The sequence below is a fragment of the Leptosomus discolor genome, chromosome 13, assembly GCF_034619465.1.
Source record: "Leptosomus discolor isolate bLepDis1 chromosome 13, bLepDis1.hap2, whole genome shotgun sequence".
NCBI classification, from domain to species: domain Eukaryota; kingdom Metazoa; phylum Chordata; class Aves; order Leptosomiformes; family Leptosomidae; genus Leptosomus; species Leptosomus discolor.
Window position 1 is genome coordinate 6,892,925 of NC_141403.1, and position 121,896 is coordinate 7,014,820.

The 121,896-nt window shown below is 42.1% G+C and overlaps 1 protein-coding gene across 1 annotated transcript; it reads right to left on the bottom strand.

The window, feature by feature from the left end:
• Positions 1-78,494: 78,494 nt before the first annotated feature.
• ATP6V1H (ATPase H+ transporting V1 subunit H) lies at positions 78,495-121,463 on the bottom strand. Its single transcript, XM_086472758.1, has 14 exons — positions 121,427-121,463; positions 119,851-119,977; positions 112,829-112,931; positions 111,273-111,362; positions 107,199-107,312; positions 105,741-105,845; positions 104,539-104,592; positions 101,707-101,804; positions 99,926-100,118; positions 96,548-96,726; positions 95,621-95,746; positions 92,801-92,902; positions 88,170-88,283; positions 78,495-78,906 (listed from the first exon to the last, which is right to left on the bottom strand). The coding sequence occupies exons 2-14, from the start codon at positions 119,952-119,954 to the stop codon at positions 78,846-78,848; spliced, it is 1,443 nt and encodes a 480-aa protein (XP_086328884.1). The 5' UTR covers positions 119,955-119,977; positions 121,427-121,463; the 3' UTR covers positions 78,495-78,845.
• Between the last annotated feature and the right edge of the window lie 433 nt (positions 121,464-121,896).

Consider the following 121,896-nt stretch of genomic DNA (forward strand, 5'->3'; position numbering starts at 1 on the left):
TTTGTTTTTTACTTGTAGATGACAGCAGCTCACGTTACATTTTAAAATAAATTGCTAGTACAATTCTCCACTGTCACCTTCAGAAACCAACCCAATGAGACCCTAAACACCAGGGTAGCCGCTGTGGCCTGTCCCAAAACATGTCCACCTTCCAAGGGAAAGTCCTTGGGTGGGTAGGGAGAGACCAGCCCCTCTCACACTGCCAGCTACAGGGAGGCACTGGGCAGATGTTGAGACATTTCTGACCCCAGGACTTTAAAAAGGAGGAGTGCTGAACAGACAGGAGCTAACTGGCAGCAAGGAGGTGGGTGGCTGGGATTAAAGAGTTGAGCAGGTCATGACAGGAGGCCATCTGCTCTGCTCTGCTGTCGCCCTGCCGCTCCCCAGCCAGCTGTGGCACACAGACCAGCGCCTTGGGGCAGGGGCAGAGCTATGGTAACAGGTCACCGCTTTGCTGCCTTCCCTGCATTTCATTTCATTTCATTTCATGGAAGTCCTCAGCTGGAAGTTTTATAACTTCCCTCTTTTCTGTAGCAGGCTGCAATTATGACTTCCAGAGGAGACACAAGGATGCTGGGAGCAGCTGAACCTGAGTTAAAGAACAACTTTTAGCACTTCTCTTTAAAAGAAAAAATTGCAGTATTCTTCAGGTATTGGTAGAATAGATACAGATATCTGGTCTACATACCAGCTCATCTGATAAAGATTTTGCTTTTAACTAAAAAAAAAAAAACAAACAAAAAAAACCAATCCAAAACATTTAAGTACCTCTAATTATTATTTACAATTACTTCTCCTGTGGGGCACTCTCAGTTGATCATTTTTCACAGCAAGGTCGCTTCCCAGCATGTGGAAGCACATTTCTGCTGGTAGCTGGTACGCTGGACTGGGGATCAGCTAACACAACCCAAACTTCCACCTAGTTTCCATTCTGAGACATGAAATGATGTTGATGCCATTGATAAGTTTTATGGGAATAAATAAAAGCCCTTTTAATATTAGCCTGGTTGTTTCTTTTTAGGATGATCCCAGTGGGTTGTGTGGGATAAGTACTGACTTCTCCCCAAAGAGCTCAAGGTCCTGCAGAGCCATCTCTTTATCTTTTTGACAAGAAAAGAAAGATGATTCATTTTCAGGAGGTAAGAACCATGCTGAGTATATGCCAATGATACCTAAATCTTCATCTTCTTTGCTTCAGATTTAGAATTGCTTGTTGTTTTTTTTCTCGTGCCTGGCAGAAGTAAGAATCAGACTGAAAAATGATGTAGCTGAAGCGAGAGAAAACTAAATTTTACATACACACCCCTAAACCTTGCCCCTCCCACTGCCTCCTCTCTTTGGCACCTTCATTCATACATAATTAACGGCTTAAACACAGCAGTGCTGTGATAAGAGAGGGGTGAATTTAGCTCTCTGAATCAGAGGTTGTACCTGCACCAGCTGACTAAGCCAGTCTCTGCCGACTCCAGGATAGAGTGGGAAAGGCTAAAGCACCCTTAGCCATTCCCCCTTCCCTTTTCCCCACTAATCGAGTCCTGTTAGTCACTCAGTCAATGCCACAGAGAACCTACTTGAGCTTCAGGAGTGAACAGTATGTTAATAGTGATGCTGGGAGTGAAGAGTATCAAGAAAAACCAGAGGTGGAGGACAAAGCTTCCCTCAGCGCAGGAGCAGGAGTGAAGTGGAAAAGGGATGACTTAAATACACGTGTGCCGGTGATGCTCACAAACCAAACCCTGAGTTACCTGAGGTTATCTGGGCTTATCTGAGCACCACCGAACAAGGGGTTAAGAACTGGCGAGCAATTACTCAGACACAAGGGTCAGGGGGAAGTCCAAAATCTGTCAAACTGCACAGAGAGCCCATTTGGCCAGAATACACTCAGAGAAAAACCCACGTGTGCTGGTTGAGATGGGGATTCAGCACCCGTGGGAGGAGGCAGCCAGGACCCTCCCTCAGCGCTGTTTTCAGAAGAAACTTTTCAATTTTCCCCCTGCTTATATTTATAATTACTCAGTGGCATAAAGCAACAGAAAGGCACATATTTTAAGCCTTTTGCAGCCGTTTGCTTCAGCGTATGAAATAGCAACATCTGCTAGAAGATGGAAAGACATTTCAGCTCATGTATAAAATGTCACAAAGAGGACAAACAGGCATTTTACACTGTATTGTTTGATGCTATTACTAAATTGTAGATTACTAAGTGTGAAAATTAATCTGAAAACCCATGCCAATGTTTTGCAGCACATGGAAGTGCGCCTTTTGAGACATTTGTTTAAATGAGCGATGCAAGAAGAAAATGAGTCTGCGATCAATTTGTCAATTGCTTACAGCCAAGTTGAGTATCCAACTGGAAAACTCATGCTTCACTTACAAGGGCTCTAAGTCGGGCACATAAAATACCAAAGTCCAATTATATTGCCATTACTTGCTGTGTGTAGTGCCACTAAACTCAGTAATACTGCTCATGGAGTAAAAATATCAGACTAAAAATTTCATTTCTAAAAGACAAGGAGGAGGGGAAGGAAAAGAAAATCGCTAGAAGTATAACACAGAAAATTGCAAGAACAACCCAAGCTGAACAAAACCTACAGAAGAAGAAAATGTTGAGTAGGTATCATTAGTGTGAGCAAGTGGTACCAAAAAGAAATACCGAGTGTAAATTAAGACTTTGGCAGGGGAACAAAGAAAATCATCAAAGGCTTAGACATCACACTGAAGTATACCCCGTGACTAGGTTGTCTTCGCCTTTTTTCTCATTTCACCTCTTTTACTGTTAGTATAACTGCCTATTATTACAAATTATCAGCATATTCATAAAGTAAATGGCACCAAGGCAGTTCCTTTTTATTTTAATAAATTAGAATCCCATACCAGCTAATTTTCCAAAGTGCTTTTCAATTGTGGTAAAAGAAGATTACTAATTGCTTTAGGTTGTTAATTGCTCTATGTACTGAAGGATTCTTTTAGTAAATGCAAAGATCCTTTGAAACCTCAGGAACAGATCGCATTTTAGTGCCCAATGGTTTTATTTTCATTGTTTCAAAGGCATGCTTTAAGCAAAGACACCAGTGCCTGTGACTTCTCACTTGCTCTGTCATGCAAAGTGGCAGAAACTGCTGCTTTCAGTCAGGCACTTTACATAACTGGCTGTTAAAGACGGAACAAACTGGATTTTATCCACACAGGCTATTAAAGGACAAAGCATTAAACTTGCATAGAAGTGCTTATTTCATATGACACAAACAAATCACGGATTAGCTTTAGAAAACATGAGACGTGCATACAGCCGGTAACATTCCTGTAAACCTTCGGCTCATTTGTGCCCTACAGATGGAAACTCTGCTAAAAAGTATTCACCTTAGAGGGACTGGGCCCAGCAACAGATAAGCAATTTCTAAGAAAATCTGCGTCATAACTAAACCCAATGTTACTCCTAAAATTTACTTACAGATAAGCAGAATGTAAACGCTTCTTATAGGTGTGCCATCCAACGGCTCTGTGTAATCCTGCACAACAAGCAGGCAAACTCCCCGAGACTGTCCTGTGATCGGCTGGCAAAGACACTGTTTTGTATAGCAGGTTTTCCTCAATCCAGAAAAGCTCAAGATCTGCAAATAACCCATTCTTAAACACATTTTTTGTAGAAAACATCTGTTTTGATGGCACTTTATTACTGTCAAAGGCAGAAGTTGGATGCATATGTGTGCCTACAGGGAGAGTGAGAGGGAGCAAGTTCCAGCAGCTGAGGCTGGCAAAGTGGTTGGTGGTTGGGGTTACCGAAACAACCCATCTTTAGGTTTTAGCCTCTGCTTTTGAAGCTAGTCCATTGTAAATAAACAAATGTTCAGAGAAAGACAGATTTCTCTCTAGTCTAATAGCCAAAATTCTTGCTAGACATGTAGAAAGCCAAGGCTCACCTCCTTGCTGCAAACCAGATATAACTCTCTTGATATCCTGCGTGCTGGTCAAGTGAGCCTGTCCTTACTGGATTCCACCAGTAATGTGTTTGGTTTCATCCAGAACATTCACATTTAAATTTCCAACAGCAATTTAACCTGTAAATTCTGGTAATAAAACTTAAACATATCAACATAAATTATAAAATCATCTCACTCTGTCTTCAGGTGTGAATCTGAGTCTTACTTCAGTCGTTCAAATCTGAAGGTTTGATTGTAGGTTTTGAATTATATTTACCTGGAGTTTTACCAAGTGTTTATGGGATGATGTATATTTTAAAGCCACATGATGCTTGTAGAATTCTTAATCACTTCTTAAATTGATGAAGAGTTAGGAAGATCTCAAAAACTATTCAGATTAAAGTTATTGTGTTAATAGCCAGCAATAAATTCAGACACAATTATGGATCCTCTAGCAAGATGGGTTTATTATTTATGATGTAAAAATTTATATGGAAGAGGCTAAAAGTTACAAAGAAATACTTCTTCAAGATAAATTATTTTCTACTGTTCTGGAACCGCCAGGCAAGCGTAACAAGATTAAAATATTTACTGCAGCCTTGCAAAAGCTGTATCCTTCTCATGCTGCATGGCAGTGACCCACACAGTATTGTTTCAGAAATCACAACGTACACATGTCATCTCAGAAGACAGTTTCAGAGATCATCTTAGATGATCACAGGGATGAGTCCTGGTTCCAACGAAATGAAGGTCTGTGTTTTGCAGACATGTCTACTGAGTGCAAAGGATCAAGGTGAAATATTCGTCTTTACGCTTTGCAGAACAATGCAGGATACCTCATGTCATTAACTTTCCCTCCATTATCAGAAATACTGAAAATACATGACCAGCTTCTAGGAACCGAACAGTATGAAAGAGAGAAGACCTATTCTTCTACAGGAGAGGTGGCACTCTAAATTTTGTATACAGTCTGGACAGTACAAGAACGAACCATTTGAAATTAGACTGAATCAAACAGAGGCCTCTACTTTTATTCCCTCTGAAAAAAAAAATGAAACGAGCCCAAGGCTGCCATGAAGAGTTACATTGCTCGGTTTCTGTAAGTGTTTCGGGGGGAAAAAAGCAGATAAGCTGTTCTTATAATTAGATTTTCCCTTCTTTTGTGTGTCTATGGCAACAAAATAACGAAGATCTTCAGAGTTCATGGTCATCCCTGCTGTTCAGCCCATCCCCATAGGAAAGATCAGTCCCACCACCCCTGGAAGTGCTTCATGCAGGCTTTTAGGTGAAGGTCCACTTTCGTGGATGTTGCCATGGAAGCTTCTTAGTAACTCAGCTCTGATAAGCCCTTACTGTGCCATTACCAGCTGGTGGTTTGGCTCAAAAAGCCTACAGTCCCTCGGCACTGTGATTGATGTGAAGACCCATGGCGTGTTTCAGCTGACGCTAGTATTACACAGCCACGGTTTGCCTTGACTTGTTAGCCCTCCATTCCAGCTGCTGGTTTGCCTGGTGACCCATTCTCCCCGTAATTCCTACTCTGTACATGCTAGTTTACCCCTATGTGTTAGTATGTTGTACCAAACTACTGTATATTAAGGAAAATAAAACATAAAGAAATATAATAAACCTTTAATGGTAAACTGTTAACCATTTCTGCACACCAAGGCAATAACATAGTGACAATCAGGTGAAATAGAAATCTTGGCTATATACTGTGACCTTTCTATGTGACCATTTCTGCAGCAGCTTATTTCAACAAATTGAAGGTCAGTTTTATTTAGTATTTTGCAGACTATCTTCACAAATACTGTTCTTTTGCAGATTTTGTCACCTGAAAGGATAAGTAAGACTTTGCCATTTGCAGATTAATAATTCCTCCTGGAGAGAAGGTGTTTCTGGTAAATGAACCAGGTTCAACATTTCTGTACCTATGATGTACCATATATGCACACAGCTACAGCTTTCCCTCTGTGGTTGCCCCACATTGCCTTATAGCAATGCACTAAATGGATTTTAGGGGTACACTCCACTAGAACAATTTTCATCATAATTATGCGTCCAGGTAGGCAGAGGATTTTTAAACCCCCCAACTCTTCTTATTTCGGTCGGGGCCTTGTTTTTTGCACAACTGGACATGATTAAATAAATTCTGTCAGCAAAATTGTCCAAACCAGCTCTGCGTGGAGGAAGAAGGGAAATGCCATCATTGATTGGAACTTTCTGCCTTTTGTGCGTTCTGATTAATTCTAACACAGTGTTTTACAAACTGCTTAAGCACTGCAATACTGCTGTGAGGCAAATGCAGTAAAAAGGGTCACTTTGCAAGACGGAGAAAACACATAAAGGTTGTACTGTGCTTCCAGGCATACAGACAGAAACAATAAGAGGGCCAGAAGTAGACTCAGAAGTCCTTTCTTTTTAGCTCTACATATTCTCTCCTTTACCAGATCATGTGTCTGGCCTTTCTGCAAGCTTTCCTGTCAGTCCTCTTCCTAAAGCTTTTTCCCTGTGTTAATATCACTGGTTAATTATGCTTCAGACCTGTGAACCCTCTGGGAGTCAAACAGTCCATCTGCATCAAAAGTTATCCACTAAAAGCTGACAGGAGTTGGTCTGCTTTTTAAATAGGGCAGGTCTTATAAAATAGTGGATTATTTTTCTACGATTGCAGATCAATAAGAAGGATAGAAAATAAAAGCATGCTTAACACTATACTCTGCAGAAACATCTACCCTTAGTATTTCACATCACCTGTGTGAATGAGTCACTTTCATAGTCTGAGTACGGCTCTTTACCGTGCAGGAGAACAAAAGGGACTATGTGAGTTGTATATTCAAAAAAATCACTGATAGGCGACATCGAACATCTTCTGAGAGTTTTATACAGTTTTACCAACACTATCATTCCCCTTTTCATGTAAAAAGTCAAATTGTCAGTAGCTAAGAGTCATCAAACTCACAAAAGACAGGTAATGCCTAGCTAGCAAGGAGAACACTTCCAAAATTAATAATATTTTAAAAGCATATTTAACCTACCCTAGCCTAAATATGCTTCCACCGAAAAATATAAAAACAGAATAAATATTGAAAAAAATATGCTTGCGTTGGAATGTTCCCAATGACTTTGATGGCAACAATTAGGTGACAAGATTAAGCCACTTTGCTGAATCACCAAGTTCAGTAAAACAAGCACGTGTTTGTGGCCTCATCCACCTTGCCCCACAGCAGCCAACCAAAAGACATCAGCAGCAATCTCTGGAAAAAAAAAAGAGTGGCATGCTTCTTCAACCAGCAAAGAAAGTCTCCTTCTGCCCCTTCCCACGGCCCCCAGTGGAAGGTTATTCTCAGAGGGTTTAAAATCAACCTTTAAGAAGTTACTGCTGCAACATTTAGAGATGCTCAACCATTGCCCTCTCTGAGACCCTATTTTTCAGTTTTCAGGTAAACAATTAATACTGGCTTTTTTCTTCATGCTAACTTTTGGCCTTTAGCTTAGTGATTTTGAGATAAATTGGCAAAGAAGAAAAGCATTCAGCCACTTCGGAGAACAAAGGTTAGGCAGTTTGGTTTTACCTTGTCTTTCCGCTGAGGCTAACACATGGTAACACTGGTACTAACACATCTTAGCGGAAAGACTTCACAGTTTTCAGAACAGAATCACCTTGAACTATGAGAGCACTGCTTGTATGGAAATGTCCCCAAATGGTGCTATGCTGAAAGCTTTTGAAACATCTCGCTTGGTCAGTGCCTCGAGGAGACTTGTCAGACCATAGGAAGGTGACAGTCAGACCGTAGGAAGGTGACATCTGCATAGAGTCTGCTGCCCCGAGCAGGTTGACTCCAGCTGAACACAGCAATCCCAGCTCACCAGGTCCTGCCCTGGTGCCGAGGTAGCGCAGAGGAAAAGAAAGAGGGAGGGAAAGGAAGGAAAGGAAGATTGTAAGGCTGGGGACACTGGCCAAAGGAAAGGCAGAGGTGGACAAAAGCAGCTGCCTCTTTGCCCTCTGCCTTTACCTAGGACATAACTGTAGAAACTACATGGAAAAACTGATTTTTAATTATAATCTCTGTAGAGAGAGTGCAGGCTAGGAAAATAGCCTGTGATTGTTTTTTAGCTTGTGAGCAGAGACAATAAACATTTTAGTTTTGGTCACCTGCATACTTTTTTCCTGCCTGTTGCGCTTTATCCTTTCTCTTGTAGGATATCTTGTCAGCACACGAATAACTGGATAACATAGAATAAATCCAGCTGAAAATGCAAAGATTTGAATGATATCTCCCCAAGATTTTCCAAAATCCAGCCACAGGGCAGTAAATTTCAGAAGCTTTGGTTTGTCTGGCCTGGAGCAAACCAAAGTCTCAAGGCTCTCCGAGTCAGACTACAGGGAATTACTATAACAGGGAATTACTACTACCACCATTTTATGGTCTCTCTTACTGCTCATCATTTTCTTCTACAAGCAATGTCCAGCACGACAACTCCCAAGCAAAAACATTCAATAATTATGTTCATACTTTCCTCCATACCGCATTTTTACTTCAGGAGTCCGTAGGAAATACCATAAAATTACTTATTTTCCACCTCATTGCAAGGTGGATGAGAAAATTAACCTCTTTCACAATCGTATTTACTAAGGTTCCAAAAAAAAGATGCTTTGAAGTAAATCGCCCAAACAAATTGAAATTAGACTTGAAAAGAAGGAACCTCTGAAGTCCCGTGTTTGTCAGTGATTTCCCTGCCTTGATGTCCACAGGTACTCGGCAGTGCAACTGGCACTATCCTTGTTAGATGGTGGGGTCGTTTGGTTACCCCGTTGGTTACCTGCTTTTCTGTAGTCTCATATGGAGGGCGTTCTACAGCCATGAGAGCACATCATCTCAGGCAGGACCATCAGTTTGATAAACACTTGTTGCTCGTGAATGCCTTCAGCTCCACCAGTGTGAATTTAACTTTTTCAGCATTAGCAAAACAAAGATTTGCTCAAAACAGCAGAAAATCTGCCCTGGGTTGAAGATTTATTTCCTCTTCCTCTATCTTTCCCTTCCAGTTTTCTCCTTTCAAAACCATGTAGTCTTTGGTCGAAGAATGTATTTGGAGAAAAAAAGACATTACTTCAAAGCTGGCTAGGTACTTCTAGCAGCCAATAGGACTAATAAAACTGAGGTAATAAAAGCTAGAGTAAAAATTGAGGGAAAATCCTGACCATTTTCCAGTCCACAGAAAAACACCCACTGACTGCTTCACCATCATGACTTCACCTGCAACTTCCAGTATTTATGGGTTTTAGAAAACATAGAAAAGGAAATTTTTAGTACATGAAAGATGGAAATTTTCTACACTGAATTCTTCCTAACTCCGTATCCTACCTTTTAAAAAAATCTTTAGACAGTTTTTAACTGTCTAAATATTTAATAATATTTATTTAGTATGAAAGGGGTTTTTTTCCATTTTGATTATGAACATGATTAAATAAAGTATATAATATTTGAAAGGGGAACTAAGAATGGATATCAAGTGGTACTTTTTAATACTAGAAAAAATGTACACACAACAAACATTTATTTTCAATGAGGCTAACGTAATCTTCATGGCTAATCTAGAATCTAGTTTATATATGTAATACAGTGATGACATGCTTCCAGTCTAGAGAAAAATACAGAACGACGTGTGGTTACTGGAGTTACTCAACGTGCCATTCTCAGAGAACCACTCAATCAGAGACTTAGAGTCAGTAATGGACTGGCAAAAAAGCACTGTTCCAAGTGGGTAAACGATACTCAAACTGACATTTGGAAAACAAAAATTTGTTAAATACTTCATCATATAGTACATTCTGACAAGCTGGGTTAAAATTGTCCAATGGCTTTAAAAGCCATTTGGAGAGACAGACAGATACATGTGATACTTAGTTTTATTGTTTTTACCTAAAAACAAGTAATGCAATTTGATAACTTCTGACTTGTAGTCATTCTGTATGTAGCACAGTAAGACTATGGTACTGCCATTCATGGCACACCTTCAAAATTAACTGATTTCCTACGGTTGGAAATTAAAAGAAGGCAGCATTCTGAAAACAGGGTTATCCTACCCTCCAGTTCCAATGGAGCTGAGATTTTATAAGTAGGAACTAGCCTCAGAGAAGTTAAAGATGCACAGAAATTGCTCCCCTTTCAAGATAAATGTGATGCAGAAAAATTAGTCCCTATAGTGGAATGCACTGGAGATCTGGATGGTGGCAACAGTAGAAGGAAGGAATTATCTTCCAGCAGTGACTGTCTATAATCTGTTTTCTTGGTAGGTAGAAAGTAACGACAGGCACTGCAACATGAATTCTGATCCACTGCTTCCACCTGCCAGAAGAGGAAGATGACATTAGCTGCCACAAAAGATGAAGAATGTCTGAGCAAGGAAAATGGAAAAGGAAAGTCACTGAGGAAAAGAAACAACACAGAATGAATAAAGGCTTTGAAGATGAGCTCAGTTACAAGAAAAAAAAGGCAACAAAAAGTAACTATATGTGACAAGTCCATAACAGGAGTTTTTTACAAGACAGACATGGATCTGTCAAGAAGGGGTCCAGAGGAGAGCCACGAAAATGATTAGAGGGATGGAACATCTCTGCTATGAAGGCTGGGAGACCTGAGGTTCTTCAGCCTGGAGAAGAGAAGGCTCCAGGGGGACGGCTTAGAGCGGCTGAAAGGGGGTTACAGGAAAGGTGGGGGGGACTCTTGATCAGGGGGTGTGGTGATGGGATGAGGGGTGATGGTTTCAGGCTGAAAGAGGGAAGATTGAGATGAGATATGAGGAAGAAATTCTTCCCTGTGAGGGCGGTGAGGCCCTGGCACAGGCTGCCCAGAGCAGCTGTAGATGCTCCATCATTCGAAGAGTTCAAGGTCAGATTGGATGGCGTTTTGAGCAACCTGATCCAGTGAAAGATGTCCCTGCCACCCATGGCAGGGAGGTTGGACTAAATGATCTTTAGAGGTGCCTTCCAACCCAAACCATTCTATGATTTTATGATTCTATAATTTTTATCCCATCCAAGTCCAGCTTAATAATGAAACCTGCTTGTTTGATATAAAACAAATATATTATCAAAGATTTATAAGATTAAAACCTGTGGTTTATAAGATTAAAACATGCTACCCATAATCAATGAAGATCGATATAAACAACAACTTGCTTAGAAAAATCAGCTTCCAGAAGAAAGGAAGAAAACCACAAGCAGTGTTCATAAAAATGAAAGTATTTATCAGCAAGAAAGGAGTTTCTGCGTGCAAGCCTCATTTATGGTTAAGAAAGAGGGAGAACCTTTCCTCAGATGTTGCAGCAACACTGAAATGAGGTGAGGGCATTGAAGGACAGCCAATGACCATTTAGTGAAGGAACAGAGATGCTGGCTCATAGTGAAAAGGTCAAAATTAGGTAGAAAATAAACATTAAGCATGGAAAAGACCAGGGCTTTAGAAACAAATTCATTATTTTTTTCTGGAAGAAGATAGATTAGTAGGAGCGGGAAGTGCAATAATGAGAATAGTTTTGGTCTCTGCAGTTGGGAAATAAGCAATGGTCTACAACACATAGCTGAATGATTTGAAATAGATGAGAAAGCAGAACGAGGTGCCTTTCCTCCATTTCAAAGACAAAAGAACGAGACCCTGGTTTCCACACAGACATTTCTGAAGTCAGAATTTTCATTTATTTTAAGTAAAAGTAAGCTGCCAGCATGCATATCTCCTGAAGAATGTATTGACTCATTTCTCTGTCAGTCCCTTATTTGGATTATCATTTAAGGTAACAATGAACGAGGTGAATTTGCAAAGCTTGTCATACCTTGATAGGTGTGTTATATTGTTAGTCATCTGCTGGGTGGATCAGCACTTAGAAAGTTGATGGTTTACAACAAAGCTGTGTGTAGAAACCAAGGATTATAACTTTTTATTTTGGCTGCAGATTAAAATGAGCCACATGGACAAAGCCTGGAGAAATGAGCTGTGGGTGACCTCTGTGTCACTGGACAGACCCCAGGGTACATTCACCATTTGTGACACATAACAGCTTATGGAGAGCTCGAACGTGTGAAATGCCCACTGCTCCATTTATTGTTGGAGCAGAGAATATGATTTTCCGTTAACGAGCCCAAAAGGTCCAGTTTCAGGGCAGAGAGTCAGGAGGTATCTCCTGCTCTTCACCTGGACCTGCTGCCTTTGGGAGTGCAAATTCTCTGCAATTCTGTTACAAATGTTCTTGACCCAACAAAAAGGTCAAAAGGCTCCTGCACCTTCATTACCTTATTGCTCCCCTTCTGAATCAGCTGGTATGATACCGCCTTGGGGAAGACAAGCCATGACTGAGAGAAGTGTTGATTCATTTTTACAAAGGCTTTTCACCACCGCTTATGGAGGGCTGTGCTGCTGCACTGAAACCCCACAGAGCAGAAAGCTGCTTCATCCCAAGTAAAGGCTGACAGGAGTGCCAAAGCTGGTGGCCATTCTGCTGCCGTGGAAGCAGCCAAATGCCATAAGAAATACATGACATGTCCTTGGCACCCGTTTTGCATACAGTGACCAGTTGCATTTGCACCAATTTTATTAGTTTGTCAGTCACTAGCCATTTAAAAATTCAATTTTGACAGTGGGAAAAACTACGCTGTTATCAGACCATTTGCTTTACCTCGATTTGAAACTAAAATTGGAAAAGGGGAGCAAACAACTAGGCAGTGTTACCTGTTCTAAGGAAAGGTCACATCTTAGCCACATCTTCAGAAGACAGCATGATGTTGATTGCTTTCAGTTCAATAATTTTATACTCACCTCCTCATCTAAACTCTAAGTAATCAACATTATGTTGGGTCTTTTTTTATAATATAGGTTAACATTGATGTTCTTTTCTTTCCTCCTTAATTAGTTTTGCATCCTTTATATTTCTACAGTTGGCAGGACTGGTAGTATTTGGACTCAGCTTACAATCTACTTTTTATTTTAGTTACCTTTAGCACACATTATTTTTACTAAATCTCTGAGAGGCTTGAAAAATTTACTTCACAAAAACTAATAAATACTTACTTTGTGAATGATTTTGGCAAAAGCAGATGACTGTTTTTCCTTTGTCCAGCACTGAAAAAAGTGTAATCAGTAGCAGAATAGATCAGCTAGAGAATTTTCTAGTTACGGAAATGAATATAGAGTGAAGGTTTTTTACAAAAACACATTTCCAAAGCAGACAGAAATCTCGGGACATTCTTAAATCACAGGGGGAAGAGAGTAATCCTCAAGAATGATGGCAGATTTGCACTGAAATTTTTCTTTGTAAAGGGTAATGTATGCAAAAGAAAACAGAGAAAATATATCCTATAAAATATTCTGAAAAGTAAATTATAATGAGAGATTCTGGTCCTTAACATAAGCTGTGAAGTAAAGCAAATTCTTTCAAAAAGGAAACTGCTAAAACTAACTCGGGACAATTCCGATCCTTGAATCAGGAACATCTGACTCTGAGGCAGCTAATTTGCTTCTAGAGTAGCTGGATAGAAGAGCCTGGAAAGTTCTCACAGCTCTACTAGATGTGGTCACCTGGGGCTCCCAGAGAACCGGAGATCATGGAGACATCCCTTTGCTGTGAGCAGCACTGGTCGAAGCCCTGCCTGCTTGCCCATGCGTGGGGCAGGATCCTGTGTGTCCATCCCATGGGATGCCCATGAGCCTGGCAGGAGGAAGGTGTAACCAGGCACAACAGCCTGGAGAGAGTGCTGACGTGGGAAATAACATTGCCCTGAAGTGGGTAAAACAAACCTTGTAGTCACTTTACGTTTAGATGCCTTCATGTTTGGCATCTGCTACATCATGGCCCTAATTACTGGATCAGAAGCTAATGGCAAAATGAAGAATACCTGTCTCTACCCACAAACTACTTTTGCTGGTTTTAGTGGTAAGAGACACAGTCAAGCTAAACAGATAAATGACAGGAGCATTTCTTCTGCCTAACCCAGCTATATTGTTTCTACCTACTATGCATTTATCACACTGCGCGTTTTTGCCCCCCCTTTTTTTTTTTTAATCGTGGTCTCTCCAATATTTCAATTCTCTCCTCTGACGTTTATGTGCCAGGAACTTCCAAAGTTACTTTGTGCTGACCTGTCTTCCATATTGTAAATTTCGATTAAAAGAGAAATGCAATGAGAAGCATTTGATATCCATAACAACCCACACTGCTGCCATTATACAGACAGCAAGGAAACTCGCTATGTCCTCTTAGCATACACTACTTCTGTACAGCACAGAGCCACAAAGTCGCTGAGTCACCATCTCCCTAACACAGAGGAATTAAATAATTCCCAAATTTTAGTTCCAAATGAGATATAACTGCCAAGGCCTGTCTCCTGGAAGACACAGGAGTGCCATAGGAGACTCAGGGCAGGTAGGGACTCATGGTCGTACCTGGCTTCACTACCCACAGCCCAGACAACCACTGCACTGTCACGTGCTTGACTGGCCACGTTCACAAGAGCATTTTGAACATCGCCAGGTTCTTATTCCATATCCATCGTAGCATCGGTGCTTGATAACACCACGCTTAGTACAAACCAAATTAAGCTCTGTTATAATGAGCTTCCTACACATTGAGAGCAGCAGTCTATGTCTACTCCAAGTTGCCTAGACACCAAAAACACCAGGCAGCCCAGCTTCAGGGCTGGGTTCCCCTTCAGCACACTGAGCATTTGCCTCTGCTCAAAGTGAGTCCCCCAAGTTTCCTCTACAGTCGGTGAGAGAGACTCACAGTGCCCGGCGTGGGCACCAGTGAGGCTGGGCTGACCTCATGCTGAGGATGGTCACTGGACCAGGAAGTCACAGATTATTTCTCTTAAATCTAAACCAACAAACTCTGAGTATCTCAAAGCATGCAGTTCACTCTGAGCGTGTGCTTCAGGGGTGAGTTCAGTCCAAGCATTAAATCAGTTTGAAGAAAATCATACTCATGGCTATAAACAGAATAACTAAGTCTTCTAAAAGCAAGTATTGTGGCTAAACCCAAACGCCCAGTAAAGTGTTCTCCAAAGAATGCTTGATTTAACCACACTTCTGTAGCTGGAAGGTCAATAAAATGCTTCATAAGTTTTGAGATTGCTAATAGGTCTTGAATAAATTAGTCTATAGGCACTGTAAGCAGGCTTTATTCCTTGCTTCCTTTAAAATGTTAATAGTGTAAACAACCACACAGTTCAAATGCCATTTGATTAGACAAGGACTTCATGCCTGCAAACCCTCCTAGTGTTTTTCTCTAGCATGGTATTAAAATTATTCTTAAATATAGAAGGAAAATTCTCGAGAAGTGAAATCTTCCTCCTGAGAAATCCACATCAGTTCAGTACATGTTAGACTCCAGTGATACATACAAAAGGTTCAGAACATCTTCACTGCTCTAAGGAGATTATAGTCCTACAGGGATATGAAAAATTTATTGGAGCTTCACAGACAGTTATTTTTTGCTTTCTCTGGCTGGATGATGTTCTGTCTGGAGACAATCAAGGAAGGTCTCATGACCTTCTAAAGTTGACTGTCATCAGTATGTTAGATTCCACTCTTACTATACTTATTTAACTGCCTGGATCTTTTCTTTCTTGTTTCTGTTTATTTTCGCTGAAAATTCATCTTTAAATACAAAATTCACTTTGAAACTGCTGCAACATTTTACTTCTCTATTGTGTCAGTATATATCTACACTTGAATGTAACAGAGTTTAAAATTATTTTTGTCCCTAGGACATAAAAAATATAAAATATCTCCACAGTTACTTCCTTTCATTGCATTTGGAGTACTCCTCCAGTTCATAGAGTACTGCAAGAGTGACATCACTGACTTTCACGGTTACTGTGCCTCAATAGGGTATATGTCAATTTAGAAATAAAAGGGCAGCTTTCTAACCACCCGCGCCTCAGAGACTCAACAAAACTAGAAGACTAAGAGGATTTTATGTTCCTTTTTTTTTTTTCATTATGCTCAGAAGCAAACATTCTGTAGACCAAATCTTACCCTTGCTTATATTTCAGTAATTCCAGTGTCTGCATCCCCTGCTTTTGGAGACAGCTGTATCACTACCACACCTTGTACAGTGAGATTCATCAGCTCATCATCTCCTTCAGCAGAGGGTGCGTATCATACCAGCCAGTATGTCTTCAGCTGACACTGTGGCTTTGCTTGAATAAGAATAGTCATGCTTTCAAACCTGCTTTCAAATACGCTTTCAAACGAGTAACAAGTAATAGGACAAGAGGAAATGGCCTCAAGTTGCGCCAGGGGAAGATTAGATTGGACATTGGGAAAAATTTCTTTACTGAAAGAGTGGTCAAATATTGGAACAGGCTGCCCAGGGGAGTGATGGAGTCACCATCCCTGGAGGTGTTCAAAAAATGTGCAGACGTGGCGCTTGCAGACATGGTTTAGTGGGCACAGTGGTGTTAGGTCAACGGTTGGACTTGATGATCTCGGAGGTCTATTCCAACCTAATGGTTCTATGATTCTATGGACAAAAGGTTATTTCATCTGATCAAGGCTTACGCTAGGATCTACGTTTACCTAGGAGTCCCTGGGTTTCCTAACACAATGAATTTCTGAGGGCAATAAAACAGGCAATTTCAAACAGCTTTTTTTTTTTCCATAAAACTGCCACTATCTAGGGCAAGGGCAAGGCAGCTTTTAATGCACTTTAATAAAATGTTTTAATTAAGTAAGGAGATCTGAGGTTGAAATCCTGGCCTCACTAAATCCAGTCTGATTGTATCCAAAATTGTTGGCCTGTCACCTCTGCCACTATCTCAGCTTACTAAGAGCAAAAGGGTGTGAGGAAACCCGGCTGCAGTTTTTCAAGCAGCTACAAGAGCTTCAGGGGAATGTTCTTGGGAAAACCTGTCTGGACACTTTCCTGTGTGACTTGCTCTAGCCTAACCTGCTTTGGCGGGGCAGTTGGACCAGATGATCTCCAGAGGTCCCTTCCAACTCCTACCATTCTGTGATTCTGTGAGACTATGTAAGTGTTTTCCCTTTGATATAGCCCCGCTGTGCTTCTTAACCTTGTAAACAAGATGTCTGTAGCACCAGCAAATCTCACGCTGCTCTTTAGCATCCAGCTGGTTCTACACTAGGACTTGAAAATGTTTTGTGTCTACATTGAAAAAAAAAAAATTTTAAAAAATGGATTTATACATGCAAGGGCTGTAAAATCTTGACCACTTTACTCTCTCTGTAATACCATCAGGAGCATTCACTCCTCTGCTGTTAGTGTGCTGAAACCTTAGTGGTCTGGAGGATGTTTTCCCTCCCTTTGGTCAGCAAGGCCCCCGCCAGCACAGCCCAGGACCATGCACTCACTTAGCCCTGTGCTACTTCGGGGAACAGAAGTGTGACATTTACTTCTGTATGCCACAGAGACCAGGTTGCACAAAGCATCAATGTTGCAAATCTTGCCAGCTGTCCCCCCCAAAAGATCCAGTGAGCACAAGAATTTTAAGAGGGTTTTTTTTCAATGCTTTTAAACTTTACCACCAATAATGCCAGCTGTCATCTTCTGGTTCACGTTAAAAACCAGAATTCTTATCAACCACAACTTCTGGGCATGAAACAAGTGTCCAGTAGAACAACACATATTTATGTCAGTGCTATTGTCCTTATAAAATACTTCCAAAGCTAGCTAACCCATTTTCTGCCGTTTGGTTTATTCTTCAAACCTCACTGGGACTCAAAAATCAAGTCCAGACTGAAGACTATCTTAAAATATGGAAAAATTTCCAGTTTGTATCTTATACAAAATTTCAATTTGAACAAATGCCTGAGTAGACATTTGTCACAGAACCTTACCACGGCATTCATTCAGTCCAAAAAACAAGGTAGTAGAACATGAAGGATGCCATGTATCTTGTAATGTCCATACGTGTTTGTGATGAACACCAAAAATTATATTTCATCTCAAAGATCCTTAATTCTGATCTATGTTTTAAGAAGTTTTTTTCAATAACATTTTTATTCTTGATCCTGGTATCAAAATGTTCTTTTAAATGTTACTGGTAAACAGACACTATTTTTAAAAGATACTTATTCATGGACAAAAGTTTGATAAAGTATTTCTGATCTAAGACAGTCTCACATAACTTCTGAAAATACGTAATATTGCCTATGCATATATGTACACGTGTGTGTGTGTATATTTATATGTAAACATAGGTGTAACATAAATATGCAGATGTACAACTGTAACAGTTAATTTAAATTTTTAAAGCTAGTTTGTGCTGTGTTTATGTCCAATTGCACTTCTCAGATCACTGAGGAAATAATATCTGTCTTGAATGATCATGGCAGAAATTTACTTATTTAAGTGTAACATTTTCAGTGTGGGAAACTCCCTAGGCTGGGCATGGAAGAGGGAGAAAAGGCAGAGGGAAGGATGCTTGGTTTTGACTTGGTTTCATCTGCCCAACTCTCCCTCTCATGTATATGCATTACCATGGAGATTTTAAAGGAGAAGAACTGGTTTGTTACCTTCAGGACTTCTGTGTCATGCAGGGAACACGTTCAGCAGAGAGATGTAGTGAAAAGATCAGTACAGCTTTACTTGTTACAATTAGTGCAAGCTGGCACCAAGAGCACCTCAAGGCCACTGTTGCAGCTGTGGGTTCCTGAGGGAGCTCAGGTTCCAATTTAATCTCAGCCCCATATTTCTTTGTCATCTTGAGCAAGTCCTGTTGGGTACCACATTTGTTCAGGGGAAGGCAGCAATACTCCACAACTTCACAGTGACAAGCTAAGGTTGAATTAAATAACATCTTGCTACAAGCAAGCATTTGCTTACAACTGAAAAGCTGTACAAGAAAACAAAGTCTTAATTCAATGTGGGGTGAAAATAAGAAGTTGTATGGGCTGTGTGGCAACACCTCTCTCCACTCTGAGCTTGGGGTACATATACATATATAAAGCCTGTGCCTCTCGTTGCAGGCTCTTTAATTTACCAGCTATCACAACTATCTGTCTCCGTGGTTAGGAGGAAAGGTGAACAAATCATATACACATGCGTCATCCATTTAACGTCCACTCACTTCTGACCTTGCTCAGATCAGAAATCCCTCAGTTCAGAACCAGGCTGAAATTAGATTTATTTTCAAATTTTTCATCTGTTCTTTACCCCTACTCCCAACTGGTTCTTAGGTGGTGTCCATATGCCATGTGTCTCTGTGGTGGGCTGACTGCCGGGTACTCACCCAGCTGCTTAACCACTCCCCATCCACAGCAGCACAAGGGAAGAAAATGAGATGGAAAAGCTCGTGGGCTGAGGAAAGGACAGGGAGATCACTTACCAAGGGCTGCAGTTCCTGCCAGAAAACCCGCTCCTGTGTACACTCCTCTCCACAGGCCACAGCTCCTGGCAGGAGCCTGCTCCTGCATGGGCTCTCCATGGGCTGCACAGGGACAACATGCTTCACCATGGTCTTCACCACGAGCTGCAGGGGAATCTCTGCTTCACCAGCTGGAGCACCTCCCCCCCCCCTTCCTTCTCCTCTGGCCTTGCTGTCTGCAGTCCTGTTTCTCTCATATTTTCTCACTCCTCTCTCACAGCCCCTGCACAGCTTTTTTTTACTCTTTCTTCAATATGTTTTGCTGAGGCAGCATCAGCTGATGGGTGCAGCTTTGGGAAGCACTGGGTCCAGGTTGGAGTTGCCTGGAATTGGCTCTATCCAGCATGGGGGCAGCCCCTGAGCTCTTCTCACAGAAGCCATCCCTGCATCTTCCCCCCTACCAAAACCTTGCCACATAAATACAGTGTCATGGGCTTTCTCACATCATTTCAACTCTGATTGAATACTGGTTCACACTAGACCATTGGTATGAACACATCAAAATTTTGGGGCACCTCAGATGCCAGTGCATACTTGAGGAACCATGAGAAAAGAAACTGAGGATTCATAAAAAGACGTGGAGTCCTTGGGAAAAGGTGCTGAAGAATTCTTTTTATAGGAAAGAGAGAAATATTTCATGAATCTTCTTGCAAAGTATTTGCTCCAATATCTCAGACATTTGCTAAAGGCAATGTTTACCATTTTCCTCCATAACACTGCATCGTTCATTTTTAGTACCACTTGAATGACATGACACTTTTTAAAACCTACTGTGAAGGCGGTAAATCAGTCTAGTGCTTAGAACAGATAAAATTCATTATTCAAGCACCAGTGTTATTGACAGTATATCAAAAAGGTCAAATGAGCAGATTAAAAACTTGCGGTATGAATTAAACATATCAGTTGATCTTTATGACAGTGAATACATTTCAGAGAGGCAAAAGAGATTTGTACATTTTCTATTAACAGATTTGGGCACAGTTTTTGCACTTTCTGCTTGAGAAAGTGCAAAATATGTTTGAAGAGAGGCAGATGACAAGCAACAAGATAATAAGAATGTGAAATTTTGCACATTGCCATTTTAAAGGGAAATGTTGACTGCGAGAGTTGTAATAGAAAGAAAAGGTGCAATTTTTAATCCTCCTAAATGGACAAAACCTTTCTGACCAAAGAGATGGGTTGAAATTTTGTGTACATGATTACCGCACATAGAAATAGATAATTTTCCTTTTTTGGTCTTTAAACCATTCTATAAAGGGCTTACAGCAGTCAGATTCACTTTGTAGGCTGTATGCATTCATTGCTAATCTAGGAAGCATAATTTTAAACAGAGCACTTAAATCAGAGTCCATAAGACTAGAAAACCCAGACATAGGAAGACAAAGTCCAGACACAGAGAGTAGTGCAGATTTCTAAACATTATGTTAAGCAGTCTAGTTTGATCTGCATTAAAAAAAAAAAAAAAAAAAAAAAAAAAAAAAATCAGGGAAAAGTCAAACTGGAAAATACATATTCCACATTGGGTTTTTCTCATGGTCTCTGAAAGCTGAAAGCTCCCAAGAAAGTAGGTGTGACTCATTTTTCTCACTGACCTCTTCCAGATGGGAACTTATCCCTATACTGGAATACGTTCAAGGCACCACTGTTTATGCTCAACAGGACTGGTTTGAAGAGTTCCGTCAAGAAAAGTCCATGCACAGTCTTCATGGGTCACAATCACAGTTACCATAACTTTTGATATTTCCATAATTCACATTTAGTCTCACATTTAGACTCACTGACTGCCACAGCCCCCAGGACATCTTCAGCACAGCTGCGGCTGCACCAATCCATCCCCATCCTGCATCACTGCCAGCCATTCTTCCTTCTCAGGGGCTGGACTTTGCAGTTGTCTTTACTGAATTTCCTAATTTACTGTTGGCCTGTCCAGGTCCCTCTGGATGGCAGCCCTGCTTTTGAGTGTGTCAAAAAGCCCCCTCAGTTTGGTGTCATCTGCTCAGCTGATGAGTGTGCAATGTCACTCCCTCCAGGGTATTGATAAAGACATAAAGCAAGACAGGTCCCAGGACAGACCCCTGTGGTGCTCTGCTTCTCACCAGCCTCCAGTTAGAGTACAGCCTGGTAACCACCATCCTCTGAGCCCCACCATCCAACCAGTTTATAGGGCTTAGCTGGTGCCACGCAGACACCTCTCTGACAAACAACAAATCGGCACCCCTCTGTTGACCATGCTGGGCTCTTGGTGCTCTCAATCCAATGGAAAGATTTTTCCTAACTGAGGTTTCTTGCCTGATTAACTGCACCTTGCAGATATCACAGAAAGGGGGAAATAAAATTAAACAGATTTGTGTTTTTCACATGAGACTATTTACATTGTGCCAGGCCATTTTAGTGTCCATGGGTCTAAAATAACAAAATACACATTCAGATAAAAAAGAGAGAAGAATGAACAATAATCCATGAAAGACCAGTGTAGGGAAACAACAACTGTAAAAGACCACTGAGAAACAGAATAGAAAGAAATATTACTTTGAACCCTATGGAATAGTTGGGCTATTTCTCCTGCTGGTCTTTTAGGCTTTAAATTACCAGTTTTCCACAACAAATTAAAGGAAAAAGGAAATAGCTATGGTTGCATCTGCAGCTGTCTGTGGAAGTAGGGGAGCCAAATCAACAACAATGCTACAAGAACAGCAGTTACGCTTGGCCAAAAGGAATTCATCACAGGAAACAGCAGATCACTAGTTAAAGAGGTCAAATACTACCTCAGTCAATTACTGTTGAAACACATGGGTGCCTCCTGATTTCACAGCAGAGCAGCCGCTAGCTTTCTGCTCATAATAAGTTTTGAAAGTACTGTGTAGTGATAACATGCATGCTCCGGTGACAGTGCATACACATGTTTTTGTACATTCTGTAAATTTGTACCGACTTTATAAACATAACTTGGATAATCTAAGCTTCTGCATGTCAGTGGTTGTTAGGTATGACCAAGTATTCCAGTCCTCCAAACTAACACCTACCACAGCTAGAGAGCATGCTACTGCCAATGTTCAGGCCTTCAAAAAAACATTTAGCTCCATGATCTTACCAGTCCCCAAGCTTCAGAAGAGTGCACACACACACACACACACACACACCTCCCCGTAAGCCTTACCTGGGGAGAAGAATCCTGCCCAAATTGATATGTGGATACTGGACTAAAGCACAGGAACGAGCATCTGCACCCACACATACCTTCAGTTCCCATTGAAATAAGCTTGCCCAATTCAGGGCTTTATAAATAAGTAGCTCTAACTGTGTATGTCAAAATTTCATGTCAAATGGAGGTCTCATTCCAAATTCCCAGTCCCAAGGCTTTTCTTCTCTCAGCTGCCAGGGCGAGCTGGCATGGTGTTATAAAGTTGATGACTTCCTTGGAAGACAGTAGCATATCTCATCACTCAGCAGTACTCTTGCTATGTAACTTGTATATCTAGACCTCTCAAATGACATGCTGTGTTGCTATTATAATGACAACAAGACTCTGCAGTTCCTGATTTGTATTGATTTATTTCAGTACCACTCAAATTTTTCCTTTTTAGTGTAGAACCTGCATTTAATCTGAACTGCCCCTTTATTTGAAAAATTAATCAAGCAGTAGTCCATCCACCCAACGCAGCTCTTGATGTTGTCCTCTGGAATATTTCCCTGCTCTGATTTTAGAAGCCTGAACAATGCGATTTCCACCATATGCAGCTCTTTTGAGATCCAGCATACATTGTTTATTTTAGTGGGAAACAGCCTACTGCTCTTATTTACAGCCACATATAACAGTTAAACCAATGGGTTTGGGTCTGGGAGCTGCTCCATAGGTTTTCTTGGTGCTCAGAGATGTTTCCTCCCATAGAACCTGATCTCCAGCTCAAGACAACCCAAGGGTCAAATTAATGAGCACAGTATCTCTGGCCCCGTTCCTGTTCGCTGGAGATGTTTCTTCCCTGGAGCCACAATACCAATTAGCTGCTCTTTGCCCAGGCACCCCAGGTTGCCAAGACCCAGGAGAAAATCTCTACAAAGTTTAGAAGACAATCCCTATGAAGCAGGCATTTCATATCTCTGATTGTACATCTGTGCTGCCATCACAAGTGTACGTGACTCAATGAAAGCTAAAAACATGCTGTAGCCTGAATTAAAATAATCATCAAACTCTATTGCGGGTAATGCAGTGCATAAGCAGTCAAACCACAGATGGCATTTGTGTTTTTACCTTCAGAAAAACCCATGCAATTTTAGTTGAAATAAAGCTACCACAAAGTTTAAGAACAAGTTTAGCTGAACATGCAATAATGAAGATGGTTTGTACTTGCCAATTAGTCCTTTCTTCCTTCCTGTTTTCTAAAAATATTCTTTTGGGCAGTCAAACACACTGTGTTTCCAGATCTGTTAAGTGATGAAAACATCTATGCCCCTTGATAGTGTTTTTCTGTACCTGCAGACAAGCAGAAACCTGCCTGGTTCCCCTATGTATTTGTATGTTTTGTCACAAGCAATTGTCACAGTGTCACAAAGGGTTAGGAATATCACCATCTATAGCTGATCTGCTGCCCACTGTCACCTTGAGGTTTTCTGACATTGTATTTTTCAAGGTTTGTGTCTTGTATGGAACTTTCTAACCTCCCTTCCACCCCCGCTTTGCATTTTTTCAATTTGAATGTGATTTTAGAGAGTTTTGTCTCCAACTCTAGCCTGTCTAGGTAGCACTGAGCTATTCTTTTGAGCTGAATGGCTTTTGCATACTGTTACTCCTGCGGATGTGTTGTGAACATACTCTTTATTTTGTTAGTAGGATGTTTCCAAAAGATCTATCTGTTCCAGCTCTGAGCTAAGTTTTTTGACATATATATATACATATAAAAAAAAGAAAAAAAAAAAAAGAAGAAGAAAAAAAGGGAAGCTTGGCTTCCTTTTTCCTGCACCTTCTTTAAGTTAGTAGACTCCAAGGACTCTCGGACTATCATTCTGGCATCTTCCGTGACTCTTGAATGTAAAGTTCTCCCATAACACACTAATGCATCAGTTCAGGTGGAAAATGGATTTTAAAGCAACAAAATGTGTTTGGAGCCTATTGAACTGGCTTATAATCTAAAAGTACCACTTTAGCTGTGTCACCTTGGCTTGCAGTCACAGAAGCTGGTGCTTAGGCCTCAGGTTAGTGTGGATTTCTTTTGTATGAATTTCTGCTGCATCTTTCTGCCTTCTCCTCAGAACCTGGATAAAGTCAGTGCTGCGTTTCCCATTTTGCGACTGGATTGATACTCTAGTTGACCACAGAAAACATGTTTTCCCCATGGCCTGCCTGGGGGCTTATAGCAGGGTCCCACGTCCTGCACAGGGGCTCGTAGCAGGTCAGGCACACTGCAGGCAGACATGTTGCCAAGCCTGAACCCACAGCGAAACCATCTGCTCCAGGCCAAGCAGATCTTTGCCCAGGATCAGCCTGTAGCACCTTCAGGAGCTCCAGCTCTCAACCAACAGCCTGATCACAGGGTTTTGAGGTACCTTTTTGGGCTGTAACTGTTCCAAGAGGCTTCAAGAAGAGGAGGACGGATGAAGTTAATTCTCTTTTGGACAATTATCTCCATTGCTGTCAGTTATTAGCTGTGTCAATGTAAATTAAATGTTCTCATTCAGTTAGGCACAGTGCGTTACTTAGAATTCGTTATGAGCATTTTATAAGGTGTTGTTTATTTGTGGCGTTTGTTGGTTTTTCCTCACCGACATCTACAGCTTCAAGAGGTTTCATAACCAAGATTTACACACACATATATATGTAAAAATACATAGGGCTGTGTAGGTGTGTGTCCAGCTGTTCACTCCAGGTTTCTCAGGCCGTGGGGAGGGACAAATTTAAGAACAGTGAAGTTCTTTGAGTGATAAAGAGGTCCCATAGAAGTGTTGCCAATGAAATGTTTTGAAATCATTCATCCATATGCTGTGTAAAGCCAGCATTTCTGGGGAAGCTCAGAGGCAGGTGATGAGCCTCCCAACAACAGGTGCAGGAGAAAGGCTCAACAAAAATGGCTTTTGTTTGAAGAGCTAGAAACTATGTGATGACTTAAATGGTCCTTAAGAGGTTCTGGTATCCCAAAACTGGAATAGAGATGCAGAGATAAATCTCAAGTTTAAGTTTCCTTTACTACGTAGCAGTTTAATCTGAAGCACTTTTCTTTTTTAACCCAGCACTTTGGTGGATAAAGCAGAAATTATAATGTTAGATGAACTACCCTCCAAACATTAAATATGTTGGTCTGTAGATTCCCAAGAGGCAGACATCTTTTTTTTCTGTTTCTCAGGGTTTCCTTCTCAAGCTCCACACCCACCCACCCAGAGCAGAATTAATTCACTAGTCAACCCATTTGTTTCACCTTTGTTATTACTGAAACACAGCACTCAATTTTAGCCCTACGTCTATCACTTCTGCAGAGCCATTTCTGATTGCTTCCAGCCAGAAGAGTGCTGAAAGGGAGATAAGGTAATTAAGATCATTCTTCTCACTTAGAAGAGGATGCACAACCATCAAGTAAATTTATATTAGTATCACTGAGAATTGCTAACTTCCTAGGCCAATTCTAGAGCTGGAGTAAATTGAAGTTGCTTATTTGAAGGCAAGTGAAGGTGTAGTGTAGGTAGTTCCTTTGAAACGACGGTGATTTATTCCATCTAAGAATCTAAGCTGGAATCTGGAAAAATCAGTGTTACCGTAAAAATGTTACCTTATCTAGAACCTACTCGATAAATAAAATGTATTCGCCTTAGGACAAACACATTTCCAAGTGCTTGTTTACAGAAATATCTAGTCTGCACAGAGCAAACCGTCAGTTTCCGAATATCAGGTGATCCACAGAGCTTACTGCAGTCTTCTCCCCATGCTCAGTCTCCACTCAGCATGGGAGCAGGCGTCCTCCTGCCCTATGCCCAGCTCCAAGCCATTCTGCACCGCAAGCTGGGGCAAGACAGAAGGAACAACACTGAAGGCTCGGGGATCACACTCACCATTTACTACACTGCAGTACCCAGCTTTTAGACATGCTGAGTAGATGATCAGGAGGTCCCTTCCAACCCAAACAATCCTGCGACCTAAGGCAACGATGACACGTACAACCGTACAAATGCCAACCGCATAAACTGACCTGCCAGTTGGCACATAGTCACCACCTTTCCTGCCATCACCAGCTCCACGGGGAAGTCCTGCTCAGGCCCACCACCTTGGTGGTGGCTGCAGAAGGTACCCATGCCAGTGCTGGTGGGCAACTATGACCCAGGGCAACTTACCTGACCAGGATCTGTGCCTGCTGCTTCTGCTCCTTGGGCATGCCATCAAGGGTGTCTGAAGGAACCTTCCCAACCTTGACCCACTTGTGCTTTTCTGGGTGATTGCTGGTCTGGCAGCCAGTTGGATATTTCCTCAGTCACCTTGCCATGATTTTATCCAGTCATCACTGGTCTCCAGTAGACTTTGTGACCAGCTATAATTTGGAAAAATTGCTTTTAAGATCGAGTTTCAAGTTGTATCGATTCCTTACAGCTCACCAGTTAGTCTTGTAGCTGTCCAGCAGGCTCAGGGTTTCAAGGGAAGCACGTGTAGACTCCTCCACATAGGCCAGCTTACCAAACAGCAACCACCTTCTGGAGGAAGCTCAAGATGTGCATTTTTTTCTACATTTTAACACTCCCTTCCCGTCTTGAATAAGAGTGTACAAAGGCCACATGCAATGGGAAGTGACACTTAGAGAGAAGTTGCTAACCGCCGGTCTGGGCAGCTGTACACGCACTTCTCTGTTTTCAGGTTAATAACAAAAAGCAGTAAGACATTCCATTATTAGACAAAATGGGAAAAAAATTGTGAAAAGAGTCAGTCTCTCCACAGATCCATTATCACACCCTTCAAAAGGAAAGCGTCCAGTGTCTAGCCATCCTATTACCCTAGCTCAGTGAGAACTGGAAACTGCTGGGAAATAAATTAAAAGCAATAAAGGAAGGAATTGTGGAACAGGACTTCACGAACAGGGACAGTCATTTTCCCAAAACAGACTTTTCTTTCTCTGATGGGGATATAGTGAATCAACACTTCAGCCCAGAAGTGGTTGATGGTTTTCAGAGGAACTTTTCTGGAGGAAGGGATGCATTTCCCAGTAATAAAACTGATACTTTAGGAAACAAATATAGCTATAGCTCTATTTAATGTTATTTTAATATAGTTACTGTGTTTGGGGAGAGGAAAAAAGGAAAGGGTCAGCTTTCTGTCCTGATGCACTATAACACTGGCAGGTTTGAACTGTAAAATGCTGCTCTTTCCCTAGAAATGTTGTATCTCTGAGTGCAATAAGCCCAGGAGGTTAGTAAGCAATAAACAAAAGTATTTTTGTTATTAGCTTGTGTCCTTGCTTTTATTGAGTCTCATGTTTCTTTGCCAGAAAGAATATAACTGGTTTTTCTCCTTTACCTCCCAAATACGTTCAATCTGTACAAATTGGGGGGGGGTTATTCCTCAATTACACTTTTATGTATTTCTGCAAAAATACATATGCATACACATACATACACACAGAATGGGAGATCATTTTGATATACTACACATAATATATATATATTTACGTCATATATTAATAATTAACAATCAATGTTTATTATGTATATTAAATATTTATATATATATAAATACACAGATAGGCCTAAAAACTTTTTTTGTAGAACGATGCATGGCGTCAGCATTCAGAGTTGCTGTACATTTCAGAATTTCACTGTAACCCAGTGTCCTGTGACTGAATTCCCTGTTGTCCCAGTTCAACCCATTCACTTTCCTTCACTTCCAGTGCTATGAATAAGGAAAACTATAGCGACCTCCCATCTATAGCTTTTTCTAGAGGCCTCCAGTTCAGAAACACTGTAAAAGTGCTAAATCTTTGGTGTTATGGATGTACAAACCCCCTCCAGGTTTTGTAACCTGGAATCAGTGAAGATTCCCTGGCCAGGGAAAGACTTTCTCAAAAACACGTTCCTGAGCCTTGCATTGGGTCAGTCCTTCATAATACGTAGGGAAACCATTTGGCAATTATTTCCATCAACTTCGATGTTGGAAGAGATGCATGAAGACACATTTCTATACACAGTCCTGTAAAAAGTGAGAAAAAAAACTATTTACACCCAAATGAGTATAAATGCTGAAGGAAGGGCAACACTACTATTTTATGGACTCCTCACTGCAAACAGTTAATTCAGTGAGCTTAGTTCAGTAAGCCTTTTCTTTTAAACTCTTATTTATTATCTGTTCTTCTCCTTATCCACCTGCTTTTCTGTTGAACCTCCTCACTCATCTTTGCAAACAAGGTTTTATACACGAATTTTTAAATTTCAGCCTCCAGATAAGTATGTACTCAGAAATTCATTCTCAGCGTGTCACTCACATACAGTTCTAAATTTATAAAATACATATATTTGAAAAAAATAGCAGTGAGCCTTTTCAATTGATTGAGTTCATTTTATTAGCTGTGGGAAGCAGCAGAGTAGCCGCCTCTGGCAAAAAAAAAAAAAAAAAAAAGGAGCAGATGTTGCATGGAGGAAGGGAGATTATTTTTCTTTTTATATTCAGCATCTGCTTTAATCTCCTTTGACCTGTTGAATGATTAAGCTCCAGTGAGACTGTTTTCACTTAAGTCTTCCTGAAGCCTCCTCTCACTGGGAAGGGTTCTGCATCTATTAGGAAGGATTTGATGATCTACCTATTCAATATTAACATCCTGCAGACAATTCTGCCACTCTTTTGTTTCAAAAATAGCATGTTCCCTCTCTGTCGCCTGGTCACTGCCGTGTGTGGAACGAGCAGCCCACTGCACTGAGCATTAGGACAATTCTGTTTTGTACAACCTTTGCTTGTAAACTTAGATCAATAATAAAAGCAATCATAAATACACAACATTATAAGGACTAGAGTATGTGGCTGTTACCATTACACAGTAAAAGTTTTTCATCTTGAAAATGCCAGCATCTGAATACTAACGGCAGACAAGTGACCTTCAGTGACCCTTTATTGTTGCCTACATCAGTTTTAGCTAGATTGTGCTTCAAATGCAAATGCTGGGGATGTAATTATTGGTGGATGCAGATTTTCAGTGACTGAAATAGAGATGGACAGAAGATCTCGCTAAAGATCAGAAAGCACATTAATGACACATTAAGTCTATTTAAGCAAATCATTTCTTCAATGCATCTTATTTCTTTTTCCTGTATATGGAATATTTCTTTCCAATAAATATACATAAAACAGAACATAAAACAACTGTTCCTCACAGCTACAAACAGATGAGCTATATCCAGTCTCACTTCAACAGTTTCACAGAAGCATCCTCCATGTCACACATTCGATTGGTTAAAAAGCGTGGACTCATTGGTGTCATTTAAATGACTCTAGGTTATTGGTCTAAGAGGAAGAGCTGAAGGAAGACTGCCTCCTCTGATGTTGAGCATCTCCCATTTCCATGGAGCTGTACCACCTTTACTGTAAGGCTGCGGAGACACAGAGCTATCAGTCAGTACCTGTGTAAGCATGAATGTTCGTGGAAGACTACTACAAAATCTACATTGCAAAGGAAAGTTTACATTTTAATTTGGAGAAATTGAAAAATTGAACATCTGCTCTTCTTTCTGCCCAGTAAGAGAATTATCTACACATAATATAATGTGTAAAAACAACAAAAACAAAGAAAAGGAAATCTTAAGAAACAGACTCCATACTGAAGAACCTTGAACCGTGTTAGAAAACATTATTTCTGTCACAATGGAAGAAAAACATATTGTTGTGCTCTCACAGACCTTGTCAGTTACTTTTGCGGTGAGTAACTCCTGAACTACTAGGGGCCTCCTTGGCTGGGAGAGCCTGGGCAGGCAGCAAGGCTGAGCAAGACAGAGGGGTAAGAGGAAGAGCCAAACCTGCTGCTGCGGCCAGCCAGTCGCTCCAGCCGTCTGGCCTGGCCACATGCTCCCACTCCTGGGGACACCTGCTCCTGGGGACACATGTTCCTGAGGACACATGCTCCTGGGGACACCCATTCCTGGAGACACCCGCCTTGCTTACCTGCTGCCTGCATGTGAGGGACCAGGGGTCAACCGCATGCGGGGAAACCATCGCTCTGTGTCTGCACAACTGCCTTATTTTAGATATCTTCTGCTGATCCTCTCTAATTTAGCAATAAACATCAGAAAATGTATCTTTTAAAACACATAATATTGCACTTGCAAGGTTGACAAGACACTAGGCAGAGTAGACAATACGGCACAGTTACCGTGCTGTCGAGACACTAGCTGGCAGCTGGTCTTGGTGTTGGCTGCGATAGAGCTAATTTTTTTTCTTCTTACTAGCTAGAATAGTACTGTGCTTTGGATTCAGTATGAGATTTGGTATGAGAAGAATGCTGATAATATACTGATGTGTTTAGTCGTTGCTAGGAAATCAAGGAGTCTTCTGTCTCCCACGATCTGCCAGCGAGGAGGTGCACAAGATGGTGGAAGGGAGTTTGGCCAGGACAGCTGACTCAAACTAACCGAAGAGCTATTCCATAGGATGTCATGCCCAGTATATGGGGCGAGTTGGCCAGGAGGGGTGGATCGCTGCTCAGGAATCAGTCAGCAGGTGGTGAGCAACTGCATTGTGCATCACCTGTCTTTTCTTGGGTTTTATTTATCTCTCTTTGTTATATTCCTTTTCATTATCATTATTATTATTATCATATTTTGTTATTGTTATTATTTTAATTTAATTTAATTTAATTTAATTTAATTTTATTTTATTTTATTTTATTTTATTTATTAAACTGTTCTTGTCTTGACCCAGAAGTTTTACCTTTTTTTCCCCGATCCTCCTCCCCATCCCACTGGGAGGGGGGAGGAGTGAGCGAGCGGCTGCGTGGTGCTTCGTTGCTGGCTGGGGATAAACCATGACACAGCTCATGTCCACAGCTATTCAGCACTACCCTGAATAGATTTGTGCACCATAACAGGACTCAAAACAATCACACTTATCCAATGCAGTCATTGTTGGTATGTATCCTCATTTTAATTGCCAGCTTAGTGGCCTTGCACTATTCGCTTCCCCCACATTTTTCTTCCCAGGGTTACAGGTGGGACTGTGATACGGGCCTTTCTGTGATGTGTTCAGAAACTGAACTGATGGAAAGTGTTGGTTGAAATACAAGCCCTCACACAATTCCTGTGTGGTGGTGGTGATGATGATAATAAGAATAAGAATAAAGAAAAAGAATTAAGCTAAAGAATCTGAAGATGAAGACTTCAGCCGCTAGTCAAAATGAATTATTTCTGCTTAAACATCCACTACAGAGTTGAACCTGGAGAACAGGGACTGTTTTTACAACTGAGTTGAGCAGCTGGTGTGCCTCCTGCCAACAGAGCTGTATTCTCCTGCGAAAAATGTGGGTTTGTAAGTAGTGAAGGGAAACTGATAAATGTTGTTCTCTCCCCAGATTAATTATTTATACTGTGCTGCCTCACTTGTAAATTTAACAAACGAATTGATTACTATTAAATACTTCAGTTAATCATGGAGTTCAAACAATTTCTGAGTACTTGATATTCCTGTAGTGACACAGACTTTATGAGGACCGTCCTAGTATGTCATTCAGAAAACAGGAAAGAAAGATTACTGCTAATCTCAGCAACAAACGTCAGAACTACAATTTTAACCCCCTTGAAATACCAGTCAATAAAAATTGCCTGGAGAATTTGGGATTTTAACAGTTTCTAAAAGCAGTTTTAGAGCCTCTACCCAGTAGTTTGTTCCCACTGTCTGTGCTGAAACTCTCACAAAAAACTTGCTCGGGATTTCAGATCACACTGAGATCTCCCAACAACACGTCACTTATCTTTAGCACATACAAGAGAAAATTACTTTGAAAAGCGTCAATGACAAAATCCCCCAGGCCACAACCACTGTCCATAAAGACAACAAGCAGGGAAGCACAGCCAGCACCCGCACGACCCATGGTGGCCAGTGGGAATCACCCAACTGCGGTGCAGATCAGAAACTCGGGTGTTTGGTCATGCTCTTTAAAAGGCATGGCCATAGACAAGATATTCAACCCCTACCAATGTCTATAGGATAAAAGCATCAACCATGTTTTGGTGCTTTCCAATATTATTCTTAGGCACACTGATTGTCTTTGAAAATTTAGTAATTTCAGTATAGTTTTTGGTGAAAGTCTTTCAAGCTTGATGGTCACATTAAGCAAAGAAGAGAGATTTTACACGTATATATATACGTGTGTGTATGTATATATATGTATATGTATATCTGAGAGTCACTCAGGCAATATGGAAAATAACACCTAAATAAAAAACCACAAATCCAAGACAGGTGTCTCAGCCCTCCCTTTGCTCAAGGAGGGAGGGATTGGGAGTGGGGGGACACCTCCAGAGGAGCACCAGCAATTTGGGAGTTCAGCTCCTTATCTAGCCCCTCACCAGTGCTGTGCAGCTGCGGCGCAGGTAGCAGAGCGGCTGCTGCAGCCGGGGCAGAGCTGCAGGGTGTTTCCCTCTCTGTCAAATTCAAGCCCCATCAGCTGAAGCTGGTGTTAATAAGCCAGATATGAAATACGACAATGGTCTGACTGATACAAGACCCATCCCTCTTCCACATCTATTTGTGAATCTGGTCGGTAGAATCTCCTCCTGCCCAGCAGACAAACTGGGGCAGCTGCCTCTTTTTCAGAGTAAGAGTTTGAAACAAATATGCAAAATAGACAACAATTTTTAAAGTCTTACTTCTCTGCTTCCTTCATTTGCTTCTAGAAGGACAAGGAGGCCATTCCCCAAGGTAGAGTTTGGCTGTGGGAAGGAAGCAGAGAATCACAAGCAATTTGCTGCCATAAAGGATCGTAAACTGAAGGCAAATTGTGCCATATACCACTGGCTGGCCAAGTACTCACGGTAGCACAGAAGCCTGCAGCCTTCACGCCCTTTGCACAGAAGTACAACAGTCATCTGCCAGTTTTTCCTTTTAGCAAGCTCATAGGATAAGGCTTTATGGATTCACAAAGCGTGCAAATTCAAAGCTGAATTCAAACATCAAGAAAAATGAAGAGCTAAAGTTTCAGCTGCGTTGTCCTGTGAAGAAATTGTGTTTCCAGCGGGTTACAGCTGAGAAGAGAAAGAGCCGTGACGAAGCAAGCCTAAGGGGCTAGAGGAGAAGGAAGGCAGCAACATGTGCTTAGAGCTGTGTGAGTCGGCCATTGGCAGGTCCATCACTGGTAAAAGTTACCATTTTTAGTCAATTCAGAAGTAACATGAAGCTGGAAATCAGTGAAGTGAGGTGTAAAAGAGTCTTAGCCAATATATGCAAATGGCTCCAAGTGGATCATGGTAGAGGAAACGAGCAACACAAACATCATGTTCCTCCTGGTGAAGGACTCCAGATGCTGGTGATGTGCTGTTACAGCCCTCCACACACCAGACCCCAGAGTAAGGCCACAGACCTTCAGACCCAGAAGAGCAGGGAAAGGTGAACATAACCTCAGGAAAAGGGGTAGAAACTTGTGTTACAATTTTAAGTGCATTGCAGTTATTTCTTTGCCTGGAACAACTAGATCTGGACTAACAATTAGACTCTCAAGACTCCAGTTATAAGTAAAACAAAATCCTTGGCTTATTTTTATGTAGATGTGCTTCCTGTTAGCCCACAATCAGGATTTTGAAGATGTCAGGACCAAGATGTAAGGCATGCCACTCCTATACAGCCTTCACGGCCCTGTGCTGCAGAGCCAAGGTCCCAGTTCTTCCCAGGCGGAGCTACCCGACTTGCTCCAAGGCGAGCTAGTGAGCGCAGGCAGCGAGCTGTGGGGACAGGCTGGCAGTAACCTACCAAGCAAGCAGCGGTAACCTTCCTGCTTGGAAAAATAAGGCAGGATCTGTTCCAGGTTATGTTATAGACAGAAGCAGGGTTTGAAACATCCAGCTCTCGCTCATGTTTCTTTTTTTTGGCGGGTGGAAATGCCCCCCCTTTCTGAACACAAAATCTTATTTCCAGTTTTTGTGTCCCTGACTATCTCCTCAGTCTCCTCTTGGAGTAAATATTGTCAGAAGTCAACATTCATGTCTCAATTTACAGTCTCATTCCAAAATATCTTGTGTAGCAAGATCACTATTCAATAGCTACAGTTCCTGACCAGGCACAATTCCTTCGCACAACTGCACCCCTGTTCAGCAACACACTGTTCCAGGGATAAGATAAGAACTTCCTTTATCAATGTGGTACTACGTCATTTTCCTTCATCCACTTAACCCTCATGTAATCTTAACATTAAGGCCAGGTTATTTTTTCACCAAGCTAATGGTAAAGTAATTTCTTTATTCATATGATCATTACTAAAAGTTACAAGGGCATGATTTGCACAGGAAACAAAGGTTTCAGGATAAGGAAAACCTGTGTGTACAAAGAGAACCCAGAAACTTTGACAGAAAGATAAAAGCAAACTTGAGCAAGTCTAACTTTTTATCTAGATGCAATATTCCTACAAAGAATTATGTCCACGTCTTTCAAACAAAAAGGAAAAGTTTTAATAACATCATATTCAGAGTAAGACATTAAATTCTTGGTAAACCACATCCCTCTAGCCTGAGCCTTTAATCAGAGCCCTGCCCTGGCTACTAGCCAAAATTATTGCACATATCATATCCATCTTCTGACTGTTGCCAATCTCAGCAGTGTAAATCATCCAAAATCCCAGTAACTGATAAGCTGGTAAACTTTCCAAGACAGAAATGAAAACCAATGCAGTGCATGAAATCCCTTGCTATAAGGTTATGTGTCACAGAGGACAGATCTTACCGTAAACATCCTAAGCCATGCCTAAATTTAGCATCCAAAAAACAAGTTTAGATAAAATTCTATCAGACAACTTCAGGATTTTCAAAGGGAATTTAGTACTTAAATCTCTTTGAAACTCAGATGCCTTAAGCACAATGAAAATCTCTGTTTAATTTAATTTAGGGCTAATACTGTATATTATGTTGATGCTACAGATCTCAAGGATACTATTAACCCTTTTAATATTTAAAGACCAGTCTTTAAATTGGGACTTCGTATAGATCACTGAAAAAAAGGTATAGCTCTGCCACGTCCCTTGTCCTTGGGGCAAGTCCTTTTAGGGCATTGGCCCATAGCCACAGCAACCATCTGCACAGCATTGCCGTTGGGAATGAACCAGAAGCAGGACTGCAGCTTTCAAGGGCCAGGCAGGGCACATTTCACACGTTACAATAAACACATCAGGGGATGCGCTTGTACTTTGGAGAAGTAGTTATATCAGTGAGATGAATAAAATGAGCAACTGACTCTCATAACTTCACAGAAAATTCACAACAATATTTTTCAGAAAGCCCAGCATCAGTTTTGAAATGTTGGTGATTTGGATAAGTAAGTTTCCAGACTGGGCAGTGGAATGTGCACCTCAGAAACCTGGAGAGGACCAAAGAAATGTGGCTGATTTATCTGGAGTTCATTATAAGTAGACGTTTTTATATTTCATAATTTTCAAAGAACACAAAATGTTGTTATTCATATTAATACCTATTAAAAAATGTGTCATTCTGGTCAGGATTCAAAGTGTTTATTACATTTTCCACCCAAGCTTGCCAGTTCAAAGGGAAGCTGGGCATGGCAACCTTACCAACAGCTAACCTCTGTTTCCAGAGCGTTGAGATTTTCCAACGACAAGATTTTTATAGCAGCACCTATCTGTCTTTTCACATTCAGAATGGTCACAAGAACAGCAGTTCTGCAGCTGGAAGGACTATGGATTTTGATAAACAGCAGCTTTTTCTGCCATGTTTGTCCCATACCACTGGATATCAACTGCCATAATTCATCTAGAATCAGACATACAAGTTGGGGTAGGCAGCACGAAGAGGGGAGATGAAATTCAGAAGTGTCCTGCTGTGAGTTTTCATTGCCTGTTACCTGAAGCAGCTGTTCAAGCCAGCGTTTGTCAGATCTGACTTCATGCTACACTCATTTATGTTGGTTTCTCTCATTAAGATCATTCTGGAAGACTAAGTCCCAGGAAAATTCTGTGGACAGGGCAAAGCTAATTTTGTGCGCCACTTCTGCACCAAGCCAGCAGTTTGGGATGTAGTGAGACATTGCCAGATTTCCCTTATCCCTGTCTATTGCATAGACACTGCAATGTTATCCTGCAGCTGTAGGTACTCTGACCCAGATTAAAATCAGCCCTGGTGGAGAATTCCGTTGCATATCAGAACTAACCTGGCTGAGAAAACAACAGGGAATCAACAAGCCATCTTTAATTTCTAATTTCTTGCTCTAAAAATGAAGTTAAATTGTGCTGATAGATCAGATTCACCGAATGCAAGATGCTCTAATGCAGCCCCGATGGTTTTACGCATGTTTTGCTTGAACGGAGCCCCAGCTGCCAGGGAATAGGGCCATGCATCACATTATAGCAAGAGGGAAGGCACATGCAGGAGAGAGCAGGTAAATCCTTTGCTGTTTCTTTAAATTCAAGGCAATTTGCTTGGAATAAGCTCCGTATCACACAAAGAGCAGAGACTTCTTCCATGATAAATCCACATGCCAACAAAGTTTATCTTAGCCTTCTACCATATTGCTCTGATAGTTCGCCTGCTCGGGTCTTCCCTGGTGCAAACAGCTCAGCTCTCAAGTGAGCTTTAGCTTGGAGGCTTTACAGCTGCTCAAGTCAACAACGTCAACTCACCACAGGTATCAAGGATACAGTCTGGAGTCCCTCACAGCCTGCAGGAGCAATTTCTTTTGGACCCAAAGAGCACCCAGCTGTGGCTGGATACCTGCCTGCAGTAGCAGGCAGCTCATTTAAAGTAGCTCTTTAGGCTGAGGTAACAGAATAGATCAACATGGCAGCGCGTCACCAACAGATTTATTTTCTCCATGACTCAAAATACAGATCCCGAAACACAAAACATTATTAAATCAATTCATAAATTAATTGCCATACCGGAATACTTAGAAGTAATGAGAGTACCAGACATGCAGACTGATCTTTCACATCACTAATAATTCACACTGTGGGTATTTAGAGGAAGAGAAAAACTCTTCCTTCTTCCCTGCTTTCAATACGTTCCTGGAAGAAGGCTGAAGGTTGTTCTGACTCCCAGAATAGAGAAGTTTTGTCAAGTAAGTTACATTTGTTACACAAACAAATCAAGTCTGATGATTTCTTTCAATTTTTTTTTCAACATTTTGAATTAAAACGGCTACCCTGGAAGAACCCTAAACATTGACTTTGGCCTAGATTAACTCATCTTCCTTGCATCTTCCTAATTCAGTGCCAAAGCACAACTTAGCCACTCTGAGTTCCTCAACAGGGAAGCCTGTTCTCCGCCATCTGTAGAGAGAACACACTGAAAAATTAAACTAAGATTTGCTTTTGCTTTGGGTCGGTTTGTTTTTAATTAAAGTGCACAAGGTTTCCCAAGAATTTTGAAAGAAAGCTTTTCCCCACAAAATGAGTGCTGGAAAAAGACTGGATTTTTCTCCAAAATAACTTCCATTGTCACCTAAGGAACAGTAGGAGCCAACACACAGCTTCCTTGGGGAACCTGAAAGTCATCCATTTCAGGCAACTTGAACCACGAAGATCTTCCAGTATGCCAAGCAACAGCACAGCTACAGCTATGATATACCTAAAACATTTTCTGTGTGTATAGTGCTCATCCTGATGGAAAAGAGGGGTGGAAATCAAATCCTGCACCTGCACCCAGTGTCCTCAACTGGGGATATCACATGGGGGAGAAGCTTTGTCAGCCTACCCCTCCTAGAAAGCCCTGAAAAAGGTAAAGTACAAGTAGTCCGTTTGTCATCCCCACCACATTTTGGCACTTACCTGAGTGTCAGAGTTATTTGGTAGAACAGAGGGAGAAGCCAACCTTGGGCAGTTTTTTCCTCAATGACAAACTAAAGAAAACAAAAACAAGAACAGTAATAATAATTCCATACAAAGCAAGTCAGGCAAAATTATTTTATTTTCCAGATCCCATCATTCAACATCAAAAATGCCAAAACTGGGATGATCTATATAGTCTCCAGGGAGGCCTCCTGGGTACCATATTCATGTGTCTAAGTAATACAATTGAATTCTTCCCAGGATGCCTGCTTTATTTGGTGAACAGGATGAAGAAATTGTTTGAGGGCAGCAAGTGTGCTACAGAAGTTTGACTGGCTGGAACTGCACTGCTGATATATTTTCACATAGATGGTGTTTCTGCCATGCAAGGTCTGTGTGGGAAAGGTTTTATTTCTCTTTAAAATAAGCAAAAAGTCAGACACAAGTGCTCTGTAGACAAGTCTAATTTAACTTCCAGACAGAGGGATGAATTTCTTCTGAAACAACATATTCAAGACCAGACAAAATACACATCCAAATCCAAAATTGATTTTAAGTTCCTACAAGTGTTTTTAGGAAAAGAAATAGTAGAAAAGAACCTGGCAGACAGAGAAATGTAATTTTTGTGGCCAGACATTTAGCTCACTTGCTTTAAGCTAAAAATAAATTATTTGGTCCCGTCAATATTCCTGAATGCCTATGTACAATCATACCAATCAGAGAGCAGAACCATATCTAGGTCAGGATTGTTCTTATAAGCGACGGAAAAATTTTCACTAAAATCTGAAGGAGAATAAGACCTAATTAAAAGAGTAAAGATAAATTCAATTTAAAAAATACTTCAACAGAAATTCGTGCTTTACAATCTGTAGCATTAATATTTTCGTTTCTAAAAGCAGGATATTCAGACACTTAGCATATGGACAGCCAGTGCTTTATCTGCAGAAAACAGGAAAGCACATTAGCAAAAGCAATATTTCAACCAACTAAAAGCACTATTTGCATAAACTGTCCCTTTCACATGCTAAAGGCAATGAACAAAAATTAGACGTCATTTTATCAAGCTGCGCCCTACTGCACCGGAGCTTGAGCGGAACTTACGACTTTGGTGTGGAAGCAATTTAACCCCAGATTCTTTTGACTATGAGGACACAAGTCCTATAGTGAATGCATGAAAAGAAAAGGCAAAAGCAGGATGAGCAGGAAAAACAGACACATAAAAATTAAACCAGGGACATCCATTCATATTGTCTCCTCATATATTAATTCTTTACAGGATGCCATTGTTTTCAGTCTTTTCTATTTTTTTTAATAAAGAAATTTCCCTTGCTATTAATTCAAACTTGTGATTATGTAGGGGTTTTTTAATTTTGTATTCCCTCTAATTATAACAGCATGAAAATCAGATTTCTTTTGCATTTTTCTCTGAACATTGAGTAATGAAGAAGTACCCTCTATAATTAAAACAGAATTATCCTGTGCTCTGAGACGCACTGCAAACTCTCATTGCTGTCTGGAGCGTGTCTTTGAAAATGTGCTTATGTAAACAGCAAATTTATCCAAGGGTATAGTTTCAGTGATATTTGGTCTATGAGGCTTTGCCTGTGTGTCGTAAGAGAGGGGTAGAGAGTCAACAGTAAACCTTACACAGCTTGCAGCATTTCAGTGTTGCAATTCTGTGCATTTAAAGCTTCCAAATGTGTAATAGCATTCAATTTGGCTTTATGAAAACCTCGTTCTTTACATGGGTTTACTGTCACCATTCTTCAAAGAAAGAAAAACAATAAACCAATATGAAAAAATTGCACATGGCTGTCTTAACCAACAGATCATTACATCCATGGCATTCAAGACAAACTGAAAAGAAAAAGGAAGAACAAAAAAAAGAAAGCAGAAACAAGAGACATCCTTCGCTCCACTCCAGGAAGATGCATCAACACTTTGAGGTATACAACAACATACATTGCTGCTTTCAGCTCAGCCTAGAAAACACCACAGCACAGAAACTTCCTGCTCAGCATCAGGAGGACTTCAGCGCCTCATTTCTGAGGATGCAGCAGAAGCAGGGCTGCATTCCTGCTGCGCTCTCCTCCAGCCCCTCTTCCACGAGAATACACCTGCAGTACGTCCCCACAATCGCCCATCAGCGCGTGGCAGTAACCAGCACCATCCCAGCATCGGCCTGTTAATTTTCTATCGCTGGGCAGAAAAGAAAATATATTAGGCAGTGAAATGTCTAAGGAGACCCTTGAGTGCGAAGCTGCTGAGAGTGTGAAGGAAATGACCAGCGAGAAGTTCATCAAATTGGAGATGGTTTCGTTCACACCGAGGAGCTGCATGCTGAAAGACTTAGGGCAGCTCTGTAGACCCTGGGAGCTTCATTTGAGGGCTTGCAACCAAGCCACAAAGAGTAGGAAGGCACCTGCGGGGAGCTCTGGCCTCGGCAACGTGCACAGGCTGCTGGCACGTCTCGCTTTGCAGCTGGGGGACGGACGAGGCCGCGTGCCTGGGTGTTTGCTGCTGCTGCAGTGCCGCAGCTGTCTTCTCGGGTTGATGCATTACCCAGATCGGTTCCTCTGAGACTGTAAGTGCTTGGTGTTGTCATGGAGCCGGCATTGTCTCTCTGAATGTAATCTATCTAAAGCCTTGAGAAACCCTTGACTCTACACTGTAGGGACAGATGAAAGCTTGGTATACCTTAGGAAAATATTGATCAAAGGAGGTTTTGTTTAGAGTGTGGCTAAAGGAGCAGGTAAGCAGGGGAACCACCATGCTGCTGTAGGAGAGCAGGCCCACAGCAGACGCTCAGGTAGGAAACTAAAAGTCCCTAAGTCACTTATCTGTGTTATGAAGTGCTGAAAATATTACCCCAAATCAGTGCAGGATGGGTCCATGTTCTCCCTTCCAGACCAAACAGACGTCACCAGCCCAAAGGGACAGCCCAGTCTAAAACAGGATCTAAACAACATTGCCTCCAGCAGCACAACAAGTTGAAAACAAACCACCCACACCCAGCCCGCTCTTCTGCCCCAAAAAGCCCAAGGCGTTGGCTGCAGGTACAGCCGATGCACCAAACCACTGGACTATTTGCTATTCCGGGGTGAGTACATCTTCTTCCGAACCTGACCATGATTTTCAGGCTGAACTTGAGGGGCCTTTGGAGGCAGGTTTAATCAAAACCATTCTATTCTACAGAGACACAGACACAACCCCTTTGGGAGACATTTTCTAACCAAACTAGGGGAAAAAAAAAACCTGCTCAAAAGATTTTGACCAGTTCAACTTCCTCTAAAAATTAAAATCATAGTAATCTTTTGTTAACTTTATACAGCCAATCATGTCAGGATCAACAGTGTACTGATGAAATTTTAGGATTGAGTCCCTCAATGCGTTCGAACATGTATTTGGATGGGGGGAGGAAGGTTTTATGATTTTTTTTTTTTCAAGACTTTGATATAGGAGGCTGGAGAGCTGCATTTATGGCCTGGTAAGCCAGAGACACAACAGGGACTTCAATGCAAGCTTTCAAAGCCCCTTTGCAATTTTGAGATAAAAGATTGTTTCCATCTTTTGTTCCAGGTTCTTTTTAGAGGAAGGAGTGGGGTTTTTTGTTGGGAGGACAGATGGTCTCAGAGGGACAAACTAGAACTTTATTCATTAGTTGCCTCATTGTACTACATGTCCCAAAGAATTTAAAAACAAGCTATCTTCTGCTTTCTGACCCTTGTAAAAGGAGTTTGTGACTGTACCGAGAATATGGACTATGCTCTTCCGTTAAGATGATCACAGTGCAATTCATGGAAGCTCAATTTGCTACAAGATTGCAATGACTTTTTCTTTTTAAGTCACAAAATTGAAGACATATACTCATCAGGAGATCTGAATGCTACTGGCTTTTCAGCCACTGTCCTGCATCTTCGTTTTTCAGCAACAGTAAAATAGTTACAAAAGAAAGGGACTATAATGATGCTGATGATGACCAAGATAGAAGAGCTTCAGGCAATACACACCACATTATCCGTCAGGATAAGGTACAGCAGTCACAAGGTAAGACAGAAGTACTTCTGACAATGAACAGGCAGAATGTACAAAGTCTCACCTACTTGAAGTTGAACACAAGCGTTTTTCACCCCCCAAAAAATAAAAAAAAACAATCAGATGAAAGGACAGGAGAGCTCCCACAGCCGGCCTAGGACAGAGGGTTGGTTGGGTGGTTTCGGGATTATGCCAGAGTATTGGGGAAGTAGGGAGGGCTTAGAAGGGGTAAAGTTTCCAGGCACAGACTGAGGTACCCAGTAGAGAAAAGGCTTTTCAGAGACAGCTATTTAACACCCACACTGAAGCGTCTCATTTCTGTTTCCATTCCTAGGTCTCATCAGTGAGAGCAGACCAGACCTTCTAAAGATGCCCAGCTCAGCCATCCCTGAGGCGGTGAATGAGGGCTTGCCTACCCAAGAAAGCCATTGTTAAGGGTAAAACAAAACCCTCAGGTGTGAAACGAAAGTGCATTAAGCAATCAGTACCAAGCCCCCCTGCCCACACCACCACTCTGGTTTGACACACTAATGGCCCCTTTGTTTGGTTTCATCAAAGGAAGTCAACTTACCAAAAAGTTACTGAAGAACAACTGTTGCAGGCCATTGCCATGCGGTCACGTCCTTCCATAGCAAGCAGACAATCTCTCACAGGAGGAAATCCTGCAATGATGCACAGCATCCGGCAGTGTTTCTGCCTTCCAACCCTCGTCAAGAAGGACACGTAAAAAGAGCACCCAACAACAGTATTCCTCCACTTTCTTGAAACTAAAGAACTACCTAAAAGATAGCTCTAAAAGACAACCCAGCTGCCATCCCATGCTCTGATACCATAATGATTTTCATTTACAATAAGTAAAAACTAGGATGAATTTTAAACCTTCATTCAGATTATAGAATCACAGAATGGTAGGAGTCGGAAGGGACCTCTGGAGATCATCTGGTCCGACTTCCATGCCAAAGCATGAACTTTTTATGATTATTTTCTTCCTGTTTACCCTACTCATGCATACTTACCCGGGAATATCAGGGTATTTTGGGTTTCTTTAGGGTGGGATGCGGGTTTTTTAAACAGTTTTGTACTACTTTTGGAGGACTTCTTGAAGTCTTTTAGACCAGAAATAACCCTCAGACTATGAGAAAATCGCTGCTCTAAAATTCACTCCAGCTAAAAGGGCCTGTGCAGAAAGCCATGCTCAAGCTACCAACTCCTGATGCAATCCAGACTGAAACCGATTGCAAGTATTTGGGCAGAAGATTGAAGACCTTTGAGCTTAAGCTTGAAGAATTTACCAGAGTACATGCCACAGAAAACCACCATGAACCTCTACAGAAAGGAGGATTCTCCCAAAATGCTTTTAATGCTCAGTGGTAGGTCCATAGAGCTGGTTAAGGGTGTTTCTCAGATAAAAGAATGCTTTTAGCAACAAACAGCATGGCAGAAGTAGAAGAAAAAAGGAACTGAACAAACCAAGGATGCAGGGAATGGTTACCCACTGAAATGAAGAAATTAGATTTCTTTGCCTGTCAGAAAATCCTTAGAATTTGTTTCTCCTTTGGAAAGTTACCAGTGCTTTAGCTTTACAAAGGCTAATCTTGTCCCATGCTCATTTGTCTTCCAGTTTCAAATTTAAAGACAACTGCAATACCAATACCATAGTGCTTGCTTTAATCATGTAGTCAAATTAATGTCTGAACAACTTTCTGAAGAAAGAATAAACTGCAAAACGCAAGAGGATGCCAATTCATGCTGCTCTAAGAAAACACTTTTAGTTTCATAGTAATGAAAATTTAGAACTTTCAAGCAGCCAGTGCTAGAAGTGGGGTCAAGCCATTTTGGTACTGGTAATATGTTTATTTTTCAGAAATGAGAGTACCCTGAGAGCTTCTCAGTTAAACACTCATAGTCTGGTGTTTGGGTCCCACCACCTGGATCCTGCACACTCATGAGCTATCCTTGGCCATGACACACTTGTTAGACACAACCACTTGAGGAAAGGGGTGTAGAAAAACAGTTCAGGCACAATGTTGAATGTTTCACCAAGTTCTGGACATCCCAGAGCGTAACTGTATACTCTGAGAAAAGTATTTAGACTTTGTGGAGTGTCTGGTGGAGATTCAGTACCGCAGAAACGGACCTAAATAACCAGCAGGTAGAGCAAGGTCTGCAAAATGAAGCACTCCATATGGAGTCAAATAAAATGTGTTATTCCACCTAAAATGGAAAAATTCTGGTGAAAAGGATGAGGGAGGAACACAGAGAGAGAGCAATCAAGTTTTCCACACTGCCCTCTTCGGTACCGTCAAAGGCCACCTACTCCTCAGGCTGGAAAAGCTAGAGGAGGTTTAGAAAAACCCCTCATGGCAGCATGGTGTAGAGTGGAAACCACAAGGGGGTTGCTCTGGGGCAGCATGGGAGCTGTAAACGGGCTTGGATGTGTGAGCAAGACAAATGCCTGCCATTTGCACCATTGGGATTGCAGACTAATCTAATGCGCATGTTCATTGCGAAGAAGCCATGAAAAATGTCTCTGCAATTTCTCCCTCCTCACAGGACTAATTCACCTTGCCCCCAGCAAGCCCCTAGAAGTTGCAATAACATTAACATTGTGGCTTTGTTTTGAGCATGACATTAGAGCAGAGAGCGTTATAGTGTGTGGCTGTTAGACGATACATTAGAAGGAAGACAATAAGGCTGTGCCGCTCTTGCCCTGAGGATTTTGCAGAAGGCTCCAGGTTACTGCAAACTCAATGGAAAAATTAAGTCGCACAGGGATCTTCTGTTTGATGTGGCTGCTCAGAAGGAAGCATTGGCCATAGAAAATCACAGCCAAAAGCATTAAGCCTTTATAAAACAGCTCCATTTAAGTTAGAGATATTTATTGCATATTTCAAAGCACTATAAATTCATGAAGCATGTAGTACAGTATTTTAACGCAAATACTTTTGTATTAAATTCATCATCTTTCAGTATTCAGGTGGGACAAAAATGTCTAGTAAATAGCTAAATTTTAGGCATACCTTTCATGAAGTTTTACGAATCTATAAAATACCCAAGAAAGTTAGAATTATTTTTCTGTATAGACTTACTGCTCTGGAGCAGCAACCATTTTAAAAGCTGCAGCCTTTTGCCACATCAAACCTTGCAGTTTGCAACGGTCTTGCATTCTTCCACTGGTCCCTGCGTGATTCAGAGGCCAACCAGCTGACAGCACCTTTAGAAAACTATTTAGGACATAGAAGTCATGATCGAGAGTAAGAAAAAAGTGGGAAAAACTATTGTAAACAGCCCGTGGACTGCCGGTTATCCTCTTCTGATTTAATCTTTTCACAGAGGGAGAAAAAAGGTTCATCAGCTACAAGAGGAAATCACTGATCACAGCAAGATGCAGGTTCGCTGTGCCATTTCTCTGGAGCCTGCTAGCTTTTGCTCTCTCATGACACTGAATCCAGAAGCCATTTACTCATGGATAATAAATTAGGAGAGAAAGGTTTTTTTGTGTGCTTTCCAGCTTTTCTGAATGATTGCAGAACCTGTAAATTCAGCAGCAATATAAAACTACAAGAGCTGCAGTTTTACCAAAGTATCTTAGGGAATTTCTTCCAGGCATAAAATACAAACAACAGTTCTAGGATTTGCATGAAAAGAATTCAGCACAAGTACTCAAGAAACTGCCCACTCATTGTACAAGATAAATACAGGGTGTCTGCAATAAGGACCCTTAGTGCCTCAGCGCAACGGATGCCATGTAACAGCTTCCAATGTGATCCAGTTCATGCAAGGATATGAAGACCCCAAGGAGAAGTCTCAAATCCACTTTTCAGGAAAATTTCAAACAATATTAGTTTTTCAGGCAAAAAGGAGATTCAGTGTAGTGAAACCTTTATATGGCATCACTTTTATGGGATCTCCTGTCTGAAACAAGTACAGAAAGCTAACAAGTATTTCTCATTCTATCTCTTGCACTAAAAGTCCCGTTTTCTCTGTCCTTTTGAATGCCATAGGGTTACCCCTTTTAGACATCTAAGATGTCATTCACATTTAAACTCAGCACCTTAGCAGTCGGCGTGTGGTCAAAGGAAGAGTTCAGTTGTCTCAGGCCAGACTCTCTGATCCCAGCCCCAGTGTTTTATTTCCCTAGTTCTCAGCATTTCCTAGGGACTCGATTCTTCCCTCCAATTCTTCTGTTGCATTTTTAAAAGGGGAAGAAAATGTGGGTTTCCTCTTTTTCTCTTGTTTTTCTTTCCAGATTGTCTCCACTTGAAAAGACTATCCTTCTGCAGCTTGTAAGTACAGCCTTGTCTCGCTCAGCCTTTCCTTAGTCAGATCAAGGGGGCGGCTTGGAGATGATCTTCTCCAGCAACACTGGAGATCAAAATTAAGCAGCACAGAGAGCTATGCCAGAATATTTTTAAACAAATGCCATCATTAGTATTGCAATAAACTTACCAGAAGTTCACAACACACTTACTGGAAGCAGCAAAGATAGCGAGGCAGTGGAGCCCCTGCTTTACTGTTTCATGCACAGAAAATTTTCTCCACCTCTTATTGGTGATATAGTCAATTAGGATGATAAAGTCCAGACCTGCACCTCTCTGAATGCGTTTATGAAATTGATTCATCCTTAAAATATTCAAATCTCCTCTTCTGCCCTTGAAAGTGAAACCTTGTTCTCCAAAGAAATGCGTCTGCGGAAGGTTTTCCCTGGTGCCTGGCTGCTCTCTGCCACGTTTGAAAAATCTCATCATCTTTGATATGAAAGAATTTATTTTAAGACAAGCCACTTGGTGGGGAGGCCTGCAGGCACATTTGGTCAGGTAAGGGGAAGGTCTCATGAGCCCAAACGAGTAGTGAGAGTGATTTCAAAGTGTAAAAACGAGATGTATCCCTATGTTAACCCAGCCTCCAGCAGTGGAGCTAAAGCTCTGATGTCCAGAGTGAAATGGGTTAAGCACAGTCAGATACCAGCTCAGCTGGGAGATGGCAATTTGCAGCCGGAGGAGTGGGGTGCTGGGGGTCAGATGCCCCCTTTCCAGCCGTTAGTTACCTCAGCGGAGCCCAAAGCTCTGTGTCCAGCCACACCGCCCAGAGAAAGAGGTCAGATCCCACCCAGATGATCTGGCTTTCATATGACAACACCCAAACAAAGGGGATCCAAGAGCTCAGCAACGGGGTTTAACTGTGGCAGGGTTGGACGCATGAATTCACCCAGGAGGTGGCAGATCTGTAATTTGTTCCTGTGTCCTCTGTGGCAGAGCAACTTTAAGCTGTCAGAACGCTTCCACATCTACATTTTTTTGGACCAAAGTTTTTGCCTTTGGAGGAGCAGAAAAAAAACCAACTTTGGGAGCACTATAACTGAATAGCATCCACAATTTATAAAATGCATCTCTCCTCTGTGTAAGTTAGGCATCAAGGACACTACTGATGATAACTTAGACAAGCTATGCACTTTATTTAATTTCATTTTTATTTACCTCATAAATCACGAGATAACACCTAGTTTGTAATTGATGCTTTTACATTTGCATTTGAAAGGAAGGCTGACTGCATGGTGAGATAGAGGGGGTTTTAAAGTTTGCTTTTCTGAAGATATACCTCTGTTTCAATTTATAATTAGGATGTTTGTCACTAAAAACACACATGATGTCTTTGGTGAATAGTTTCCGAAATTATCTCAAAGGAAAAACCTTACTTGACTAAATCGAAGTACTATCTACATACAAGAATTGCATTTGATTTATGAGTTGATACAACTACTCAGTGTAACTGACAATAACTGCCAAAAATTAATTTATCAGACCTATATCCAGTCAAAAGTCAGTTAAAAAAGCATTTTGTTAAAAAGTACCCACTTTCATTACAGGGGTTAAAAAAAAAAAAAAAAAAAGAAAGAAAGAAAAAGTAGTGGTGTGGGATTTTTTTCCATTACTTCTAAATTGCCCTGGAGAGATGGCAGGTCCATTCCTCATGAAATTTTATTAAAATAAATAAATAAAGGCTCATTCCAGCTGCCTTTGAATGGGAAAGATAACACCGTTTGTGAGCAGCAGCATCCTGAAATAATTCTTTTCGTATATAATTCCCCTGACTAACACCGAGAAATATCAGAATCCAAGCAGGGATTTTTCCTGTGGCCATCCTCACCACATCCTTGTGCAGGCTATGGCCTCTGGCAGGCAACACCTGCCAGCCTCAGGACCAGGCTGTCTACCAGCCAGCTGGAGCCCACAGAGCCCTACCACGAAGAGTAAGAGCCAGGGAGAGCCACAAAGCTATGTTTCAGATCTTGACCTCCCCTAAGCCTTTCCCAGCAGTTGTTGGGCATGATGGATCCCGAGTCCTGGGGATCAGAACAAGGCACAGACCCTTTGGGTAATATGATGTGCAATTAGCCTGATATATAAGCCAAAACCCCATTAACTTCATCTTGGAGCGACCACTCACAAGCAAATTTCTGCAAGCCTTTAAGTTAAATGAATCTAATGTCTTGAACAGCAAGGGTAGAATATTGCAGGTACCACTGGCAAGAGCCCTGAGTGAGCAGAAGCCTTTGGAGCTCCTCTGATGACGTGTTAGACTTGACTCAGCCATAGGCTTTGCACATACCACCTTTTCAAAATCAGAGCGGCTGAAAAGTTAAGTGGTTGCAGACATAACTTGACAACTGCTGCTGGAAAAAACATCATCATGGTCTTCCCATAAAGGCTGAGGCTGTACCTTAGTGCGTTGACAAGGAGATAAGAACTGAGCCATCAGCTACCACCCAGACCACAGGCCAGGATGAAGAGCTGCAAAGAGCACATGGGGTTTCATTCCACAGAAGCCCAGCTGAGAAAGGACAATGTAAGGAAAAAAAACCTTCACCTTTTGCAGGTTTCTCTGGAGGACTCAGCTGCAATCCTGCAACAGTTCGACTGGAGAACTTGCTTGGATGGCTGTATTGTAGAAACCTCCGTGAAGTCAAACCAGCATGAGAACCAGAGGCATCGACCCATTGCCCTGCAGTTGTCTTTGAATGAAGGAGCAGATTTCTTAAACTGTTCGTACCCTCAAGGTTTTCTGGAGTTGAGAATAGCTTGGGGTTGGCTAAGAGCTTTCAGGCATCCCGCCCATGGACAAGTCCCCAGAGCGCTAAATGCAAGGTCAGGAGTTGCCGAGGTGTCACCTACAGCCCTTCAGCCCATCGTAAACACTGTGTCTGCAGTGGAGGGGACTCGCCGTAGTAAGTGCCAGTCAAAGCTTCTTTGCCAAGCAGCAGGTTGCAGGGTAGAGGACCTGGTAATTACACAATTCCCCTTGGAAATATGACAAAGACATTTTAAACATACATTTTGCAAATGGCATTTAATTATTTTTTTTTTTCTCTATTTTTAGGAAAGGTAATACCATTTGTGTGACGGAGGTTATAGGTGCTAATAAAAACGTCTTCTGTGAAATAACTCACGCTGTTTGTCTAACAGCCTGGAACAGAGTGAACAGAGATCAAGGAGGGAAGGAATTTATCTTGTGCTCATCAATCAGTAGAGAAAGATTATTATAATTAATTATTATAACACAGCTATTTAACATGGTTCATTGTCATGTATTCATGCCCCAGAACACAGCTGAAAATTTCCCATCAGAAATCTTTTTAACTGAAAGGCACAACAGGAACCACTTAATTTAATGTAGGAATTTACGAGGATGGGAATGTACATTTGAATGAGCCATATTTATTTTAAAAATCCACATTTGCTGCTCATTCACCTCAGGATAAACATTACCAAAGGTGATCCCACTCACGCCAGAGACTGTCCTGCTGGTAACAGCTGAAACACAGGTTTGCTCATCAACGTCAGGCTTCGTTGGGACCTTCGGCCTCTTGTAGTTGCTCCAGAGCATCGGTTCTACCACAGCACGTAGGCAAACGGGGACGACAGTGTTAGGGTGCAAGTTTGTGTTCCATACACCTTTAAAGATTGAAATTAGGTGAGACCAGGCCTGAGAAACACGCGACTTCTGTGAAGCTCCTATTATTATCAGCTACGTCAGCATCTTTCAACAATTCAATGGAGCGCAAGTCCAAGACTGATGGTAAAATTCAGTTAAGAACTGCACTTTAAAACTGAAATATGTCCTCAGAAAAAAATGTACATACCAGGGGCGGGGGGTGGGGGGGGGGGTGGGGGTGGGGGGGGAAGAACAAAAGGGAGAGGCCTGAACAGACTTACTGCTAATACGTGAAACAGTGATTTGTGGAACACACGATGCATCTGGCCACTTTCATGCCTAACAGCAGTCCAGACACAGCAGCAGCATCTTGTTATACCCTCACAGTGATCTCCCACTCTTCTTTGGGACCACAGGGAATGTGGCAGACCTCTGGAAAAATCCTCCTGATTCATCCATCATGTGGAAAATGTAAGAGTTTCAAACTACCACGGACATTCAATATGTAATTGCTTTATTCTTCAGTGTGTTCGCAATGCTTTTTTTTTTCTCCAGCAGTTGCAAATGCTCACGGGGACTTATTCTGTACGTATAGAGAAATTGTTCCTGTCTCTTGGCTTTCCAAGCCTAAAATGGATCCTGCTGATCTGCATTACCATTTAAAACACAGCTGCATATTTCTCCTTTAAAATGTGCTTGGATTAGGTTCATCACGTCACAGTCCAGCCCTTTCTTCATCTCTACTGAAAATCAGGTCTGAATAGGTGTCATCAATCCCTCTGGTAAAAAAACTGCTGTGAAGAAATCAACTCACATGCCTGGTGGCACTTACTCTGTGGTGGTACCATTTCCCAGCAGGCTTTTTGCAAGACAGGCACTACAAAATGTACATCTGGTTATTTTTGTTCATCTTTTTTTTCCCCCTTTGCTCTGCTTTTCGAATTCCAACAAGGCACTACTAACCCACCTTGATTTCAGTGGGTTGGTCTCACCGTTTTTGGCAAAATACTTGCTGAGATCACATAATCTCTTCCTACTTGAACAGCTATTTAATCATAGTTTTAAACATATTTGTTTCCCTTTCCTTTTTCCTCATTTTGTTCAGGGACTGAAGTACTGTGATACAGTAATCTCAGCTTGTATTTCCCTCAAAGGCTCTTCTCTAACAACATAGTTCAGAATCTGTATGTTTCTTTCATTGTGCTCCCTCCCATAAAGTTAAGTTTATCTGCATTTTGAAAATTACCATCTGATGTTTAGTTATGCTGGAGTTTATAATCTGCAGTAAGCGCTTCAGAAGCTTCTGTATCCATAACCAGCAGTTTCTAGTTCCTGGCTTCTGCCACAATAAAAGCACACACATGATTTATGACAAGACCCTTTCCCTTGCACTTACCTTCCTTCCTATCATAAGTAGCATAAAAATTACTTGTTAACACACAAGATAGATCTCAGCTGTTGCACAGTAAAGCAGAACTCGATCGCTCCAGCGTTCCCAGTTGCCAATCCCTGTTAAAGCCATCCCTCACCCACTCTTCCCCCACTCTTGAATGTCTACCCAGCAGTTCAAACCCATTTTAAACTCTGTGCTAGCAATTTTTTGAGAAACCTTCCTAAGACTGGCTGGCATGCTGTCAAAAGAAAATGTTTGCCAGCCACCTTTCTAGATAGGCAGCAAAAATGACAGCCAGACGTCAAGCAGAACTGTCTGTTAATAAAGTGGAGAAACAAGCCCTAACAAGAACGGCTGTCTGGCTTCAGAGCACTGGGTGCCTTTCCAATCATTTAATTCTGACTAACTAACCCTGCAGCAGAACAGCAAAATCAATTGTATTTCTAATTCCTCTCAGAATGCTAACAAAAATCACAATAAAAGCTTTCTGAAATATGAACCAATGGCAAATTTCTCACAAGGTATTCATGCATATGTAAGAGATGGTCACAGGGGTAACTCCCTGCAGCCACTGGACTCACTGAACACTGGACGTTCCATTGGTGTGAAAAAGACCTAGAAATAACTTCTGCTTGATTATAATAAATAAAGATCTGGAGAGCCGTTGAGTTTGGCTTCCTTTAACTCAGAACCCCACACTGTTGTTTAGAATTGCATTTTAAATTATATTTCTTTGTCTATAAAAATATTATCTTTGCAATATTTCATGAAAGTTGATAATAAGCCAGGACATACTAGCCAGGGCTATTGCTGGAATATTCAGATATTATATTGTTCTAATACCCATTATTCTCATTTCAATTTTAAAGTGATTAAAGGCAGATGTATTTTATATTAAATAGTGCCTTGTCTTTTCTAAGTTACAGCATTTCTTTCAATATTGCCATGAAACATTTCCAAGATGAAAATGGTCCTCTCAAATGCCTGAAGCACTCACCTTGGAAGTGGCAGATTCACGTTCACATACTTGTTGCAGCAAGTGGGACAGTTGCAGAAGAAGAGACTGAAGAGGCTCATTGCAGAGCAGTCAGGAGTTTTGTCATTGGCATGTTTCCCTAGGATGCAGATCTGAGATCGGTTCCTTGCTCAAAATCAAACAGAATGGAAGAAGTTTTCCCTCCAGCCCACGCAGCAGGTTATCCACTGCTTTGGGGGATCTGATGGACAGGTGCGCCCAGTCTTGCAGTCCCAGAAAGTATATTCTAGGACCACAGTTTTGTAAGTGGAAAAGAACGTTCACTTCTACATCAGGTTGGGCTCCACAAGCAAGGCAGACCTGGTTTAACAACCGTACTAGCTGGCACTCAGCTCTGGTCTGCTCAACAGGCATAACACAAATGCAACAGCAGTGTTTAAACGTTGGCCCCTGCTGTTATAGTCACGTCTGTAAGACCCCTCCTGGACTTTGGCAATATTCACTAATGAGGTGAAGGTATGGAGGGAACTAAAAATGTGTCAGTGCTGTAAAAGCAAGTACAAAACTTCTCAGTTCTGTGCAGAGAAGCTCCATATGGCTCCCCAAGAAATTTCTGCAGATAACAAAGTAAGAGTCCAAGCCTGGCAAACCAGCGGTCTGAGCTGGTTAGCAGGGAGCTGCCGCAGAAATGGTGCTCCTGTTGCCTTTTGACTGTTTCTGCATTCCCTGGAAAGATCCTCTGAGGAAAAGGAGTCCCGTGTGTCACTAGAAGTGACGCAGGGCTTGCAGGCAATGCTGCGGTAACAGCAACGGCTACAAACACCGGCTGGAGGCTCTCCCGTGCATTGCTTGAAAATTTCTGTTCCAAAACTTTTCCTAGAAATACGTCGAGTTAACTAACACTTATCATTGAGAAAGATTTTGCAGGAATATCCAGCTGCAGGACTGGGGCCTCCTCACCTCCTCCATACCAGAATGAACAAGATCCTGAGAAGGTCCCCACGTGTTAACCAGGCAGAAATAGTTTTACACACCTGATCTGAAAAAGGCCTTTAACAGAAATACCCGTGTCCTGAGCAACCTCTGGATTAACAGCTTCATCTTTTTCCTTGGCAGGGGAAGGGTTCACTCCTGTGAAGAGTAAGAACATAAATCACTTCTGAAAAGCAAAGAAGCTTTTCATGCAACATTAAAAGCAGTTAGCGTAGTGTAATGGTGTGTACGGGTGTGCATGCTGGGGAGCAGCTCTGACAGTACATAGTTAGGTGCTTTTTATTAAGGACACTGGAAACATAACCTAAAACGGGCATTAAATTGCATATTTATGTCAATATATTAAGATAATCATGGGTGTAATAATAAACTTAAGTATCTAGTTTATTAGATTTAGAGACACTTCAGAAAAATCCTAAAACTATCCTGAATTCATGTTTAATTCAGAATTAAGAGTTTATCTGTAAATCACTTGCCTTTCAAAGCACTAAATACAATTTTAAAAGGATATAAGTAGCTTTAGAGCCTAAGTACCACTGATTGCCAAAGCAACTCACATTTCTACTACCTAAGCTGCTACAGAAGTCAGTCTAGATCCATAAATCACTTAGGCTTTTTTGAAAACATAACCTATGTATTATAACTAACTCATACGTGATTAAATGTTTATGTTCTTTTTCTTATCCCAAAGTTGTTGCAATATGCAGGGAAAATACAGTCGCGTTTCTATACAATACACAGGCATTACTGCTTGCTCTGTTAACAAAATAATGTTTATTTTGACAGAAGCTGCTGGGAAACTTGTGAATACCCTAATCTTGCTGCCTACCCATTCCTCTGCTAAAGATTTTCCTGCATCTGACAGCACACACAGTTCCAAGAACACCTAGATGTTTTTAAAGATCAGCAAAATCCTTTCCCTCTGTTTATCCCCCTATATATCTAGTGATCCTCCTCCATGACAGGAGGCTGGAGTGCACCTCTGGGGTTTGGGTGCACGTCAGGTGAAGATTTCTCCGTGTCACACCCGTGACTACGGGGAAGGGCTGTTAAGGAGGTGGACAGAAGCTCTCCCACCAAGGGCTGACCTCTGCTTCCCTCTGCCCCGGGGTCTCTGGGCAGGAGGCAGCGACCAGGCTGAGGTCCCCAGCCCACACCGACACCTCGGCAGCCCGCCGGGGCGCAGCAACGCGTGCGTGGGCACAGCACGCCCAGACCCCGCCGCGCTGGCGGGCAGAGTGCGCGCCTCGCCCAAAGGGCAACGGGTCACAGGGGATCAGGGTACCTCCCCAGCCCCTTCCCTGTGTCTCAGCCCGCGCAGGCGAGAGCCTCCGTTCCTCTTCAAGGCATGATGCCAAGGAGGTGAAATATCAATGCGGCTAGTCAAGGTTGTGGCCTGTGCGTACATCTCTCCTGAGAAGGAGCAGGGACTGTCGCCTTCATAAAGGTCCCTAAACGACCTGCAATCGCATTATTCCCCGTTTCCCCACCAGCAGCACACCATTGTCTCCTCGCTCCTCTCCAAGCTAGCTCTTAACCATGAACAAAACCCTTCAAGAAGCCTTCAGTTTTCTGAACCATCCTGTGCTTCCCGCCTAAACGAGCTGCTTCAGCCACAGCAGCTGCTTTTTGCACGAGTCAGCCTTTCAGGACGGTTCGGCTCAGCAAAACCCACTCTGAAAAAAAAAAAAAAAAAGGCAAGAGAAGCCTTCCTCATTTGACAAAGATGTGCACATGGTAAAAGGAGAGCTGCCCCCCTGCCTGGGAGAAAAGTCGCGTGCTCCCAGCAGCTCTCTGATAACACACAGAGATCTTAATCCAGGGCTAGCTGGAATTGAAATATTTTGCCTTCTACATTACCCCTCAGCCCGCACGTTTTTTACAGCGAATGGGTTTAAAATGTCTATTCGTTACCCTGGGATTGTGCCGTGTGGCCACTGGGCACACGAAGAGTCAAGGCCCCGTGCTCCACAGCACCGGTGGTTTCCATTCCTTTATGATACCCAGCGGAAAGCTGCTAATCCGCGGTCACGCACCGCAAGGTCTGGCCTTCTGATGACCTCCCCCTTTTACTGCCAGCAGACAGAAGCAGCACAAACTGTGCAGAAGCCAGGGGAGGGGGAAAGGCATTTCACATGACTCGTTTTGCTGCCCCATCAGACACCAGAGGTGTCAGAAACAAGAGGCACTGGATCTCCACTCAGAAATGTTGGTGTAGAATTGCAGCCGTTTGGGCACTCATTTTGACTTGATGTAACTTTAAATTATTTCACAAGCACGTTTTGGGGGGTTTAAGTTACAGTAGACATTCATAGGAGCTGGAGGGTCTCATCCAGCAGGAGAAAAGAATAAAAATGCAGAGAAACAGGCAAAATACAGAGGTTCTGATGTTCCTGGGCGCTTCCACCACAGACATGCTAATTACAATAATATGATGCTGTCCAGATTGTAGCACTTCATTGAGTTACTGAATTTTAGCATGGTGACAAATGATTTTTTTCTAAGTAAGTAGGCTGTACAGTATTCTCCTTTTAGTGAAATTATTTTAAACCATTAAAATTTCAATTAAATTTCAGAAGAGAAATACGCACGTGAAGCACATGAGTGTTTTGAGAAAGCTTTCCCCATGTTTCAGCTATTTAAAAACACACGCAGTTACTTCCTGTTAACTGGCCCTGTCATTCACAATCACGCCTAAAACATGCAAATCACATCATTCTTTACGCATCTATACATCACCCATAGCACCAGATTGTGCAAAACGCTCTTTTAAGGCTCAAGGAGGTACTCAGATCTGAATACATCATCTCTGGGCTTTCAGGGAACAAAAACCTGCTGATGAGTGAACGACCTCACAGCTGCAGAAACAAGCGGTGTTTTTCCTCCTGACTGCCCCCACCAGCATCCTCACAGATGACCTACGCACCATTTTTTCCGAGTTGCTGGAACACCCTGCAGCCAGATGCCTATTGATGTTCTGCTGTCATCAGATGCTTACACTGCAGAACTTCTAATTAGAGAATTGCATGATAGTCTGTCAAATTAATAAATTGTCACTAACTCAGTTATTTATGGCACCACAAAGCCCTGTTGTGGTTTTGGGGTCGGTTAGGGTTTTCTTTTATGATTTTGTTTCAGATTTTAATAGCTTCCTCACAGACTCAAAAGGTAATATTACTTCAGAAAAAGACTTATGGACAGGTCATTATAACGCATTCAAGGGCTACTACAAAGAATGCTGCTTGTTTTAGACATGGGTCAAGCATTTGCTCTTTCATAATGTGTCTGCTTCAAGTAGAAATAACCAAAGTAACAGAATAGGAGGCAAACGACTGAAGAATTTGAGGGACACAGACCCACGCCCCTAATGACAAGCCGTTTGATGGAGGTCCGTGAGGTGCTGAGCACTCCTTGCAAGGGGAGCGGAGGAGGGCTGGAAGGCATCCAGCACTTCACAGGACTCGGCTCTGCTGGGCAGCTTCTGCTAAACTCCCCGCAGCAACTGGAGTAGCCTCTGCTGACAGTGAATGATTGCAGACCATGGCAGGCCGAGTTCAGCCTTGTGAGAAATAAAATTAATGCTTTCCAAATCCTAAACTACATGAAATTCTACAATTTTTGTCTTTTTTTTTAAAATGTAAACTTATGCAAATTATAAGAATCCTTTCCCTCCTGAGTGCATGAAAGATTAGATCTTTAATTTCATCAGCTACAGTGGAAAAATCTAATAAGTGTTTTTTATTAGATTAAGCTTCAAATTAATTATCTTGAAGGAAATAATTGCACCATCACCTCTGTTTTATATTGGCAAATAAGGGAAAGGAAGCAGAAGAAACATCTGTGTGATACAATGCGCACAGGATGGAGAGGTGGATTGGTCTTAAAATTAATGAGCTAGGAGCTAACAGTCATTAGATAGAAGAATTAAAAAAATCTCCTCTTACTACTTGCGTGAAAATGATGGACAGTGAGCCAAAACTCTAAGGACAGCGGAACTCCAGCGGGGAGAAGCAAGGCCAGCCCTGCAGCCCTCAGTGCCCCCGTGCCGAAAGGCCAAACGCCTGGCTACGCAGCTCAGACCTGACCTCGAGCAAAAGCTTTTAAGTTCTCTGACCCTCTCCCTCTCAGACTTTGCATCTGTCCCTTGGAGTAGCAATACCTGGGGCAATTGCACCTCTGATGTTATCACCCCATCAGTTTTCCCACTTGGCATGCAATTCTTCATCTTCAGTGGACAGTAAGAACACAGTACACCCAGAAGCACCAGTGCCAAATTCCATGCAATTCTAGTGGTTTATTGTTTTATAAACAGATGTGTAGTTAGGACTACTGTAAATATTATAAACACTTATGTCTACATGCAGCTGGCAGCCAGAAGAGACAAATCAGGATGGGATTTACCATATTAGCTGTAGCCAGATGACCAGATATAGCTAAAAAGAGAATCACCCCAACGTAATAGCGTATGTTTGCAAAGCATCCTTGCTTATCTGATGTGATATGTTTAATGTGCTTAATATTAAATATTAATATGTTTAATATAATTAATTACTGTAGCAGCCAGAGCATTTCTTCAGAGCCTTGCAGAGCTGCAAGCCCCAGCTGCGGCAGCTGCTGCATCGTTCCTCTCTGGTTGCAGAACTGCATTCCCAGAGTTCAGCTTTCATTTAAGCCACCAATGCTCTTGCCCCAGACACACTCCTGGAGCTCCACGGTGGTAAGAGAAAATACTGCAAAGGTAAATTGCTAACAGCCCTGGGCCTTTTCCTAAAAAAAGTCCATTAACATTTTTCTTCTTCATCACCTATGAAAGGTAAATGGAAGATGCAAACAGCACCATGCTTTTAATTCCTGTAAGACAAAACTAGGTTTCACTCTACACATTTTAGTCATAGCATTATCTATGCACTGCAGGATTCCCTGTTTGGAAAAAAAAAAAAAAAGAAAAAGAGAAAGAAAAAAGAAAAGCAGTTCAAAAAGGTGTACGCAATGTGTTTTACTTCAGTGACTATGACCTTTAAAAATATTCAAGCTGCTGTTTGATTTAACATTTCATCAGCAAATACATTTTTATGCACAGAGGACCATTCTCAAAGTTCACAAAACTGTTTGCATAGGTGAAAAAAGGACTAAAACACCGTAACAGGAAAAAAAAAAAAAGACCAAACCTCAAGTGTAGAACAACCTGAAACCTGCAAGTTTGCTCGTGCCCAGTCTGACATCACACACTCCTCCTCACTCCCAGCCCCAGCTCAGCATTTTATAAGCAGCTTGGTTCAAAGTTCACATAAATCACTGGGAAACCTTCCACTGCTTCAATGGAATAGTTCATTGGATTAAATCCTTCTCCCTTCCATTAGGCATTTTCCTGCAGCTGTGTCGTAGTGCAGACTCAGAGAGGTTGTAGAAAGGACAGACCTCTCACGGGGAGGGTATGTGAAGACACCAGAATACAGGAGAGGTTTCAGCATCACCATCTCCTGGCCTCTGCCCCGACAGGGGAGTCATGCTCCAGTTCACTTGCTTAGACACGGCCCAACCCCAAAGGCAGATCACTCTCACTTCAGCAGTGTCTGCTGCTCTGCTGCATGTGTCTGACAAGTATTTTGGCTTGCTCTGCTGCTGCTTAGCAAGCACCTCCCATGCGCTGAGCTATGGCTTGATTCAGTCACCTGAACATCAGCACCCGCTGTCACCAGAGATGCCTCAGGAAACCCTACCCGCCCCCACTGACTCGTGTGACCGACAACCTCCACGTGGTCCCCCCAGCGCCTGAGCCTCAGCCTTCACTCTCGTGCCAGGGGACTGGCAGGGCTTTCAGCAAAGTGGGGCCGTGGAGGTGACGCTGTGAACGAGGGCAGCTCTTGGAGGGTCAACCTTCTTTGTGCTTGGGTTGAGGATGGGAAGCCCACGCCCTTGCCCAGGAGCACGGACCCTTGCCCCGGCAGGAGAGCAGTGGCAGTGCTGAGCTCCTGCTGACAGCGTGTGAGCCGTGCACCGAGAAGCAGGAGGGGGATGTGCCAGACAAGATGTTTCGTCCTCCCTGGAGGATACTGTGGATTTACACACTCGTTCTCTTTCCAATAGTTCATCCCTCCTAACAAGAGCTAGACAGAGGGGGGTTCCTTCCTTGAGGCAGCAGTATTTCAAGCCCCTTACATCCAACCATCACCTACATATTCATTGTACATGGACTCTACTGGCTGGGCTTTCTTGTGTTTGTATTTAACTCCCAGCTCACTATTATCCTTCTGTAGAGCCCACTGGTGACTATTATAAGACAGAAAACCACTCAGCACGTGAAGTGCTTTTTCTATTCTGTTTCCCTCTCCCTTCACCAACATACCTCACCAGTCTGAGGGGCTACGGCTGATACAAGCGATCATTATGTCCTCTGGAGCTGTACTGGAGGCAGAGCTCCCAGCTAAAGCCATCAACTTCAGCTCTAGACAAAAACAAAACCAAAAAAATTAAAAAAAAAAAAAATTCTGTGCTTGCAGGATTGGGTTTGGGGTTTTTTTAAAGTAGAATTTGCCTTTTTTTTTAATTTTCTGTCAAGTCTGTGAACACTCAGTCCTTTCACTGCACATCTCCTGATGAGCTCAAGCTCAGGCTGGGCTGGAACTGAGCAGCGTGCGGTGTGCCAGCACCAGCCTCATGTTGATGGCTGCTTCTGCATCTTTGGTGCTGCCAGTGTTGTTGTCAGCTCAGACAGCTCAAGGTCTCAGGCAGACCCAGAAGAACAATTTCCTTCTGAGCTTCTGGTCCATCACTAGCAGTGCCTGGATTGAGGCCTCTTCCAGTAGAGGAGAAGCGCTACAAACGGAAGGGTCTCTCCAAAACACCGCGTTTGGGCTTTGCGTTTTTCCCTTTGCCTGAAATAATGCACATACGTTATTGAACGCCATGAGACCCCTCCTGTTTTTCTTGGCTTTTGAGATAAAAAGCGAGGTGGGTTGTTGCTTCTGCCTAGGTCTAATGGCATAGTACCACTTTAATCTCTCCAGCTGGGTAACTGCTGGGTTTATGAACGCTGCTTATCTTTTTCTGCTGTTGCACTATTTAAACATTCTGTCACAGACAGTGGCACTCTGGCTAAATATTTTAAAAATCAATAAAACAAAAACGGGGGGGGGGGGGGGTTATCATGACTGTACTGGATTTCATTTTTTATGGTGGCCAACTTCAGTGATACTCTGTTTATGCCTGTAGACACTTGCAGCTAAAAGTGAGCTTCAGGAAAAAAAAATATTAATGAAATATTGGCAAGTATACCGGAAATTATTCATCAAATTATTCAGCTCAATTCACTTTCAAAAATGTATTTTGGAAAATTCAAGAGCAACAATACAGCATAGGAGGAAAATGAGACTGAGAATCCAACTCATCCTTGGACTGATGCTCCTTTATCCTGCTCTCTGAGACCACAGACAGTTCAAGGCCAGGGTTCATTGAAGGGTCTGAGAGAGCTTTCCTTGACTTCAGTATATGAAACTCTGCCTTTATTGAGGACGGATTTGAATTACTGCTCTCTCTCTCAAGACCTAAAAAGCAATGAACATATTTCTTTTTAAAGAACATGTTCACCGTTCTTCACAAGGATTGATTCAGTGACCAGTGCAGCCACTAATGCTTTTACTTATTCCAGGAAGAAGCTTTCACAGCTAGAAATAAAGAAAAGAAAACTAGAAAGAAAGAAAGAAAGAAAAAATATTAGAATCTCTGCTTTAATTCTCACAGAAGGGCAGCAAGAGCAAGCACGCAATTGCTTTCCAACTAAATGCTAACAGGTCAAAGGTAAAACAGTAAAAATTGTTCTCTGGAAAACTGGTTGGAATGCCTATGTTTTTTCGCTCCCAGGAATAATTTTTTCACCCTGCCATGCTTTATTGGCTTGTGTGGAGGCTTCCTGTCACTGTCTCTCCCTGACACAGTAAAACCAACGTGGAGATGGCTCTGGGAGGTCTGAACACACAGAGCACTAACAATTCAGGGTGGGGGGAAACCCCACAAACCAGAATTTCTTCACCCGAGAGGTGGTTCTACTGCAGGACTCTGTTATAGGATGTTGTAACTATAAAGAGACAGGCTCAAAAGAGTGCTGGACAAATTAGTGCAAAACAAGTTAAACCTGAAGATTATTAAAGACAGATTTTGGTGCAAACAGAAATAAACCCCTTTTAGAAGTCCCTGAACTTAACTGGATGCTGGTAAAGCACTTCTGGACATTACCAAGGTTACCCTGCCCTTCCCCTGTCCCCTGGCTTTCGGGAGTTCCCTGCTCTTTCTGGGCCCAATGGACTTCGGGCATCAGCGAGCGCAGCCTTCCTCACGGTCCCGCGCTCCTCCTCCCTGCGCTGCTCCTCCCGCCAGCTGGGAATGCTGCTATGATGCAGCAACAGCACAACAGGAATAAAATGAGTCACTAAGGGAGCCACAAAATCTAAAATTTTAGATCTTGCACCACGACTTCTCCAAGCAGGCCAGTCCTGCAACAGAGCAAACTTCACTGACAAAAAGCTTTGTTTCCCAGAAAGCCCCAAACAACAACTCTCACAACATATTTTTCCAAGTCCTACTGCCAACAGCCCCCAGATAAATAACATCCCCAGTCATTTGTAGCACAGTCATCTTCCCACACCTCATTTGTCCAAAGAGCAGGCTCAAAGCATCCACAGAGCTATTCAGTGCTTCGGCAGTAAGTTACAAATATTTATTGATTTAGCTTTCCAACAGACTCAAGCGTTCAGCCTGTTATCTAGCACGAAGGTACATATCCTCCTCTTAAGTCCTGCCAGGAAAGTAAAGGATTTCTGCCAAACTAGTTTATTGCTCTTCCCTTTGCCCCACGGCTATCAATACCACCGAGACCTGTGTGTCAGCCTTCTGCGCAGGGACTGATTTTACCCTCTGGTCTGCTACAAACGTGGTAGGGTTGGCTGTTGCTTTCCTGAGGGACCTGCCTTTCCCCCAGGGTAGCGCTAAGAGCAGAGCACCCTCTTCACCCTAATCCAACTCAATATTTATAACCAGTATTCTTCCTGCAAGCTGCATACGCACACATTTTTAGGTGACAGAAGCAACCATTGCAGGGAGAGGTACAATCCAGCAATGCCACCAGATGATTTCCCACAGAATCCATCTTACGAACTCCAGCTTGGCTCAGGGCCAGACATCCCAATGACAGGAGACCATGAGAGCTGGCTTCATAACCACCCGCTGTACTTGATTAAAAGCCAGACTTAAAGAAGAGATCTTGATGGTGGTAATTCTTTCTCTATTTAAAACCAGGTCCAAGATGAACAGAGAGCCAGAAAACTTCCTTTGAAACGATTATGCATTCACTGATCCGGTTTCACAAGCTCACTGTTCACTGCACCCTGGCAGACACTCTCTGCACAGTGTGTGCTTATAAAGCTATTCTCTACACCTGATGGTTTACATTCCCTGAGGTTTTGTCCATGTACGTTCACCATAATGCTTATCAGCAGGAAGTGCCATAGGGGTAAGGTTTTTAAATTATTCCGAATGGCCCATAATTAAATTGGCCAAATAAATTGCTATCATTTTAGGTGCAATTCATCATACAGATCATTTTGGCTTTGGTACCCACAAAAAGGCCCTGAAGATGCTTGCTTGCTGTCCACTCACTAAGCAAAAGAATCGTGATCCAGTTGTTACTGTATTTATTTCCCCTTACAAAGGATTACCAACCACTGATGCACTATTGAACAGAGAAAGCCAAACCGTTTTTAAATTTCAATTTCCCTGGTTTTTTTAAATTTCAGTTTTATTAATATGCCTTCTTTTCATCTTTGAAATAATTGGTGGTTGCTCAATCACAAACACGCTTTTCATCATTTAAAAGGCCCACAAGTCTCATTATGCTAACTCTCTCCTCCTGCACATATGAAGAGCAGCCCAGCACGCATTCGTTAAACCTCTCCTTTGAAGTACTATTGTTCTGATGTCACGGACCTTTCTTCTAACCTGACCTTATGAAAGAGGTGATACGCTTTTCCACTCTCTCATTTCCACATAATTTAGAGTCCATGTGAAGCAAGGAAATGAGAAATTATGCCTCTCTCAATTTGAAAAAAAACACGGGTTTGGGTGGCTGTCCCGCCTGTGACACCGGTTCCCTGCTGCTTCTGCTTGCTCACAGAGCTCTGGTGACCCTGGAGCTCAGCCTCCACGCAGCGAAAAGCCAATGTCTGCACAGACTCTAAGGGAACCTTATTTTATCCACAAAGAGACACTGACCCAGAGCAATAGGCAGGCACAGACAGCACACAACTCACTTCTATGCTGCTGCCTGGCCCCGGGAACCTGCTTTGCTTTAATTGAGAGAAAGCCCTTCCCCAGTCCCCTCCACCCCTCCTTTGCCACAGCCTCCCTCCTCTAAACAAGCAAGCACGTCTTCCAGGACTCGCAGGGTTGGGTGCAGAAGCAAAAAAATGACACGAGCAGTTGATGTGCCGTGAAATGGTGGGTTGCAAACTCACGCACCTCGTGGATCTAATGCCAGACCTGTGCACACACCACAGTGTCAGGTGCACCTCCTGGAGAGGTACCTGCTCAAGCAGGTGTGGGGATGTGCTCTGCAAACTTTTTTTTGACACCTTCAGTCACCAGTTCAGTCATCAGGTCCGCTTCCAGCCGTTCCCAGCAGGCTCACCCTTGGCCGTGGCTCAGGGTCACGCCATCAGCCACCGCTTTCCAGGCTTGCAGGGGAAGAGCTCCTGCTGTACACAGGGCATCTCCTAGCCATTTCTGCCACAACATAAAACGGTTACTGCTTCTTAGAGCATCTTGTCTCTCTTCTTTCGGAATTCTGTGTTCCTGGATTTTTGATTTCGTTACTGCTGCCTTTATATTGATGTCTCATTTAATTGGTTTTATACCAAAAGAATTCTGTTGACTTCAAGTCCACTTCAGTCTCCATGGTTTTTTGTGCAGTGCTAAATTGCAGCTGACTATGTACGAAGAACACCTGAGCCTTTTATAGACAGCAGCGACAGCTAGAAACTGAACAATATCTTCTCTCAGGTATTGAGGGTGGATGAACTACATTAAGGGAACATTAGAGAACTATGTTTTAGGGAACTGCTTTTGAAGGTGAGTTTGAAGGCAGAAATGAAAACACAGCAAAGGAGTGATAACCCTTGCTCTTGCATTACATGAGCTTTACATCGTGTTGGCAAAGTCCAGTACAAAACAGAGAACAAATAAGGGGGGGGGGGATTGCCAAATAATGTTTACAGAGTTAACATGATCCTTCTGCACAGTTTGAAGTCCATGGTGGTCTTCGTGCTAGCCTACTTCATTCTGAAATTCAGACCAGAAATTATCTTTCAAAATTTATATGGTGAATATACATTTAAATTTTCCATTTTTCTCTTCTTCTTTCTCTACCTTTTAGTAGGGGGAGGGAGGAAATTAAATAACTAGTTTGGATAAACCTATTCTTCCAGATTCTCAGATGATTTATTCATCATTTTTCCTGTATCTTCAGCATGAGTAAATTAAGAAAAAAAAAATAACTTTTTATTCTTATTCTGTCATTCTCTGAACAGAATACCTGGGAGCTGACCAGGTAAAAAGCATGTGCCAGCATCCCTTTTCTGTCTGTACTTGAAAATGAGTAAAAAGTGGTAGAGTTTCAGCAAACCTCTGCCACCTAGCAAGTATTTCCAGAGTATCCTTGAGATCTAAATGCTTTAGGCTGACTATCAGTTACTAATTTTTACTTTAACTAATTCCATAGGCAAAAAAGGCTTAAAAGCACCATAAAATTTAATGTAAGAAAATGATAGTCTCTTACATTAGAATGGGTCGGTGTTCTTATAAATAATTTATATATTCTCTTCTCTTACTTCAGTCAGCCTTCAGAGAACAAAGTTTAAGCTTTGGAGAACTCATTTGTAATAAAAAGTGGCCTGAAAATAAAAAATGCACAAATGCACTTGTTTCAAAAGTGCTGGTAACCCAACAAACAGCTGGAAATAAATATTGCTCAGTGACACTGGACTCCCTGTGCTACAGAGCACAAGGAAAAACAATTCTGTAAAGAGCTGTAGGGAGCTTTGGTATTTTTTGTGATAAGCACTTAGGTTTTAACAGGCAAATGGGTGAACTGAAGAACCAGAACTTTCCTTTCCAGAACAGAAAGCCGGGGATGGGTATTGGAGATCAAATAAAAGTTATATTGCTCAGACACCACGGAGAGTCATTCGTTTCACCTTTGTTATTAGTGACTTTCTATATCACTGAAGAGACATTCAGAGAGAATACGGCTTTAGCCTTCAAAACCGAAACAAAACAAAACAGTCCCCCAGTAACAAGGAGATTACACAGCTCATCGTACAGATGCTAATGAAGCCACCAGTAAAAATATGTGCAGAGGGTTCAACTCTCCTTTTGACCTCAGCTCTTACATGCCAATTGCCTGCCTTGTTTCAAGTAGCTGTTCCTCAGCTGGTGACAAACATCTGCTGTGTCCATAGATGTTAATCTTTACAGCTGAACAGGAGCTCTGCTCCAACAGCTCTTTCAGAGAATATAAGGATTTAAGATGCCACAAACACCCATTTTCTTGGGTAGCCAGAGCTTATTCCCTTTCCAAAGCCATGTGCAGATATACCCCCAGAAGGATGGAATAAACCAGGCACGGCAAAGCCTGCAGAACACCGGCAAAACCCTTACTCCCCTACCTGCACAATTCAGGTCATAAAATAGCATAGAAATTCTGAAATCAACACTGCAAAAAGGCTCCAGGGAGACCTCCTTGTCAATGGACATTTTGTGGACATTTTACAGGGGTGATTCATAGACTAAGGGAATGGTACCTGTGTGTTATGTCAAAGGACGGGAAGCGAGGTGGGGTGTTAAACGAGGACGAATCGGATAGTGTGGGACCCAGAGCAGCTGTGGCTGCCCCCTCCCTGGCAGTGCTCAAGGCCAGGCTGGATGGGGCTGGGAGCAACCTGGTCTGGTGGGAGGTGTCCCTGCCCATGGCAGGGGGTGGCACTGGGTGAGCTGTAAGGTCCCTTCCAACCCAAACCACCCTGTGACTCCCCTCTGTTGGCTTTGCTCAGCTCATGAAGATGCACAGCTGAGCTTCCATCCATTAGGACTCGAATCATGTTCAGTCAGAGAGCACAGAATCAGGGAGAAGCTGCTTCTTCTTAACCCAAAACGTGATACAGCTTGCAGATTTGCAAGAAAGCACATTAAGGATTTCTGCTTACAAATTATTATAACCTAAACGGCTGCAGAGCTGACATCTCTTCCCACAAAGAGCCAGACAGCTACTCACAGGGAAAAGCGTGCAATAACCCAAAATTTATCCAAAACAGTTATTTTTCTCTCCTGATACTGAGATCTGTTCCCCTACCAAGCTAATTCAACAAATTAACACTTGTAACTGCCCATGCTGTATTTTATACACCTAAAGAAGGAGTCTGAGTAGTACATGACTGTCTTGAACATGATCATATTTCTTTTATGCCTGCTTCCCAGAACAAGAAAACAACCCACTGCACATACTCAAGTTATAATTATAAATAATAATGCTCAACACTTAAACCACCAAGGCTCTGCAGCGAATACAGCACATACGGGCTGATGGGCCCTGTTTCAGGCAAAAAAAGCAAAATGTTGTTAGTGTGGACAATGCCTGGCAAAAAGGGCAACAGCCCCCATCGGGCCAGGGAGAAACTGCTGTAATATAAATAACTTGCAAAAGCAGATTTCATTTCACATCTGAACTCAGAACACGTATAAAAATAGGCTATTGTGTCTGGGATTGACATTTTAGATACCCTTAGGTCAAGAAAAGTTTCCTGATCCTCTTCTGTTGCTCCCCAAGAGTCAAATGTTTCTCTCCATCTTGTGGCCTCCATTTTTTCTCCTAATTACAGAGCTGTTTTCCTCCAGTCAAGATATAGAAGTGATAGATTGTGACTTATGTAATTACAGCAGCTCATCTAGCTCAAACTGACGGCATCAGTTAATCACATATACTGTTGCCAGCAATAATGGAAAGGAACAAAACCCAGTTCTAAACAGAAAATTAAGTCAAATAAATAAAAGAACAAATAACCCTGTTGGAATCATGACCTGCTCATAGGCATTTTATGAGCAAACTTCATCTCAGTAAATCAAATAAATTCTGTAGTTATCCACTCAATACTGCTTCTATCCAAGTGGATGAAATTTTACAGTGTATTTTAGAGAGAAACAATAAACTGCTACATTAATAACCAAGACAATATTATATCAGCTCTTCTGGTGCATAAGAACCATCTCCTATCCAGGTGCTAAGTGGATTAACTTGTATTGCCATATAAGATGAAATCAAGTTCACCCAGATTTAATTTCCAGTCTATTTATGGAGAGTTCCCATTAACTCTGAAAAGCATTTAAGCCATTTAGGCACTGAAGTCTAAATGGAAAAATCTGCAAGCCTCGAAATAATGATTTATCTACTCATTCTGGTTGTGGATCCTCATGTTCAAATACCTCACCTGCCTGATTTGAAATACCAATTTGAAACCAGGTATCTTTCTCCAGATGGGTGTTGTGCCCACCAGCCTAGCGCTCTTGGGAAGTTCCTCCATCTGCTTTGCTGGAGCAGCTCCCTTTTGTACAGCTGACTCACCGAGATCGGTATAACCTCTGTCTTCTGTGCCTATAACAAGTGCTCAGGCTACCTTGTCCCATCCTCTGCCCCAATATTTAACTTTCCATCTAAGGTAGAGAATAACGCGTCAAGAGATGGTCTGTTTCCAGCATCAGCTCCGCTGTCCACTTGGAGCTGGATATGAACTAGGACTATCCAAAGATGCTGACTACGATTTCAGACTGGGAACCCTCCAGTCCCCAGTTCATTCTCTTGGAGAGCCTCACGTTCGTATCATCAGTTCAACAGCTATTCATTATCTCCTTTCAAGGTAAGCTTGGTATCACACTCAGAGTAGTTCCCAATACCATAATAGCCAAGTGACTTAGTTAAGGTAAACAAATCACTGACAGCCCATCGCCTAAAGTTTTGTAAAAATACAAAAAATAAAATAAAATCCTGCAGCATTGACAATCAGCCCATTAAACTTCGGAAATATTTCAGAGCAATTCAACTCAGGAAGAAGACTGCAAATCCTCTTAATTAGAGCTCGTTATGTAGCTACACGCATGGAAAAAACAGTCCAGCATTTGAGGAAAACATGTTAGAAGACTTAAAGTCTGGCAAGCAGAAGCAGGAGTTAACCTCTTCTTAACTCTAGATCTAGAGAAAGCTGAAAAGATTCATCCTCTCTGCTAAAAGTATTAGGAAGACTTAGGAAAAAAAATTAATTCTACCCTTACATTCAATAATCTTCCAAAGCGTCACAGGCTTTTCCAGGGTGATACTAGTCACCCTCAACAGGAGCACAGACAGTGCTCGTTCCCTGCGGGTGAGAATCGGGCTATGTTGGCCCGTGTTTCGAGAGAGCGGCCAGTGAAGGCCAAACAGAACGAACGACTGAAATGGGGGAGGACGGGCAGAAGCCAACCGCTGTCACACAGGTGCCATACTGCCATGACCTGGGTCAGCACAGGAGAGGCAGCGATGCTGCCGTCAAGGACCATCGAAGTAACAGGTAAGGTAGCACAGGATCACCCCTGATTGAACGCCTGCTTAGTGCTACGTATCTTCCCCTCCTATTTTCATCTTGCTACTCACCAAATGAATTACAAGACCACTGCGAAGGCACTGATGAGAGAAGAATAGTTGTGTGATGTTAACAGAACATCATAGCACTTACATCAGAAAGAAACTATTCAAAGAAGGAAAACAGCTTTGGGGAAGAAGCTTTTGCGACAACAGAAGTGACTTTCCCTGTTATCTTCAAGAGAACTTTGCCATGGGGTTGGAGTAACACAACAGTAAATTATACCTGAGTGACTTAGCATGGTTAAGGGGGAAAGTGAAGACTGACATATTTGACCACGTAGTTCTTGGGATGCAAGAGAAAAAAACAAATTCAGGTGGTAACCTACAGAAGGAGTATTATTTCAGAGGGTGGTTTGTTCTGTGTGAAAAACAAGTCAAGCCGGCAGACTCGGTCACAAAATAATTATGCAGTGCTACGTTTCCAAAAGCCGTTTTGCTCCCCTACAAAAGCAAACAAAAAAAATAGTTGTGCGCATCAACAGCTTAATTGAGACATTTTTTAATTTAGATATAATACTGCAGCCTTCCCCAGAAAGCCACGAGTCTGACCCGGCAAAGACAACAGAAACACAGCATATCAGTTCAGTAATTAAGGCTCCAGTTATACACCAGCTCGTTAGCTCTGCCTGTGGCCCTCACGCTGAAGATGTTTCTTGCTGTGTGAGGAGGTACCAGTCCCACTACAGGGAACAAATACACAGCCTGTGGCTCATAAACCGGTTCCCTCTACCACAGATGTGGGGTTCACGTCAGGACTTTCTAACACCTCAAGCCTGTGGTGCCCTTAATTTTTGCATTCCGACTGGAAGCAGAAAGCAGGCTTTGCAATACTGTTAGGACCCACTAGAGACGGCAGCAATGGTGTTTCTAAGCGATTTCTCTCTAAATAACTTCAGGAGGTATCTGGGGGAGGGGTACTGCCACCAAAGGTTAAGTAGCTATAGGAAAGTATCAGCACAAGAATAAGTTAGAATATCCTTCCCATAGCTTCAGTGAATCTTGAAGGAAGAAGGTTTAAAGCCATCAGAGGAGGGGTTTCTGGTCCAGTCTCCCAACTGGAAGAGCAGGAGCAAGAAACACAACTGATGCTAAGATAAAGGCAATTAATATTGCAGCCTCAGAGAACAGGCAGCCAGAACCAACAAGCCAGACCTTTGCTGATCTTTCCTGAACCTTTCCTATAACCACGAGACAATGTTCTGCTTCCACAAATTCAAGGATTCACAGCCCTTCAGGGATATTGCTTAAACCCCAGGAAAAATTCAAGTGGAAACGGGGAAGTGGTTTTGCTTCAGAGCCCTCCCCTCTCCCAACGCAAACCTTCTCCGTTCCCTGCTGCGGCATCACCTTGTGCACAGACACTTGCCCTAGCCTAGCCCTCCGGTTCAGGAGAGGCCTCTGCAAAGAGCTGCCCAGGGAAACCCAAATTAGCTTTTAAAAGGAATGAAATCAAGGCTCACTTCCACGCTACGGCAATCCACCAGCACAGCGAAACACAGCAGGTCCCTCACTGATGGCCCCTTTAGTGGCCTGGGGAGTGTGGGGTGACCAAGAGATGCTCTGCACGGCTCACGGCGTCTCCTACAAAAGCTGGGCCCTTCTCATGAAAACCATCTTGTTTAACACAAACCAGTTACCTCTCAATGCCGTATCTCAGAAGGGAGGCTACACGGCAAGGTAGCTGTGGAGCCTGCTCTGTCCACATGGCGTATATCCACCTATTTTCATAACAAATTGCATCAGAACACAGATTGCTTTTGTTTAGACTCTTTGGCTTATAACAAATCCTGGGCTGCAACTGTGGTGATTAAATGGCATTCACAAGCACCGGTTTAATTAAGCAGTGTCACTAAGTTATTTATGCGAGGCAGGAGCTCCTGATAATATTGCAACCTGTATTTTTAACTCCTTTGCGGCAGAGCTGTGCTGAGAAAACACACCGTGTGTCCTCTACTTTGATCATCCCTTAGCATTCACCAGACACTCATTCTCAAAAATGCATTTTTGCCAAAGCAGCGAAAACTATAAGCAAATTCCCAAGCATTTAGAGAAGCTTTATGCAGACCCAGTTGTAAAGGCCTTTCACAGCCATTATTGTATTCAAGGTGCTATAAATGGACAGATGAGTTGCTATGGGTCTGGCAGCAGAGCTTCTAAAAGCTCAGAAAAGTCAACAAAATCATGAAGGGTTTAACCCTTGGTCAGCAGTGAGGAGCCCTCTGAAATTAAAACAGAAACAACTACACATACTGCTTCAGGGATATAATGCATCGGTTTAACTTGCCAAAGACCAATACCAGCACTTCAACCAGGACGATGGGGCTTAGGAAAGGTGAACTTACCAAACCAGGAATCCAGGTAGAAACTAGAAGCAGCTGCATGTTTCCCCCCAGTACCTCCTCCCAGTGCCCAAACCCCAGCATCCCGTGGCCCCAGGTTATTCCCAAAGCCCTGTCAGCCACGTGTCTCCCTGCTGCAACCCCCCAGCCAGGCTACGGAAACACAGCAGCACCCTTTAGCTCCACCGATTCTTTGCTGCCAGGTATTTTTACCTGCACAACCCAACCAGCTCCTGCTGCCCCCACGGAGGGCAATGATGCCCTCTCAGGCATGGGGCACACATCAGCCTGAAGGCAGAAAGCCACAAGGATATTATCAGCCCCTTGAGTAAGTCTCATTTGATCAAGTCTGGCTCTATTTCACTCGCTCCCCAGGCACTTCAGGTAGGAAATAGCTTGCCTACCGCTTCATAAAATGACAAGTTTTATCTGCAATTTCTAACAGCTTCACATAATAGGAAAAAAAAAAATATAACCGAGATTGGAAAAAAAAGAATAAGCAGCTTTAAAGGAAGTACAAACAACTCCCAGCCCTGGAAAAGCTGCATGGATCTCTTTAGCCACAACTACACCAGGAGGAAATATTACCTCTCCTGGCTTACCTGGTGTTTATGCCTCAGGGGGAGCAGGTTTTCCTGCAGTCATGGTGGAAGAGAGAAAAATGAAGCTGTAGGTCTCCTTACAGAAGGAAACAAGTTGGCAGCAATCGGATATATTGGGCACAAGCCATGCCACCCCTTCTGCTGCTCTGCCGGCCTCCCAGAAAGCCAAAATCTCAAGTGGGAACAGCAAGGAGCTCTTCACTGCCCTGGGAGCCAGCTTTGGTATCACGACCCATGGAAGTGGGGCTCGCCGTGTTCGGGAGAACAGCCAAATGGCCACACGTGCACTACGCCGAAGCCCCAGCACATATTCTCCACGGGTTTGTGGTTTGTTGGGTTCTTCTAAGGCAAGCAAGGCGGTAGCTGTCTAGAGAGAGGGGCAAAAGCCATCAGCAATTCTTTACAACTCTTGCAAGGCCACACAAGGGGCTGGCGGCTGAAGCGCAGCTTGAGAGCTCGTCCTCCGTTTGCTGCTCTCGTTTGGAACCCGCTTACCTGATGAACGTCACCAATTCCATTATTTCTGTGGAATCCAGATCGGGCACAAAGGAGAAGCGAACAGCTAGAGATGTTGCACCATGGGCATTTCGGATTAGATACGGCTCGAGGGGAGGAGTAGATGGTGCAGAGCCGTTGTATTTTGACAAAGGCTGGGATTTAACTTGCCTTTGAGTTATTAGCATCACCTACGCAAGCTGCAATGGACTTCATCTAGGAGTGTTTCCCCAGAAGTGGTTTATGATTCACTGGAATTGATGAGAAAAAAGTTACTTTTCTACTATTTTTTATTATTATTGCTTTACTTTAGAACTTGATTTTAAATCGAGAATGCATGACCTAATTCTGTCAGGTCATGGAGTCCAAGGCACATAGATTAAATTTCAAGTATCATGCTGCTGATACTGCGGAGCCTGGACCTCGTGAGATACGGCCAGAGCGAATACAAAATGCTCCAATTACAAGCACTGCATTAAAAAAGTCTTCAAGAACACGCTCTTCAGAATCATCATTTCCCAACATCAGTTTCTCAAGTTATCTTGAGGCAGGAGGTGGAGAGGAATGTTGTAAAAATGTTATCGATTTCAAGCATTATATTTACTGCACCTGGTGATCTAGGATTACTCCATAGTATGAATTGGCTTTTTTAACCCAAATTGTGATTTGTCAATCTGCCTACAACAAAAATTTAAACTACACTAACATGAAGCTGTAGTCACACAGCCAGTGAGAGAGATGTTTGCAACCCCGTTGCTGTAGAAAAAACATCTCCACCTCTTCAAAATAGAACCTTAGAAACCCAAATTTGCATAAACAACCTAAAACATTTGCAAGCGACTTTACAAAACAAGGAATGAGTGGTCCTTACTCCTCAAAAAGAAAATAAAAAAGGAGAGAATGGATAGTGTGGCAGCACTGAAGAAGATGCATTAGTTCAAAAGTGGTTCTTTCCAAAAGCTTTGAGATTAAAATATCCTGTGGTCTTCTAGCCAAAAAAAAATATATGCTGAAACACTGAAAAATCTCAAAAACAAATGAAAAATTTCTAAGGGTTATTTTTATACTCAGTATTTTATGTCAAAATTATTTCATCTTTTAATTGATGACCAATGTATCTTGCCCTGCGTTTGCATGCTTCCACAACGAGACTATTACCTACGATCCCCACACCGGCAGACTCATAAGCCAAAGCTGTATTTTAGCCACCTGAACCTACCAGAATCGGCTTGTTTTGCACCCTTCCTTTTCATGGAAGTTATCCGGAGGATGATGACCTTTAAGCCTGCAGTTTATCATGTTTTCTCGCTACAAAATAATCTGATACTGCAGCAGACCTGTGATTTCCAAACCGATGGGTTTTAACCGTCATCACCACAGTCGGCTACCCAACTACGCCCAGTTTTTGGCAGAGCTGGATGTGTGCAGCCTTTTAAAAACATTTATGACGACACCAAAAAAGTTATTTAAATTTTCAGCTTGACAGGTTTGTCTCTACACAGAATCCAGACAAGGCAAACTAACCAAAGAGCCTTCAAAAAATTCTATCATGAATATGCACATAACAGCACCAAAGATGACTCATGAAAAAACTTAATTGTTCCCTTCTACAGATTTCGTTTTCACACAGAAGGAGAAATTGTGCCCTTCTGGGAAAATCAGTGAGACTGTCAGGTTAAAAAACAAAAATTGTTGTCCCAGTGTCCGCTTTTACACGAAGAGGGATTTTTTTCCTTTTTAAGTTTCCCCCCCAAGAAAAACTACGTTCCCATAGCACAGAAGTGTTCTTGGATAGAACCAAGTAACAGAAACAAGACACTCAGCCATTATTCCACTTGTGGTTTCTGTGGGGCTCCTTACTGTAGAGTGACTTAGCTTACAAGCAGCAGCAAGGCCAAGGGGCTGGTCATGAAAAATACTCTTTAACAAAGGATATGGAGAGGTTTTAGCACACCATTTGTGTTCAGCACTGTCCGACGCACCTCAGCACTGGCTGTACCGATGAAATACGCACACCCCAAGGTAAGAAGAGTTCCCAGGTAACTCCCTAAATGCTGCACCTCCCATTTGCAAGCGAGGTTGCTGCTTTCGGCGGTATTTGAGAGACGATGCCCTTGGCCATCTGAAGATTTCAACAGCGGTTCAGATTTTTTTCAATAATCATTTTGGAGTTTAAGAGGAAGTGAATATAATTACGTTAATAACATACCTGAGCCTCGGGGGAGCACTAGCTGTGCTCTCAACTCTGACGCAGCACATGGTTCTAGAAAGACAACTCACAACCACTCTGCAGAAGGGGCCAAGGGGAAAAGCAAAAGCTTTTGGATAGAGATGAGTCCACAGGATTTCTTCCAACCCCTGGTCACCTCCTGGGCTAAAACTAGCACGTTGTATTCATCAAAAAAAGGTACTGACCCAGCAGGTCTGAGTGTCAGAAGCTGTTGACAGGCTTCACTTGTTCGTGCGGGCGCACACAGTCAGTTTTGCAGTTCTGGTGAGATACTTGAGGAGGTCTGACGCAGCGAGGTACAGCCGGGGCCCGGGCAGCCCGTCTCCTGCTCAGCCCGGCTTTGTTCCTAGCAGAGTAGCTCACACTGGCCAAGACCAAGATCTGGCCTCCCCTTCACCCAGCTGCAGGCCTTAAGATCTCAAGCAGCTTGTGGGAACAATAAACATACACGAAGCATACAATTAAATCATTTTCCTGCCTTAGTGACAGCTGTCAGTAGTGTTCTTCACCACGCGTCCCCTCCATCCCTCCTGCATTGAACTGTGACAGGTTTAAATTCTTTTCATAGTTGCTGCATCTTGCAAACTTACTCAAATTTATTTCCCATTTAGATTTCAGACTGAGACTGAAGGTGAAAGAAAATCATTTAAGCAGATGTATCATGAAAAGCAAAAGAAATCCGAAATGCAAGTTTTAAAGTCCTTTTATAAACATTTCAAAGACAGGAAAATTAAGCTCTTGGATGCGATGCAACTAAGAGTGAAAACAAAAATTAAAATGGAGAAAAAAATCATAACGAGAAGACTGATGACCCTAATTTGGAGGTAGGTAACCACATCCCCTCGCTTTAGAAGCAAGTTAGTCAGCTGGTCCATGGCAGCTAATCTCCAGTCTCTAAATCCTCACGTCACCAGAGGGAAGGAAGGAAGCTGCTGGCACACACTTCTCTTCCTAACACCGAGCTCTCCCCACACTGTCATCACACGTCCCTGAAGCATTCGATCTGCCACCATGGCATCTGCCTACCTGCCCCAAGCCAGATTTTGGGAGAATAAGGCAAGTAAGTGAGCTAATGCAAACAGGTGAACAGTAAAAACAGTGCTTAGTAGCAAGAGCTAAAGCTAATCACAACTTGTCAGACAAAACCCAGATGCACTAGGAAGTTCTATGAATTAGCTGAAATTCAACAAAAGCTTTTGGCTGAGTTTGCTGAATTCCAAGGCTAAAGCTCCAGGACAGCTCTGCCCCATTTTCTCTCTTGGGCCATGGATCCAAGGCCTTCCAGCACCTGTCGTTATAGGGCCTGCCGTGGGATGGGGGCTGGAGAACCTACAGCTGGAAACCAGTCTGCAGCTCGCCATGCCAAGATTCCCAGGACCTCTGGGGCACGGTGACCACCCCGACTCCTGCAGAAATCTCAGCTCTGGCAGCTTCACGCTCCAAATTACTGGCTGCACAGAAAGATCCTCCACCACCACCACCAAGTTTCCAGGCTTCTTACTGCCCAATTGTGGGCATGAACTCCCCAAGATCACCACCCTTGAGCCACCTGAACATTACCATTGAGGGCTGGAAAGCTCGTGGCTTTCAAGCTTCACAGGCACCAGACCACCAATACTGAACATTGATGTAAGTGAAACATCACAATCATTTCTCTGAGAGATTCATTCTCTAAATAAATTCTCTAAATTAATTTATATTCTAACAGAATTATCTCTAACTAAATGGAGGAGAATGCGGGTATCACATAGCTTGGAAACAGACCGCATAATGAAGAACTAAACTATGCACAGAGTAACACTAGCAAAGCAACAGAGGAGAATTTATTTGCATAATACATGAACACAATATTTAGGTGTTTCAGGATAACCCCTGTAAGCAATTTTATTTCGTGTTTTGAATAGCCTGCTTCTTTCTAGCTCCCAAAGAACCAGGAGGGGTTGCCATCAGTAGCATTCATCATCTTTCCTCACACAACTCACACCAAGTCCCCTTACCGAGCAGTGCTTCAGCGTTCCCTTCAAAAAAGGAAACAACAAGAACTTCTGGTTTGGAAGGTGGGGGTATGTTCCTTCCCCGTTAATGCCCTGTCACGGTTCTCGTGCCCAGCTTACAGCTGTAACCACACAACCAACCTTTTACAGCATCTTCACGCCAAGTTTTAGGCTATGCTCACATCAGCAAGAAGTGTGACACAAGAATCTGACTGGTAGAGCAAGGCTTTGGGCGCTAAGAATCCCGTTTCTGCTGCACGCATTTCAAAGGGCCGTACTTCAAACAGAACCTTACCTGGCCCGGCGGACTGAACCCTTGCCAAGGAGCCAAGCCACACAGGGTGCACGTCCTGCAGGTTAGCTTTATCGGCGAAGAACCCCAGTCACGCACTGACACCACCATGCGATGCAAACCGAAGCGTGAAAAGCAGGGAAGGCTCGCTGTTTCAAAAGCATTCAGCTGGCCTGAGGTAAAAATGGCAGTGTAGGTGCTCCCTTGTTCTCCCAACACCCCTCCTCACCACTAGTATCCCTCATCACTGTGCCAACGTGCCGCGCTGAGATAAGATCCATGAAGATAACCCTCACTCCAACTGAAGTCAGTTTAATCCTTTCCAGGCTTCAGCACCTATCCTCATGGTATTAACTTCGGTGTCAAACCCTACGCCTCCTGCATGCAGACGTAAGCAACAGTCATTAATCTGCACAATCCAATTATAATTATAATTAAGCAGGCCAAGAAATCAGCACAAACAGTCACCCCCTAAAAGTCTTCTCTCTCCATTGCAACAGTGGTCAAATTCTAGGTACGTACAATGGAAAACCAGACTGGGTAAGAAAAGTTCTCCCCATTTGTTTTTTTTTTTACTTGATGACAAAGCGCCCTAAGCTTCCTCAGAGACTTGCACCACACAAGACTGGCGATGAGATTACACCATGTTCTCTCATCTTTTTTTTTTTTTTTTTCCCCATTCACAACATGAAGGAGAAGAAAATGAACTGCTGTGCTGCAAGTGCCTGGAGCCAAACTCCTAGACATGCAACAAGACTGTTTTCACATCCAGCATCATTGGTGATTTATTGACACTTACACCTTTTTTACTATCAGGAGCTACGAAGCACAGAAAAGACTGATAGCCAAATTATTTGGCTAGTATAAAGGAAATACAATAGATTTTAGAACGACACCAGAACCCTAACATTTACAAGTATCTTCAATAACAAAAACACCCCATGAATTCCAAGTTCATCAGTTACCTGTTCAACCCCAACCTGATGTCTGATCTACAGCCTTAACACTGCTTGACGAACAATCTTAAGTACATCAATTTTCATTAGAGGGAGGTTCGTTTTCTTTTCCTCTTCTCACGTCCAGATTTTTTAACGTAGTCTTTAAGAAGAGAGAAGAACCCCACCCCCAACAATACCCATACATTTGCTTTTATATATAATTATAACACTATTTTGAGACTTGGTATATATTTTAGTACTGATAATCAACATTTCTCCGGCTATTGCATTTCCTACAGAACACCAATTTGTCTGGAGACACATAGGGACTACTTGCTTTTCTTGCAAAGTGACAACACTGATAACCCACTAAAAGAAGAGAACAATTTTTCTAGACTAATTATAACATGGAATGAATATCCTTTAATAACATTCTTTATTATGAGAATAAATACATAAAACAAACGCAATAGATCAGCCACGTTTCCTCATATACATTCAGAATACAGCAGGAAGCTAATCGGCATAATCATCAGAACTAGTTCAACAAACAAATTCTTACTAAGCCAACAACAGCTGGAAAGTTTATGCACTAGTAGCAGGCAAAGAACATGAGATTTCAGTGTTTGCTCGATATTAAAGACAAACATACTGTAGCTACAAGCATGAACTGACGGACGTGTTTAGCTCCGGGCAGTGGCTGTTTGAGGTTGTTCCGACTGCAACTGCTTTCCAAGGTATTCCCTGAAATACAACAAGAAATTAGAGTGAGAAACATTCTGGAGAGGGGAGAACAGGATAGCGGTGGGAAGTATGAAGTAGAGAGGGGAAAAAAGCTTTTAGTTTAGAATTGCTCGTTCAAATAACACCTACTGTCAACAGTCACCTGGAGCTACTACGAGAGTTCCTAAGCTTTATTCATCATCTGTCCCTCCGAAAATAAGGTACGAACATCAACAAAACTGTCTGGAAAACGAGAAAGTCCCGTGGCAATGCACAGAGTCCTGGCAGCTGTTACAGAACACCCACGAAGCCCACCGATTTGGCTTGCTGGATATACACATTAGAAGCTGTGGCGAAGTATTGAAAAGGATCTCTTCCCACAACCCAGCAGCATGAACACCAGTAATGCCGATGGACACGCTGGCAATTTAACCCAGAGGCCAAAATCAGACCCAGACTGTTCCAGTTGGAAGAAAGAAAAAGATATCCAAGCCAGGCCTGCTGTACACCCGCACTTTCTTTAAAGGGCTTTCCTCACCTGTATTTCAAAGTGCACCAAGTCACTTATTTTATACCTGTCCTCTCGACACTGGAACAAACACCCCCCAAATTCTTTACCATTTGCCTTGAGCAATGTTATCTAAATTCTACAGAAAAACCCTGCACAATTCTTCTCACTGTTCTCATCTTTCACCGTCTCCTGTGAAAGCAGCTCAACACTTCACAGAACCACAAGGAAGCTGAAAGAGGTCTTTAGTAATAGCTGGGCTGTTCCTTCTTACAGAAAACAACCTTCAATAATCATACCACGGTATCAGCTGAAAGAGAGGTTTCAGGACCCCTGAAACGCAGGCGTTCTTTATCCACTGCCAGTCGTACACTTAGCACCAAGGTTTTTCTTACTACATGGATATTTCAACTGACACAGGTTAAACATCAGAAGCAGTTCAGGGAAATGATGTGCAGAACAAAGCCTTTTCTAAAACAAACAAAAAAAAACCAAACCCCAACCACTAACTCAGGAGTATGCACTTTTGCTTTATTTAAATTAAAAAAAAAAAAAAAAAAAGGAAAAAAGATCATTTCTTATCGCACATTTCACAAACTAGTTTTCCATTTAGTGTCCTGCTGAACAAGTACTCTCTAGGCATTACAACTCCTATTGCACAATGAAGTTCAGCATCACTACTGTACCACCCAACAGCACTTTTCTCAGTTTTAAAGGATCTAGAAGAAAATCAAAATTCCTGTAAAGTATAATGGTAACTTCAAACTCCACTAGCAAAGAAAGGAACACGCAATTCGTATGCCGAGCCACACGTTACAATTTAGCCCCTTCCTTCGCAGCTTTATGACGTGTTGCTGCAGGATCACCGTATTTTAAGGCCTGGGCTGCCCTCAATAGGTATGACTCTCGATCGTAATAGGCAGATTACCACCCTCAAAGCAGAGACTCTTGATGGCAAAGAAGGAAATGACCTGCTCTCCTGTGGTTTTGTAGGACTCAAAATTGTCCCACCAAAATAAACAGAATTTGACAGCCATTCAAAAACACAGGCAGCGACTATGGAAGGGCTTCCAAACTCACCAAACCTCCTTTTGCTCCCTCAGTGGTTTTTTCCTTTGTTTCATGCCTATATGCATGAAACATTTACCAGTAATGCTATTTTTCCCTTCTCACCAAGCCAAGCACATCCGCAGAATGTCGCTCAACTTGGGTTCTACAAGATGTACAAAATTCAAGTACAAAGGTGTAGAAAAAGAGCAAAATACCGTCCTGGCCAACAACAAATCCAGTCACCAATTCTTTCCACTAGAAAGCCGCCTTCTACCTTGAGTAGGCATTGTATTATTGCATATAATACCTCAGGAGCCAGCCAGAAGTAGTAACCGTTTTCTCAGTACAAACACATCAGCTGTCCAGCCATTACATCAGGCTCATTCTTCTCTTACATCATTTAAGAGGATGAAAGGAAATTAAATTCTATGTACCAACGGTCCAGCAACACTGAGCACGTTTACATGTAACGCTTTACTCCTTAACTGCTTTCCAGAAAGCAAAAGAAAGTTATCACATGGTAATTCCCTCGAGTCACTAAGCATCTGGAAAAGCCTGTGCTCTCCCCCATCAATAGCCTTACAATTAAGCACGTCATTTTGGCACACTCCCCACGCTCAGACTGTAGAGGTGAACATTTAAGGTACCATTCACCAGTTCCTAGTAGCACTAACTTGGAATCAGGCCTAGAAACTATGCAACATGGAGCAAGAAGGCAGTTTCTCCTCCCGCATTAACAATCAAGACGTAAAGCTCATTGAGCAGAGGCCCAAGTACCTCAGAAGTTCAAATTTGCAAGTTTAGCTCTTTGGAACAAAAAGTTCCAGTCTGACGGTTTTCCTCACACTGGAACAAGAAGGCCTTTACAAAGGTCAGGTTCAGGCACCTTCTGCCTTCCTTCAACACAAAACCATCCCTGTTACTGAGCAGATGAAGGCGGGCCAGAGAAGCTTGCACCTACAGCCAGCGGCTCCCAAACGTGAAACAGTTGATTCAGTATGAATTGCAAGAGCACAGAGCATTACCTCTGCGCTGCAGGAAAGTGGCAAAACATGCAAGCAAGCATGTACAGCCCTTTTGAGAGGAACCTCAGAATCCTCCGTTTCTCAACTAAAGCTCAGATCAACAAAACGTGAAATACCACATCTTCTCACTTCCTTGGTCATTCAGAAGTCTGACAGTGAGGCGTCAGTCCTTTCCATTTGCAAATTAATCTTTTCATTCATATTAGAATACCCAAGTGAGATGCCTCCCACACTAGCAATTTCCCCTCTTCGGGCCTATCTCTAAACACACATTTTCTGTAGAGTGCTTTTTCCAAGAAGAAAAGGAAACTTAGAGGTGAATACATGAATTTGTTGCACCTCAAATCCTTCTTCCCATTTGTTGCTTTGTTCCACTTAATTTAATTGGTTTTGCTGGCATATGAGAGTCACTGACACCCTCGAGCTGAGATATCCTTACGTGTCACCGTAATTGCAACAAATGCTTAAAGGTCATTTAGGAAAAGGTGCAGGGAACCGATCCAACACATAAGCCACCAAATTCGGCAGGTCTGGAACAAGAGATAATTGCAAATTGACACAAAACCCTCCCTGAAGATTTTATACTAATTTTTAGACTGAGCAAAGGACTATTGTCAACAACAAGCAACCTGAGGTAGACGGGAAAGTGTTAAGGTACATACAGCAGATTTCCAGAGGCCATGTGCTAAAGGGAACAAGCCTTGCAGGTTAAGTAGTGCTACGTTTAGTGTTACACTGCAAATTCCAGCGCAGTTCGATTTACCTGTCCTTTAAAGAAAACTGAAAATTCTTCTTTTTAGCAGCCAAAGGAAGAAAAGTAGATGAAGCACAGATGAAAGGAAGGGTGAGATTTTCACATTCTCTCTTTTCTAATGAAATTTATCTCACATCTTGCTTCCAATTTATTGAAGTACCCAGTTATCCAAAAAATATTTTATGGTCTTGAACATCTGTGATTTCTAGCTCGTTAGGTTCCTAGGAGGCAGGATGCTCTTCTTTGACAAAGAACAATACAAAAATATATCGGCTCTCAAGAGAGAGAAGATACTGCAAAGGTCTCTGCAATCCTCAGTATTGCACTTAACGCAAACAGGTAGAACAAAAGCAGACTGTTAAGATGAACCCACCTAGGCCATTTTTTCACCTTAATTATTCACAGCAGAGAGACATTCGACATTCTGACATGCACACTAAAGCCTGAATGGTTGAGCAGAGGGACTATAAACATTACATGAAAGTTACTTTTCTTTCAAACGGAGCCTGTCTTCAGCTGAATGCAGTAATATTGATAGACAATCTACAGCTTATCTCCTGATCACTGGAAACATTATTCATAGCATGGTTTATAGCCCTCCTTATGATGCGAAATGTAAAATTAACGTGCGCCTTCAGACTGAGACACTGCAAGAACCTCCTCTTCACTCAGCAGTTTCCCTTCAGAGAGGTTTTGTCCATTTTTTGGAAGAGTAATTCTAGACTTCCAGTTCACAACTTCACTAGAGGCTATAAATAAACAGCAGATCAATGAGCTCCTATTACAACGCCATAACTCAAACTTTTCATTAGACTTTAAAAGAAAAAAACCCATGAAATTCAATTCAATACATGTCTTTCTATTAGGGAGACAAGATATAAGTAATTTTGCACTTGTAAGATGCGCCATGAGCTAACACTTAGAGCCACCCTGTGAATTAACAAGAACCAACTTGACTAAACCATGCCACTTGGTTTGAAAGTGGTTTTATATTTAATCACCAGATTTAGTTGCCACAACGGATGGTAAGCAAAATGCTTTCAACACTTAAGAGCTTTAAGTTTGCACAGAATATTTCAGAATGACTGACAGAGATCATCTTTAATTGAATTTTCTTATCAGGAAATCAAATCTTTAAAGTAACACTAACTGGAAGTGAAACTATCAAAAAGTTACTTCTTTGGTGACAAGTTTTTCAGCACAGCACCTGAAAATCAACAATTTCTTTGAAAAAATAAAATGCAAAGTGAGCAGGGTGTTCGAGGGGAGGGCACCAAACCTCATGGCTGCCAGTTAACTGTCATTACACCTTGCACTTCTTGCTACCAAAAGCAAGCATGGTACAGAAGTTATCTTAGGAGATACACGGGCTTCGGAGAACAAAGTTTATACCAAAGAAGAATAGCGACAAATGCTGAATATTCAACGCTAACTCTCTAGAACAACAGCTTCTAAGTATAGCATACTGCAAATCCTAGGCAGTTTCAGATTTTTCAGTGTCTTTCTGCATAACTAGTCATTTTAGAAGATGGAAAGCAAGTAATTTTGTCTGGGATGTGCACTCTGAAAAACCAGATACGAATCTGTTCCATATTCAAAGCCTATCTGAATTCATTCGGTACGCCATTTACTCATTTTACTTCCAAGACCATACCTGATCATGCATCAATGATGCATCCTAACTCCCGTTGTTTAGCATCTGCCAACATACTCATCCTCTCCGTCACCGGACAGCAGTTCATTCTCAAAGTCTGCCCGTTTAAAGGACGTTTGTAGCTCAGAGCCTGCACAGGTGAAAGGATCCTGGGGAGATGAGGCACCATACCTGAGCCCAGAGGCGAGAGATGCAATCCCTCCCTAACAGCAGCTCGCTGCTAGGGCATAAGCAACTCATGTTGGAGCAACTGCCAACAGATGCTACGAGTTCTGCCTGAGCTACGCTGACTCAGCCAGAGGAAAAACAAACAAGTTTGCAATCGGATCCACTATGGTTTTAGAAGCACTTGTATGAATACTGAAGAACATTTGAGCTACGGAGGTTAAGCCACTGCATTTTGCTTCACATTTGCAGGAACAAGGAGCACACACGATCAGCTAGACTGGATATTGTAACAGTTCTCTTATTTCTGACCTCTGGTCCCCAACTCCCAACAGCACTGCTGCTGTCAGAGCAAGAAAAACAAGCAATATGCTGTACTTACTACACGAGTCATGAGCAAACTTTCCTGGGCCTAACCTGGCTAAGAAGACAAGCAAGTGGTGGGAACTAATGCACCATGTTCGAGATGAGCAGTAAGGTCATAAATAAATTACACATTAAATGTGGAACATCTAGAATTCACCTAGCTCTTCATCATTTTAGTGAAGTAACAGAAGGTTGGAATTAAGCCCTTTAGAATGAAGCCAGGAGACTATAGGTTCACAAATCTTAAAGACAGAAGATTATTCACACTGCTCAACTTCAGGCACTGAAGCTGTTCCACCCTGCCCTGAAAAACAACGGGCTTCTCTCCGCTGTTCATAGAAGGAACTTGGGCTTTGGTACTTTTGAGTCACAACATCCCATCCCTGAAGTTCAGTAACACATTGTGCCGTGAAGCACGAGAGGCGCATGCTTCATCTGTAGAGATTAACATATTGGGTTTCCTTAAAGCGATACATGTAAGTGCTGTAAGTTTAGTATTTAATGATTCGATTCTTCTACAGCCTGCATCACTAAAAGCATTGCTCCAACCAGCACTAGGTTCCCAAAACCAGTTCCTAATACTAAAATGGTCAAGTTGGGTACTGCCTCTGAACACCAGCGAGGACAAGGAATAAGGAGATGACGTTTCTCACACATAGTTAAAGCATAAATTGAAGGGGACACACGCAAAAATCTGCACCATCATTGCCATGCTGAACTCCCCCATCTGCCAATAACAGGCTTTTACCATCAGCATGGGGTGCCATGACTAACACAGTTAGTCGAAGTGAGATTAAAACACAAGATAAATTGCCATTTAAAGACATTAAGTGATGCTAAAAAGATACCTTTGCTGCCTGCTTCAAGTGCATGATCATTTCACATGCAAATGCAACTGGAATATTTCACCCGAACTTACCTCATCTGAAAAGCTGACAGCAGTTACTGCTCTTGCCAACCTACCTTCACCATTTAACAGAACGCCTGACAGTCCGATTTCCCCCCATTTATCCCTGTCTTAAAAACCCCAAAGGAAAAGCCAGTTGAGCAGCCTGTCATGAACTACTCAAATTACTCAGGATTCTCTTGTCTCCAAGTCGAGTTATCAGCAGGCTAACGATACACTGCGTTTCAAGCAGTGTCACTTCAGCTGCCCCACCACAGTCCCTCGGTTCGGGTACCAGCAGTTTCCCTCACTCTGCTGCTCCAGGCACAGCACTCGCACCGAGCCTCGGCCTGGCAGAGCAAGCCTTTATTCTCTAATCCTGCTCTTGGTTAGCTGTCAGATCTAGAAGGAGCCTGACTACCTCTGCCACGCCTGTGTCACAGTAATGCAGAGCTGTTCCACGCCAATTAAATTCAAGGAAAAAAAAGCAATTGCATTGAGTGAAATAACTGGAGTTCCAAACCACATGGAAGCAAGGGGAAAAAAAACGCTTATTGTTTCCCCAGCGCTGAAGAGCAAGGCAAGCAAAACCTCAAGCAATCCATCTTTTGATAAAGCAAAGCTAAATAAGTAGGCACTTGAACTGCACTGTGCAGCAGTCAGGGGACTCTGCTCTCTCTTCTCCCCACACAAGCTATGAAACAGAACAGCTCCTGACACACATCAAAAGCCAGATCTATACAGAGACAGATCTAGCTTCCCACATACAGATGATGTGTCATCTCCTTAGCTCAAGCTATCTGATGTCCATTCCAGGGGGAGCACTACTTTGGCAAATAAGAGCCAAGGACAACGTCTCCCAGAGGCTTGTTTCAGTAAGAATTAAACAAGAAGCTATTCCCTGCAGAGGTGTCAATATGAATCTGAAAATGTCACTAACTTAAAGAGATCCTTTTTATTGACACCTCTGAAAACCTGAAACTAGATGTAATTGCAACCTCTCTCTCAGTCTTAAGTCTAAAGGTTCACAAACTGTGAAAAGCAGGCACAGAAATATTCATGCCATTAAAAAAAAACCCCACACCAAAACCACAAAAAACCACAACCCAAACAAGTCTAGAAGACCAGATGCTTAAGTTGAAAATGAGAAAAAGCCAGCTTAGGCATCCAGGAAAACTTCCACTACCAGTGAGGTTTCTGCTGGAGAAAGACCAGAGTTCTACACTTTTATTACCAGATTTTCAAGACATCAGAACACACATGAAATAAGACCTGTCTCCCCTGCAGAAGGTAAATTCGGTAACGAAGCCTTCCACGCTGTAATCTCTACTTAGGTATAGCTGGTTTGTAACACTCAGAATGCTTCAAATGTATCACAAATAGCGAGGAAAGAAGCGTATCACCAAACTGAGAAGCAGGGTGGAGTGCAATACACATTAGTGACCCAAAATTAGGTTGCACATGACCACACATTTAGTCTCCATCTCCACACACTCAGAAATTCCATGTTATTTACTGGAGTCCTCCACACAGGTGGACAATACTAGCTCTGGATTTGTCATAGTAGGTTAGTTAAATGTGTGTTTCTGCTATAGAAGGTTCCCACAGCATGAGACAGAGAGGAAGCAGGATAAAATTAATATAACATGCATGAGAGTCAAAACCCATATCCTTCAGAAGAAAAAGGGTGAAAACTAGCTTTGTTTTACAGAAGATACACTGCAGGAAGAGGGGACAGGAGCTTTTTGTCAGCCTTGCTAGCCTGTCTTCTACAGCAGGTAGACTTAAGGAACCTGTCAGAATGTGCTTGATAAACCTTGTTCCCCTACCACTTTCACACTGTTAGCATCATCACTACTCAGCAAGAAAACTGACAGAAGTTACAGGTACACACACCAAGCTTTTCAGACCTAAAAGGTTAAGTTCAAAATTAAATTAGTTGTTTGTATCTCAACATCTATGTTCCAATGTACTCGGATGTACTGTTGCATTTCATCTTTCTCTAAGGCAATGCCAAACTGGAAATACAGGCTTTGGTGAAATCATAATTAATAATCAGATCAAGAATTCCTAATTAGTATTTTTACCTCTCCACGCTTTATGCTTAACATACCTAATTAGCTCATCAAGTTACACAGTTGTTACACGAACACTGAAGTTTTTCAGAACTTCAGCCCTTCAGTGCTTCACTATAAAGGTCCTGTGCTCTACTGGAAAGGCAGCATCACCCACCAGCAAGTTCTGTGGCAGAACACACCAGGACTTCAGGGTTTCTGGAGCTTTATTAGAGAACTAGTCAACAAACAACGAAAGAAAAACCTGACTTGAAATGCTCTTCTCAGCAACTGACGATAGAGAAGCAGCGAGTAATTTTCAACTTCACTGAACCAACCAGTCCAGAAGCTTCTGCTACTCCAGGAGCTCAAAAAAAGTTGTATTTGCACCCCATAAAATGGCAACAGAAAAACAACGGCGGGGGGGGGGGGAAGGACTAGAGCAAAGAACAACAACGCAGAAGAACGGTTGGGCATGCACTTTGCAAAGCAACTGCCAGTTAAGTACTCGAACGAGTGCAAGCCTAAATTACAGTTCACAGTGAGTATTAAGCAGTTCAAATAAGTTAAAATATACTGTTCAAGTGGATTACTCATGTGACATTCAATCATGTAAGGTGAAGCTACTCAAGTGCAACCAAAACATACAGAAAAACTAGCTCAGATCTTGCACATCAGCCCCGTACTGCTCCATCGTTTACCAACTGCAGTCTTACCACATAAAAATGTTTCTCCCCCCTTAAAGAAATCTACTGTCCTGAATCCTCTCTCCACAGCCACTATTTCTTCCTAGCAGTAGTACATTAATTAATCTTCACATACCAGTTGTGAACCATCAGCTTCTGCACAGCCAGTAGCGCATTGTAACGAACTTGTTGGTCTTCATGATGCATGTGGTTCATTACCAGCTGTTTACCACCAAGTTGTTCAATCACTCTGAAAGAGAGGAGGGGAGCAGGTTTTTTGACATTACTTCCGCTTCTGGGTAGCTATCCTATCCAGCCACTTCATGTTCAAGGCATTAAGAGGTAAAGTTTAAGTCATATAATATTTATTTTATTAGAAGTATTTACTTCCTAACACATAGACCTTATTTGACATGCTACAACTGCAGATCTCTCATACTACCTACTGAAACACTACATTTTTTTTTTTAAAGAGTTTACAACATCAAAAAGCGTGTGTACTGGACTCCTGTTTGCAACCCACTACCTACTTCCATAAATTTTAAAATAAACAACCGCCAAGGAAGGAGGCCTTTTCAGAGAGGGTTATTTACTTGACTCAGCTTGCTAAAGAACTCAATATTGGCTTGAGAGGGTTGGCAGGGTACAGCACTTTCAATTATTATTCAGGAGGAGTTAGTGCCCTCCCCTTCATAAACTGCTGATAACCAGGTCACTCCATTTTTTGCAAGAATAAAGCCCCAAGCCAGTCCAGCACTGCTTAACTCAGAAAAAAATGCTTGTAATCACACCAACACCTATTAAACCACCCACCTGGTACTCCTCATAGTGCTTTTTGCCATTCGAACTGGCCTAGAGCCACAGCTAGTCTGGCACAAGACGCAGAACTGGCCGCTAAGTTACCATTTCCAGAAGAATGAGACGCTTGAGCTGCATCTTTCACTACAAACTTCACTACAGTAGTCAAGCACAGCTTTTTAATAGCTATACCAAATCCCACACGAAATACTGATGAAAGCTTGTATCGCGTCATGAATATATCATTTCTTAAAAAAAAATAAAATAAAATGGAAGGCAACACACTTAAAACCCAAAAAAGTCTCACCATCCAGATGACTCTCTCCATGCAGCATTTTGGTCTGTCATAACAAAGAAAGTTTGGAGAGAATTTGCAAGGAATATATAAACTGATTACTCACTGACTTGCATATATTTCCACACTGATTCTCTCACAGGCCACTGAGTAGTTAAATATAACATCCTGGGAAGAGGCAATCGTTTGCATTACTCTTAACCTGATGCCATCCTGTCATTCCAAGCTTGCACTATCTATCTACTTGAATTGCTGTTCTTTTCAAGGCCAAGTTAATGCATTACTGCTGCACAACACAACATCATTTTGTGAACTGCAAAACGGGTATAAAGACATACCGTGGAGATGAAAAAGAGAATTTCCCATTTCACTTTATAACTCAGTCAAAACCGTGCTGGAGAGCACGGGGAATATTATTTCCCAACAATATTAAAACATTCAAGGACGTTTCACACAACAGGAATGCATTCAGAAAAGCACAATTGTTTTAAGCTGGAAAATCCTCGCCAAGAATTCAAGAATTTCTCAGTAACCTAACAGGTTCAAAAAAACCTTTACGTGTCCCTTCAGCTGCCTCACATTTTTAATCCTGAGTTAAGTATAAAACCGCCGCACACAAAGACAAGACTGAGAACACAAACCAGAAGTTTTTCCACAATACAGGACTGACTCAAACACTGAATTTTCAGGAATTGAAAGGAGGTAAAAAAAAGGCATTAAATTCAAAAGCTTCCTATACACTAGGAGCATGCAAAAATCACAATGAAAAGTTAAAATCCTATAGTCACAAATGGTAATAGCGTATTTCAGATGACAGTATCTCACTAAAATTATGGCACAACGCTGCCTACTGGTATAAATCACTTCCCAGCCACGTGGTTTAGACCAAAAGGTAAGCAACCGTGAGGAAAGTTCACAGTAAATGTCATTCCTTGAAGTTCCAAACCTGCTCTAAACACTACTTTTAGTTCTGTTTTCCTTCTGCTCAACTCCTGCTGACTTTACAGCCGTAACAGCGCCCAGTGGGCCAGCTGCAGTATCTTCTGCAGGGGCTGTTCCCCATAACAACAGTGCACGAAGCCACGACACTGGCAATTCAAACAAGTTTCTGGATGCCGAAGAGCCAGATTTTAACGTGACCCATTTAAAGGGAGGAACAGGAAACAGAAGATGAAGACAAATGAGGGCAGTTTAGATTGTTATAGCAGACAATATTAACATAAAATCCACACTACATATCTAAAAACAGACCAAGGCGAAAAAGGGAATGCAATTGAGCTGTTTCTCTCGAGTCACGAGCTAAAGAAGGGAATGGCTGTAGGTGTCAATCCCTTGTACGTGCAAAACATAAAATCCACGTTCATGGCATTCAAGTGGATCTCACATAGCAGTAACCCTTGGGCCCCTTGGAAGTTGCACTGGAGGCTGATGTTTAGCCTGCGTTTCTTTTCGGTGACAGAAAACACCAATGCCAGACCATTTCTGCTGTCATCACAACATGCACGTCGGTGAGCCTTATTCGAAGCCTACAGCACTATTGCCTTGAGAACTTGGTCCACACCGTGCAATTTTAAACACACGTTAAAATTATTTAAGCTGCAACATTAGAGAACAGCCAAGCAAAAATGTAGTATTTAGTTTAACAAACATTTTCTTTTGTCAGACAAAGGGGAAGTTTAGCCAGAACTGTAACTCTAGGTCCCCGCTACGCACCGCAGGTAAACTCAAGAAGGTTTAGGTTCTAGTTCGCCTCTGCAACCTTTGAAGGCTGAAGGATGATCCTGTCAAGGAGCTGAGGATAAACACTTAAAGGAAACAAAAGCATGCAAGACATTTGAATTCTCTTATTCTTCTAAACCAACGAAGAGCATCCATTCTCAAAGTGAGTCACGCAATGAGAGTGCAAAATGCCAACCAGGCGTGGGAGCAGTAAACGACTGTATATCAAAACCCATCGCAGTAAGAAATGGACTATTATGTGGGAACGGACACACAGTCCTTGCGTATTTTAAGCTTTTAGTCCTGAAATTGCTAGTCATACTTAGTAAGAATACACCGGGTTACAAAAGAAATGCTGTAAAAGAAAGAGATTGAGGCATTTCAGTTTGTCCATCAGAACAGAAAGCTAAATAAGCCAAGTCAGTAAGCAGAAAGCAGCTAAAGTATTAGAATTTGATATAAAGAACGTGGGTTAGAATAGTATCTAGGACACTTATTTGCTCCTTTTTGAAGGCTGATGCACTCCTGAGTATGTTTAACAGCTGGGAGCTGAGCAGAGCTGTGCTCCCACCAGCAGTACATCTTCCAACCACAGAGAGGTACAGGTCCTGTTCACCTCCCCCCCAACTTCACAGCTTCAGTCCAGCAGCTGCATATCCACACTAGCCCAAGCATTATGCCACATCTGGGTGCAAGCTGTTTAAAGATTACGGCAAATGCTTAATCAAATGGTTTCAGACAAAGGGCAGCTGAAAGCAGGAGCAACCAGTACCAGTCCTTCCGTTTTGTCACTGGCAGGCAGCAGTGTGAGCTTCCACCTTACTGCAGGATATCTCTCTCACCTCCCCTCCAAATCCCAGTTGTCATAAATCTCTTTTGGAAGACCCAGGAGCTAATTAGCAAATAGACAGCACTGCTCAGTACAAGTGGTACGCACTGAACACCTCTGATCTTTCTTAGTGGACCTAGAAAACAGTTAATTTGTTCCAATAATCTAAAAATATCTTCAGTTCAAGTCGCTTACAAGTCTACAAGGGCTGTGAGTCTTTCTAGAGTGAACAAACCTTTCTATCATATCCATGGCATGAAGTTTCAGTCTCTTGTTTGTGATTTGACTAGTGTCAAGATAGCAGTCTGCACAAGAAGTGTTCATGAAATTCCCAACAAGCCCAGAAGACCATTCTCACTTAAACCCGACGCAGAAACCAGAGACAGACCCCTTCTTTGCTACAAAAATTAAGTCCCACGTCCCTTTGGGTGATTGATGAGCATGATTCCTGCAAAAAACAAAGGCCCCCTTCTGCTTCAGTGGTCTCTTTACCTCAGAAACACAATTATTCAAAAATCTCTGCTCACAGGTTTTTAAAACAAAACAAAGCAAGAAAATACAGCAATGTCTGCCTGTATATATTTTGACAGGAACTCAGGTTTACAGTAAACATTACAACTTCCACCAAAATATGTATTTGTGTAGCTAAAAGAAAACATGCTAAAAGGGAAGGGTGATAACTCAATCTGTGCTAACATCATCGAAATTACAATAGCAATTGTTTGTGGGAAAAAAATCTTGTCTCGTTAGCCTTAAGTCACAAAATCGACTTAATCATTGTTGAATAGCTGTGATAGAGGGTAAAAATGATATGTTTATTAAATTCTTGGTAGCTCTTCTAGTTTCTTCTGTTGCACATCTTCTGCTTTAGTCTAAACAACTTACTCAAGACTTCTTTAGACATAGGTTCCCTTCACTGCTAAGAGACACTGAAATATATGAAGTCCAAGATCCAGTTTGTATTTTCTCATCTGATCTAGTCTGTGTTTTCTCACTTTCCCAGTGAACTTAAGGATAACCTGCAATCCCTGTGTAGCATATTTTAATACAAATAAGCAAAAAAGCCACAGGCAAAGTACATACTCTAGCAAGTCTCTTGAGAACAACATATTGGTATTTTTCTTACCGTTTCCCACGGGGATAGTGTCGTACATATTCCCCCACATCGTGAGCAGCTACAGCCAGCACTTGTGGGTCATCAGAAACCTCCAGAAGTTTTGTCAGGATTCTAGGAAAGGATTTGAAACAATCAAGTCCCAGGTTTTGTTTCGGGTTTTCTTCGTTGTTGTTTTTTTAAATCATTGATAACTCAAAATAACAAAGCCTGTAACCATAAAAATGCTTTACAAGTCACCCAAACAGCAAAGCAAGAATAGAACTTTTTCCAAATGTGCAGCTGCACTTAAAACAATGGAGATCCTGCCCAAATTAATGGAATTATTAAAAGCAACCACTAGAGTGAGTTTAGTGAGCCGCATCTACAAGTATCTATAACTGAGGTTTACAAAATATCTTTTTTTGACACATTACTTCAAGACCAACAGAGTTGAGTTCAAGATGAGCTGTACTTGCCACACATATAAATATTTATGGACTGGGACAGGGATGGGACACAAACACAAAGCCAACAGGTGCTGCTGCTTCGGTTACACAACAGACCCTAGTCATGCCTGCATGCTGTCCCCAGCTCCTGCTGCACTCGGGATCCTGCACTGTGGATTCCACAAGTGACAAGGCCACGTTGCTCGTGACGCAGCAAGGCGGGTATGACAAGCCTGCTATCTCTCAGCCTTTCCCCAACTCTATTCCTCCCCTCACTTTACAGCAGTAGCCCTGCTCAATGCAGAACAGAAGGACAAAAAGGGCAGAATTTCACGCAGAAGACTGTTAGACAGAGTCACGGAAAAACTAAAAGGCATCCTAGCAGTTGAGAACAAAGCAGCACACCGAGCTCTCCGCTCTGTGCACCTGTGAACTTCTCTCGGTTCAAGACCGTCAACTTTATCTCAAAAACACCACTCGTTCAGTCAACTGTTGTGGTCTAAAAAGCAGTTCTGTCCTAACTCAGACTGCGATGATGGAAGCTGTACCTTGTAATTGACTCCAAGTTCATATATTCGTTGTTCCCTTAGCACGAACAGAAACGCAGAGCTGCTTCTCAACCATTTGTACTGTCTGCATTTCTGAACGAAGTAGTTTAACCAGCTTTAGTGGAAAACAGCTACCTGTAACAGTGTTCTCTAGCCAGTAATGAGGAGGGGGGGAATACACAGATATGAACGTTAGGCACTAATAATAAGTTTGAAAGGTTAAGCATACACATCACTGCAAAATTAGCTTCATCTGCGTTTAGTGAGTTGACAAATGTGTTCTCATCACAGAAAGTAAGTAACAAGTTGAAATAGCTCAGCAGGTTAAAAATTTACTTGGAATTAAAAGAAGAACATTCTGGTAAAACTCAATTTTCACAGCCACGGCCTCCCTAGAGGCCAGAAAATGACAGATGAAGCACTTTTCATTTTAAAAAGAGCTCCTAATTTGGACAACAATTAGGAGCAGAAATTTGAACCATAAGACACTGAAGATCCATACAATATTGTTGAACAAAACACAAGTCCAGTAACACTTGCTTGAGAAGTCAATAATGACAGAAGACGGGAAACAAAAAAAAAGTGAGTTTAACAGTAAGCTTAAGTACTTTAGAGTTTGAAAACAAGTAAGCTGTCAGATAAGGGCAAATAAAACTACGTGTCTTGAAGCAAAGAAAGGACTGTCTGTCAGATGCCTTACAATGAAAAAGGTAAGTTCTGAGCTGCATGAATCTCCCCAACATTGTGGGGTGGGGGGTGGTTGGTTTTTGTGGGGATTTTTTTGGTTTGTCTTTGGGAGGGTGGGGGGAGGTTGGGGGTTTTTAAAGGAACTATTGCAGATCACTGTCTTTGCAGCAGCACAAGCACACGAAACTTACCTAACAGTCCCAGGACCTGGAAAGATGAATACAGCAAAACATCGCAATTGCTACAGGAAAGGCTAAGCCTCAGCATCAACTTCATGTTGCAGCTGGCGGCATCTGAAATGTTTAAGTCTGTATTCCTACACGCTTAGCAATGTGCCCTCAGGGAGGAATTTACCAGACTTGTTTTGGTACGTTTCAGAGCAGACTGAAATGCACATAAAGCTCAGGATCAGCTGGCTCTTCCCGTGCCTTCTAACATCTCCCATGCTCCACTCAACCTCCCGATTTCTGTTAGGTCTGGCACTTATTAGCAAAAACTGAGCAGCAAGAACACCACGTATTATCAGTTAATGACAATGCAGTTAAATAACTAAAAGCTCCTACAAGCTAAGACCTAGACATCTTTTGAGTACATACCAGCAAGTAAGTCCTTGACTCCAAAAGGAAGATGAGCTTCAGCTTCACTTCATCTAACAATCTACGTACATCAAACACAGTCCCAAGACAAAACAGACTGACTGCAATGTAACGCAGCCAAGTCAGATTTTCCATGGAACAGCACCACAACTTTCAACCCCCAAGTATTCAAGACAGGAGACCATTACTCAGATCAACACCACCACACAACACAAAACTAAGACTAAGGTATGGTAAAAACATTTTTAATTACATCAATTAGTATTGCTGGTTTTCAAGTGAAAGCGTGAAAAGAGTCAACAGCACAAATCTGCATGCAGGTTAAGCTAGAGATATCCCTTCTATCGTCGTCATCATCAATCTATTTTCACCAGTAAAAGCAAGTAATTCTGCTTTTGAACAAAACGAACCATACACGAGTAAGGACCATACATTCTAAAAATAGCAGGATGTTCTGACTTGCTTTCTCCGACACATTACTTCGTGCTGAAATGTAAAGCCTGTATTAGATACAGGTTCAGTTAAACACAGAAAATACTAAAGAATTACGTGATTCAAGACTTTAAAACTTACTTGAGTAGTTCGTAATTCTTCTCGTTTAGTCTCACAGCATTCTCCCTCCAAAACTTCTCAGACTTGTGTACAGGACTCCACTCCAGTCTTCCTGACTTGAGCTCAGAACTGTACTCATCGAAGGAGCTGCAACACAGAAGACCTAAATGAAATGTTGGCTAAGCTTCTGCGAACAGAGTTTGAACCACGTGCCCAAGCCTGTCCCGAGCAAGACAAAGCTGGAGCCCAACTTGCCATGGCACATCTGGAAGTCAGCTCTGCAGAACGTGAGAACTGTTCCCTGTCTCAGAGTTCAACACTTTAAAAATAAGGAAAGGCATGAAAGGCAAGAGAAAAATTTGTTTTCAAACATACCGCTCCATCTACCCCAAAACACAATCCCTGAAGGAAAAAAAAAAAAAAACAAAACAACAGAGGAAAACCCCAAGTCACACAAGCACAGCATTTGGGAATTTAATTGACCAATTTGCCTGTTTTCTAGGTTTTAACATCCCCAACCAAGGATCCCAGTCCTTGTCTTTCACCCAGTTAAAACCTTTGACATGAACTGCAGCAGATCAATTTATGCACAAGAGCAAGAACCAGGTAAACACTAGCAAAAACTTCAGTTAATCTGGACAGCAAAATGTTTTCTAATCAGGTAGTCTTCAGCTTAGACTGGAACTCTTACAAGATGCCTCCGAAGTCCTTTAACAATTTATTAGTTACGAAGATCGTGTATCCAAAAGGAAAGATTTATTTTCTGCTTAGCCTGTAAATGCTCACTTAGAATAGGAAACCTTTATACACAACCAGCACCTCTGCACGCTCTACCTTATCAACTAGCATTTACGTAGCATAAATCTGTGTATTTTTTAGCCTTAAAAAGAAAAGTTTTACCAATGTTTGTATAATTGCATTTTTTAAAGGTCACACTGCAAAGCATACCTAAGGTCCTGCACGCTCTCACCAAGCTTGTCCAGTAGAAATTTTATATCTTCACTTATGTCTTCATCATCATACTTCTGCTGATCCAAATTCTCCAGCTGCTTTAGAACTTTACACTGAATCATGGCAAGAGCATATTCTTGGCGAGTTTCTCTCTCAGTAGATTTCTCTAACAAATTCTAGGGAAGCAAAAATGTATTTGATTAAGAACAGACTACTTTGAAACAAAGTGGTACATTTAAGAAATTCTTATTGACACTTTTCAATTTAGCAAGTGACAGAATCGACCACTTCCTGAAATAATCCCTCCAAAGAAGTATGAGTCTACCGCACAGTGGCTGCTGTACACCTACATTTAGGAGCATAAATTGCCTAGGAGGATTATTCATATCTATCCCTACAACAGATGAAGAGAAACTTAAAAAAAAGGCTCTATCTTGCAAGGTAAGAAGTAGTAATGCAACCGTATGTGCTGAGAAGCACAACCACCACTGCATTCAAGTTTAGGTCACTTAGACCTTTTTCCTCTTAGACGGTAGGCTACCTTCAATGCTAGAAAGTATTAATTCACCTGCTTTGATCATTTTCCACACCAAATCGGGCTGACTGCAAAGACTATTCCAAGAAAAAGAGCAGGCTTATACCCCAAATCCCAGAGCCTCTGCCATAAACAACTACTTTTATCTGGGATTATCATTTCAGTTTTCTGTGCAGCAATAGGATAAAGCAGGAAAGCAGGAAAAAAAAAAGAAAAAGAAAAAGAAAACAAAACCAAAACAAACCACCTGAAATCATCTTTCCAGCTCAAGAGTTACCATCTGGATTAGAACAGGTTCTTTGGAATTCAGGAATATTCCAACTACACATTTTTGTTCAAACAGAAGCTTGTTGGTAAGACTGGAATTACAAGCAATAGTCAAGTTCCAATGTCATTTACTCATTACATTTCTACTCAATTTAATTAGCTTCAAATTATGTAGTTCAGAGCCAGACACCTGCAACTCTTTGATAAAGCTGAAAACACAAATCTCATATAAAACAAAGTCCTTAACAAACAGAACATGTGCTCATATAACTAAGCCTTAACATCTCCCAGAAGTAAGAAATGAAACCATACAGAAGGAATTTGACTGCATCACTCTCATTCCTGTCAAAGAACTATTACATTTAAGGTTTCTAAGATATCAGACATCATATTACTGAGGCAGAACACTGCAAATAAATGTGACATATGGAAAACAAGTCAGAATACTGCTTTAATGGCCACATACAATTAGATTTAATGTGCAAAAAAACCCTGTTTCTATTTCAGTAAGAGAACTGAGAAGTTAAAGGTAATTCACAGAAAGTAATGCTAAACTAGTTCAGAGTTAAAAGTGCTAATGAGAGCAAAAGAATAAATAATGAATCTTAAAAGACAGGAATACAACAAGTTCAAGGAGCAGGTAGATAAAGTTTCCAAAGAACTCCTGGTTAAGAGAATTATAGGCAGATGTGGAAGGTACTCCAAATATTATTACCTATCTTATACCATAGTGAGATATCGTGAAATTGAAAGGATACGTTAGGAAAGTACAAAAGTACAAACACATGACTAAATAGAATGAATCAGTAAACTACTCAGTGAAAAAAATATCTTAAAGGTATAAAATGAGTTACAGGTAGGAGAGAGACACAGAAGACAATAAAAGTATGAAAAATGAGGAAAAACCATTTTAATAGGTAAAGAGAGAAAGCAATTCCTTCAAAGCAGACAGAAGTACCTAATACTGTTGTTTTACAGAAAAATATTACAATTGCATACTTCAGGCAATTAACTTGCTGAAGAGGTGAAACAGGTCAAATCAGGAGAAACTGGGTAGTAGAGAAGACGTACGCAAGTTGTCAAGACTCACGGCGTACCTTCAGGAACGCACAGAGAGCAGGGATGATTTGGGGAAATCATCAAGCCCAGTCCTTTATGCAAGACAGCTATTATTTTTTCTTCCATGAACTGATACTGTGGCCTCCCACAGGAAAAAGGCTATTTTGCCTCTGCTACCTATTTTAATTTTGCTTCAGAACTCACAGGTCTGATTTCTAATCTATTCTTTCCCGGCTGCCAGTTTATAACCTCATTTTCATGCCAACACTAGCCTTTAATGTTAGAGAAAGAAAACAGCTAAGTTAATTTCCCCGAAGCCTGTAACAGAACCATCTTATTCTTTCTTAGCCTTTATTTATTAAAAGAACTCAGCTTCATTTTTGTCTCCCCTTGCAAAGAACACTAAATCTAAGAACGAGCAATTATTTCTCCGACTTCTTATGCCCTCAGAATTGGAAGAAGTTGAATACAGACTGCTGAGCCCCCAATTTCTTGTTTTCCCCAAGCTGTCTTGCTGTACATCCCTGCTTAATCCTAACATTAAGATCCTAAAAATCACCAGACGCCTACAGAGGTCTACATAGTAAGGACAGTCCCTACTGAAGACCTTGCATCACTGACCTCCTTCAGCAGGATAAATAGCATGTTCTCATCATCTACCTCATTCTTCAGAGTAGCAGATGCTTTTGGCTAAAGAGACCATTTAAGCCACAGAGTAAGCGCCTTCACACAGCTTGTTGCTGCTGATCAGCAAGTCGGTAAGCAGCAATACCCCTCTCCCCATCCTCATTTATTTGCAACATCTACTACTGGAATTCAACCAGTACCCAGGAAAATTCCAAGACCTACGCCTCCTACTCAGGACACAAGTCCTGTCTTAGAACAGGATCACAAGACCTGTATCACGCACAAGACCCTTGACAAGCACGCACATAAAACTACATGCACAGGCACAATTAGCACCCGTGAACACAAGCTCATACTCTCACAACGCAGACATCAAGCCTCGGTGCTTAGTTATTCCCAACTATCATAAATCAGGCCAGTGATTTTCAGGTAACGTGGACACAGTACGTCAACTAATAACTCTCATGCAGATATCCCCATTCATCTTGACAGAGCCATCAAGAAAATGCTTTTGGACTAGTAGATCAAAATAATTTCCAAGTCCATCAGTTGGACAAACAGATGTGTGTCTAAAATAATATATTTTTTTAATTAAAGCGCCATAAAGCAAAATTGATCAGGTATTAGTAACTCCATTGTTTTACACTAGCACCAGTAGAAAAAAGAACTTTGAACTAAAGAAGGGAAACAACTAGTGCCCGTGTTAACACAGGTTCTTTAGTTAACCTTATCTTAAGAAGACATTGAATCTATCACCTGTAGCAAACTTCAGCTCTCAAAAAAGGAGGGGATACTGGTACGGCCTAGCAGAGACAGCTCTGCATCAGCAGCATCTGAGAACTACTCATCTGAGAAAGACAGTGCGACTGCAGGCAACAGACACTTACCCGAAATGCTGCCAGGATGATTCTAGTCACTTTCTCTTTGACAGACTCCTGAAGAATATCCGATAGCACTGGAACAATATTATACCGGCGGAGATATTCACACATTTGAGGGCTGAATGCCAGCAGCCACACACAGAAAATCATCTGGTACTGGAGCTGGAAGCCGCATTTGTTGCTCAAGACCCCCATGATACTGAAAAATTAACATAGTATACATTTGATTTTTAAATAATGACTGCATAGATTGTACTGCACCACCCTGAAACATTAAAGGAAATGGTTAGCAGGAACTTATTGGGAAGAGCTGCTGAGGGTAAGTATACAACACGTGCGTCACAGCATCCTGCACCAGTATTTCTCATTGTACAAGGAGCTTGTTCAGAAGCCATCATTTAAAGATATAGTTATTTCCTCCTTAGCGTTACAGCTATAAAGCAGCTTCTTCCATGTGACCTGATGTGGTACCGTATCCGTTTCCAGGCTCACCAACACTCTTTTTCTAGTGGCATGTTTAGAGCATGAATTCTAGGAGAAACAGAGAAACACATGGTGGATCTTAAAGGTCTTTTCCAACCAAAATGATTCTATGATTCGATGAATCTTCAGAGTTAAGAAAGAGAAGAAGCAAACAGACAGCACAAAATCTACACAAGTTGAACTTGTTTCCTTAATTGCACCTCTCCACAGGAGTGCCCAAAATGAGCTGAAGTACTTGTTATCTAAGTGAGTTCTCAGAAAACAGCTTATACATGTAACACACCACAGACATACAGAGCACTGCCAGAGAAGAAATAATACCATAAGATCTCCAAGAAGAAACCATGCAGAAGCTTTGTTCAGCTGAAGTTTTGAAAATTCAATAAGGAATTTACAAGTCCATTCCAAAAGAGCTAACCCCATTAAAAAAAAAAAAAAACAACCAAAAAAAAACCAAAACAACAACAAAAAAACCCCACAACACAAAAAACTCCAAACTACTTTCAAGATCATTGCTAACAAAATTAAGACAAATTCAAACTTGTTGAAACACAGGCTTATTGTCATGCTTTAATAGTTTATTAAACTTATTTTCACCAAGGCTCCTCGGTGAAGAAGTTTGTTTCAATAGCGTCATCCTGACACACGTGAACATCTTTCGAACTCTCGCTTCACTGGCAACTTTGACTTTTCTCCATTTCAGAGTCCAAGGGTATTTTTTCTTAAAGCACAAATTGTATGGCCACCGTCCCCAATGGAGGCAGGCAGAGCAGAAAGTTACTTACAGACAGGCATTCTTTAAATACGATGAGTGACAGCATCTTAGCCTCATGAATAGCTATTTATGAGGAGAATCTGGACAAAAGAATGACCTACTTGAAGCCATAGGTGGAAAAAAAAAATTGAGCTTAGCTCTAGAACACAATTCTCCTTTCACTAATATTTTCAGACTGAACAACTCCAAACTGACAGACAAGGAAGACGAGCATAAACTCATTTTGTCAGTCCTTATTCTGTTAAATGAAAACCGGAGCACCTTCAGCTGAAGACAAATGGCTGTATTCTCCTTCAGATATCTATTGAAGCAGTTCTTCATGAAGAGTTAAGTAGCATTAAAGCCTCAACATTGGTACTTATATCTGCAAGCTCAATTTCTCTGTTTGCCTGTATTAATGTTTGAAAACAAAGAGGTTTTGTACTCAAGCAGAGCAGCTGTCTTTTGCCAGACAGTTCTATTCCAGAAGTAGTCACTGGGGAACATGTTAAGTGTGACTATATCCATATAAACTGAAATAAATGCTCACCAATTTACTCCATCTGCTTCTACCCACGCAAAGCGATATTCATTGACCCTGAGCATCAGCTGCAGGCATCCGGCAACACACTGCACATACTGGGAACTCTGGTGAAAAGAAGAACACATCACTTCTTACAAGAAGAGTTAGGTAGTAAGTGCTGAAGTTCAGTTTTCCAAACCAGGCTTAACGGGCACACTTCACACATTTCTTCAATGACACGTCTGAGTTAAACAGGCTCACCCTTTACCTCTCCCTATCTAAAAAAAAAAAAAGATACCATTTTACATCATCATAACAGATTTTTATAGCCCATTTGAACATGCCTTCTTTCAGCATCTACGAACGAAGGCTGTCTTCTGTTTGATTATACTGCCAGAGCCTGTTCAGCCACAGAGCCAACTCTATTGAGCAAACTTTGGGAAGTAAATCAGCAAATTGGTTACCAAGCTTGAAGAAGTTTGCTAGAGGTCACTGTAGAAAAAGGATTCTTGGGCTCAGGTTCTTCCCACTCCCATTCTCCAACTCAAAAGGGCAGTGGTGTCATTACATTTGTGTATTTTCCTTCCTACGCATGTGCCACACGGTCATACCACGCATATCACAATGAGATGTTTATTTATACAGAAAAAATACAATTAGAAAAACGACTGTACAAAGTCATCCTCAAAGTCTAGCTTTGCATTTTAAATTTTTGTTCTTTTCATTACAAGCTTAGCACCGTATACCGTGCTAAGAAAAGAACAAGACGGCTACAACTTTCCCATCAGGAAAACACTGAGACATGCGCCACCGAATTCTGTCTTCATTCAGACTCTTACATGAATAATCACAAGGACAGAATCATCAAACAGCTTTTTGTCTCTAAAAGCACTTAATGTGTTAGTACTTAGAAGATTGGCTGCAGTTCCAAAACGGGTATTGGTCAACCCATTGTCCCCTCCCACTACAGCAATGGGAAGATCCCAAGGTACAACAGAACTGTCGGGTTTCTTCTCTCTTTTCCTCAACTTCTGGCGTTATCTCCACTAATACTCAGAGATGCTGCTGATAAAATGTTGGCATTTTTTTTCCTATAAGCCTTTTCCTTTACTAAGTGTCTTGAAAGTCTGATGGTAGATCACTCACATAACACAAGGTCAAACCTTTCAAACATTTCACAGAGGAAAGAAGTTAAGCAATCCCACATGAAGAGGAAAGAGAAGAGACAATAAACAGAATTTAAAATAAAGATTAATTAATTCTGTGTCTGTCATCAGAGATTACGTAAAAAGTAAGTCTGAACACCTAGGCTCAAATCATCATGGAGAACATTCATTTCCTTGGGTAGGTATTCACTCTCACACACCATGCAAATAAACCAGCTATAGACACACACAGACAGCCTCAAAAAGCATATTCATTTTTCTGCATCACCAACCTGTGTACGACTGAACTTGGAGTTTTCTTTGTAAAAGAGTCTGCGATAAAAGCATTCTTTTCCAACACTATTATAATTGACATTTCACAATAAATCCCAGCCCTCATTTCCTGTGTAAAATGTTACAACTGCATCCCTAATTTACTCAGAAATGAATTAGTTAGGACCTGCCTGGCAATCCTGCACAAGCCAGACCTGACATCAGAACAGTAACCAAGTCAAGACAACACTTACCCAACTGCGTTACCCTGGAACGTGCCTGCGCTACCAGTTCTGCCGCTTTGGGACCCTGCGGCAGTACGGCACAGCCACGCAGCGCTACAGGACAATGCCTCCGGATTTCTCAGCAAGTTACAAGAGCTCACAGCTCCACGAGGAGTGGTGTTGCATGCTGTGGAACTATTGACTCTTTTCAGGTTACGTGACCGAGGGCTGTCAGCCTAACAAAACCTGATAGTATGGCACGCAGAACTGCACATGAAACACTGAAATACTTCAGCTTCTACGCTCTGGCCGTAATTTTACCCCCTAACCATGGTCACGCACGACAGCCTTTCATCTTTTCTATTTTAAACCCCAGTCAGGTGGAAATTTAAGAGGCTTTTCTCTACAGGAAGCCAATGCTTTAAAGCAATGACTACATTTAGAAGAAAAACAAATTCCAGGTTCGTATTTAAGTCTTCTGAAAAGGCTGTGAACACTTTCAGGTTGCAAAAGCAACAAAGGACCGAACTGCCTTCTACTCCACATCCAAAAGCTACAATAAACCACCTCGTGCCGCAACAGAACAGAAAACCCACTTACGGTGATTGCTCGCGTTTGCTAAGCTGCCGCAGCTCCTCTCCAAGCTCAACAGCCGTTACAGCTACATGGAACTCGGTATAAATAAATAAATACTGACGCAAAAAGGACAATCCATTTTCCCTTGAATTCCAGCTATTCAAATACAAAAACCTTACAGCTTCGAAAGCACTTTTGTCATTTCATGCCACAGAGGTTGAGGGGCGATGGTAGCTTTAACATCTGACGTGCCCCAAGTTCTGCACATCACAAGAGCCAAAAGCTTCTTAGTCTCAGGTTTCTTCTACAAGTCTGACAGTTCAGTGCTAAACAGACAGTATTGTTCAAATATTAAATTAATTGCATATATTTTTTTCCAGTTTTAACAAGGAGAATGCTAAAGTTTTAACAACCCAAACCAACTTGTAAAATACACACTTCCACTGCCAGCGTTTTCTGTGAAATCAGGATTTTAAAAATACTTTTGTTTCTTGGCGCCATCACCTGGCACTCTGTTGTCGCACAGTTCTGCTTCCAAGTACTTTCTATTACTGACACCAGAACGGTTCTGCACCTTAATCCGAGGAGCAGACACCACCTGCCCAAAATAGCAAATTAACAGATCTCAAAGACATACTCACATCACTTGTGGAGACTGCTCCTGCTTCCACAGAACCCCCCGTACCACGTAGTTTCTAGCAAAAACATAAAAGTTTAAAATCAGAGCTGTCCTTCACCCTTACAGAACCGTTGTTACCAAGCTTCTTTCAATTCTCCAGTCTCTCTAGTCATAAAAAGAAAAGATTAGGAATCCATTAGATACTTTTCCTGCTCAATATATTATGATCGTATATTTATTTCACGCACACACACCACCATGTCTAGAAGAATATGCTTGCAGCTGATCCTGGTATATCAAGATTTAGGGTGCTGGGTTTGGGGTGGGGTTTTTTTGGGGGTTTTAAGTAATTAATTTATTTAAGTGTGGATTTACTCAAGACTTTTATCCATCTTTGTATTAGAATTTGAAAATTGTTCTCTTGACTCTTTCTGAAGAAAATTCCAAGTTTAAAATTCTTCTTCCAGAGAAAAAAAAAATAAACCTCCTTTTTAATAAGCACAGTTTGGAAAACTATGAAAAATATACTGTTACGAAACCTACTGAATGCTTCTCTGCTCTCCAGAATCCACTTCTGCTACAACACCACCTTAAAGAATGACAAATCACTGGGGTTTGATAAGGATTGAAGGGAAAATCTCCAAAAATGAATGCAAAGGAGAATGATTTACCTTTGAAGGACAATCAAGCAGTAAGTATTTCATACTGAGCTAATGACATAAAATTACTGTCCAAATAAGTCAGGATTTATTTAGTTTCAAGAAAGAGGACTAAAAATAAAAGTTTTGTACCACAGTAAACTTGAAAAAAGTTTTGATATTCACATCCTGCTGCCATGTGATTTTTCTTCCCAGCAAAAAGCTCTGAGAAACAAAACAATACAGGGAGACACAAAAACCCTCATCACATGATTTCTCAGCATCCAGAAGAAAAACTGATGTTAACCAACAGAAAAGGCAAATGTCTTATCTTTTATTTTTAATTTACATTTCAAGGACTAAATTGGAAATTATATTTTCAATATAAAATTATATTATTTTAATAATATTAAGGTAAAAACTATGTGTTTGAACAAAGAATATTTAGCTTTAAAAATGACAAAGTAAAATTTCATTTTAAAAAAAGAAAATCAACAATATACCTCTTGTTTGTGCATCTATATAATCGTATTTCTGAAAAAAGCTTTCAAAGCACTGTAAGGTTTCAATAGAAGCAGCTTTTTACCTGTGAACTGAGCTGAGTTTTAATCCAGTTGAAATAGTAGTTCAAGTCACTGCCTTCCATAAGTTCCCTCCCCCAAGCAGCCAGTTTGGCAATAATTCTTGCTGCCTGAAAAAGAAGGCAATAAACAGATTTTTTTCAAACGTAGCAATTCCAGGATTCAGTGAGAAGCTCTATAAGCTCTGGAGACCAAGTTTAGGTAAAAGCTGGCCCCTTACAGAAATCTAACCATTTTCTCTGTAGGGGACTCTTGACACCTAGTAATTTCATTTCCTCAGCCTTCTGCTGCTACTACTTCCTAGTAACTGGTGTATTTTCACCATGTTGTCAAATACCTGTAGCTAATGAAGTTCACAAGGCACCAACGAAGAACTCAGAAGGGGTGGAGGGGAGCTATAACGGGCTACTGCTGTAGGACAGTCAGAAATCCATCAACAGCAAGACACTCAAGACATGAGCCACTGACTTGACTCTGCCATACAACACCAGCAGCAACATATGCAGGGAAGAACGATTCATAGCCGTGCAGCTTTCTCCCTCTTCATGCCATCATACAAGTTTTACTGGTGGAAATGATGGTCTCCATTAGGAATTTACAGTCATACAACTGTATTTTTCCCCGCAAGTAAAAAACCCTTCTGAGATGAAACGGCCAGTTCTCACCACAGATGATGGAAGAATAGTAAGAATTCCACAAAAGCTACTCCATATACACCAGCAGCACCCAGTGCCTCAAAGCACAGCAAATACCGTACAAAGCACATGGTTGTACTGGGTTCGGCTGGGATGGACTTAATTTTCTTCATAGCAGCCCATATGACACTGTGGTTTAGACTGGTGACCAGAACAGTGCTGACAACATCCCAGTGTTTTAGCCGAGCAGTGCTTGCACAACAGCAAGGACTTCTCTGCTTCTCACTCTACACTTCCAGTGAGTAGGCTGGGGGCCGGGGGGGGTGTGGGGTGTGGGGTGTGCAAAGAGGCTGATAGAGGGCACTGCTTCTTTCTTCCCCAGTATGCTTACAAACCATTTTAAGCAGATTTCAAGTGGCATTGTAGTAATTTGAGCTCACGAGAGATTGAAGTTCATCAAGGTAAAGATACTTCCCTTTCACAGGATGAGAATTTAAATTCTAATATTTATACAGCACGAAGAGCATTGACTGGCAGTTGTGACAAAAGTTTTTTCTAACTATGTCTTACTGTGCTTAATTAATTCTAAAATCCTTGCTTCTCTGAGCCTTCAAAACCTGCTCTAATCTCACAGAAAAAACAGTGTCAATAAACAATGTAACATTTCTTTCTAAAATGTGGTCAAGTGAAGCTTGCACTAGGAATGACTCATCTGCACTGCAAGAAGAAAAAAAAAAACTTTTCAGTCCAGGCAGTTTAGCTTCATACTCCAGAATCTCCTAAAGAAAAACAAAACCATCTTCAGGGACAGGTTCATTTAAAACTTACCATATGCACAGTGAAAAGATCTTGTCGATTCAACATTGGCAGAAAATACGACCATGCAGTGTTTTTACCACGTTTTGCATAATCAAAGAAGATACAGACACGCTGATGATTTTCCTGTAAAAATTAGGAGAGAGGAAAAGACGACAGACTTGTAAAAGCATTCAACATAAAGCAGTTGTTTGCTTCTCGTTATGTTGGCACACGTTATCAGAGTGTATCCTGGCTTGTAATAGCCCAAGGAAATTTTTCAGTTTGGCAGTTACTTGTGAATACAGTTCATTTCAGCACTCCAACATTAAGGTCAGAGATTTGGGGCAGGGGGAAACAAACTTTGAAACCCTAGATCTATCTCAGTACTCCAAGACCTGCTTGAGTAAAAATGGATGACAGAAATGAGACACAAGCTCAATACTGTCATTTTCCAGAGGAACACTACTCTTCAGCCAATCAATTATGCTTGAACAAAGTCCACACAGTTTTCCACGTATTGCTACTTCCACACAAAAGCCTGTTGTTCAACTTGTCTGCGTGTGCTGCAAGTGAAACTTTGGAGACATGAGCTAGTCCTGCCTCTCCATTCCTCTCAATGGGAAGCAAGCTCTTCTCTCCCAGACGAGGCTGCAGCCGATTGAGCTGCTATCTCGGGCAACCTGCAGACCTAGCAGAGGACAGAGCCACCAGAAGTTTCTTCTCCAGGGCTTCTAGGCTGAACCACAAGAGACCACAAGTACCTGAACCTGGGCACTGTGCACAGTTTCTTCAAGCATTTCACCCAATAACCACTGCGAAAAGCAGCTGTTATGGTTCTCCTTAAAGCAGACCAGAGAAGAGGCCAAGCAAACTTGAAGGAGAAATTGGAGCTCTGTTATTTCCCTACAGCCTAGAACACAGACAGTCTTCCAGAAAATCAAACACCTGTTTTCTTGCTTTTCCTCAGCATTCCCACACATTTTCTAACCCGGTGGATAGTAAGCTTTCATTCTAAAGAGGTGTCTCCCCGCTGAAGTCAGGCTCCTACAACCAAGTATACAACTCCTACCAAGGAAGGCAAAACTCGTTGAAACACTAAGTGGAAACTCGCATGAGAACAGGATCTCAGCCTCCACTACCCAATGAACCAAATTTTCAACCTCCCCTAGCTGAAGGGCCTTCCTCCATCAGTTCAGCACCCTGTTATTAACTGTATGGACTGAGAACCAGCTAGGCAAGCCTGCTTGTTGGAACACGTTCCCTTAACCATAAGGTGACCTGAACGTGCCCATGACCCAAACACTGGTATCTTACTAAGCATCGGAGTTGCGACCAACCATTCAGTGAAAGTATCAAAGTTACTGCACCACATGGGCTGCAAACTGCTGTCCTGACCACTGACTGGGGAAGGGCAGGCCTCACCAGCTATCTGACAGTCACAACCCTTACAGTGATTAATACTCTATACTGCATGTGTCAAAAAGCACTCAAAAACCCTCTCAACATTTGTTATTCAAATTAAGAAATGAAAAAAAAAGTAAGATCTCAGGAACACAGTCCCTTGGTGGAGAGCCTCCACTCTGTGAGGGCTAGTTTGATGAAAAACGGCAGTTCGATCAAATAAATCGCTGTTAGCATCTATGCTTGAGCTACACAGAGTCTAGCTAAAAAGATCAAAAATAATTAGATCAATGAGTTCAGTTAACAACATAACTAAAGAGGAGACTGACAGGTCTGGGAGCAGAAAAGCTGAAATCACTTCAACATGCTGTCAATCAGAAGACTAGTCTGGTTTGCTGTTAAGGTGCAGGGTAAAGGAGGGAGGGAGGGAGGGGAGAACTGCCTACAGCCCCAAAACATGTAGTGCTGCACCTTCTTAGGCAGCTACTGACAACAGCAACAAAAAGGAAATCCTGAAACTCTCACATCAACAGTTGAATAATTCAGCATCTGTCATTTCCAAAGCAGCATAACGAAGCTTACTTGGGCGGTACTGCTACCTGCACCAACTGCAGTGCAGGTTCTTAAAGATTCCCTAAGTAACAGACTGTGCAGTGTGACAAGGTCACTAATCCACAGAAATTGTTCCAAGTATTTATCATATGAATAGAATTAGAAATGTTTCCTCAGGGACTCCCTTACGCTAACACTCTCCACCTTCAGAAATATGCAGCATGGCAAAACTCTTATAAGGCAATCACCCCACTAATTTCACTCCTGCCAGTCTCCAAAAGAAACCTTTCTTCAAACAACGATCAAATCCGTAGGTAGAATTGCTGGAACAATCCTAGACACCCAGGCAGGCTTTTGGTGCGCTTAAAAGACAGTTGATATGATTTTTACAACCTCACAGGAAAAGCATAGAAGAACCAGACAGTCATTATCACCACAGAAAAAAGCCAGATACTGTTACCTATGACAGTTTCTAGAAGTTTCAGCTATCAAAAGTAGCTTTCAAATATTATTTGTTCTGTCTCATGAAACTGCAGCGAACATCCTTGGTCAAAGTAACTTTACTGAAAGAGTAACACGAGTGAAAGAGTAACAAGAATAACAGTGGCACCACGACAGGCCATGACCTTGAACAGTTTCTCACTTAAAATCTTTCCATGTACTGAATTAAGACCAGTCGGGCAAAGACAGGAGACTTCATATCCACTACTGTGGATTCTTCTGTCCATGCAGTCTGCAGAGACCCTGCCCTACGCTCAGTCACAGAGCCAACAGCCAACATGCTGCTTTCTGACAAGGATCTTACACCATGAAAACGCACATCAGGGGTCCCTAAGGCGCCACCACCACTATTATTCTAGCGGTCAGGGCACTCACTCAGGGCACTAACATGCAGACAGGCACCTGAAAGAACACCATAAGCCCCATGTGATACGTACTGTGGAGAGGGTCGTGCTTTTCAACTGTTGACAATACTGAATACTCAATGCTGGAATTAACACTCAAGTGACTCACCTCCTAGGCAATGCCCTAAACTATTAAGTTATCACTACACACATTTCACTGTAACCTTGTATTAAATATCACATAAAACAGAAGAAGATAAACTGTTGAACAGATATTCTACATGAATACCAGGAGAAAACCTCGCACAACTCAATGCATCTTGTTTCATCACCACTCCAACCACTTTCTCTTAGTCTACTAGAGAGCAAAGAAATGCAAAAGCTGGATTATCCGATTGAGTAAATCCTCCTCTTCACTCGTCCCAGTCAGCACAGGGGTCCTAGTGCCAAATTTAATAGACTACTTACAAGTCACTGTATCCCATAGCTACAAAAAGCGACATATTTCACTGAATCAGAAGTTCCTGTTTTATAATTAAATCATGCCGAATTTCAGAACATGTTGTCCTAAACAGTCTAACATGTTGGAAATCTGAAGCTGCAGAAACTACACTCTTGCTGAGAGTGGCCAAATTAACACCTTTGTAGGAAAAGCTTCAACAGCTTCAAGTTAGATGTCGTATCTTATCTAGGCAATAGGAAAGGGCTGAGGTCACAAGTCATCACTTAAGATCAAAGTTTTTCATCAAACATGGTACGTTTTATTTCATAGAATCACAGAATGGTTTGGGCTGGAAGAGACCTTAAAGCTCACCCAGTGCCACCCCCTGCCATGGGCAGGGACACCTCCCACCAGACCAGGTTGCTCCCAGCCCCATCCAGCCTGGCCTTGAGCACTGCCAGGGAGGGGGCAGCCACAGCTGCTCTGGGCAGCCTGTGCCAGGGCCTCACCGCCCTCACAGGGAAGAATTTCTGCCTCAGATCTCATCTCAATCTCCCCTCTTGCAGTTTGAAACCGTTACCTCTCATCCCATCACTACACCCCCTGATAAAGCCTTCCCCACCTTTCCTGTAGCCCCCTTCTAAGTACGGGAAGGCGGCTACAAGACCAGAATATGAACACATATATAAACACACAAGACTAAGTTACTCATACAACTTTAGGTCTTGCATTTAATTTCTGAAGCCCAGATCTGAAAATTTAAAATAGTATTTTTAATACAGTATGACAAACACCTGAAGAGACCTGAGGAAACATTCAGGCACGCATTTAAAAACTTTAAAATAAGGCAGGTTATCGACCTACTTGCAGCATATCATCAACCATAGTCAGAATGTACTGAACCGTCTGTTCCTTGGAGATATGAGTCATCAAGTTTATAAATGTTTTAGCACACTAGAAAAATAAGAGAAACATTAAAATTAATATTAGCAATTGTCTTCATTCCTTTTGATAGTATTAAACAGGACCTCATTAATTCACAGTTAAGTCTTACATAAGCGTTAAGCATCCCAACAGCTTATTCAACTGCAAGAAGAGATGAATACATTTGACATTATATTACAAAGAAAATTTTCTGTCACATTGATCGTTACCCTTTACAAACTGTTTTGTGGCTTTCAAATGCAATAACAAGTACATGCTAGTGAAAGTCAGAAGGTGCTTTCTTGAAAGGCTGATTAGAAAAATCTCCATCAGTGTCTTTTTTCTGGCAGGGAGGAGAAGAACCAAGTAAACTGACACAACAGCAACAAACTCAGATGTGGGATAAGTTGCAGCAACGTGAATGGGAAGGAGGGAAGACAGGTCACTCTCACCTGTTCACTTCCTGTACCTTACAGACAAATCTTTGTTCATATTTGAGCCGTTTTCTGCCTCCTGAACAATTCCAGCAACAGACATAATAGGCTAAAAACAGTCACAACACTACTTTTTTACACTTCCTCCTTCCCCTTCACTATATTCAACCAAAACTGAAAGAAAAATGGAACTCTGAACTGCTACCAAACAAACCGTAATTATATAGTGGCATGTAATGTTCACCATATATGCTTTTGCCACTATGCAAATTGTGGTCCGTTACACAGCAGTCACACAATAAATTTGGAGGGGCGGGAGAAGAAAAATAGAACACCATAGAACAGCCTAAAACTAAAAGTAGAAAAAAGTGCTGGAAAGTTTTGGGTCTTGAGTGCATCTCCTACTCTTCACCTTCTCCCCTGCCTCCCACAATCCCCTTGATGTCTGACATTGTCTGCTACAACCTCAGGCTTTGAGGCGGAGATTTTACTGCTTCAAATATCATTAAAGTGTCTCTGGGCATCCTGCCTGGACTCCATAAGCCAAATGGCATTGCTCACCTATCAATCTCATACCAGCTCTGTCCAACGCAGATGTCTCACATCTTACTGTGCCTAAAATGACACCACACACCTGTGCTTAACTGAATCCACCCTGGCAGTCAATGGGCTCTGCCGCTGGAACCACACCACAACTGTTCAGCTGGCTAAGCAGAAATCTCGCTGGTAGTAGCTCTCATCAATAAATTATAAGGAAAAAAGCTCAAACAAAAATGTGACTCAAGTACAAGTGTGCATGATTAAGTAAACTGGGATGAGGAAAGGTGAGCTAGCTTGTCCCACAACAGAGTCAGATGACATTTAATAATTACTTAGCAGGTTTTTAAAAGAATGCCCAACCTATATCTAGGGGGAAAAAAAAAGATAATCATAATAGCAAGTTTTATAGCTCTTCCATAACATCTTAACTGTATACAAGCAACAATAAAATAAGAGTTGGTACAAAAATTTCTTTCAATCCTCCTCCCCAAAAGATAGATTATTAAAACAAAGGTACATTACTTGATTGCCTTCTGTTTGCAACAACTCCTGTTTTTCTTCTGGATTTCTTTTCTGTTCAAATCTTTGAATAAATTCACAGTCTTCACCTGAAATCATCTGCCCTCTGAAAAGCAAAATATGAAACTGTAAGTAACATGAACAATAAGTCATTTCAAACTGTACTGGGTTTATGTAGCAAGGTTTTGGTAGCAGGGGGGCTATGACAAGACACCAGAAGCTGCCCCCATGTCAGGGAGAGCCAGTTCCAGGACGGACCCACCGCTGGCCAAAGCTGAGCCTCTCAGCCACGACGGTAGCAGCTCTGTGAAGGAGTGAAAACTGCTGCACAGCAGCAGCCAGGAGAGAGGAATGAGAATATGTGAGAGAAAAAACTCTTTGGACACCAAGGTCCGTGAAGAAGGAGGGGGAGGAGGTGCTCCAGGCACCAGAGCAGAGATTCCCCCGCAGCCCGTGGTGAAGACCACAGTGAGGCCGGCTGTCCCCCTGCAGCCCATGGAGGACCCCATGCCAAAGAAGGCAGATATGCCCTAAAGGAAGCTGCAGCCCATGGAAACCCCACACTGGCTCCTGGCAGGAGCTGTGGCCTTGTGGAGAGGAGCCCAAGCTGGAGCAGGTTTTCTTGCAGGACCTGTGACCCCGCAGGAGACAAATGCTGGAGCAGCTTAGAGACTTTTAAGGAGTACAGAGAACTTGGTTTCTAATGTATTTTTAGCATTCGCTAATTATAACATTTCAGTTTTTTCTTGGTATTTCAGCTTCCCTGACATGCATGCAAGCTCATCCAAACACATAGCAAGGGGGCCTGATACACTAAACTGCTGAGGATACCTACAAGCTAACAGACCTCTACTCGACCTTCTCTTTAACTTAATGTTCAAGGGGTTACTGCCATCACCAGCACCATTTCACAAAGCTGTTGACTCAGCTGAAGAGCTGGCAGAATATTATTGATTTTTTGTTATAAGACAAAACTTACCATCACAACAAATAACAAACTTGTCAAAACATTACAGCCAGGTGCTCTTCGGGTAAGAAAACTAATTTTAAATCAAGCAGTCCTGAAAACATCCCAAACTTTAATAGGTGACTAGTTTTACTAGTTAACACCAGGAGTGCTTCGAGAAAGAAAACTATGCACATCATCAACACAAAAGCCACAGGAGATGAACGTATTAGACATTGCTCCATTTCAGCTATTTCCAAGACTCATCTCCTTGTACGTTTCCACTGAGTCAAATGCCTCTTCCACGTCACTACGTGGCACGGATTCTTTTAATCCACCTTTTCCACGTTCTGGGTCTGTTTCCAGATGTTCCATGACCAGAAGTTCCATTAAAATCCTTGTAAACTTACAGGAAATGTTCGGGAGAGTTTTGGGTTGTGTTTCTTTTGGGGGGGAGGAGGAGTGTTGGTTTGTTTTTTAACTGGCCCACCTGCATTCTTGAAACACAGAAACATAAATAAGACCTACAGAGTGTTCTTACTTTCCCTCTCTCTTAAATGGTTATGTCTGGAGTCTGGCCTCATCATAGAGCCATCTTCTCCCTATTGACTTTTTGAGCAAAGAACATAAGTAGTCCAGTACCACGTGCACTATTCCTGTATTCTAGCTGCTTTGTAAGAAATAGCCTCATATGCATCGAGGAAAGGCAATTAAAACTTATTAGATGGAAGATGCACAAAGCCAGTAGTAGTTCTTGACCAGTTTCTACTAAATTTAACTAATTATAGATGAAAAATATATTAGCTGATGATGACCAAGCTGCTACCACATGCCTTTTAGATTGATTTGTGTTCTTTCTTGCCCATTAAGGATGGATTTGAGTAGTTATTGAAAGATAAGGACCATTCATCTGCCACAAATACTGGACTTAACGACCCACAACTAGAAGCTTCTCATGTTTCAATCAATGCTGGCCAAGCAGGGGCTCCTGGATGATACCGGTATAAAAGTAACCAGATGAGGTGCTTGTTTATAAGAATACTGCCATTTAGGAAGCACTTCAAAGACAACATAAAGTGAACCCTCAGTTTTCAGCTTTAACACGCAAAAAAGCCTCAGCCCAGGAAGAGAGATGCTTCTTTATAGCCAGGCTATTAGAAGAGGTCTACCAACTGCCCAGGAAAAAAGCTTTCAAGCTTTTGCTTTCATCCTACATTAGACCACCAAAAAAAAAAAAAAAAAAAAAGGAAAAAAAGGAAAAAAAAAAAGGCGTGGGGACTGATGTTACCTTGAGAGGAAAGGACGTTAGGGTTTACTCTTCATTGCTTTGTAAGTGCCATTCAAAAAGACGCTTTCCAACCAACAATAAACAGTACAAGGGATCTGACAGCTTTGTAAGCAAGTTGTTAATATTTTATGAGGGATCTCATACATCTGATTAATAGTTTTAGTGATTTCAAATGCATCCATTTCCATTCGTCTCATTTTATGATTATGGAGCAAACCTTAGCAAATAGTGCAAAAAACCTCACAAAAAAACGCAGAGCAGCCTCAGACAGCTGGTGCCAGCTACCACGATGCTATTACCACATTTTTTTTCATCCCATCTTCAAAGAGACAGGAATTTCCCAACACCTTTAAGCAAACAATGCAAATAACCAAAGCTTCCCCCCCACCTCTCTTCCTAACAGCCATTTCATATTTTCCAGGATGTGTCTACACAGACTTCTGTCAACAGATAAAAGTCACTGACGGAGCTTCAGCTGTCTGGGAATATCAGGTTTAGATCAGGAGTCCTGTAACCACATTTTGAAGCTCTGTGCTCAAGATAGTAAGGCCTGCCTTCGAGAGCACTAGCTACAGGAGAGTAAACTGAAGCGGTTTAAGATTTACAAAGCATGAATTTGTAAGACCACCATTTTTAAAACCTCTTGGTCTCTCAAGATGATTCAGAAACTTGTGATTCTGCCTTCTTATTATGCATTTCCCCCCCCATAGCTCTTGTTCCTTTTTTTGTTTGAATGATTAAGCAAAAGCCATTCCAGAGGTTAGGGGGGGTTTTTTGTTTGTTTTTTAATTCTAGAGGGAGGGGGGTGGTTGTTTTTTATGTTTAAAAAATTGACTACATCTGTAGCAAACATGAAGCTCCTATGAAACCATCAGGTCAAGGCATAATTTCTTTTATCTGGGTATCTACAGTACTTTGCATGTACTCAAAGGACATTCATGTTATCCAATTGCTCAACAGTTTTAACATTACAAAATTAAAACAATAAAACAGGCTGAATGTACGCTAAAAGACTGGACCAAATTTAAAAAAAAATAATAAAAAAAAAAACCAACGCAAAAAGACACACTGTAAGTTGGGAAACTCCCACCTTTCTTCTAAGACAAATTTGGCTTTTAAAGTCCAAGATTCCCACACTCCCAGGAAAATAAAATAGATATTTTAACATGAGAATTCACAAACATGTATGTAGAGTACTTGAAGACACATGAGAAGCTAAGTACAAATTAGCCACCAGGTATCTCACCTGAGTAATTATGAAGTATTGTCAAATGCTGTATACCTAGAAAGCCTTCAGTGCAGTAAGATGCAAGTTAAACTCTGAAACAAGTTCACTTTTCCACAGAACTCATTTACCACCCTTAGAAAGCAAAACCAAACTTCCTTCAATCAAGCCAACACGCCCTCCAAAGGCATGCTGACACCCCGAGGCAAATGCTCACCACACAGTACACAACAGCTCCCCACCGCATTTTCAACTAGCAGAGGGCATCAGCACCTCTAAACTGCTACAAGTCTCAAGACCCAAACGCAGGAAAACCTGTACAGAACTCATGGCCTCAACTACGTTTAGTTTTCTGGTAGACCTACACACCACCTTCTGCTGTTCCAAGTTTTGCTGCTTTCTTCTCCCTCAGAGACGCTAGCTGGAATTCAACACAAAGAAAGTGTAAATTTTAGCACCAAAAAAAACCCCAACAACTTTTTCCACAGACAAATTTTGAAGCGAGCAGTGAAGACAGTGGCAAACCAGTCATATGTACAGCTGTCATACCTAAATACTTCACTTTCGTGCCCACACTATACACAGAAAACATCAGAAGTCAGCGCAGCTTGACATTTAGTTTATAGCTATAACCTTCAGAGATGGAATAAACAATATGCCAGTTAATCTTTAGCTTGAACTGACTCTACAAGAGGAGTCAGGCTACTAGACTCTTCATAAGCCATTTTACTTTTGCACTGAAGAACAGAGCAAGCAGAAAAGAACTTCAGGACGCCTTCCCGCATGCCCCAGACTCTAACGCAATGCTGTTGTGACTGATGCAATCTTTCAAGCGTCTTTATACACATACAACTGACACAACCAGCTGTAAACAAAGAAAAACAACAAAAAACAAACTTCAGAATTTCTGGTGAAGTTCTTTGACTCCAATTACATAAATACTATCTACAGTTGAAGGAACTCAAATTAGTCTTGCCTGAGTTGAAGTGTTAACTTAGGGAGAACAAGCATAAAAATCTTTCCTCTAATGTAAAAACACCTGAAGACTTGAAGTACACCTCCACGTATCTATATGCAACCTTACCACACTAAAGGCACAGACAGTCAGAGCAGGAGCTCAAAGGAAGGCGAGAGAAGTGTCCTTCAAAACCACCAGTACCCCATCTTCCTTCTGCTCTACAGACCAGAACAAACCACTCTGATCTGCCTCTAACTGGTGCATCAGCAGCAAGCAGTTTCCACTCGTTAACGTGCTTCGTTCCAGGAATTAGTCAATACAGCTGTACTAACTGACTTTTCCACAAATCTCGTAGAGCACCAGTCCCAAAGACACCATCACATCCAAACCTGCCCATTTGTAAACAGCACATGTCCAAAACGAGGTATAATTTTATTTCCTTTTTATTACCACCAAAAGTTCTGCTGATGTTTTCCAATAACTAATGATAAGGAAACTCCACAGCCAAGGAACTACAGTTACCTTCACGACGCTCAATAATCCCTCTGGCACCACTTAAGTTCCTCCTTGAGGCCACCTTAGCCAGACAGCCAGGCCGTTATCAGTAACTACAAAACACAAAGATCACATTTATTTCAGAGCAATGATAAACAGGACACATCGTCACTGACATACAGAGGGCACCAAGCACCGAACAGTCTCACAACAGGATCACAAACACTAGCCAGATGCACTACAGTAGCCTCCAAAGCCTGGCTAACCCATCAAAGAGAGAAAATAAGCAGTACATTCTTCTTTCATAGATTCCAGAATAAAACAAAGCCAAATTCTACATCTAGACTCTGAAAAAGAACCATCATCCCTGCCTCCTGGCCAAAGGAAGTTACACAGAAGTTTGCTGAGAATAAACAAAACTTCCCCATCCTTACTCAACACCAGAGAGAGAACCCCAAGAATGAAGGAAAATTACAAATGGTGGGTCACAGAAAGCACAGTCAAGCAATTACTGCTACATACGTATTCAAAATACAACTCCTTGCCAACCAGAACCATCCCTCATACTAACAAAACCAACAGATGAATCTCACCAGCCCTATAGTCTGAACCACTAGAGAAGCAGTGAAAGAGACCATCTCACATTCACTTACACTGACAGTGAACAACTGTCCTCCCACTTTCACCCCAAATAACTGCAAACCACCTGTTCACTTGCCACTAGGACAGCACGGGAACCAGGACACGCTTCCTGTCAGACGGGTAACAGGGCACAAAAGCCACTTAGGCTGTTTGAAAAGTGCTTGGTAGCTGCCACCAACAAGTTACCGCACCAACCTTCCTCTTCCGCCCGCAAAGCCACTGTAACGTCACACTGTGAGCTGAACCAGGAACCGATCCAGCTGAAAACCAGCCTAGAACAACGGAAGTTTCCTCAGCAGTTCAGTTCCTTAATCCAGATTTACCATGCAGATATGCAATCACAAAGAGAAAAAGTAACACAACTGAATGAACGGAACAAGCACGGCTGAGCCACACGGCACAGGGCAAAGCAGGCAGTCATTAATGAGATTCTACTGAGTGAGCATTTCTCAGCTTGCACATTGTGCAGTTTGGCAACGTTATTTTAATATATAGCATATAGCTGTCACAGAAATCTGAAAAAAAAACCCATTTTTTGGGAAGCGGTATGATATTGATAATCACAAAGCATCAGTTTCTAAGTAAGATTTCTGACATTTGAGCTACAAAGCAATGAACACTGAAGTAATTTGCTATTATACATGGATCCTCAAGAGATAATAGTAACTTACACTTTGCCAATATTCTTCATGAGCACCTGTCACGAGGAATGCAAGAACCTTACATTTCAGTTCAGAGTACAGAGAACTAGTAAAAGTCTGAGGTTTCTCCCCATTCCCTACCTCACACACAAATCTATTTTCCTCAGCTTGTCCCTATATCCTCGTTGGGCAGTATTTCTCTCACTACCCCCAGTGCCAATTATATATATTCCAAAGTAAACTCTGAGCTTATCTGAAATGGCAGCACAGGCCTCCCCAGACTGAAGTACTTGTTTCAGCCTACTCCCCAATCTACTTGCTTCAATTGCTCTCCAGCATTGTTCTTCCTTTAGTTAAGGTACAGCTTATTTTCCTGGACTACCACTCCAGTTTTGCTACTACAACTTATATTCACACAAAGGGCACTTCAGCAAGAGATAACATACTTATATATCTAAGACAACTCTTGCTGTACACTTGTCTTACTTCAGTACTCACCCAGTAAGGCTGAAATTGAGAATGGTGTTTGAATGAGGAGGGGGAAAAAAAGGGGGAGAGTTTTACCACATATCTGTGCATACTTGTATTACTTGTTACTACAGCGTTGAGCTCACAACAGCAGAGTTCCCCTTCTGGTAATAAGTCATAAGAAAATTTTCCCCAACTACTTCCATTTAACGCAGACTTTTTCCAACGACTTGCATGAGACCAAGACAGAATGTTCCTCGCTGTAACCTAACATTCCAGTGCAACCCAAAATCTCAAAAAGTATGACATTTAAGAGGGAAGAGGGGGAAAAAAAGGATAAATTGTGGAACATTTTTACTTACTGGAGATATGACTGCCAGTTTACTTTGTTTGCCCGAACTTCAGCAGCTTTGGCAGCAATGATGTTTGTTGGGACGGCAGCATCTACAGCACCTCGGATATCCATCTTAACTGATAATTAAAATGCACCTAGAAATGCAAGTCAGATTTGACACCTCTTATTAAAGTATTAAAGAGCAGAGTATCTGTCCAATGTTTTAAAGAAAGAAAAAGGAAAATCTGTTTTCAGGTGTCCCATTCCCTGCAACTGTACTCAGTACTTCCTGAGAAATCAAAGTTTTATATGGCATCTAAAATGTGGCTTCCCTGAAACCAACAAATAAGCCATATCTACACACTAAACTGTAACCAGTCACAAGTTTGCTAAAATAAAAGAGATACACCATTAATACATAACTCCCAGTCCTGTAAATTCTTAAGCAACCACAGGGAGTTTTTGAACAAAGACTACTCTTCTGCAATGCCCAAGCAGCCCTACAGATAACAGAAGCCGCCTTCCTTCCAAATCAGGGTTAAAATTCAGTGCATTCCCTCCCCACCCCCACACATTAGGACTGATTTAATTAGGTATTTGTCTAAGAGTACTTAGACATCAGAAACGTGAACTTCAAGGGAAAAAAAAAAAACAAACCACAAGATATATAAATCAACACTCATGTTACATAGCTAACGAGAAAATTCACATCATCACTGTACAGAAAGTAAACTCAAAAATAAATTCAAGCAGATGCTCTTCATCAGGACACACTACCTTCCCAGAGACAGTGACCTTCACCACTTCTTTCTCCTTCCTTTGCTGTTTAATCTCCACCTGACTGTGATGCCAAAACACAAGCCGTGTTTGCAGAGGCTGGAGACCCAGCCGGAGCGGGAATTCCTGACAACCCGAACTGCAGACAGCCTCTCCGCACAGCCTGTTTCTGGACTTTTCTGGCTCCCTTCACAGAAGCAAGAGCAAACTGGCCCGTCCTGCCCCGTCCCTAACAGCACCCCTCGCTCGTGCGACTGAATGAAATCATGAGTCTAACAAAAGCCATAAATAAAAAAAAAAAAAAAAAAGGAACTACCCTGAGCAAGCGGAGCAGCAGAACGTCCTCCCTTTGAAACCACTTCTGTGAGCGGTCGCCCACAAAACCGGCACCATTTGCCTCCAACGACCACTGAACGCCCCCAAGCCCTGCCGTGACCCAGCCGGAGCCGCGTACCCACTCCCGAGCCGCCGAGGCGGGCAGGGCCGGTAACGGGGCTTCGGGAGCACCCAAGCCCTACGGACAGCGGGCAGGGCCGGTAACGGGGCTTCGGGAGCACCCAAGCCCTACGGACACGCCGAAGGAGCCGAGAGACACCGGGGCAGAGGGCAGGGAGACACCAGGCCCTTGTCCAGCCGCTCCCCGCACAGGCTCACAGGCGCTGCCGCCTCCTGAGGGGCCCGGGGAGCCCAACCCCCCCCGGGAAAGCCGCGGTGCCCACCAGAGCCCTCGTGAAAGGCCGTGCGAGGGCACACCAAATCCCCCCCCGGGGACACTCCCCCCGCGCCGGTCCCCGTGACAGGCAGGGCCCGGGGCAGCTCTCACTCACCCCAGGGGCACACCGGCGGGCGAGGGCCGTGGGAGGGAGAAGGCTGCGGCCGCCCCTCGGCAGGCCCGGGGAGCCCGCGCAGCCCGAAGGCCCCGACCGCCGCGCTCGCCGCTCTCCGCAGCGGCCCCACCGCCACCGCCGTCATGTGACGCCGCTCACCTGACCGCGACGGCGGCCGCCGAGGGACAACTCACCCGAGCGCGCCCGTTCCCGCCGCCGGCAGCCGCCAGGCCCCGCCCGCGGCCGGGAGAGCGGGAGCTCCGCGCCCGCGGTGTGAGCCGGGTGTGAGCGGGGCTGCGCGGGTGTAGGTGGGTGTAGGTGGGTGTATGTGCGTAGGGTGCCGAGAGCTCCCCCCTGCTGTCCGGCTGTGGGGGCCCAGCGCAGGAGAGACACGGACCTGCTGGAGCGGGGCCAGAGGAGGCCACGAAGATGCTCAGGGGCTGGAGCAGCTCCCTGTGAGGACAGGCTGG

Coding starts and splice junctions, on each gene's coding strand:
- ATP6V1H (XM_086472758.1), bottom strand. CDS start 119,954: ATGGATATCCGAGGTGCTGTAGATGCTGCCGTCCCAACAAACATCATT. Junction 101,805..104,538: donor GAGCAGTCTCCACAAGTGAT/GTGAGTATGTCT, acceptor TCTTTTCACCAG/AGTTCCCAGTATGTGCAGTG. Junction 100,119..101,706: donor GAAGCAGATGGAGTAAATTG/GTGAGCATTTAT, acceptor TTAATTTTTCAG/TATCATGGGGGTCTTGAGCA.